The sequence below is a fragment of the Vanellus vanellus genome (assembly GCF_965231255.1).
Source record: "Vanellus vanellus genome assembly, chromosome: 24".
NCBI classification, from domain to species: Eukaryota; Metazoa; Chordata; class Aves; order Charadriiformes; family Charadriidae; genus Vanellus; species Vanellus vanellus.
The window spans coordinates 5,804,441-5,916,678 of record NC_138929.1 but is presented as its reverse complement, the minus strand read 5'-3'; the positions used below and the strand labels follow the sequence as shown (position 1 = coordinate 5,916,678).

Below are 112,238 nucleotides of genomic sequence, written 5' to 3'. Positions count from 1 at the left end.
GAGGGGAGGCGGGAGCTCTGTGGAGCCCGGCGGCCGCCCGCTCTCTCCCGCCTCCCCTCAGAACCGCCCGCTCCCCACTCACGCCGCCGCCCCGCGCGGCTCCAGCCCATGGTCATGGCGGGGATCGCGCCCTCCCCCACACACACCCCCACACACACACGCTCGGCCGCCCACTCGTGCCGCCGTGGCGGACCCGCCGAGGCCGGGCGGGGGGCGCGGGTGGGGCGGGGGGCGCATGCGCAAAGCCCACCCGGTCGGGCCCGCCGCCACGTGGGGGGAGAGTGTGTGTGTGTGTGTGCGCGCGCGCGCGCGTGTGTGTCACGCGTGGGAGGGCTGGAAGTGGGGGGAAGGACACACACGAGCTCCGCGTGGGGGTGGGAGGGGTCTGTCACGCGGGATGGGGACATGTTCTGTGACACCAAGGAACGGCCTGGGAGATGGGGGGGGGGGGGGGGTCAGCTGTGGAACAGGACAGGGGCAGCGGGTGGGGATAGGGACACCAGGAGCGGGATGGGGACAGGGACACTGGGAGCAGGGTGTGGACACCAAGAGAAGATGGGGATAAGGACACCGGGAGGACAATGGGGACACCAGGAGGAGGACGGGGACAGGGACACTGGGAGCAGGATGGGGATATCAGGAGTGGGATGGGGACAGGGACACCGGGAAGACAATGGGGACACCAGGAGAAGGATGGGGACAGGGTCACCAAGAGCAGGATGGTGATGGGGGCACTGGGAGCAGGATGGGGACACCAAGAGAAGAAGGGGACAGGGACACCAGGAGGACAATAGGGACACCAGGAGCAGGACGGGGACAGGGTCACCAAGAGCAGAACTGGGACACCAGGAGGACAATGGGGACAGGGACACTGGGAACAGGATGGGGACACCAGGAGTGGGATGGGGACAGGGACACTGGGAGGACAATGGGGTCAGGGACACAGAGCAGGTCAGGGATGAGGACACCAAGAGCAGGATGGGGACACCAGGAGGAGGATGGGGACAGGGGTATTGGGAGCACAATGGGGACACCAGCAGGAGGATGGGGACAGGGACACTGGGAGCAGAACAGGGACACTTGAAGGACGATGGGGACAGGGACACCAGGAGCAGGATGGGGACACCAAGAACAGTACGGGGACAGGGACACTTGAGGACAATGGGGACACCAGGAGCAGGATGGGGTCAGGGACACTGGGAGCAGAACAGGGACACTTGGAGGACGATGGGGACAGGGACACTGGGAGCAGGACGGGGACACCAAGGGCAGGATGGGGACAGGGACATTTGAGGACAATGGGGACAACAGCAGGATGGGGACAGGGTCACCAAGAGCAGGATGGGGACACCAGGAGTGGGATGGGGACAGGGACACTGGGATCAGGGTGGGGATGGGGACACCAGGAGCAGGACAAGTATGGGGGCACTGGGAGCAGAATGGGTGATGAGAACACTGGGAGTGGGATGGGGACAGGGACAGGAGGAGCATGATGAGGATGGGGGGGTTGGGAGCAGAACAGGAGTGAGGACATGGGGAGAAGGATGGGGACACCAGGAGCAGGATGGGGACAGGGACATGGGGAGCAGGATGGATGGTGGGGGGCACTGGGAGCACAATGGGGATGGGGCACTGGAAACACATCAGGGTTGGGGACACCAGGAGCAGGACAGGGACACCAAGAACAGGGCGGGGATGGGGACATTGGGAGCAGGACAGGGACAGGCACACCAGGAGCAGGAGGGGGGCACTGGGAGCACAATGGGGACAGGGACACCAGGAGCAGGACACGGATGAGGACATGGGGAGCGGGATGGGGACACCAGGAGCAGTATGGGGACAGGGACACCAGAAACAGAGGGGGGGACACCGGGAGCAGGATGGGGATGCAGGACACCAGGAGCAGGATGGGGACAGGGATACTGGGAGCAGGATGGATGGTGGGGGGCACTGGGAACACATCGGGGGGGGGGACACCAGGAGCAGGACAAGGACACCAAGAACAGGGTGGGGATGGGGACATTGGGAGCAGGACAGGGACAGGCACACCAGGAGCAGGAGGGGGGCACTGGGAGCACAATGGGGACAGGAACACTGGGAGCAGGGTGGCAATGGGGTCATTAGGAACAGGATGGGGACAAGGACACCAGGAGCAGGATGGATGATGGGGAGACTGGGAGAACAATGGGGACAGGTAGAATGGGAGCAGGATAGGATTGGGAGCAGAACACGGGTGGGGACACAGGGAGCAGGATGTGGATGGGGACACGGGGCAGGACAGGGACTCGCTCAACTGGGAACCGGTTGCTCAACACAGCACATCCCCCGGGGACCTGTGAAGTCAGGGAGGACGGGGGACAAATGGGGATGAGTCACAAATGGGGATGAGTCAGGGGTCAGGCCAGTGTCCCTCGCTGCTGCCGACCCCGCTGCGGATGGGGGTGTGTGCCCCCTTGGTGCTGAGCCCCGATGAACTTGTGCCAAGGACGGAGCCCCCCCGGCACCCGCTACCCTGGTGAGCAGCTGTGCGTGCCAGCGTGCCTCAGTTTACCTGCGCCATGGCCCCAGGCGGGAGCATCCTCCGGCACCCTGCACAGCTCTTTTGCTGGTGGGGGGGGGGGAAATTCCAGTCGCTCGGAAGGGGGCCGGGGGTCAGGGTCCGGCCGCACACAGCCCCCGTTCCCAAGGAAGAGATGTTTCTGCGGAAAATTCCCAGCTTGCGCGTGCGGGGCCGGGTTTTCGGCTACGAGAGCTCATGCGGCCGCTTGGCCCTACCACGGGTCAGTGTTTTCCAGCTGCTGGGAACAGCCTGCGTGAGAACCGGCGCCTTCCCACGCCTGCCCGGGCCGTATCCTGCCACCCCTCCCGGGGGGAAACCCAGGGCGATGCTCAGATCTGTGGGGACCCGCTAGGCATCACCGCCCCGTGGTTCTGCTCTCTGGAGGGCAGGGGTGACGGGCACCAAAGCCCCTGGGGGTACAGGTGCCCCCACAGGACCCTCCAGCCCCATTATCTGGCCCTGGGGAGCCCAGGGCTGGGATCAGAGCCACCCCGGATGATGACAGATGTCACCACCCTGGGACAAAACCCCTCGCTGCGACGGGACAGAGTGACCAAGCGCTTGGCTCGGGAGCTGGGGTCGCATCCCCGGATCCCTGGGACGTGCTGTGCAGCACTGAGCGCACTGCCGGCCCCGCGGGCACTGACCCTGCTGCAGCCCCGGCAACAGCAATTTGGGGCTTGCGCAGCTCCAGGAGATGCCTGGCCTGGTCCCCAGTTTGGTGCTGGGCTGCACTGGGAGGTGAAAAGCATCGTGGGGGGTGGCCAGGGTGTAAGGCTGGTCTCACCTGCACCAGGAAGGGCTTGAACCCCACGTCCCCCCCAGGACAGAGGGGGAACATCCCACCAGTGAGGCCACGGTGTCGGGGCGGCCGCAGGAGGCGATGGGGAACCTCCCGGCACTGCCCGGCAGGAAAAGCCGAGCCCAGAGATAGGGCTGGAGCCTCCGGCACCACACGCCCTCCAGCCGGGCGGATGGGATGGGGCAGCACATGCCAGCGATGCCGTTGTCCGCCAGAGGCAGCAGGAAATCTTTCTGCCTCCCCGGTTTCCAAGCCCCGCTGGCCCTGAATTATTCCCCCATGATATCCAGTTTCCACACAGATGCAGCTCACCACGGGACGGCCAGACACACTTTCCTGGGGCTGCTTCCTACCCCCCGTGCCTACGTCAGCCCAGTGCCTCCCAGTTTCCACCAGCAGCTGGAAGAAAGTTTGGGAAGGGAGAGGGGGGTGTCCTTGGCTTTATCTTCTGCTCCCAGGGTGCTCCGTGCCCGCAGGAGCTGCCCCAAACCTCTCTGAGCACGGCCATGCTCTGATGGAGGTTGCCAAAGGCCAACTGGAGGCTGGACCAGGCTGTGGTGGCCAAATTCTGCACAGTGGCATCAGGGCAATCCCAGGCAAGGCTCAATCTGGGGGAGCAGCGAGGGTGTAAACACCCCCAGGAGATGTAAACCAGCCCTCATTTCCCAGTACATGTTCAGGAGCAGACCCAGGGCCAAGCCTGGAAGCTCGGAGGAGCTGGGGCAGGGGACAGGGAGCACCAAAAAACCTTTCAGAGCAGGAGCAGCTGATGAGATCCCCTGAAAACACAGCAGGAACCTGAGACTTAGTGAGAGAGGAGGAAAATCTTAGCGTGGGAGAGGATTGCCCTGTGCTGGCTGGTGAGTTAGCAGGACCGGGATGGCTGGGGGACACGGAGCCCTTTGGGGTGGGACAGCACTGAGGATAGGGGGAATTGGGGCTGAAGATGGGGGGAAATTGGGGCAGCGTGTGCTCTAAGCACCAGTGAAAGGCAGAGCCTCCTCCCAGCTCTGCCGTCTCTCGGCGTAATCAGACTAAGCCCCGTCTGGAAGTTTGTATTAAACGTTTACAAAGGTTCAAAAAAGGTGTACAAAGAAGGTAAAAGCCACACTTGCCTCTTCTCCTGGGGAGGCCACTAAAAGCGCTGCCCCCCACCAGCATCCCCACCTTCCGCAGCTGCCTGACGATGTGCAAAACACCCCCCGGCAGCCAGGAGAGGGTTAGCAGAAAGCTCAAATGCTTGACGCACATTTACACTCAGTCCTTAGTAATTTTGACATTATATTCCCACTGCTCTGCTGCAGCCAGGGATAATTCACGTGCCTGGAGAGAGCCTATCCAAAGGGAAAACCTCCTTGCTGGAGGCCACAACAGCTGAAGACTACGAAAAGGCTCAGCGCTTGGGGCTGCTCCCTATGTGGTGTAGTCCACGAATGCCCAGAGATGCTTCTACAGCGATGAAAGAGTGACCTGAGGAGTGGTTCCCTGCGCGCCCCAAGCATCCAGGAGGCAGAGCTGGGCAAGAAGGGATGGGGAAGGACAGACAGACGCCAGCCAGGACTCAAGGTCAGCCCTCACACCGCAGCAGCACGTTCACATGGGGTAGTTGAGAACGACATCTTGTTTGGCCAGCTCCAGCAACATGGGGTCATCGAAGAACTTGCTGATGCTCACATCCTCGCTCAAGCCCTGCAGGGTAACCGTGAACCGTTATTCCTCTGGCAGCACTTGTCAGCCATCATGGCAGAGATCCCACAAAAAAGCCCTGGTGTCCCACAGTAAGATAAATGTTCAGGCTCCAGAGGAGGCAGGAGAATTTGCAAGGGATCAGGCACTGCTCAGCAGCTTGAAGATATCCAACAGCCTCTCAGGAAGCTGCAAATGCGTGGTTGCTGCTGCCAAGCGTATTTACCAGCTCACTGCCCTCCCAAAGAGGAGCCTGATTCCCTCCACTCCCTCCGTGGTCGCTCAGAGCCCCTCCAACCCCTCAGTCCAGCTCACTAAACCAGTACAGAAATCAATTGGTGTTTTTTCTGCAGGACAAACGGGCTCACTCAGGCCACCGAGGGGTCAGATGGGCTGGGGAGGGAGTGGGGCTCAGCGGGTGCCGCAGGACCCCACTTTTGGCTGGAGACACTGCCAGATGAGTTGCTCATGGGAGCGTCACAGGCACCAACAGGCAGCATGGGGGATCAAGAGTGAGGGAAGTTCCAAGGCACAAAGGACATCGGTCCACTGTGGGAACACAGAGGGGACGTGGCATGGCCAAGGGACAACACCGCAACAGCTCAGCTGCTGGTACAGACTGAGGGATGCTATAAGGATTACTCCCAGACGTACCTTCCTACGCCTGGTCTTGATCATGAACTCTCTGGCCAGATGCGGGGCTGGCTGGGGCTCCAGGGGTCGGATGACGATGCTCTTGTCCAAGGGGTCACCAGGGACAATCTGAAACACAGGGCCAGGATGCAAGAGTGATGCTGGGGGCAGGTTCAACCTCCCGGAGAGCCTGAACTGCCACGGGAAGCACCCCTGGGCCCTGCAGACACACCCAGCCTTGGTGTGACAGCCCCAACACCCCACGTTCTACAGTCACGTCACTACTGGTGATCACACCTGCGAGAAGTCACTAATACGGTGTTGATAACCCAAGCCAAGAACACGTCCCACCTTCCCCACGTGCTGGAGTACTGTGAGACCTCTTAAAATCCTGCTAACCAGAACAACCCATGTGGGCCCCAGACAGCGCAACCCTCTCTAGAAACCGGGCATGTTTATTCTTTTCAGAGTTACGCCTCTGGCTTTTACATCCTGACCTTTTAAGACAGCTCTTGGGGCTCAGACTGCTGCTGCTGCTCCCACCTGGCTGTATCACAGGTCACTGTGCACCTCACAGTGGTAGCTCCCACAAGACTCAATTTACCTCAGACACAGAAGTGGCCAGAGGACAGTATTTTGTCCCAAACCCTGTTTTCCACAGGTTTAAAAAGCCTTCTCGGATAGACAAAGCCGAAACGTGGCAAGCCGTGTCTTACAGCAGACCAATGAGTCCGAGCCCTGTTCTAAGACTTCTGCTCCCCCAGCTGCAGAGCACTGACTGCACCCAAACAGCTTCCCTTCTTCCGGGTGAGAACATCCTCTCTCTGGACACTGAAAGACCCTTATGCTCAGCAAGCAGCAGCATCCAGCGCTTCCTCGCTATGGGCAAAGCGTGATGCGGCTTGGAACAAAGCCGTTGGCTTCTGGCCGACGCTTAACAGCTAGCATACAAAGCCTCCCCAACTCGAGATCCTTTGAGGATGTTCTCCAGAGAAGTTGTCATGCCCTGTGTGAGCCATGGCACTGAGCTCTACTGAGAGCACCCACCTGGTGCCTGATCCTACCGTGTCCCTCTTCCCCATCTCACCAGGGCACGGACTCACCTGCCAGTGGTGGAAAACAGAGAGCGAGAAGGCTTGTCCCTGCGTGTGGGTCCTCAAGTCTGTCTCAAACCCAAATGAATCAATGGCTGGGATGAAGGCTTTGATGGTGTAGAGGGGGGAGCCCGGGATTGGAGCATCTTGCGTCACGTGGCCTCTGCCAACACATCAAAAGATTAGTCTTCCTATATGCCACAGAATCACAGAATGTTTGGGTTGGAAGGGACTTTAAACACCGTATGGTCCAACCCCCTGCCCTGGGCAGGGACACCTCCCACCAGCCCAGGTTGCTCCAAGCCCCGTCCAACCTGGCCTTGAACACCTCCAAGGATGGGGCAGCCACAGCTTCTCGGGGCAACCTGAGCCAGGGGCTCACCACCCTCACAGAAAAGAATTTATTCCCGATATCTAATCTAAATCTCCCCTCTTTCAGTTTAAAACCATTCCCCCTCGTCCCACAGCTCCCCTCCCTGATCAAGAGTCCCTCCCCAGCTCTCCTGGAGCCCCTTTAGGCACTGGAAGGGGCTCTAAGTTCTCCTCAGAGCCTTCTCTTCTCCAGGCTGAATAACCCCAACTCTCTCAGCCTGTCCGCCCAGCAGAGGAGCTCCAGCCCCCTGATCACCTCTGTGGCCTTCTCTGGACCCACTTGAGCAGGTCCGTGTCTTTCTTTTGCTCTGGGGGCCCAAGAGCTGAACACAGTACTCCTGGTGGGGTCTCATGTCCTTTTATATATTCTCTCTGACACTCAGGAGGAACCTGGCACAAACCAAAGGCTGTGCGCGATCCTGGCCATCCCTACCTCACACGGCACAGGGACTTGGGTCAGTCAAGGAAGCTTTCAGCTGTCACTTCATACAGATTTCACCCTCTCCCTTCACTTTACAAGCTGCACTAGGACTGTGAACGTCTCTAGCAACCCAGATCCCAAGCGAGCAGTCGCTGCTTTGCGATACTAAGGGCAGAGCAGCTCACCTCCGCCTGGCCAGGACTGTGTACACTGCAGACACGCAGTCGGCAGGAGCCTGCACCTCCACGAAGTAGTAGGGCTCCATCAAGCGAGGGGTGGCCTGTGAGGAGAAAGGGACACAAGCTACTGAGCCTCCAGCAGCACCAACACAATTCAGTTCAAGTAAGAGTCAGAGATTGGCATGCTCTGGACCAATGCAGTGTCTGACTGGGGATGAAAGGGTTCCTGCTGCCCCATGGCTGCCCAAAATCAACATCAAACAAACACTGAAAGGAGCTTTTCTCCTTCTGGCCCTGAGTCATATGCTTCCCTCTCCCGCACACCCACCCTTCCCAGCCAGCCAAACAGTAGCAAAAAGGGGAGACAGAGCAGATGCACACAAGTTTCCAGCCAGACTGGAACGTGATTGCTTGTAAAACCCGTCTGCCAGCCCACAAGGGCGCTGGAAACATTAATGGATGAATGAGCACAACCCGTGCTCCGTGGAGCCCACAGGAGCCAGCACAGCACGAGGTTCAGTCTTTGTCACGCACAGCGTTGTCCTTACCATCAGGAAAGCAGAGTAGACCACTCTGCGGGCCGTGGGGATGATCTGTCCTCCACCCCGGTGCAAGGGCTCCTGAGCAATCACTGCATCCAGGATCTTAAACTTCACGTTGCGGATCACTGAGGAAGGGCAGAAATGACAGCAAGTGAAGACAGGGGGACGTTCTCTGTCATACCAGCACCAACCGCACCTCCCCAGAGACCCTGTGCCCATGGCAAACATCCAGACAAAGACCTAGAGCCACCAAAAGAAGTTCTAAATTTAATTCCAGCAGGGAAAGCATGACTATGTCCTAATCCTGCATATTAAACACAAACGATTCAGCAGTTTATCTTGCAGGGTGCTCAGCGGTCTGCACCTGAACTATATGAGGAGCAGAGCCAAAACCTGGGGGAGCCAGCTTGCCAGCTAACAGGCCCTAGTTTGTAGGCAGGCGGCAAGTGCCAGTGCCTGGGTGGCATCTGCAGCCAGGAAAAAGGGGGAGGTTCTGATATCTCCCTTGTCAACCACCCCCAGAGCTGTCCCCAGCTGCGGCCTGAGAAGGGGACTGGCCACCAGGGTACTGCACCAGCAAAATCACTTGAATGCTTAGAGATAGAAGAATTTATTCGATCTTATTAAGCTCCACTTCTCCACAAGTCCTACTTACGTTCATCACAGAGAGGCCCTTCCCTGGTTCCCCACTGAAATCCCTGCACAATGCTGTCCTTCACAGAGCCCAGCAGTGACTTGTCCACCTACAGACAGACAGACTGCTTCAGAGACCAAATCTGCATCATGAGGCAGTAACAGACAGACCCCAGTGTTCAAAAGCCAGTTCCTAGAAGAGTGGCAATGCCCCCTTATAACCCTGACATCCATCCCTCCCTCTCACAGCTCAGAAGCATCATAGACAGAGTTTGGCACCTGAAGCTATAAATTAAAAGAGGCCTCTTAACATGAGGAGGAACTTCTTTACTTTGAGGGTGGCAGAGCACTAGCACACGGTGCCCAGAGAGGTTGAAGAGTCTCCCACTCTGGAGCCATTCCAAACCCGCCTGGACGCTGTCCTGTGCAACTGCTGTAGGTGCCCCTGCTCTGGCAGGGGGGTTGGACTAGATGATCTCCAGAGGTCCCTTCCAACCCTGACCATTCTGTGATTGTTTGATTCATTTTGTGATATTTTGGTAATCCTGAGAGGCAGGGCATTTAGTTGCCTATTTTGAGGACGTTGGCCCAAATAGCATGCCTGAAAAACAACAGACTATTTGCTAGCCAGTGTAGGAGTATGGTGGAGGAAGTACAGCAGGTCTGGGATCTGGGAAACCAACGAGCACTCCAACATTAGGACCTTGCCGCAGGTCCTGGAAGGAGCAGTCACCTCTTGACATCACAGGACAAACGTCCCACTGAAACATAACCCCCCCTGCCTGTGTTTCTCACCTCTGAGGGCAGCGTATCATCTACTAAAATGTTTGGGCCAGTGGCGTCTGGCCCAAAGGCCCAGATGGAACGGGCAGCCAGCAAATCCCAGTCATATTTGGTCTGGAAGAATTCACCCAGCTTCTTCCTGATAGAAGAAAAAGACAAGAAACTTGAGGAAACAAGCATCCGACCTGCACTCACTACATATTTATGACCCCGTTCCCTTCAGGCATAAAACAGCTTCAGCTTTTTACCTGGAGCAACTCATTTGCTGGGCAGCAATGGTCACGGACTACCTGGCAGCAATATTGGACCCACAACCCCTGCCTAAAGGCTGTTGGCTGATACTGTGCACCTTGCAGATCCCAGTATTCCTGTTTTGCCCCAGTTATTTGATTCTACATGGGTTCCTGCTCTCCCCAGACCAGTCCTACCTGTTCCATGTTATCTGGACCACTTCATTTTCAATGTCCTCTGCGAGTCCCTTCTCCAGAGGCTCAGCAATCATCGTGATCTTGTTCCTGAGAAGAGAGACAGTTGCAATTAGTCCGCTGAATGATGGAAATGGGAGTAATTGGCAGAACCTCAGGGATGGCGCACTGCCTCGAACACAGCTAGGGAGATGAAGCCATTCATGTCCTTCACTGTTACTGTCTTGCATGTAAAGACAGCCCATGCGCTTAAACACTGCACTCCAAAGTCTGCTCATCTCCAGAAGCAGATTGCTAAGGGACAGCATGGCTCCATCCCTCCTGCCAGACGTCCAGCACTCGTCCCGGCTGCAGAAGGGAGCCCATGGGCCAGGCAATGTGCCTCGATCAGAGCCAACACTCGCTGTGTTCGACACATGGGATGTTGCCTTGGAGAATATCACTAGCGCAAGAGCAACCTGCCCCCAGAGCAGGACACTCCACATGCCCAACAGATTCAAAGACTGAGCTAAGACTGGAACCTTTCCATTCCCAAAAATAAGGCTGCCAACCATGGAGAGAGTATACCAGAATAAAAGAATGTAAGAAGAACCAAAAATCACAAGGGAACACAGGGAAGTTGTCTTCAGCACACGACAAATCACGATTTCCCTGAAAATTCAGACATTAAAATGTCCTGTGCTCCTGGATTTCATCCTGGTTATTCAGCCAATGTTCCCTCGCAGGCCCCCCTCTTTCAAACATGTGCCTCTCATAACGCATTGCTGGGGGAGGAAGACAAGACCAGGCTGCGAGGCTCCAGTACATCACCAGAAAGAAAAAAATCCACTTCAAGATTAAGAACAGATAAGAGAAGACAAATATTTTGCTCATGAAACGTTTGGGGAGTTACTGAAGGCAGCACTGGGCTTTTCGGCACCTGCTGTCAGATCCCAAAACATGTCCTAGTCTTGGAAGCACCACAAAACTGCTGAGAAGGTGTGAAATTTAGCTAAAAGGAAGGAGGATGTGCATCTGTCTTTATTCCCTCCATACTGAGAGTTCCTACAAAGCACAGAAACATCCCTGGGACTCAAGCATGTTACTGAGGAGTTCAGCAGAGCTGCTGCAACCGCAGCAACTGAGGCACGCGCTGCTTTGTCTGGACAACAGCCACCAAAAACAGACCCCTTGGAGGGGACAAAGTCCAGTCTCCAGTGAACCCCTCCATCTGCCCGTCTCCAATGCCCAGCTCGCCCACAGGCTCTTACTTCTTGTTGGGTGTCTCGGCAAAGCACTTTAGGGAGGACGTCTCCACCACTGTCTCGCAGAACGTCACAACTGGATCGGCAACCTGGAATAACAACAGGTTTGTAAGGTTTTCAAGTACTTTTTTTTTTGTTTTTAAAGAGACCCTTTGAAATATTTAAACACTGACAAGAAAAACATGGTTCACCTGTCAGTGTTTCAATCAGCATTGCGTATGAACCACTGAGGCCTGCACAGACAGCTTTACTAATTCCTTCATTCAAACAAGACAGGAACATTTAAACCTAATTCCAGGTATGAAAAATTCTGCTCAATGTATTTATTTGATGCTAGCCAGGCAATGGCTGACGTACAGGAAAAGGCTGGAACTCAGTCACACACCCCTCTCCAAGCCAATTTTCAGGCTCTCAGTCACAATGGTGTGATACAGTCAGGCTGTAAGTGTTAGTTTTGCATCCTAACAGCCTTTTTTTTTTTTTGCTTTTAAAAGGACCCGACAAAATCCACACTGTACATTCAGCTAGGTTTATTTTCCCATTCTTCTGAGCTATGGGGACAAAACTCCCTCCCCAGCTAGAAACATCCCTCTCTCGTTTCCTCACCTTGATGTCAATCTCTGAATACATCTTCCGCAGATCGTGCATCACACAATCCAGGTAGAGCTCCCCCGTCCCTAGGATCACGTGCTCCCCCGATTCTTCCACCTGAAAGATAAAAGAGGTGTTCAACTGTCAGCGTCACTGCTCACAGGCCCTTGCCTTCCAGGCTCCTACACAAGCCCGAGGAATTATCAGCTTTAAAGAAATTGGTTAGGATCAGAGTACCCCAAGGAAAGCTCCCACAGGCTATTCTAGCAGAAAGTGCTGATGTGCTCTGCAGAAAACTGCTTCCTTGGCTCAACAAGGTGTGCGTTTTTCTGCTGGATTTACAGTTTTCTGCTATTTCCACATGATTTATGAGATCAACTGCAAAGCATGAAAAAAAAAACAACCCACAAGAAAACAACCCACAGTAAAAAAAAATTTACTTTTAAGATCTGGCTACAAGGTAGCCCACAGCATGAGCTGAAAACAGCCAAACACCAGAAATACCTTAGTAGTAAGTGAGGGGTAACTCTTGTTGACTTTGCGGAGACCATCTAACATTTTGGGGAGCTCCGAGGGGTTGACTGGCTCTACAGCTATTTTGATGACAGATGTGGTGTTGAACTTCAAAGGACGGAAGATCTGAGCCTGAAAGCAGATAAGGACAAAGAGCTAAATCTCTGCATCGTTAGATGGCCACTGGAGTTAGACACAGCATTTGACGCTGTTCTCTTTCCCTTAGTGGCTCTTGTACCCTGACTCCTCGGCAGACAAGGTTGCTTCAACCTCACCACCCCAGCTTTTGAGATGCGCTCCATCACCTTGACTCCCTGCAAGGCTGAGCGCTACCAGCTACGCACAGTACCTCCTCATTGCCCCGAGGCTCCGTGACAGTTGCGGTCTTCACTATGGGCTGGTCCACTCCTTCTATCAGCACCCAGTTGCCAGCAGGAACCCGGTTAACCTCAATGTGGTACCTAAAAGGCAGGGGAGCATCGCTGCAGCGCTTGCTGCTGCCAGCCTCGGGCCCCTTGCAGCGCTGGCCTCCTCCCTGTCCCCGGCAGCAGCAACTCCAGGTAACTCCTCTCCCAAATGAACATATAGCCAGAGCTTTCCGTACCTCGCAACCGAGATCCAGAGGCGTCCGACAGTGCAGATCTGGGAATCCTCCTCATCTTCCAGGGTATAGTTTTCTCCAAGGACCTTCACAGGCTGCCCAGCATGGATGGTACCGCTGAGCACTCTGCCAAAGGCGTGGAACTGAACGCCATCATCTGTGCTGTACATTTTCGTTGTGTGACACATCAACGGACCCTTTACAGGAGACAGAGAGAGAGAGAGAGAGAATGAAATAAGCCTCTTTCAAAATACAGTCAAGCAGCAGACATAGACCTCGTAGAACTCATGGATACAAAGGGATTAATGGGCTGGGATTTAGAAATACGTTTTGACTTGCCAAGTCCTTAATGTCCAGAAATACGTTTTGACTTGCCAAGTCCTTAATGTCCCTCCACTGGAAGTCTTAACGTCTCCTTGCCCTGTATGGAGATCCCTGGAACAAATTTGGTGGACTTTTCTGGAGCTCTCCTCCCTCCTCTTGTGGAGGGGTAAATAGGGGTTGGGACAAGGCCATGAGAAGAAATGTCACTGCTGGGCTGCAAACAAGCTCAGGGCAGAGCACCTGAGCCTCCAAAGATCACAGTTCTCAGTCCTATAAGGTCACTCCACAACTGGCGATCTGGTGACAGCCACCACTGTACGGTTTTATGTGGGTAATCCCAACTCATTAAAACAAGCGATTCATTTTCTCTCCAGACATTAGAGCAAAAGTCACAGGAAAATTCCTCACTAGCTGCTGGCTGGCGTTGGTGGCTCTAGACAACTCTGAATGACAGCTCGGTGCAAGCTGTTTGAGGAGGAAGGTTTTTACAAGGCTTTGATACGAAAGGTGCTGACTAACTAATGTAAGGTTATTTTTATCAGTATAGTTCAGATCAGTTTTCTCAGAGAGAGAATCAAACTTCACAGAAAAGGGACACAAAGGCAGCAAAAGGACACAAAATCACCCAGCAGTTCCCATGTGCTCTCAAGTTCTGACCTAGTCCTTTTCTTCTCTGAACACTGTCAAACAATTCTCTCTCTCAAGGGCTGCCCTGGCAGGCAGCTAAAGTTTCTCAGAGCAGAGAGATTTGTTTCAGTATCGGATGAGAGGTTTCAAAATGCTGGAAGTCAAATCAGTGCAGATGGCTGTCTAGGAGGCAGCTGCCCTGTCAAGGCAGTGAAAGCAGAGCGTATTTGCATGCTTTTGGACACTCAGAGCAAAGCAGAAGAGTTTCCTTACGTCAGGGTCGCATTCGCTCATGGCCTCCCCTAGATCAGAGTCAACACCACCAGTGTAGGTATGCTCGATTTTCGTCTTGGCTCCCACCTTCGGGGAGGGGATGTGCTGCACACACATGTCCACGAAGCCTAGAAAAGTAATGCTTCATGAGAACAGGATTAAGCTGTGCAGAGGAAAGAAATGGACTCTGATAAACACAAGAAAAGCCATTCTGACTGCAGTGCACCCACAGCAACAGGGAAGATGTGAGTAGTGTCTCACGCTGTCCTCTGGGCAAATGGTTTAACATTTTATATTTGGAGAGCTGAGAAGGGATTTGTGCAAGTGAGCACTCCACGGCTATAATACAGTCCTTAACTCTGCTGATGTCAGACTGGGCTATCGGGAAGATTGTGGAGGGAAAGACAAAGTGCATTTACCTGTGAATTCCCCAAAGAACTTCTTGCAGACAAGCCGCAGGAGGGGCCGAATGTTCAATTTCAATTCCTCTTTGGTCAGGTGAATGCCAAGTTCATCCAGAGTTCTGGGCAGGGTCGTGTCCACGTCCCCCACCACCTGCAAGACAACAAGCACCACTCTCAGCTTTGCTGCAGGGGTCCAAGCCAATAACTCCCAGGAGCAGCTTCACACAGCAGCCATCACCCTCAGGGCTCTTGACCTGCTCTACTTTAGAGGTTACACAAGAACTGGCTCGTTCAAATTATCACTTGGCTGATATGAGAGCACACTAGAAAGAGCAAAGGCAGTTCGATTAACTGTGCTAATATAGGGCTATATTTACAAGGAGCAACTGATAAAGGGTTGCTCACCGTTGCTCTGCACCCCCAAACCCCATCTGTGAAGATCACACTGCAGAACGGGACAGGCGAGTCCCACAGGCACCAGACACACCACCGCGTTGTGTTCAGCCCTTGGCTGCTCCTGTCTGGAACTGTGGGAAGGAGAATGAACCACTACATACCTGAGCTAAGATCTTGTACAGGGGCTCAAGAATGAACTCCACAAAACTGCGCTGGGAACTGCTCGTTGGGGCCTTTTTAGTGAACTTGCGGCTGTTGGGAGACCAAAGGAGAGACATGAGGAGCAAGCACTCTGCAGCCTGCAAGCAACCCTACTGCAAACGCAGCCTCTGCTCTTCCCAGGTTATTGTCTTCTCCCTCCCAATCCTCCTGGGAAGCTGTCAGGGACATAGGAGTCCCACTTACTCCAAATGAAGGCCAGAGGAGGCTCTCTGCTCCTGCTTATGGGATTCAGGAAAACCACATGAATTCACACCAAGCAGGAGGCCTGACTCAACCCCTCCCAGATACTACTCCATCACAGGACAACTTAGGTTGGAAGGGACCTTGGGTGGGCAACTAGTCCATGTTTTACAGGGAAAGGAGGGAACAGCCCAGCGATAAACTAATAGACATTTAAACAGGTTTCTTACGTCTTCGGGTTGAAGTAGATGTCACCCCAAAGCCGCTTTGCAAACTCCTGGTAGTTGATGTCTCCTAAAGGGAAAAAGAAAACGGCAAAAGTCTGTCAGATGACACTGTATTTCTCTCATCCTGCAAATCTTTAAGGTTTGGCTTGTAAAACAACCCTGAGGATTTGATTTAATGGACCGATGCTGGCGAATGAACACTTGGTCCCAATTCTGAATAAATGATTAAGCCCTGACCTGGGGAAACCAAACAGAAAGATGGGCAGAAAACAGTCCACCCAGGACAACAGCAGCAGCCCAGGTACACCGTGGGTTCACACGCTTACTTCTCGGGATTGTTTCAACTCTCTCAATTACACACAAGGTTAGAGCTGAGAAGAGCCAGCCTGCCAGACGCCGCGCTGCAGGAACCCAGTTACATCTGCTTCATTTTCCAAATGTTAATGCTGCAACCTGACGCTGAAGCGCAAAGGTGCTGGGATGGCTTACACCCCATCTGCCCCGCAGGCTTATCACAAGCATTTTCTGCCTTGCTGAACATCTCCAGGTTCTCTTCTCTTTTTCAGCTGATGCACTAAGCGCATAGCCAAATATCCAAGTGCCGAAGGAATAGTGTAGTGCTTGGCTGTCACGGTAGATTTACAAATAATAAGACAGCGGTGATAATTTACAGCAGTTTCCGAACAAGCTTTTTGCTGTGGGCAGATGTGCAAGCATAAGAAATTTCATGGTGGCTGCGGTTTTGACAGTTAAACTACTATAACTCATGTTAGTTGAAGTGTGGCGGTTGCACATAAAATCCCTGGTGGCCACAATTGAATATTACTGACTTCAAGTACCCGTTCAACTCCTGTCTGCCCCACATGGATGACAACTCCTACTGACTGTGCCCGCATCTTTATCAGTCCCCCAAAGAAGGGGTATCATCCTAGCAGGCACTGAGTTAACGCCGTGACGTCCAGGGAGCTCATTTATTTCTCCAAACTCAGGAGGACACGCGATAGTCCTGACACATCAGTCCCTGACCTCTACAACTTCATCCTCCCTCAGGCTAACTTCTTTGCACGAGCTAGGCAGGCTGCTTTACAACATCCTTCTTCCCCTGCTCACAGCTCCTACAGATCACCGCAAATTCCCCAGCGTGAGACTTCAAAAACCTTGGCTGCACAGCTGGCTAATGGAAGCAAAAGGCCCACTTTTACAAGTGGCAGATTGCCTTAGGCGGGCACCTGGGGAACAGAAAATTAAATCAAAGCCAGAAAAAGACAGTTTCTTAAAAAAGAAAGAGGGCAAGAGTGCAAAACCTTGTGGGCCAAGCTTGCACCCGGCTGCAGCTGAGTCTCAGACTCTGGAGACTTCTGTGAAAAGGCAGGCAGAACTTAACTCTTCGCTTCTGAGCTGTTCCGGCAAGGAGGCAAAGCACAACACATACACTTGCCTTCAACTGTCATAGTGGGATTTTTTTTTTCTGTTTATGGGTCTGTATAAAATATTGGCTTCTGACTCAAGAAACATTTATCAGGAGAAACTATCTAGCTAAAAACAAGTTAGAACTGTATTTTTGCTTTTTACCACCCAGGGCTCAGCTCTGCAGCACCCCTCAACTCCTAGAAATTCAAGAACGCATATATTGGCCATATATGTGCAGTGAAAGTCGGAGCTGAATGGCTTAGAAAGCCTCAAGAAAAAAGGTTAGGAAATGAGACGTTAAAGCGTACAAGGTTTCTGGATAATCCTCACCATATGTGTCTGCATAAATCTTTGCAAAAGATCCCAGCGTGAAGCAGATGCTGTACTGTGAACTGGAGAAACACACGTTCCCCAGAAGGGGAGACAGAACGAGGTTCTCATCGGTGGAATACATGCTAAGAGGAGAGTTTTTAGAGACAAGAAAAAAAAATAAAAATCAATGTTATGAACCAAGGAAGACACTTCCCACACCAAACAGCAGTATGTGATAGGCAAGGATTCTGCACTGCCAAACCGCATCTTAAAACGGGCTGCAGCATGCTTGCCATCGGAATTTCAGAGTCAGTATCATTTTATGACTACAAACTTCAAAGCATTAGCGTGCAAAGAAATATTTAAAGCCTAGACCTAAAATGTTACCAGCACAAGCACTTTCAATTTTTTCTCCCCTAAAAAAAGGCAGCAAAGCTGGTCAACCAAGCAAAGGAAAAGATAATACAAGGCAAATAACATAGTGGCAGAACTGAATCAAATAGTTTTAATGAGTTCACAAGCATGCTAGACAGGACAAATTACCCTGCTCCAAGCTGCTTGATGCCCGTAACAACTGAGCAGAGAGACATATAAGTGAGCTCATGTGCAAATTCACACAAACTTGAAGGGGAGAATGCTGTTAAGAGAATCATCTGGATGCAGAAGAACCCACAGAAATGATGCATTGCTACTGCAAAAGCTAGAAATAATGTCCCTCCCTTCTCTGAGCAGGGTCTTGCAAGGACATTCGACCATAGCAATATCATAGTTTCTGTTTAGGAGTTGGGACACCGAGTTCCCATTAGTTTTGTAACAAACGTTTAGGAGCTTTGAGACATCTCAGCCCACAATCTAGGATACAGCCTGGACAACCTCAGTGTATTTGAGACACATGGGAGGACAGAAGTTCCCTGCTCCAGTCATATGTTCACTTTCCCTACTTTTTAACAGGGGGGGAAAGAGCTGATCCCATGACGCTTGTCAGAATTCAGGCAGGATTGGCCCTTCCTGTATAAGTCAATATATCAGCTGAGATGAATTTCTAATGATTCTTCCTGCTCCATTTTCTACAATTCAACATATCAAGAGACAAACTCGTGAGTTTTTGGGCATGCTCAGGGTTCGCAGAGAAAAGTACCTGCAATGGGACAGGCACAGCAAGCACTAACGACGCATCATCCCAAACACCCATACCTGATCAGACCATTGACTTCGTCTACGATATGTCTGAGTTTGTAATAAGCATCCGTAGGGGGCAATTTCAGCTCCAGGATCAGTCGGTCTATCTTGTTGATGCACACGGTCACCGCGAGCCTTTCCTGCACCGCGTGCTTGATCAACCTCTCTGTGTTCAGCATCACCTGCAGGGAATAACGAGCACAAACACCCCTTAGCAAAAGCCCTCCACAAAATGCTATCTAGGGCGTGACAGACAAAGCAGCGACCCTTACATGCGGGGCTGCAAGCCCGTAAAAAGCCTAAGCTCAGCCACCAGCGATTAGCTCATCTTCCTGATATTCACAAGTAGGTGCTAACCCAACCAAATTCCATGAATCCTACCCCTTGGACATCTCTGATATAAATAGCCTGCTCAATTGTAGGTATCATGGGGATGAAGATGCAAACAACTTAGATAATCGGCCTACGGGTCACACGCATCACGTCAGCCCTGGACACAGAAGCCAGAGGCTTGACTGCCTGTTTTGGCTGGAAAACACTCTGGCTTCCCAAACCGTCCTCCAAAAACCCTTCACCCCGGAAAGCTGAACCCATCCCAGGCCGTCATGCTGAGGCAGGATCAAAGACTCCAGAGGAAGAGATTCTGAAGTTAACCCTTAGGAGAACCCGGCACTCACCCCCTCAGCCGCATCAATGAAAAGCACAACACCATCTGAAATACGTAGGCCAGCTGTCACCTCATCGGAAAAATTGACGTGACCTTCAAAAACACAAAATGTTGGTAAGAACCAGAGTAAGCTCCGAGCCAGCAGTGCAGAGGGTGGAAAGCCATTCTTCTGCTCTGCAGCTTGCTCTGGTCACTGGGAACCAGCGAGGCAGAACACAAACGGCTTCCTTGTCAGACAGGGACCCGGGAGCGGCTGCCAGAGCTCCGTATAGGGATCTGCTTCAGCTTTAATGCTATTTTTTGAGAATAAACACAACAACTCATTTAACAGGCACTTTCCCTCACATTTGTTACTGTTTTTCTCACAGCTCTGTGCAAGTACTTCGGGAAAAGGAGGAAGATTACTTCTCACCAAAGAACAACAGATGCCTCTCCCTCCAGTCTCCTCCTGCGCTCTAACCTCCCTCATCTTGAGCTGTAACTCAACAGATGTGTCCCAAGAACCTCTTTCCTAAAGTTTGGCCTTCATTTCTTACAACAAGTTGATCTGTGATTATGTTCCCCCCACCCCGGAGCTTTTCAGAGGCTCGAGGGAACTTGCTGAGAGTCTCACTGTGGGGCAACATCATTTGAGAAAAGCACGGTGCCCACTGTGCACAACACCTGGAAAATTCAATTCTACATGTGCTTCTCATATGCTTGAGCGAAACACATTTTCAGCCCCATTAGCCCTCAATTAGGCCTGCTAATCAGAAACACAAGCCTGAGTAAAAGCCAGCGGCACAGTTGTTACTGCTGGAAGCGATTTCAGAAGAATGAACTTAGCTAAAGGCTCATGGCTAGGCTGGAATCATCTACAAAAACCACAAAACAAAACACGGGTTTCCATCTGTGAAAAAAAACTTCCCAGGGTTTCACTGCACCTACGTGACATTTCCAGACGCACCAGTGAAGTTTCAGGTTATAGGTTCTTTTTTTGTTTTGCTGAGAGTCAACGCTACACAATCCCACCACAATCCCACCACAAAAGATCTTTGAAGACCCTCATTAACCATCGCTGTACGTGTTTGTGCTGCTCTGGTCCTGTCAATAGCATTATCCTGAGGACCAAAGAGGTTTATTACTGAGAAAAACCTTCATTCACACGGTCATCTGCTCCACACATCAAGCTGCCTTTAGCTAAATGCATCCTAAGACAGGAGTTTGGGGATTACACAATCACCTGGAGTGTCGATGATGTTGAAGAGAAAAGACTTTCCTTTGGTGTCCGGCAGAACAATCGTCACTGGTGTGCTCTTGATCCCTACTCCCCTCTGAAAGACAGGAAACCAGGATTATCAGTTAAAAGAAAAAAAACACATCACCATGTAAACATGTAAAAGATGACCAAAGGAAAATCAGAAAGATGGGAAGTAAACATCCACCCAGGACATCCTGTTACTCCCAGGAAAGGAGTAACAACCTCAAATTGCTGCAGTATCCAGACCAGCTCCTCCATCCACACTGGCTCAGACTGGTGAACTATCACTGCACAATCCATGCCCCACTTCAGCTCAGGAAGTATAATATGCAACATCAGAGATGGAAGATGCGTGTTTTTCTGTGCTTTTGCTCTTCTGCTGCTATCAAGTTATACCTCAAACTCTAAGATTTGATCACCTGGAGCATAAAGTAGAGCATTAAGATGAAGAGAAAGAAATGCTTCACAGGATTGTTCTGGTCATTACAATATTTAGCAAGTAACAAAGTAAGATTCCCATTCACACCCAACCACGAGGAGTCAGAGCACCCAGCAAAGAGTTCCTGACAAAGGAAACCAAGGAGAAATATGCTTATTTTGAAATCACAGTTTTTCTCCCCATCCATCATTGCTGTGAACCCCTTCCGCCTTTCTCTCAAAGAGAAAGAGTTACCCATAAGCTGGGATAACTCTGCTATAGATTTTCAACATTACACAGGTTCTCATCTCAGATAAATAAAATCATATGTGGATATGAGGGTTGCAGGAAATGGAAGAAAGTTGGACTGGGGATCTTACCGAGGCAAACAAGAGGAGCAGATCATTTTATTGATAAAGAAAATAATCAAAATGTGGAAGGCACAAAAAGATGTTAAAATGGAAGAGGAAACCGCCTACAGTAAGTAACTGTGAGTAAAGCGTGAGACAGCTGGATAGAAATCACTGCCTGTTCTACAAGACTCACCTCTTGCTCTGTGAACAATATATCAGTGTAGCAAAGCTGTAAAGACAAAACAAAAGTCAGGATATCACATTTTGGTATCAAATATTAAACTTGAAGCAGGACACAATAACTCTTTACATATGGTTAAGGTGGCAAGTGACAGGGACAGAATTAGGACTGAGGTCTGGCTTTCCAATCCTACGTTCTAATCACTAAACTGCACTTTCTCCATATTCAGTCATGTTCCCTCCGAGTGTAAAAGCCAAGCCATGTTCCCCAGGGCAGGAATACACCAAAAGCTCACTTACGTCCTGGTCGTAGCGCTTCCGGATCTCTGGGTGTGTCTGTTCTATCAGGCAGTCAACAAAACAAGTCTGAAAAATATCAGACCACAAGAGAAAGGAGGTGACTACGTTCAGTCAGATAAACACAAGTACGATCCTACTCCTCCAGGAGCAGTACAGAGAAAGTCGGGCACATTATTATTTCCACGTGGCCGAAAGAAAATCTACAAATAACTGCATTAGCAAGAGGCACAGAAAGAGACTGCTGCTGCGGAGATCGAGGGGTCAGGGGCAATGGTAAAAGTAAGCAACAACCAGATCATTACTACTACCCGATTTACGTTGGATATTCACACTACCTTGCCGTGGTGAAGGTGCCCACACAGCGTCACATTTCGAATTAGCTCTGAGTTGTCCATCAGATCTGCCAGGAAACTGGAGGAACGAAACACAAAAGACTGTTGGAGGCTTCTGCTGTGTCTAAGAAAAGCAGGTGTCATTTCATCTACACTTTCTATCCAAGGTGCCCCCTGAATCCTCTCCAAACTTTCATTCTGGCGATGCCCTGCGGAGGAAGAATCCCACTTTCCAGATGGGGAGGACAAGAGAGTTGGAGTCCTAGACAGATGGCAGTGGGTGGGAGGATACGGAGCTGGTAAAACTGCCAGCAATGGAATATTATTGAATATTTTTCTTCTCTTCTAGTCAGTATTAGAGCAAAAGTCACATCCACGTACTCAGATGATGAAATACTTCCACTCAAATAGTGGCAGGCAGTCAAGTAAAATCACAGAGCTGGATAACAAGCACCCCACGCAGTTTTAAAAGGTAGCCAAGGGGCTCTGCAGACCATTACTTCTGATTTTCAGGTCTTAAAACACTGATGTTCCCAGGGACTCAAGGAAACAGTAACGGAATTTGAATCTTTTCAGAATAAGCAATTGAGCTGGGTAATGATGGGCTGGTCACTTCTGCATGGACCCAAGCCAAAATCTAATTGAGATCCTAAATTACCAACTCCTCTAAAAAGTAATGGGAGGCTATAAAACATGTACCCATTCCAACGGGTCTGCAGAAAATAAATGCTGTCAAATAATCTCCTTTTTAAAAAGACTTTAATTTTCACTGATGCTCTGGACTTCTTAATGTACAACATTTTGATTAAGAGCTAAAAAATACAAAAATCGATAATAATGCTGATTAAAAGCTTGCTTATTGGACTTAAAATAAGGCTAAATGGGAAATCAATACCAAGGTTGAAGGTTTCTGGTTAAGTCCCACAGGGAATTTCTCCTGGCCCCATCCTAACCATTTGTATTAACGAACAGGATGAAGAGGAATTCATTACAGAGGGAACGAGCAGAGGACACAGGGATCAGGAAAGCGGTAGATAATGAAGCATACAGGTCATTGACTAAGAGCAAAATGGACTGCTTAGGAAAACAAGACCCAGCTGGCTCTTTGTTTTATATCTGGCTGTATCAAAAATCTCTCTGATCAATGAACATGGCCAAACTGGCAGCATCAGGAGATAGCCCTGAGAAGCAGCTATTCCAAAAAGGTTCTGGGCATCCAAGTAACCAACTGACTGAATACAAACTCCAGTGAAATTTTGTTGCCAGAAAACAACAGGATCCTTGATGATACGCAGAGGGACTGCTCACATCGGGGTCTGTTTGGCACACAGGGAACTGCTACTCAGCCTGCATCTGGGTCTGGGATCTACATTTGAAGACGACTATTAAAAATTGGAAAAAGCTCTGACTAGCCATGAAGTGGCGTATGGAAAGATGAGCCTAACAAGACGCTCACGCAGCTCAATCTGTTCATCCTCAAATAGAAGACAACATCCAGAAACGCTACGCACGTAAGGATAGAGCCCCTCCACCACCACCAAAATGTAGACATTGATCCCAAGATTACATATTTTTAATAGAGAAAGTAGACAATTGTTTTTATGCCTTACCAAAGTTGCATGAGATATATCTCAGATTTTAAATTTGGATTTTTTTCCAGGTTTTTTCCCCAGGGTCTGCTTTGCGGGGTACAACCAGCAGACACCATCAAGTGCAGCAGAAGTGCAGTTTATCTGCAGCATTACACTGACCTACGACACAACTTTGCATAAAACCAGTGTCATAAAAATTCCCCCCAGAAACTCCTCCAGGATAGATGGGAATTAATTTGAGACAGCAGTAGGCCAACAGTCACTGGGATCAACCCAAAATGTCCCAATATGAGGTGTGACACACACACACTGACCGTATTTCTTGAGCCAGTCAAGAAAACCTGACTTTGGCAAATCTGCACGGGAAGGGTTTTTGATTATCAAGCTTTGTACCAGCTGTTGAGGTAAGATTTATATTCTAGTTCAGAAAACTATGCACTACGCTGCATTACGTGGAGGGAAAAATTTCTGTAAAATGGTTAAGTCTTGTTCTTTCTTCCTCTTCTTTTTGGTTCAAAATCTGGGAAATGGCCACACTCAGTTCTATCGCTGGTGTCAGTAAGAAACAGAGCCACTGCCCCCTGACATAGTGCACACCCCTTTGCCTCCCCACCTTTGCTTGCAAACAACAAAAAATGAGGAAATCACAGCACAGATGGCTTGAGCCAACGTACACACTTAAAACCCCTCCATATGACTTACTCCATCTCATAGACAGTGACCGGTAACGTCTGTTCCATCAAAGAGAATTTTTTGGTTTTCACAGGTTTTATAATAGGCTCTGAAAACAAGAGAAAGAACAATAAAACACTGTTAACAGAGATCCTGAATGCAGCAGGCTCAGAAACGGTCACAGAGAACAGAGAATTTTGCAGACAAAACTACAATTTTCAAGATGACAGATTCTCTTAGCTTTTTATAAAAGCAGTTATACTAGATGATCACTGTAGGTCCCTTCCAAGTGAACTATTCTATTCTCTTATAGAAGGATCAAACGGAATCTCGGAGTTTTCAGAGTTGGAAGGGACCTCTAGAGATCATCTAGTCCAACTCCCCTGCTAAAGCAGGATTGCCCAGAGCACATCACTCAGGACTGCATCCAGGTGGGTCTTGAAAATCTCCAGAGAAGGAGACTACACAACCTCCCTGGGCAGCCTGTGCTGGTGCTCCTCACCGTAAAGATGTGTTTCCATGTATTTGAACGGAACTTCCTGTGTTCTAACTTGTGCCCATTGCCCCTCGTCCTGTCACTGGGAACCATTGAAAAGAGCCTGGCTCCATCCTCCTTCAACCCACCCTTTAGATACTCATATGCCATAATAAGGTCTCCTCTCAGCCTTCTCTTCTCCAGGCTAAAGAGTCCCAGCGCTCTCAGCCTTTCCTCATAAGGGAGATGCTCCAAGCCCTTCATCATTTTAGTTGCCCTTCACTGGACTCGCTCCAGCAGTTCCCTGTCCCTCTTGAACTGGGAAGCCCAAAACTGGACACAGTATTTCAGTTGCGGCCTCACCAGTGCAGAGTAGAGGGGGAGAATGACCTCCTTCGACCTACTGGCCACACTCTTCCCTATGCAGCCCAGGATTCCATTGGCCTTTTTGGCAACAAGGGCACATTGCTGGGCCATGGATAATTTACTGTCTACTAGATGACTTTAACAAGATGGCTTAAATTTCTCCTTAAATATCTTTCTAGTATCTGCTCATATCTGTTCTTCAAAAGATAGTTTGTTTGGCATTTGTAATAATCCCGAGCACCAAAATCTGTGCGCTTCTAGACAAACAAGGGTCTACACGCTCCTGGGGCTGAGAGGGAATTCAAAAGGGGCATTAAAACCGATGGGGAGAACGGAAGGGAATATTATTTTCCCTTTTCCAAGGATCTATTAAGAGCCTTATCCTCCCTCTATACCCAACCCACTGCTTCCTCATCACTTACCAGTGAGAGGCTGCGTGTCTTCCTCTTGTACTATCGTCTCTACTTCGGGCCCGTAGACCTCCTCGGCGGTGGGATAGTATTTCTTATCCTCATGCAGCACCACCTCCATCCCAGGGTGGTCCTCATCATGGTCCCCCATATCATCATCATCGTCATCATCCTCGAGCTGCAACCAACGCTCACATTTAGCTGCTGCCAGCACCAAAATGCTTTACAAACACCACTCACCCCAGAAGGTACAGACTCAGCATCGTACATCAAAAAAGAGCTACAAACCCAGCCAGGGAACCACCAACACAGGCCCGACACCTCACATCAAGCAGCTTGCAGGGGTGCTCTCTGTGAGCAACACACCTCATCCTGCTGTGGCACAGCTTGAAAATGAAGAGCAAGAACACTTGCAGCAACTCCCACCCCTCGCTTGCATACACAACACACACAGACACCACTTTTAGACAAACTGCAGGAACAGGAGACCAGAAGGGGCTCCCTCAGTCCTCTGATGCAGCCTCTGCTGTCCTCCCTGTCCCTGACACTCTCCCCTAGTGTCTGTGGAGTCTTGCTCTGCCTTCATGACTGAGGAGTCGAGCTCCTTGCAACACTGTGCAGCATTAGCAGTTGTTACTAAAGGCCTAAAGACCTCATTGAGCTGATACGGATGCTCCATTTGATTGAACACAAATAAAAACACCAAATATGGCTTGAGCTACAGAAGCTCCCCATCCTAACCGCGATGCAAGCAGAAACTTTGTCTCTCCCTTTACGACAGGAACAGCAGAGTAGCCTTCGCTGAATCCTTCAAAACTCAAATCCACTCTGATCCTCAGGAGTCAAATTCCCCTCACGGAACCTCACTGCACAACCAGACCCTGGCACAGGAAAGGAATCACTGGCAGCTTGTGAAGACGGCGGCGCTCAGCCCCCGCTCCCCTGCGGGTACGGGGCAGGATGAGGCTGGCACCAGGCTCCCACGGGACGCTGCCCCTCCACCCATCCCCACAGCTCACCTCATCCAGATCCTTGGATTCTCTGCCCAACTCGTCATCATCATCGTCCGAGTCCAGCTCCGGCCCGATATAGTTCCCAAACTCATCGTACAGGTCGGTGTCCATACTGGGGGCGTGGAGGGGGGCGGAAGAGAATGCGGACCCCGCCCGAACCACCCACAGCCCCCACCGCTGCCCGCCGCTGGGGCTCCCTGCCCAGCCCGGCCCTCACCCTCACCCTCACCCCCACCCCCACCCCGGCCTGGACCGTGCGCGACCCCCCAGGCCCGCCCGTCTCGAGGGCCCCGGCCTGTCCGCCCGGCTCCCCCCGCCTCCACCGCGCCCTCCCCGGATCCCCACCCCCGACCCCCGGCTCCCCCGGCCCGGGCCTGCACCGCGCGCGACCACCCAGGCCCGCCCGCCCCTCGCCGGGGCCCTGCACCACCCCGAGGGCTCCGGCCTACCCGCCCGGCTCCCCCCGCCTCCACTGCCCCCTCCCCGGATCCCGATCCCGCCTCCACCTCCACCGCCCCCTCCCCGGCTGCCCCGACGCCCCCGGGCCTACCCCGGCCCCGGTCCCGGTCCCGCTCTCACCCGCCGCGCTGCCCTCGCCGCCGGCGCCGCCGACACCGCCGCAGAAGGCCCCCGGGCTGGCCGGGCTGCCTGTCGCGACACAGCCCTCCCCGACTCCCGCCGTCATCGCCGACCCCGCGGGGGAAGTGCTGGGTGGGGCGAGCGACGGCGGGGCCGATCCCGGCGGGGTCCCGGTAGCGGCGGGCCGGGCCGGGCCGCTCGGGGCGGCGGGGCCCGGCCGATCAGGCGCGGTGGGGACAGCCTCTCGGGGGCCTCGCGCCGCGCTGCCCGGTCGCTATGGCGACGGGAGCGGAGCCCGCGCGTGACCGCGGGAACTCGGGGCTGTCGCTGTAGAGTGAGGGGGGCCGGGGGCCTCCGGTGTGTCGAGGCCTGGCGGGGCTGTCGCGATAGAGTGAGGGGGCCCCGGGGCCGGCGGTGTGTCGGGGCCCGGCGGGGCTGTCGCGACAGTAGCGGGGTTCCCGGTTGTCATCCATGCGCGCGGCCTGGCAGGGCTGTTGCGACGGGAGTGAGGGTCCCTGGGGTTGGTGGTGTGTGCGGCCTGGAGGACTGTCACGATAGGAGGTGGGGCTCCCAAGGCCAGCCCTGGCAGGACTATCACGATAAGAGCAGGGTTGTCACAACAGGAGTGGGATCCAGCCCTGGCAGGACTGTTGTGACAGGAGTGAGGTCTGTGAGGCCAGCCCCGGCAGGGCTGTCGTGACAGGAGTGGGGTCTCCCTGCACCTGAGGAGGCCCTGTCCCCCGCGTCAAGCGCCCCCAGTCCCCACAGGCCTCGGGTCCCTGCCGGGGGTCCCGGTGCCGGCATGGAGGCGGACGGAGCCCTCGACCCCGCGGTGCTGGAGCGGGAGCTGCGGGCGGCGGTGGCGGCCGACGAGAGGTGGGAGAGGGAGAACGAAGCCAAGCTGCGGGCCGTGCGCCAGCGCGTCCCCTCCTACGAGGAGTTCAGGTCCGGCGGGGGACGGCCGGGACAGGGGGGACGGGGTGTTCGGGTGCTTCCCTACCCCAAACGGGCTTCGGCGATGCTGTCACCAAAGCTTTGCTCGGCCTGCCACGGCGCCCACCCAACATCACGGGTGGGTTTTTGGAGTTCTTTCTTTTGGAGCTCCAATTTTGGGGACTTCTTAAGAGACGAGGTCACCCAACGAGTTTTGAGCTCCCACCTTGCTCTGCGAGGGGGTTGAGCTAGTTGTCTGTGCTTTCTTCTCCAGGTTGCCATGAGGACGGCTTGGCAGGGCAGCAAACCCACCTTCAGGGTTCCCAAAAAGGCCACGGCTCCATGGCACAGAACCCTGGGGGGGGGGACAGAAACCGCCTTGTTTAAGATTTGCCTCCAAAAAGTCATCAGGTTGATGTGTGTGGGCTAAGATCTCAGCTGTTCCTGCCTGGAACAGCCAGCTCCAGGGCAGGTCCCCGTGGTGGCCAAGCTGTGGACCAGCAGTGGGATGGCGCGCTGTCCTCTCTCCACATTCGCAGTCACAGCACCCACCCTCCAAGCCCCGCCAGCCTGCCCTGCTCTCCCTTTCCTCCCCGCACACCCCATGCCACGGTGATGGTGCAGAAGAAGAGGGTGACGCGTGTCTCCATGCACCCCACCCAGCACGTTTGTGGTCCCAAACCCACCACTGCTTTGTCCAAGGTGGTTTGGGAGCAGGTTTGTGGCCTGGGGATGGTAGGGATCCTCTGTGGAGGCACTCCCAATGACCACCAAAGTCCTGGATCCACCTATAGATCCATCTGGGGAAGTCCCTGTCCTTTGACATCCATAGACGGATCTACAGGTGGATCCAGGACTTTGCCCACCCCTTGGTAGACTTATGTGGGACTAGATCAAATTCCTTTCACAGCTTCATCTCTGCCTGCATTCAGTTGTGCTGTCTGATCCCTGAAAGGCAGGAAAACACTTAAAAATGGTGTTTTCTTACCCAGCCTTCTTGCCAGTCCTAGGAAATGATTCCTGAGTGATTTTATGCTGTTTTAGCAGTTTATTGTTAACAGTAGAAGTAATCTGAGGGACGGAACAGAGCAGCTTCTCTCTGTGGGTGCAGCGTCTTCACTCGCATAGCCCACACTAGTATAGGGGCAGAGACCTGGACCCTTTCAAAGATCTCCTGCCGGCTGTTGGGAGGACTAACTGCAGGGATTCATCCCACGGGATGAGAAGAGCCACGTGAGCCGCTGAGTCGGGGCTGCTGTAGTTAGTCACAGATGTCAGTGTAATAAGATGCTGAATTCAAATGAATCCACAAAAACATACCTGCCCAGCGCGCTGCAAGCTACGGAACAGTCCTTAGGTCCTGTAAGAATTTAGGGTCTTTCCTCTGGAAGTCCCAAAGCCATGGTGTACCATAGGAAAAAGGCAGGAGGAAACAACGTCCCACCAGTTCCACAGGCTCTGGCTCTGGAGGAACTGCTGGGTGGAAATGGCCAGCTCCTGGGGAACGAGCCGTTCCCCATGCTGGGGAGGAACCACGGTGCTGCAGCCTACGGGGAAATTCCTGCCTTATTGGTCCTGACGACTGGATTAGCACCGAGTGTCTGAGGAGGATATGCCTGTCAAATGTCCCATGCAGTATCTTCTGTTTTCCTCTGCCCCATCTCTGATGCTTCATGCTCTGAATCCTGATCTTGTTGAACAGAATCACAGAATCACAGGATGGTTTGGGTTGGAAGGGACCTTGAAAGACCATCCAGTCCAACCCGCTGCCATGGGCGGGGACATCTGCCTCTAGATCTTATTGCTCAAAGCCCCATCCAACCTGACCTTGAAGACTTCCAATGATGGGGCATACCACAACTTCTCTGGGCTACCTGTTCCAGTGTCTCACCACTGTCATCGTAAAACATTTCTTCCTTATATTCAATCTAAACCTTCCATCTGTCAGTTAAAAAACATTGCCCCTTGTCCTGTCACTGCAGGCCCTGGTAAAAAGTCTCTCTCCATCTTTCTTGTAAGCCCCCATTAATTATTGAATGGCCACAATAAGGTCTCCCCAGAGCCTTCTCTTCTCCAGGCTGAACCCCCCCAACTCTCCCAGCCTGTCCTCCCAGCAGAGGGGCTCCAGCCCTCGCAGCATCTCCGGGGCCTCCTCTGGCCCTGCTCCAACAGGTCCTTCTTTTGTTGGGGTCCCAGAGCTGGAGGCAGCACTGCTGGGGTGTCTCCCCAGAGCGCAGCAGAGGGGCACAATCCCCTCCCTCGCCCTGCTGGCCACGCTGCTTTTGGTGCAACCCAGGGCACAACTGGCTTTCTGGGCTGCCAGCACACATTGCCAGGTCATGTCCAATTTTTCAACCACCAGTATCCCCAAGTCCTTCTTCTCAGGGCTGCTCTCAATCCCTTCATCCCTGAGCCTGTGCTCATGTTGGGGATTGCCCCAGTGCAGGTGCAGGTATTTGCACTCAACCTTATTGAAGTCCATGAGGTTCACATGGGCCCACTCCTCCAGCCTGTCCAGATCCCTCTGGATGATACATATGGCCCAAACTCAGAAATGCCTCAGAGAAGAAGCTCAAAGCCTCAAAGTATTTGATCTTGCTAAGTATCTCATCCCCTTCTTGTTGCCTGCAGGAACATTGTGTTGGCATCACACCTGAAGCCCCTCGAGAAAAAGGACAAGATGAGTAAGAGGAAGAATGTGCTGTGGAATCCATGTGCAGCCAGCACCAAGACCCCGCAAGCCAGCGACGTGGAAATACCCCAGGTGAGGGAGATGCATTCTGGGACTTTGTCCTCATCTAAAAATGACTCCAGAATAATTTGGGTACTATTTTAAAATGTGAGAGTTACTCAGAAATATCTCTACATGTGAGCAAGCCCTCAAAGTCCCCAGGAACATTGGTGTTTAGATAACCACAGGGTTCAGTCTTGGCCCATACTTTGCGTCTGATAAGTGCTTGCACCAGCTGCTTCAAGAAGACTCTGCTTCAACCCTGTGGGAATCTTAAGACCAGCTGCACAGCGTCCGACCAGAACTCCCAATACCCTGCCTCTGATGGTGGCCAGTAACAGATTCTTGGGGAAGAGTGCCCTCCCTTGACCACACTCTTCCAGCTGGCTGCAGTTTAGAGACTGAGAGCCAGAGTTGTGCATCTGGATCATCATGTTTAATAGCCACAGAGTGCAGATCTTCTGTGAACGTAGCCAGTTCTTTTTCACCCTGCAGTTTAATTATGCATGATATGGAAAAGTGCTATTTTGTCTAAAACCTGCTGCCTGATGAGTTCACTGGATGCTCCTCAATTCTTCAGTTGTGGGAAATAGTGACTAAACATTTTCTATCCAGGTCATTTGTGATTTGAGTGGCATCTGCCCTGCCCCCTTTGGCAGACTCTGCCCATGCTGGAGAGTCGTGGTCACTCCACTACACGTGGATGTGTAGCCGGGGATGTTTCTCATGGATTTTTTTTTTTACACTGAATTTCATTTGCCTGTTTATTATGAGTTCTTTTTGCAACTCTTCGAGGCAGCTTTGTGTTTTCTTGGACTGAGCAATGATCTCCCCAGAGCAAATTCTGTTCCTAATCCCGTTAGTGCTTGAGCTCTGATCTCTGGGGCTTCTACATTTTGTGTTTAGACACAGCCTGATGTTGCCGTGCCTTGTTCTCGCTATCTGTATAAAAGCCTAAACATTTTAATCCTCCTTCAGTCTGTGCGTCAGTTAAGCCAGCGGTGATGAGTTCGGCAGTTCAATTACATATTGTATAAAACAGGATTTCTTTTTATCTGGAGATGCCACATTGAGCTTGGCGCTTTCTTTTAGTGCAAGCTCTCTGCGACAGACCCATACGAATGCGGTATGTTACAAGATGGCGTGTTAGGTCCATCTGTGTATTTTCTGGGGTTTACATCTCATATCTTTTATCTCCTCCTTCCTTTGATTTGCCTCACAGTGCTTGAGATGGAGCAGAGGTTTTCACTGAACTACCCCGGTCTCCAGGAGATTCCTTCCCGAGCAGTGATGGTGGATCCAGACTGGGCAGCGTGTCTGGTTCTGGTTAGGGTTGGGGTTACTCCACTACTGGTCTGTGTTCATCCATGCTGGGCTTCATGTCTCATCCATTCTTCCATTATTTTCCCCTGAAGTTCTCTGGTTTCTGTAGGGCTTGAGGAACCTGGTATTTTTTTGTCTTTATGTATTGGCACCTCACAAGCTTTATTGCAGCCCTTTGGGCTATCAAAGCCTGTATTAAAAACATCTCAGCCATCCACAGGTTGATCGGGTGGGGAGTGGCAATAAAAATCTTCAAGTGGGAGCAAAACAAAAGGAACTGGTAACTATTTTTTCCTTCAGGAACTGGATCAACTGCCTGGAACCTCTGCCGAATTTTACAGAGATTGGCGCAGATGCTTGAAAAGCGGAAAAGAAAAATACCAGTTTTTGCTTGAACTCGGAGGGAAGGCCTTGGGCAGAATCTTTCAGGCTGACTTGGGCTTTGGCCTCCTGGGTGAATTCCTTACGGTGCTGGCAGAGAATGTCTGTCATGAAGACAGAGATGCCATTCTTCAGATCTTACAGAGCCTTTCAGGCACCAAACGCTTCGGGTTAAACGTGGATCTTCTGAGTGAGTCGGAGAAGGAGAGCGGCAGTGATTTGTTTAGGAAGCTGCAGAGCATGAGCAGGGACTGTTGGCCCACTGGCCATCCCAGTGGCCCAGATGGGTCTGAAGCAGAGAGGGAAGCCCACCTCATGGACACCAGTTTGCAAAAGGAAGCCGAGGAAAGGATGGTGATGGAGCTGATGAAATGTTATCAGGTCAACTGAAGGAGCAAAAGCATGAGGGTCATGCAGAAACAGAGCACAAAAGAGGCACAAAGCTTGACTTCGGCATCAGACATTGTGCAAGACAGATAAATCAGATACTTCTGGAGCATTGTACATTTTTGTGTACCTAGGAGCCACTCAGGACAATAGTTCTGGACAAATAAAGGTTAGTTACCAAGAGAACTGTGTTGTGATCTCTGGGGCAGGGGGTCCTCACAGAACCACTCTGTCAGAATCTTAGATGAGGAGAACAAGCGAGGGAAAGAAGAACTAGGCTGCTATTTTTGAAAGGGAAACCAAAACCCAGATAGTCCCTTACCTTTTTCATCTCTGTCCATTGTCACTATGGGTATTTAAGAAATGTAATCAATGACACGTCATGTTTAACTGTGCAGCCACTGAAGGTAGAATGGGCTGATGGAGGTGGAAATGCTGTGCAAGGTGGTGTATCTGCGACTGATCCCACCAGCTATTTCATTATTCTTCTACCCCAACCAGCAAGGCATGGGGTAAACCTCAGAGATCCTGTCACCTCATGGTCTTATGGTCGCAGATGCTGATTTGCTGAATTTCCACATAAATTGAAATTTAGAAGGAGCTGGCAGGCATCAGTCCAACAAAAACACTCTCCAGGACTGCCTAATACTGTGTCTAAATTGAGTAGCCTTCCTGTTTTGGCTGCAGACTTCAGAGAGGCCCTCATACGGCACAGCTCAGCACCTACCCACCAAGCTCTCTTGCAGTTCTGGTCTGGGAGGATCCTCAAGCTTCTCCCAAGTGTGCTGAAGAGCCTAATGTATGTTACAATGCTCAGACGCCCTTGAATTCAGCTCAAAACCAACTGTCAGGTCCGTTTTGTTGTGAAACCCAGCTAGAGGACCAAAAGGTAGAGTCACCCTGGCAAACTATAACCATCCCTCTCCCACCCTCTCTGTAGAAACCAGTAGGAACTATTCTTTGAGGTCTGACACTTGAACATTGGGCTTTGTGGCATTTACCTTGGGGACATCTGTGTCCCTGCAATCTGTTGTGGGTGCCGTTCCTCTTGCCTTTGCGTAACACTTGCAAGCCTGAGGACTAGCAGAAGGCTGAGAGCTGAATTCTTAAACAAAACAACAGAGATCCTGCAGCTACCCAAGGTCAGGATGGGGGATGTTGATGCAGGAACAGCCCTGGCACAACAGTTACAGCTCTGGTGGGAACAGGCACAGTGCTTTCAGCAGTCCCGAGGCTCAGGGCTTGCACTCACATCCTATGTCAAGGATGGGAGCAGTGTACTGCATCTGCATCACCTGGGGAAGGGCAAAGTCCCTGTGGTTTGGTGAGAAGACTGAGGAGAGATGAAGTAAAGGAGAGGTTGGGTGAATGTTTATGGGAGGATGGGCTGTTAGACCAGCTGGGATCAGTTCCTCATTCAGTCAGTTCATGGTCTGATCTGAGCGTCTGCTCAAGAAGGGCCAAAAGCTGGGCTGAAAGTCCAGCCAGGGTTAATGGGGAGCAAATATCTCACCTTCAGCATAGACGAATCATAGAATCGTAGAATGGTTTGGGTTGGAAGGGACCTTGAAGATCATTGAGTTCCAACCCCCCTGCCCTGGGCAGGGACACCTCCCACCAGCCCAGGTTGCTCCAGGCCCCGTCCAACCCGGTCTTGAACACCTCCAGGGATGGGGCAGCCACAGCTTCTCTGGGCAACCTGTGTCAGGGGCTCGCCACCCTCAAAGTGAAAAATTTATTACTAATATCTAATCTAAATCTCCCTTCTTCCAGTTTGAAGCCATTCCCACTCATCCTATCACTCCAAGCCTTGTAAAAAGTCCCTTCCCAGCTCTCCTATAGGCCCCTGTTAGGTACTGGAAGGCTGCAATAAGGTCTCCTCAGAACCTTCTTTTCTCCCTGCTGAGAAATCTCCAGGCATTTAAGGCCTCCAGCATCAGTCCAGGCTAGGGTGTGTGAACAAAAAGCCTGGCTTGATAGTTAGAGAGAGGGAATCTCAAACATTACCTGTGCAGAGGGGCTTCTGCACACAAACCCTTGGAAAGCCAACAGGGAGGGTGTAGAAGCCTAAATACTGTGTTTGAAACCTCTTCTGGGCAACAGAGGTCAGCTGCTGTCAGATGAGGGTCTTCTATGGGTTCGTTGTGCTCAGAGGGATCAGAGAAATAATTAACATTTACTGCATGAGTCTTTCAAGAAGATGTCAGTGGGTCCCTTGTTCCCACCACCCTTTCCATTGCTGCATCTTCCTTCTGTGGCTGTGCTGCACAAACGACCTGCCCGCTCGTTGTCTGGGGCACAGACGACAACACTCCAGAGCAGCTGGGAGAGAGCAGAGGTTCTAGAGTCCGTGTCCCAGGGGACAGCCTGCCCTGGGGTGGGACGGAGTGCTTCCCAGCAGATATTCAGCTGAGAGGGGACATTTCAGCCACTGTTTGATCCCTGCTGTCAGCCACGTGCACTGCAGGCGAGGGGTTGTTTGCAGACCCCATCTTTGTTGATCGAGCTGGTGTGTGCACTGTCCCTGCCCAGCGCTGGCACTGCCAACCCCGCATGCAGGTTCCTGCCATCTCTGCTGAGGATGCAGTGGCTGGGTTTGTTCTGTTGACTGCAGAGACCACCCGGTGTGATGGAGACGAGGCTGTCAGGAGCCACTGTTCTCCTCTGCATGGTAGATGTTCTCCATGCATTTGTGATTGAAGATAAAGGAGATGTGTTCAGTAGAATGGCTTGTCCTGCTTTCCTGATGTTCGACAATGCCGCCTACTTGGCTGACATGACCTTCGAGCTCCCCTGCAACTGCAAGCCTGAAGAGGTCTCTTCTGTTGTCTGGTACTTCCAGAAAAACATGGGCAGTCATGAAACCACGGTCCTGACGGACTTTGCTGGCACCATGCTTGTCGACTCAGGCCATATCCACGCGGGCAGTGACGTCCTGAAGCGTTTCAGTATCCGGATGTTCAGCCTCATTGTCTTTCAAGCCCAGGTGACGGACTCAGGCCACTACCTGTGTGGCACTGAGAAAGGGGACTTCTTTTATGGCTATGATGTGGACGTGCAGCCCACCAAGCACATCACGGTGGCTTTTGTGGACAGAGACCAGCACGTTCAGGACAACTTCACGGAGAAGCTCTTCAGCCTCTTCACCACCTTCTGGGACTGGACTAGATGTGACCGCTGTGGGGTGAGAGGCGAGCAGCGGCGGATCGGGCTCTGCTACATGCAGAGCGCCCAGCTGCACCCTCGCTATCGCACCGCCGTACCCAATGTCACATCTTGTGGCTCGAGGGCTGTCCCCGCACGTTTCCAGCGTCCTGGCCGCCTCCGGAGACCTGAAGTGGCCATCCGAAGCTGCTTGACCCCTTGCCTGAAGGAGGAGGTCCTCAAGGAAGGCGTGCAGTCCATCTCCAATGTAATTTCCAAGCTGGGCGAGAAGTCCTGGCTGCCTCATGTCCCCACACAGTTTCACAAGCAGACCGTTGGAAGTGGCCTGATCATCACGTGCCCAGGAGCCCGTCCTGAGCATGCTGTAGCCTGGGACAAGGAATCCGTCCGTCTGTACCGCTCCCGCTACCTCATCGGTGTCAACAAGAGCATGAGGGTCTTCATTGACCATGGAAACCACCTGCACATCCGGCGGGTCCAAGTCAGCGATGGAGGCACCTACTTCTGCTGGCGGGAGGGCAAGATGGTGGCCGGATTCCGTCTCAGTGTGATCTACCAGCACCAGCGCCGGCGGACACTCAATGATCCCGAGACGATCTTTGCCATCAAGGCCATCGGCCTGAGCTATGTCCTCATCAGCATCGTCTTCGTTATCATTCACGTGTGCCGCTACTGCCGGCGGGTGTTTGGCTGGCCTGCCAAGACATAGCATCTCCACCATGGCCCCAACAGGTCACTCTTACACTTCAGACCATCCTCCTGTTAGAAATTTCTAATGTTTTGACCATTAGAAATCAAAATATTGCCAAGTGCCTGCTCATCCTCTCTTTTGGGTCAAGAGCGTCACAGCGAGGACCGATGTGGAAAACTCCCGGTGTTGCAGATTGGCACAGCTCTGCAGGGACAGGCGGGGATTTCACATGGCCACGATTTGTTCCTGGCTCTGCTGCTGGCTTGCAGTGGGGTTTTAAGCTCAATATAGTCCCTTTCAAAAGAATACTTGGAGTTCTTGCAAGATCTTCTGGCCAAGATCTACAGAGTTCTCGAACTGCATCAGTGATTTATTTGAGCTGTTTTTCTAAAAAGCTGCTAAAAAGATCCACCAAACTATTTAAATCCAATTAATTCTTGCTTTTTCTACCCTTTTTGTAAACTTTTTTTTCATTGCTGAGAACTTTGAGTGCCAACATTTCAAAACGTTCAATGTTCCTTTGAGCTCCTTAGCTGGAGCAAACCCATGTTTTTATATTTTGGTTTAAACATTTTTTCAGTTTTGAAGCAAAAAAAAAAAAAAATTCAAATTAATCTGGTGATTCTCTTCAGAAATTTCTCTGGTTTTGGTTGTTTCTTTTAACTTACCCGATGCATTACAGACTTAGGAGTCTATATTTATGCCTGACAAAATTATTATGACGGTCCTCCAAAGAGGATGGCATCTTTGCAAGCTTTAGGTGACCACTTGCTTGCTCCTCAGCATGGAGCAGGACTTCCTCATGGGGCTCATCTCCACTCCTTTTTTCAAGGACATGGCTTGGGGATCTCATCCTTCCCAAGAGAAATCCCGCTGTCCAGGAGAGCAGCCTTGAGGGGCCCAGTGATGCTCAGGCACTTGAAACATGTAGATGATGTGCAGGATCTCAAATCCACCATCAGCCCTGAGAGCTGCAGCCCATCCCAGGAGCTTCCCAGGAGCTGCAGCCTGGGTTTGTGCAGGGAAGGACCTGGGTTTGAGGTTGAAGAACCCCAAGGAGATCTCTGCTTCCCCTCCCTCCCTCCCAGGAAGGGCATGTCTCCCACCCCACTGCCTGGCTGCGGCTCTGGGGGCGTTTTTTCTGCACCCACTTCCCCTGTGTTGCCATCCTTTATGGGTATTGACCCATGAAGCGTTGGCCATGCCTGGGGCACAGCGCTGGGCTTGCAGCCCATGTTGAGTTTGAGCTCGGTTTGGGCTCCCGAAGGACCTCACTGTCCCGGCTGATCCCAAATAACCCATGGCACTGGCTGCGAGAGGTGGACTGCAGGCACGACCATGGTAGTGCAGCGCTTGCGTTAGCTTTATTTCTCATCTCAAGCTGTCACGGGCATTAGTGAATTAATTCCGTAGCAACGTGGGCTGCAAAGCTCCAGCCGGAGTCTGCTTGCAGGGGACTGAGCTCCCCTGGGCCACTGCCATCCCACTCCGGATGCCAAACCTGGGCAGCACCCTGGGAACAGCCTTTCGGGAGTCGTTAGCTGCAAAGCGTGCTCAGCACCTCAGCCAAGGGACGAGGGGGACAGAGGGGACAAGGGGGATGGCATCCCAGTGGCATCCCGTGTGCTCATCCCAAAGAGTCTATGGGGTACGGGAAGCGCTGCTGGGTTGTTGCTGCTACGTTAGGTGGCATCAGGGCAGGTTTCGCTCATGGTCAGTAGCTAAATCAAAGGTGGAGTCGGTGGCTGTGGGCAAGCACCGGGCTGGACGATGGCCCTGGGTGGACAAGTGGCATGTGCTGGTCTGGGGGGAGGACAGATGAGGGGACAGGGCCACATGGAGCCCAGGGACAAGGGATTTCTTCCAACCCCATCTTGAATGCCCATGCTGGGGTGGAGTTGGACTCCATGCATGGCAGGATTGTGACAGGGACAGCCCCGGTCCCTGGCCCCACTGGCTCCTAGCGTGAGCCTGGGTGGGACAGGCAGGATGAGGCTGGCTCTGTCCATCCTCCTCCATCTCTCCTGGGTCGCGGGAGGCACCTCCTGCTGTGAGAGCACGCGCAGGTGCCCCGACACCCTCCTCTTCCTCTGCACTCCCCTCCTCTTCATTTTCACCTGCGTGGGACCCCCCCAGGTGAGGGGCCGTGGGTCACCCCTCGCCACAAGCACCTTGGCACTGTTTTTCCACAGTGGAGCGATGGGCACATCTTGGTGGCGGACACCCAGTGAAGGTCAGGACAGCCCCATAGCTCTGTTCCAGGAGAAGCCCATGAGGCCACCCAGCCTGCTATGCCCACCACTGCTCCAGCCCCACAAACCACCCTGGACAGTCCGACGTCCCCTCAGGAACCCTCATTATCCCCATTTCATCACCCTTTGATACCATCCTGAGAGCATTGTGCCTTTCCATTCTCCCTTCCTCCTGCCCGTGCCTCCTGGCTAAGCCCACCAAATACTTGGTGACAGGGAAATGTCCCTCGCTAGCCAGTACCTTGCACCCTGCAGCCACCCCAGTGATACTCTGGGTGCGCTGGGAAGATTTGGGGTGGCCTCCCAGACCAGAGAATGGGCAGCAAGGTGGGATATGAGGAGAGATGCTCTTGGCACCATCATCTTGTCCAACCAGTGCATGGAGATGGAAACAGGATGGACTCTTCCCCCTGGGCACTGGTGAGCTGGAGATCCAGGGCAAGTGTGGGCACGGACCTAAAGTTACCATCCCCTCCGTGCCATGGGAACACGGAGCATCCCGGCGGGGGAGCTCGGCTCTGCCCGGCACCGCTCGCCTCCCCCAGGTGTTGCCTGTTCCCTCCCCGCACAGTGCCCGGTGGGACGGGTGCTTTGCTGGCAGCCAGCCCCGAACAGGATGTCAGCGGGGAACCTGGGGCATGGAGCGACGTGGGAGAGATGAGGGGTGGGCAGGAGGGTGATGCCCCCTGCCGAAACACCACTGGCTCCTCCTGTGACCCGTGCCCAGCCGCGGAGCTCCCTTGCAGCATCGGACGGGACCTACGGAGCTACAGCTACAAGCATGCGGCTGCTGCGGCTCGCCCGCCCTACATCATCTCCTTGTGCTCCTGCTTGGACTCCTTGATCACCTGGAGGCAGAGAGAGAGGGACCATCACCCCGCGCTCAGGCTCTCCTCCCCGGCTGAGCCTGCCTGGGCTCTGAATGAGCCTGGGGACAGGGACAGGGATGGGGACAGGGAAAGGGACAGTTTTCTCTATGAGCTGCCAGGCTGAGCTCCACCATGGTCCAGAGCTAGCTCATGCTGTGCTGGCAGGGCACTGGGATCACTGGGTCCCTAACTGGGCTCCTCCTGGGGCTGAGGAATGGTGGGCCCATGTGCACGATGTGTGTGTCCCCCTCCTTGGGGACACCCCATGGGGAGGCAGGGTGGAGGGGAGGCAGTATGGTTGATGCAGATGAGGACTTCCCACCTCTCCATCTCTGGTCTCCACAGTTTTGACGACAATGCTCCTCTTCACATGGGCTTCTGACACAGATTTAGTGTCCAGGCTGGTCTCTAGGGGACATGGGCAGGACATGGCGGTGACCTGGTGCCGGGGGTCAAGCGTGCTCAAGTGAAGGGGCCCAAAGGGAACAGGTTGGGCTGGACAACCCTGAAGCATGCGAGACAGTGGCTCTGGGGACATGACCAGCTTCGGGGACAAGGATATGGTTCGGGACATGGTTGGCCTTGGGGATGCAGTTGGCCTTGGGGATGTGGTTGGCACTGGGGCTGTGGCTGGCTTTGGGATGGGATTAACACTGGGGACACAGGTAGCACTAAGGACATGTTTGGCCTTGGTGATGTGTTTGGCTGTGGGGACATGGATGCCTTTGGGATGTGATTGGGCTTGGGGACAGGATTGTCCTTGGGGACAGAGTTGGCACCTGGGAACATAATTGGCCTTGGGGATGTGGCCATGGCACACTCCTCCTCCCATGTTGGGAGAACCCAGGAGTCCTGATTCCTTGAGATTTGGAGGAAAAGCTCCTTGTCCCTCTGGATGGGGCAGGGACAACTGAGGTGGTGCCTCCTCCCATGGAGCTCCCAGAAGCCACCCCTGCTTGTGCCGCAATCCTGGCCCCCACGCCCTACATGTGACCATGGCCTCACCTCGGATCTGCAGGTTGGAGAAGCTTTGCACGGGGATGGTGATCCTGCAGGAGCAATGGGGGGTGTTGGGAAGAGCACCAGGGTCCTGCTGCCCCCTGGCACACCAGCTCAGCCCTGCCCAGGGCTGGGGCAGGAGCGCTGGAGGATAGTCCCCAAGCAGGTCGGACACCCCAGAGGGACAACAAGGACTTGGGGATGGTTTGGGACATGGCTGGGGAGGGGGAGAGGAGCAGGATGGAGCCCCCACTCTGCCGTCACCTGCTCTCCTCGCCCTCCAGCAGCTTGCGGTACGTGGCAATCTCAACGTCGAGGGCCAGCTTGACATTGAGCAGATCCTGGTACTCCTGCAGGTGCCGGGCCATCTGCTCCTTGAGGCTGCGGATGTCCTCCTCCAGCCGCACCACCGTGTCCTGGTAGCCTGCTGTCTCCAGGGCATAGCGTTCCTCCAGTTCCCGCAGCTGCCTCTCCAGGGACTCGTTCTGAAGGGCCACGAGGGGAGGTGACACCCTCCACAGCCACCTCCTCCTAGGAGCTAGGGGGTTCTCCACAGTGCCCATCCATCTCCCATCCTTGGGGACCGGCCATTCCCCCAGCATTGGGTGGTGGTCCCCACTGCCATGCCAGGGAACCCTGTGGTGGTGGCAGCTCCCCAAGACCATGTCCCCCCCTTTGCACCCCACGGCTGTCACCTACCGAACCCCGCAGAGCCTCCAGGTCACAGGTGAGGGTTTGGAGCTGGCGTCGGTACTCGTTGGCCTCCTGCTTGGCTGCACGCAGGGCCTCCGCGTGCCGGGCGGCCGCATCCGTCAGGTCTGCGAACTGGCAGGGGGGACACGTGCCATAGAATGGGATTATGTGGCAGGGATGTGTCCCACTGTCACATGGCATGGGGACATGACCCAGCTCTGCTCCATGGGAGGGGCATGGCCCCAGTAGCATGTGGCATGGAGAAACGTCTCTGGTACTGCAGGGTGGTGGGACATGTCCCCAGTGGTTTCCCTGAGGACACGTCCCCGCTCCAGTGGCAGAATGGGACCATGCACATGGGATGTGCACTTGATGTGGCACCTGGGACATGTCCCTGTTGCCACAGCAGGAAGGGACACATGGGACATCCCCAAAGGCACATGTCCTGGAACCACATCCCAGCTCCCATGGGAGGGACATGGCCCCAGCAGCACGTGTCATGGGGACACATCCAGCCCCAATGGGAGGAAGAGACAGCGCACATAGAATGTGCCCCCATATGGCATGTGGTGCTAGGGATGTGTCCCAGCTCCTGTGGGTGGAAGGGACAGTGCACATGGGGCATGTGGCTGATGGCACGTGTCATGGAGGCATGTCCTTGCTCTCTTTGGGTGGTGGAACAGTGGACATGGGACATGGTAGCCCTGATGGTAGGTGTTGCTGGAGACATGTCCTTGCTTTGTGGGTGGGAAGGATGGTGCTGTGGGATGTCACAGGGGACACATTCCTGCCTCTGTGGGATGGTGCACATGGGCCATGTCACTGTGAACACAACTCCTTAGGGACCATGCCTGTGTGACTCACCCTGGGGGACACATCCCTGCTCCCCATGGGGACCAAACCAGGACACAGGACATGAGCGGGGATGCCAAACCCCATGCACTACCACCAAGAAAAACCGTCCAACCCCCGGGGCATCAACCCCAGTCCCAAGAAGGTGACATCTTGGGAGGGGACAGCCACCACCAAGCAGAGCCACCCAACCTTGGGCTGATCAACCCCAGCCCTGAGTAGGTAACATCTTGGGAGGGGACAGCCACCACCAAGCAGAGCCACCCAACCTTGGGCTGATCAACTCCAGCCCTGAGAAGGTGACATCTTGGGAGGGGACAGCCACCACCAAGCAGAGCCACCCAACCTTGGGCTGATCAACCCCAGCCCTGAGTAGGTAACATCTTGGGAGGGGACAGCCACCACCAAGCAGAGCCACCCAACCCTAGGGACATCAACCCCAGCCCTGAGAAGGTGACAACCCAGGAGGCCACCCATCCATTGGGTGACTGGCTCCCACCGCACCTTGGACTTGTACCACTCCTCGGTCTCCTGGACGTTGCTGGCGGCCATGGCCTCGTACTGGCTTCGGATGTCGCGCAAGGCAGCTGTCAGGTCTGGCTTGCTTGCGTCCACCTCGACGTGCACCCGCTGCCGGGCCAGCTGCTCCTGCAGCTCCCGCAGCTCCTGGGGGGACAGTGGGGATCAGCCCGACCCCCCTGTGCCCCGGGACCCCCCCGAGCGGGTTTACCTCCTCGTGGACCTTGCGGAGAAAGGTGATCTCATCCTGCAGGGTCCCCACCCTCCGCTCCAGGTCCAGGCGAGCCAAGGCAGCGGCATCCACGTCCTGCCACCGCAGGGGGGACAGGAGGGACCATCCCCAGGGCTGGTCACTGGGGTCTGCTCCCTCCTGAGCTGCCCGGTCCTGCCCCACCCCTGTCCCATCCCCGCCCCATCCCCTCCCCATCTCCATCCCATCCCTGCTCCATCCCTGTCCCATCCCTGCCCCACACCTGTCCCACCCCTGCCCCATCTCTGTCCAATCCCTGCCCCATCCCTGTCCCATCCCTGTCCCATCTCCATCCCATCCCTGTCCCATCTCCATCCCATCCCCACCCCATCTCCATCCCATCCCTGCTCCATCCCCGCCCCATCTCTGTCCCATCCCTGCTCCACCCCTGTCCTATCCCTGCCCCATCCCTGTCCCACCTCGGTCCCATACCTGTCCCATCCCTGCTCCATCCCTGTCCCACCCCTGTCCCACCCCTGCCCCATCCCTATGGGGAGCTGAGCTGGGGGCTGAGCCCCCCGGGTACGGGTTGGGGGGTGCAGGATCTGGCCCCTGCCCTCACCTGCCTGTAGGCAGCCAGGTTGCTCTCAGCCTCCAGCCGCAGGGTCACCTCGTCCTGCAGCCTTTGCCGGAGCAGAGGCATCGTTACTCGTCTGGTATCGTTACTCACTCAGTATCGTTACGCATTAGGCACCGTTACTCGTTAGCACCGTTACTCGTTACTCTCAGCCCCACGACCAGGTTCCCCCCAGGCTGACACAGCCCCATACCACCGGCACTGCACCCCCCGCCACCGTCCACATTCTTCCCAGGGTCACCCTGGTCCCTGTTGCCACCTATGTCCCTGTCACCACCCTGCTCCCCACTAGTGCCTGGTTCCCAGGGCTACCCTGGTCCTAGTGGCCACCCTGGTCTCTCTCTCAGTGGCCACCTTGATCCCTTGGGTACAGCCCAGTCCTCATACTGGTCCCAGGGGTCACCCTGGTCCTTGCCACTACCAGGGTCCCCATCACTACCCTGGTCCCCAGGAAAACCCTGATCACCATCCTGCTGCCACTCTGGTCCCGATGGCCACCCTGGTCCCCATTCCAGTGGCCACCCTGGTCCTGGTAGTCACCCTGACACCCATCCCAGCAGTCACTCTCAATCCTGCTCCTGGTGGCCACCTTGGTCCCCATCACCACCCTGGTCCCCAGGAAAACCCTAATCACCATCCTGCTGCCACTCTGGTCCCGATGGCCACCCTGGTCCCCATTCCAGTGGCCACCCTGGTCCTGGTAGTCACCCTGACACCCATCCCAGTGGCCACTCTCAGTCCTGTCCTGGTGGCCACTTTGGTCTCTGGGGTCATCCTGTTCCTGGTGGCCACCTTGGTCCCCATCACCACCCTTGTCCCCACCATCATCCTGGTTCTTGGTGGTCACCTTGGTCCCTAGGACTACCCCAAGCAGGGCAGCGCCTTACTTTTGCTGGAGGCTGCCAAGGTCCTCGGCAAGGTTGTCCCTCTCGATCTCCAGACGGGCCTTGGCGGTGGCCAACTGCTCCACGTGGCGCCGCAGGTCCCGCAGCTCCTCCTGGTAGACGTCGGCCAGACGCGAGGGCTCCTGGTCCCGCGCCTGGTTCAGCTCCACCACCAGCACCTTGTTCTGCTGCTCCAGGAGCCGGACCTTCTCGATGTAGCTGGCGAAGCGGTCGTTGAGCTCCATCATCTCCACCTTTTCGTTGGTGCGCGTCTCCCTGAACTCTGAGTTGAGCGTCGCGGCCAGCGAGAAGTCCATCCTGCCCGACCCCAGGCGGGCACCCACACGGGGACCCAGCTGGGTGCTGTGGGAGCGGGGGGCCCGGAGCCGGGCTGGGGGGCTGACGGGGAACACCCGGTACACCGGGGCGGTGGGGCCGAAACGGCGGCCGTAGGAGGACAGCCGCTGGCTCTCCATGCCGAAGGGGGTGGGTGCGATGTGCCTGGACCGGGGGGTTTTATGGAGCCCGGGGGCCCCCACCCGCCACCCCGCTGCTGGCCGCCGGCCAGGGAGCCGGAGGACCGGCACAAAAGCCGCCCTTTGTGGCGCCCGGCGGGCGCGGATGTGACCTGGCACCCAGCCTGGGCACCACGGCATGGACCCCTGCCCACCACCCGCCCCCGCGGGCTCTGCCGGGACCGGGAGGCACACGCCAGGGGGGGAGGCAGAGTGGTGGCCACTGGCATCCCCGGGGCCGGGGGGTGGGTGGGTGGGTGCAAGGCTGGGTGAACACCCGGGGGATGGGTGCGGTGCTGTGGGGCACCGTGGCGACTGGGTGCAGCGCCATTCACGCACACACCTGCATGCGTGTGCGCACACCCCGCCGTGCACACACACACCCCCCGTGCACACGCATGTGCAGGGGTGTACACGCACAGCCATGCATGCGGCTGGTATGGGTCTGTGCGTGCACACACCCCGTCCTGTACACACATCCATAAGGAGACATCCACACAAACGCGCGTGTACATCTACACACATGCGCACACATCCACACACGTGCACACGCATGAACACGTGCACCTAGAGATGCACACGCGTGTCTCTCCATGTCCACACACATGTGCGCTTGCACATACATCCCTCCATGCCCGTGTGCACGCACACGCCACACGCAACGCACATGCTCTTGCCTACACCTGTGCACACACACGCAGCATGCACAGACACGCACATGTGTGCTGCCTCCCCTGAACACGCGTGCACACGCACATGGAGCTGCACACACACACACCTTTCCGTGTATCCACCGCGCGCACCACCATATACGCACACACGGCCATCCCACTACGCACATGTGCGCACATACACGCATGTGCACGCGCACACACACACGCGTGCATACTCGCCCGCGCTCCCCGTGTCACATCCCCCTGGGACAAGCCCCGGCAGCTCAGCACCAGCCACCGAAGCCCCGTGGTCCCAGCGGGGCCGGGGCACTTTGGAGGCAGCCTGGCAGCGCGGGCAGGCTGCTAATTAAGGTAGGCTGCTAATTAAGTGGCTGAAGCTTCCAAAGTCCTTTCCACCCCAGTGGGTCTGTAAAAGCGCTGGCTGGCCGCCGCTGGAGCCTGGCCGGCACTCAGGACACCGGGTCCCCTTCCCAGTTCCGTGCGGGGCCATGTCACCAGTCACACGTGTAATGAGTTTGGGGGGTCTGTTGGTCTGTGGTGGGGGGGGTGGATGAGGGCCAGGACGCCTCCCCAGGCAGGGGCCGGGTGCCAGAGTGGCTGAAAGGGGCTTTGTGTGGGGTCAGAGCCGGCACTGCCCGGCACAGCCGTGGGGTGCCTTTGTGCCGGGGCACAGCGCTGCCGGGAAACACGGGGGGGACGGATCCAGGGCGGCCGTGGTGATGGGCACAGGGCCACCACCAGCACTGTCCCCTTCGAGCCACGGCGTCTTGAACACAAACCGTCCTTGGGCACCACTCAGACAGGCAATGGGTATGTTTTGGGGACACGGGGACACACGGCGGCACCAGGGGAGCAGCACGCAGTGGGTGTCCCGAGGGGCAGCTGGGACGAAGCTGGGGGACAAGGGGGTCCCTGGGGTGCTGGCGGGGATGCTGCAGGGACAGGGCTGGGGACAGACCTCGCTGGCTGGCAGCTAGATGGCAGCCGATGGCCGGGAACAGCTCCCTGACAGGGACACGCAGGCCAGGTCCCGCTGGACCACGGCCACCATCGTTGGGCCACCAACAGCGGCCAGTCGGGAGGGTTGTGGCAACCGCTGCATCCCTTCGGGTGCAATCTGTGGGGACCCAGAGCCACTGGGGGGTCATACTGGTGGGCTTGGCAGCACTGGGGCAGCACTCAGGGACAACCCCTTGCTGCCACATCCCCCTTTAATCCACAGAAGCTCCTTGTCCCCAGCCAGCCCTGTCCCTGTTGCTGTCCTGGGCCAGTGTCACCAGTGACGGGCAAGGGTTTTGCCCAGAGAAACGCCTGGTTTGGGGCACCTACGTACCCCACATGTGACGTTTGGCGTCCCCAGCCCGCCAGAAGAGTGACATCCTTGGGGACACGTGCTGTGTGACAGCCAACAGTGACAGGGGACCTCCATCCCTACAGACTTTCTAAAGTCCCCTGAGGTGCACAGCCCTGGTGGGGCAGGGGGGGGAAGGGGACAGAGCAGGGGGCGCGGGGGCTTTGGGGTCCTGCGCAAGCCCCCGCACCACTCTCCAGAGATTTATTTTCTCCCAGCTCCTACGCGGGCGGGATCAAAGCACGGAAAGCTGTCACTCCCGGCGGCTGCGGGGAGGCAGAGCTGGGCTCTCCCCCCCTCCTCCCCGGCCCCCTCTTAATGAGACAAACGAACTGGGAGCGGGCTGGAAGTTTTAATTAGAAGCTTCCAGCCTCTGAGAAGACAAAGGCGAGATCTGGCAGGCAGGAAAGTAGGGCAGGAGAAGCCGGTGACCCTGGTCCCGGTGGGACAGCAGCACGCCCGGAGCCAGGTCTGCCCTCCCTGTCCTGCTCCTGCCACGCTTGGTCACCTCTGAGGGTGGCTACGGGGAGCTGGCACAGGCAACCAGATGTGTCATTGCCCAGATGTGCCCTGACATGGCAGGAAGGGGGTCACAGGGGTGCTAAGGGACAGTCACAGTCCGCAGGTAGGGATGCTCAGAGCATTCTGCCCCAGGACTGGGGGCTCACGAGTGGCTGGAGGGGGAATCTCAGGGGGATGAGGAGAGAGTGGTGACAGGGACGGGGAAATGGCACAGAAATGCTCTGCTCCATCTCTAAGCAAAGCAGCGGGAAGGCAGGCAGCCTCCGCCCCCCCCTTCCCTGGGCCCTGGGACACCAAGCAAGGGGCCCAGACCTCCCCCAGGCACAGCAAAGGGGGCAGAAGGCTCCCACAGGACCCCCACGCTGATGGGAGATGTGGGGTGAAGAGGGGAAGCCCTAACGGAGCCCACCCCCAGGACCAAGGGCCTTTTCCAGGCCCGCCGAGACGGGAGCCGCTACCCACCGTCAGCTCCCCGCGCGAGGGGGAGGCGAGAAGAAACAGCCGCACGTCTCCCCTCGCCCCTTTGGTTTGAAACGAAAAGATTTATTAAAAGCGCGTGTTATTTCTTAGCATCACCCATCTGTTAGCACTCGACACCCCGGCGCGGATTAGAGAGGGGCTGAGAGGGAACAGCAATAACCCATCTGCTGCAAAAATACACAGGGCTGCACCAACAGGGGGGGTGGGTAACACACAACAGGGGACATAACCAGGACAGGAGGGGGCTGGGGGTGACTTTAGGGGCTGGAGGAAGGATGGGAAAAAAGAGGAGAGAAGAGAGGAAAAAGTTTGGCACTTGGGTTTGAACACTGGGAGGGATGGTGGAGAGCGGAGGCATCAGCAGAAGAGCTTCATGGATTGGGGGATGGGAGCGAGGGGGGCCCGGCGAAGTGCCGTCGGCATTGCGGTGGTCCTCTTGCTGCCTTTCCGGGTGAGAGTTCCTGAAGGATGTTCTGAAGCTGGAAAAAGGGGAGAAGCTAATGAGGCAACTCCTGGGTAAAAGCAGCAAATCCGCTCGCTTCTGTTTCCGTGCGGATGCTTTGGAAACCGAGGATGGCTTTGGGATGGAGGAACTCTTCACGGGGAAACCCCTCCCAACAGTGACCCAGGAGCCGCCAGCTCCCTCCTCCTGTCAAACCCTCTCCAAGCACCCACCACCCCTCCCCGTGGCTGCAGCAAACCCCAAACACCATCTTCCACCAGCACCAAACAGCCCCATTCCAGGGCTCTGGAGCACACGTCTTACGAGGAGCAGCTGAGGTAACTGGGGTTGTTTAGCCCGGAGAAAAGGAGGCTGAGGGGAGACCTCATCGCCCTCTACAACTCTCTGAAAGGAGAGTGCAGAGAGGTGGAAGTCGACCTGTTCTGTCAAGTAACTGGTGATAGAACAAGAAGAAATGGCTTCAAGTTGTGCCGGGGGAAGTTTAGATTGGATATTAGGGATTTTCTTTACTGAAAGGGTCATTGGGCATTGGAACGCGTTACCCAGGGCAGTGGTGGAGTCCCCATCCCCGGAGGGATTTAAGGGTTGTGTAGATATAGTGCTCAGGGGCACAGTTTAGTGGTGGGCTTGGCAGTGTGAGGTTAAGGATTGGACTGGATGATTCTAGGAGATTCCATGATTTTTGCCCACACCCGAACTGGAACGGGGCTGGCACAGCACCAGTTTGCTGCCTGCCCCGAGGCAGGGATGGCTCCCGGGGTGCAGAGGGGCGCAGGGCTCACCCGGGAGGCAGGAGGGCTGCGCAGGTTTCTTGCTGCTGCTTGGGCCTTGGGGGACGCGGCTCTGGACCCCATCCAGGGAGTGGGAAGCAGTGCTGCAAAAGAGAAAAAAGGGCCATTTTAAACGCCCTGAGGCTAAGGGCAGAGGTCCCCCATGGTCCCCAAATGTCACAGGTGAGGTGGAGCTGACACCAGCAGGGATGGGGGGGGGGGGTCAAGCCCCAGGGGGGAGCACAGGCAGGAGCTGCCAGCCTGTGCCGCCTGCACGGAGCGCTCTGGGACACGGGGTGCCGGCGGCTGCCTCACCTCTCCACTCGCTTCCGTTTCCGTGCGGATGCTTTGGAAACTGAGGAGGGCTTTGGGATGGAGGAACTCTTCACGGAAAACCCCGGGACACAGGCTCTGCAGCCAAGGAAAAGAGGGTTAGTGCCAGGGCCAGGTTCTGACTGTACACTCTCACGAGTGCCAACCGGGGCCAACGCCATCCACCTGCAGGGAACAGAAGTCACAGGAAACCCACCGGGTTTTGTAGGGGAAAATGATTCAAACAGGGATAAATCCTCAGGAGATCCGCACAGGAGGTGGGAGCCGCCTGGGTACAGCAGCTGCTTAAGGCCGCGCTGTTCCCCTGTACCTCAAATTTCCCCAGTTACGAGCTACAGGGACCATTTCCTAGAGCTACAGGGACCATTTCCTAGAGCTACAGGGACCATTTCCTAGAGCTACAGGGGGAGATAGGGAAACCTAAGGGTGTCCTGCGCTACCGAAGCTGTGCCAATCTCTGGTTTTGGATGGTCACACGCATTCACGAAGCTCTCTAGAAGCCAGAGCCTCCTTGAAGCACCAGCAATAAAAGAAACAAAAAAAAAAACTCAACAAAAACCCCCACGCTGAGCAGTCCCGACCCTCATTCCAACCCCTGTGGGAAGGGAGGTGATGCCCCGCCTGCTTCCCAGCCAGCACTTGGGCTCCAGAAGCCATCTAGAGGATGCTCCTCCATGTCCAAAGGGAAACGGAGAAATAGATTTTCTTGGAAAGCTTTTTATATCTCTGCAAGCAATTCACACGCGAGCTCGGCCCGCTGGCTGCCCGTCCTCCGCTCAGCTTCCCCTCTCTGCCGAGCTGCAGTCATCTGCAAAGGATTCACCCAAACAGCAAGACCACGGAGGAGGGAAATCCCCAAAAACCATGGGCAGCGCTTACCTGGGCACGACGGGGCTGTCCTGCTTGTTTTGGAGGCTCTGGATGTTCTCCCAGACAGGGAATTCAGACAGGTTGATGGCAACCGGCTCAGCCACGCCGGGTGACCCACCGTCCTCGGAGACGTCAAAAGTCACATTCAGGTCGTGGAAGGGCATGGTGGGCAGGGTGCAGCAGTTTTGGGCAGCCGACATCGCCAGGGGTACATGGCTTTTGGTGACCGTCAGCGGGCAGATTTTGGAGGTGTAACTCGATGGCACTGGGGAGACGGGGGTTGCCTGGGCTGCTGCTTTGAGACAGGGGCTGCCTGGGTTCTGTGTCACCTTGAGAGTCTCTGCTTCTTTCCCACCTCTCCACTGGCGTTTTATCTGTGTTTCGAGGCTGCGGGGAGCTCCCGATTGGGAAGCGGTGTTCATCTCGGACCTCCTCCTCTTCTTAATCGGGCTTAGAGCTGTTGGCACGGAACTGAAGAGTGGTGTGAGCCGCTGCGAGCATTGCAGGGCAGCACTCGTCACAGGGGCACTGGGCATGGCGACAGACACCTCTGCTGAAGGAGAAGAGAAGAAACAGAGTCACCTCCCTGTCTGCAGTTCCCAGGCACCCCCAAACCCCAGGGCATCCCCCTCCGTCCCCTGTCACAGTTCAGTAGAGGTCTGCCCAGCGAACCCTACAGCAGCCGTTTGCCAGCGGGTGTTTCCATCAAACGCATTAAACCCAGAGGAAAAGAGACAGCACAAATAATCCTGTGCTTTGCCAGCCCTAAAGGCACCGGACTGGTCCCAAAGCAAATGCCCCGTGGCAGTGCCTGGTCTGTCCCTGGAAAACAGGGACTGCAGAGCCCACAGCTTCGCCATCGGGTTTGTGCAGTGACACTGAGGATGAGGAGGAAGAGCTCAGCCCTGGTCAGATGCAGGCTGTCAGCTGGGAGGCTACAGCCAGGCTGACTTGGGCAAACGTACCATGGAGGAGTAAACAACAACACAAGAAAGAAAGAAAAAAAAAATTAGGATCAGAACTGCCGCTTTGGTCTCCTGAAGCAGAAATATCATTCACGTTTAAGCTGACTTGCACACACACGCTGAGCTCCCTGGAGACAAGGGCTGCTCAACGGCTCCTGCCGTGCCCCGGGCTGCCGGAGATGCTGGCTAGCCTGAATCGCTCTACAAAGCGAGGCTGGAACCGCTCTCGGCAGAACCCACTGGACCTCACGTCAGGACAAACTCATCTCTGCCGTGTGCCCACAGCAGGGAGCTGCCCCTGCCCCCCACCGACTCCTCCAGCGCATGCCGAGACAAAGGAGAGGGGACAGCACCGACTGTCCCGAATCCAAATCCTCACCGTCACAGCTCTGCTGCGTATTCTGGGCTGGGGTGGCCCCGCTGACCTCTGAGGGTCTGTTTGGAGACACGGGTTGCTCCAGGCTTACATCAGCTTCCCGATGGACCAGGCGCTCCAGTTCCTCAAATTCAGAGACCATGTCAGGAGTTAGGAGGTTGGCAACCTTCAGGAGGGAATATTGCTTTCGGGCAACTCTCAGGATAGCAGCTATGAGCCTGGGACAGAGAGAGAGACCCAAGAACCAGTTAGCAGGTGAGCTTCAGCCGGCGTCACCAGTACCAAAGACTCAGCACCATCAGCACCACCTCTGAGACACCTCCTCAGGTAGGGCAGGATCTATTAGCAGAGTTTTGGGAGAAGAAAGGCAAACTTTGAAGCTGTGAGATACCCCAAGCTGTAAATCTCTTGCCGGAGAACCCGAGCTGTGAGTTGTGTGTTCCCCTGTTGGTTACAAGGGACCAAATGGCATCCGCAGACCTTTCGCTGAGCCTCAGACACTCGTTAGCTCGGCTGGAGGCAGACAGAGATCCCGGCACACGTCAAGGCCAGCCTCCCTCAGGAGACCTTGCTAAAGAGGTTCGTTCTGCCAAGATGCTTGGGGCAGAGACATCAGCAGATGGTGCCATGGGAGCCCTGCCAGGGCAGGACCTGGGGGAGCTGAGGCAGGAGGAAAAACTTCGCGGAGGTAATTTCAGGACTAACAACGTGCACTTAAGGCTCACACAGTTGCTGTGCCTGGAAGCCTTCATTGCTGGCATTTCCAGGAGAGGTTATCCCATGGGATTACATCTCCAAGAGCCAAATCCCTTATTTTTCAGGGCAGGCAGTCATCTGCAAACACAGACCTGGTCCCACGTCCATCTAGACCATCCCTGGGATGGACACGTGCAACACAGGAGGGTGGACAACCCGTCCTCCATAGGCAAGCAAGAAGTGGTACATGGGGACAGCACGAAAACACTCACGTCTCTCTCTGGCTGCTGGCCAACCCCTGTAGAAGGCAGTTTGGCGTCTTCGGTTCCAGCTGGACATCTGTCTGGTGGGTTGCTGTGGGGCTGCTGGGAGGCATTTCCTCCGGAGCCTGGAGCAATCACCCAGAAGCCCACGATTAGCCCATATTTGAGCCGAGTTTAGTCCCCAAAATCCTCATTAGCTGGGAAGTTAAGGGGTTTTGCCAGCAATCTACAGCCCAGCCCGTGCTGAGTCAGGACCCCAGGCTGAGCTCCTGCCCTCTCCCAGCATGCCCAGTGTACTCCACGAGGTTATTTGAGCTCCCCCAACCTCCTCTGGGCTCTGCTCATCATGCCAAGCCCTCCCGCGCTGCCCACCCCTTCTCTCACCTCCTCCACTGATTCCAGCTGCAGCTGAACAGGCCACCCCGCTTCCAGCTCCTGCTGCTCTCCATCGCGCTCCACCTGATCATCCAGGGCAAGGCACGTCTTTGGGACAGCTTCCTCCAACCTACAGAAGCCAGAGAAGAAGCCACTGAGCCAGAGAAGATCCTCTGGTGAAGCCGTCACTTTGTGTAAGATGTTTTGGGATGGATTGAACAGATTTGGCCTTTGCAAGCCAGCTTCCCCCGGTGCTCACGCGCTGTGATCCATCAGGTTCTAACTATACCCAACCACAGTCGAGATGACGGTGCACACCAGCAGAGAAGCTCATCTGCCTTCTGACAGACACCTAGGCTCCAACCAGCACTAAAACCCTGCAGGCTCCTTGTCACGGCGGGACCCCAGGAGGTCACACCAAGCTTTGTCTCTCCTCCCTGCCAGACTCACCCGGGCAGCTCCACCAGGCTTGAATTGAGCGGAGCCAGCGGTGCCGGCGCCTGGTTCTCTGCCTCCTGGGCAGTGTCCTCGTAGGCACGGAGCTTTGCTCGCAGATCTGCCACCTGCGAGGAAGGATCAACTCTTGCTTAGATGGTTTCACAACCCCCCCGGGAGCTCAGCGTCCCAAGCAAACCACAGCTAAAGAGAGAGCCCTGCCCTCCCTGCCAGCGTCTTACCTCTGCTTTCAGCTGCTCGCAGATCACTGCGTATTTACTAGTGTTGCAGTCAAAGCTGAGCACGTTGCTCTTCAGCTGCAAAGACAGGGACAAAGGAGAGGTTAAAGAACCACTGGGGCAGCATGTTACCCTCTCCTGATGCTGGAGCAGCACAGCTACTCAGCTTCCTCCAAGCTCCAGGGTGGCTGCAGTGGACACGATCTGTGCTTGGGGACCCACTGTCCCAGTCACGAGCCTTTCTGGGCTGAAGGAGTTTAGGAGAAAACCAGACACACGGTGTCTGCAGCTTCAGCAGTTGCTTTCTGCCCGGAGCAGCACCCCCAGAAATGGAAATCTCAAGCAGGAGAAGGAAGGTACCCGCTAATCTGCCCCACCGTGCACAAAGCTCCTTCCCACCTATCTCCAGCAGCTCCCCAACACACGGCAAATCACCGCCGCAACATGAGGTCCTCACCGACAGCTTGATGTCCTTGGCTCGACTGGCATACTTGAGCGTGTTGTAGGTGTCCTCGTAGGCCAGCATGCAGGGACTCACGGCAGCGATCATAATGGTGCGGCAGTTGCCGCCAATGGAGTCCTTCAGCAAGCGCGTGAGCTTGCTGTCCCGGTACGGGATGTGGGTTTTCTTGCTCTGTGCCAAGAGATCAAGGGTCTGCTCAGCTTTTAGCCCTTGGGCACTCGACTCCAAATTCTGCATCACAAGAGGACGGCCAAGTTCATCCCACAACAGCTCTCAGAGCCCAGCTCAGGTAACCGTCCTCACCACACAGGCTAGACCATCACTTGAGAACACCCCTCACGTTCACCCATCTTGGAGAGCCAAAGCCCAGCAGGGCCATGTGAACAGCGTTACCTTTGCATCAGCCAGTGCGTTGATGACGTTGATGAGGGCCAGCAGCGAGCGGTTGATGTTGGCACCCTCCCGGAGCCGCTCTCCCTTGGCGTTGGTGACTGAAGCTCGCTCTGAGCCTGCCAGGTCGATCAAGCTCATCTTGGCCACTTGCAGATCCTGAGTGAGGCCACCAACGCGGTCCTGCTGCTTCACGTAGATCTGCAAGGACAGAGATCGGTGAGGCTGCGGCTCAACAAGGCTCACAACGTTGCTTGTTGGAGTCAGCAGCACCAGATTCAATGTTTATAAAAGGATGGCAAAGAGGATCACACAGGCTGTGAGACCAAGCAGGGGGGAAAGAGGAGCCCAGCACTGAGAAGACAAGTCAAAAACTCGGCGGTGACACGAGTAGCAAAGCCATGGAAGGGATCTCACAAGAAATGACAGAGCTACGGGAAATAATCAGCATCTCCTACGCTTGCTGAGTGATACAGCTGGTCAGGTCCTTGAAGGGCAACACGCCAACCCAGAGCCCTGCCACGGCCTGGGAAGTGCTCACGTATGTGGCAGCACCAGCCCCGACTCCGACTGTGGGTTTTGCCAGCAAACTCGGACGGCAACAGGGGCTGCAGCCCCCCAGACACAATCTTGTAGTGCCCCCAGGGAGGCATCCAGCCAGGGCTTTCCGTGCTGAGCCCAGTTCCCAGCTGGTGCGGGCAAGGAGGGACACAGCCACCGAGACTCACCTGGCAGCATCACTTCATAACGTCCCCTTCTGCATCCTTAAAGATCTCCCAAGAGAAGCAAATGCTTCCCCCACCACCACCCGATAACACCTTCAGCCCCCCAGGAGCAACTCCTGCATGGACTGGAGGTACCACAGAGATGCTGGAAGCTGGTAACTGGTCCTGCATCCTCACCAGAGCGTGGTTTGCCTGCCGGGAGGCAGAGCCAGCAGTGGGAAGGGCAAATTTCCAGCACAGCTAATGGATTCGCGGCAGGCAGGAATCCAGCACCCACCGACAAGCCCAGCTGGGAAGCCGGCTGGGAAAGCATCCAGACACCTGGACTTCCCCCTCACAAGCAGCAACAGGCAAGGCACCAGGTTCAGACGGAAATTACAGGCAGAACCCTCCGTCTCCCCACGCAGCCGTGACGGCCCTGCTAATTTGGGGAAGGGCCTGGCTGGAATTGAAATCAACTGGCAGGTTTCTGCAGGAGAGCACCGAGAAACCAGGGGGCAAACTTACAGACACAGCCCCCCCAGGTGAGCATAATTCCCAGTTCAGTGCCAAGGGGGAACACGACAGAGGAGACAGGCTGCCCCGTGTCACCCGCTGGGGAAGAACAAGCACAAGCCAGCAATAACCAGCCCCCTTTGTGCGGGGTCAGGTTTTAGGTATGGCTCCCACGTGCTAAGTCGACAAGAGTCAAAAGCCCAAAGTAAAATTTCAGCGCTTGGGAGATGTAACACCAAACTGGAAGTACGGGGCTATCCATGAGACGTGGTCACCAGCAAGACCAGTATGTACTGTTCTGTTGCAGCACTGGCTAGTGGCCTGCCCAGCCCTGTGCCTCCAATTTACCCCATGGCACACCAGGAGCAGCAGCAGGATCACCGTGATGCTGGTCCTGGCGGGAGCTTGCTCCCTAGCCCCCTTTTTGGCCCAGATCCCAAGCGATACCACAACCGCCAGCCCTCACCTGGAAGATGGCGTGCGAGCGGGAGGAGGTGGCGTTGGCATCAGTGGGATGCTGCGTCCGGTTTTTGTTGCCATTGGCCAACATCTCCAGGAGCTGCTCTGCCGATGAGGGCTGGGAGAGAATGGGCAGAGGGGAGGTATCAGCACAGCCCGTATGCGGGCACTGAGACAACCAGACACTGAGCAGCCACGGCGACTCAGGCTGAAGCATCCCGCAGCTCTGCAGGGCTCGTTTCAGCTCGGGGTCCCGTTTGCTGCCAGCCAAGAGCTGTGCAGACAGCACCCCCCATATCTTCACACCCTCCGTATCTTCACACCCTCCCCGTGTCCCCAGGACACACATTCGCTTTCAGAACTGGTGTAGGCAGTGTTGCCCAGACCTTGTGCCCTTTTTTATACCCACCTGGTGGAAGGAGAGACCCTGAACCACAACTCCTTTCTCAGGATCCTCCCGGATGGCCAGAGGGCCCTTGGGCTCCAGCAGGTCGTGAATCTGTTCGTTGTACACCTGGAGCAGGGAACTCAATGTCAGGTTGAGGTTTGGTTCCTCAGCAGTGAGAGGAGCTTTGTAACGTCATGCACAACCTGGTGTCCCCCCCAACACCACCTCCGGGACCTTGTTAGACCGAGAGCAGCTGATGGTGCTCTAAATGCAGAGGACAGCTCAAGAGGGCTTTAATGGCAAGTCACTATGCCACCGCTCCTCTAAAGCCCTTTCGGCCAGGAAGCCCTCATCGCTACATGGACCACAGCAAGGCAGAGAAAATCCCCTGACTCCAGATAAGAGGAACCAGCAGCACCAGTTCTCCAAACTGAGTGGGTGCTTCCAGTCGGGCTCTGGGGATGCTGGGCACAGCAGGTAGCCTGAGTGTGGCACTACAGGGTCCAGATCAACCCCAAATCTTAGCAACGGTGACCCGGAGGCAGGAAGGGACATGGCTCGGCCGCAGTGTACCTCCTGGTAGGAGACTAGGACCTCACAGCTCTTCTCCTCCTTTCTGGCCTCGATCTTCTTGTACAACTCCACCATGGTGAGGTACATGATGCCGGGGTTTTTCTCCGAGCCCAGCATGGTGTAGGTTTTTCCTGCTCCAGTTGCGCCATAGGCAAACACTGGGAGGAGAAAAGGTGGATGGTCGAAATGAACGTTAATTAACGGGAACGGACGTAACGTCCGCTCCTTGCCGGAGAGGAGAGTTTCCCGCAGCAACCCCTGCAGCGGGGGTTGCTCGCAGGCTTCGCGAAGATGAGGCAAAGCTAATTACCCTCCGTCGCTGGCTGCACTAGCCTTTAGTGCAATTTTTTTTTTCCTCTTTTCAGCCTCTCTAATTTAGCAGACAGAGACAGAACGAGTCCCCAAACCATCACCTACTTAGATGCTCTTAGTCACCCCTGAACCTTCCCCTTAACAAGCTGAGCAGCCCCATTCCCCCGTCTCTCGCCAGGAGGTGTTCCTTCTTCCAGACCTTGTAATTCATCTCATTTTTCCCCCCCCCATCTTTCAACACCCTCTTTGAAGCATCACCATCAGAGCAGGACACACTAATCTAGAGAACCTCAGCCCTTCTCCCCATTAGCAGCACTCGGTGCTTCACAACTCTCTCATTTAAGGATCCTGGAGTTATTTTATGCAGATAGAGACACGAGATGTGCCTGCCAGGTGGGCATGGTGACAGAGGCAGACTTCAGCAGCTCACAGAGCATGCTGGAGAGCCAGGAATAGCATCCTCCGGTCCCAATGCCCGGCCCGGCACATGATTAGACAGGAGAACGGTCGTCTCCCGCTTGGTGCCTGCCTCGCAGAAGTGATGTGCTCGTTAAGCCACTCGTAGGCTGACAGCCTGCGAAAAGCACGAGGGTCTGCAGCGGCAGGCGAGGAGCTTTCAGACCCGGCACGGAGCTTTCCAGACCCAGCTTTGTGGTGCCGCCAGCCCGGGAGACACGTGCGAGGGGCACAGCAGCCCCCAAAGCATCCCAACGTGTCTGCTTTGCCCCAGACCCTGCTCCAACACTCAACATCCTCCTGAAGCTCTGCCCATCATGGCGATTTGGGCTGGGAAGGGATGGTGAAACCAAGGTGCTCTTTGCACCACGGATCCACCTGATTTCTTCCCATCCTTCCCACCCCAGGAGAGCAGAGATCAAGCAATCCTCATCCCTCAAAATACCCGGAAAGCGCCTGCCCAGCCTCATTTTCTACCCCAACGCCCACCTCCATCTTCTACATTGCACCTCCTAGAGCACCAAGCGCCACTGCAGCTCCCAGTGTCACAGAATGACAGAACAGCCCAGGCTGGGAGGGACCTGAAGAGATCATCTGGTCCGAGCTTTTGTGGGAAAAGGAACCTGGATGAGATTATCTCACAACCTGTCAAGTGGCATCTTGAATACCTCCAGCCATGGGGACTCCGCTACGTCCCTGGGGAAGTTGTTCCACTGTATGTTCTCACCGTAAAAAGTATCTTTCTTATATTGAAGCGAAACCTCTCAGTACAACACATACCTGTTGCCCCTTGTCATCTTCTTGTGATGACAGAAACTCCATCCTCTCTGTAGCCACCCTTTAAGTACTCAAAAACCGATGAGGTTCCCCCCCGAGCCGTCTCTTCTCCAGGGAGAAGAGCCCCAACTCTTTCAGTCTTTCCTCCTAGGGCACGTTCTCCAGCCCTTGAATCATCTCCACAGCCCTCCTTTGGACCCTCTCTACTCTCGCCTGTGTCCTCCTTGAGTTGTGGGGGCTACAGCTGGACACAGCACCCCACATGCAGCCTGACAAGCACTAGGCGGGATGATCTACCTCAGCTAGAAACATCACTGTGGCTGCAGACAAGATCTTGCCTTCACCACTCCTGTGGCATGCTGCTGACTCCCATTCAGCTTGTTGCCCACCAGGACCCCTAGGTCCCTCCCAGCGAGTCTGCTCCCCAGTCACGTAGATTCCAGTCTGTACTGGGCTCCTGGGTCATCCCATCGCATGTGCAGGACTTTACACTGTTCTTCCTCACCTGCTTTTCCAGCTCGGGCAGATCTCTCCCTGTCTGCTCCACAAACCCTCTCCCAATAAAAGGGTGAGACCCCATCTGGTCCAGCTCTGGGGACCCCAGTACACGGAAGACGTGGAACCATCAGAGCAGGTCCAGAAAGTGATCCAAGGGCTGGGACAGCTCTGCTATGGAGACGCTGAGAGAGTTGGGAGTTTTTCAGCCTGGAGAAGAGAAGGCTCCAGGGAGACCTTACCGTGGCCTTTCAATGCCTAAGGGGCGGCTTAGAAGAAAGATGGAGAAAGACTTTTTGACAGGGCCTGTAGTGAGAGGACAAGGGGCAAAGGTTTTTAACTGACAGAGAGAAGGTTTAGGTTGGACATAAAGAAATATTTTCCCATGAGGGTGGTGAGCCTCTGGCACAGGTTGCCCAGAGAAGCTGTGGCTGCCCCATCCCTGGAGGTGTTTGAGGACAGGTTGGACGGGGCTTGGAGCAACCTGGGCTGGTGGGAGGTGTCCCTGCCCAGGGCAGGGGGTGGGACTGGATGATATATAAGGTCCCTTCCAACTCAAACCATTCTGTGATTCTATAAGAACGCTTCATGTTTCATTTCCCCTTATTTACCTGCTGAGATTACATGACATTTCCATGTCAGGATCGTCCCTGTCCTGATCACATATGCAACCATTCCAGCTCGGTGCCACCAACAAGCTGAAAGCTTTATCTTTTTGCATTGCTGTTGTGTCCCCCTCTCCCCATCTGCTTGAGGGCTTCCAAAATAAAACCACAGCTCCGCTGAGCCCACCCAGCCCGGGAGGGATGGGGCAGAAGCTCCTGCAAGGATCAAAGGCACTTGCCGGCTCTTACCAGAACAGTTGTAGCCATTGAGGACACTGTCCAACACATTGTGGGTGGTGTGCTGGAACACCTCCTCCTGCGTTGCCCTCTCCCCAAAAACCCGGTCAAAGACAAACTTCAGGTCTTTGCCCTGGTGCTTGGGCCCGCGGGCAGGCAGCCCGCTGCCAGAGGGACCGCTGGGCTCCTCAGGGTTGAAGACGAGGATGTTCTGGTCAACGACGCGCAGGATGGGGTGCGCAGCCCGTTCTCGCTCACACGGGGCGGAGGGCCGCACGCGCACCATGACAGTCACGGTGCCCTCCTCGGACGGGGGGCCTAGTGCCATGGGGACAGTGGGGAGTTGGGGTGGGGACATGGTGCTGGCTGAAGGACACGGCTCTGGGCTCAAATGTCCCAAGGCTCTCATGCACTCTGGGGAGAGGGAGGAATGGGTCAGCTGGAGGGTGAAGCAGTGGAGGGGGAGCCCAAGGCTGGGCAAGGCCTCAACCCCCACCTTGGGTCCTGCTCCCACCCCCTCCCTGTTCTAATCCCCACCCCTATTGCCACCCTCATAACCCCCCCAATTACCCTACACCCCCTTTAGGCCCCCAGAGCCTCCCCAATGACCCTACATCCCCTTCAGGCCCCTATAGCCCCTCTCACAGCCCTACACCCCCTTTGGACCCCACACCCCCTTCAGGGCCTCCAGAGCCTCTCCAACGACCCTTTGGGCCCCAATAGCCCCTCCCACGGCCCTGCCCCCCCACCTTCAGGCCCCACAGTCCCCCTCACAGCCCAAACCCCTCACCTCCAGGCCCCTATAGCCTTCCCCCCCACAGTTATACACCCCCTCCAGGCCCCTATAGCCGCCTCTCCACAGCCACACACCCCCTCCAGGACCCTATAGCCACTCCCCCCTAGCCATACTCTCCCTCCAAGCCCCTATAGCCGCCCCCCCCCCCCCCCCGAGCCATACCCCCCTCCCCAGGCCCCTATAGCCGCCCCCCCTCAGTCATAACACCCCCCAGGCCCCTGTAGCCGCCCCACCAGAGCCATACCCCCCTCTCCGGGCCCCTATAGCCCTCCGCCCGACAGCCATAGCCCCCCCCACCTCCAGGCCCCTATAGCCCCGCCCGCCCCTTTTCCGCCCCGCCCAGGGTCCTTCCACCGCTCCCGGACCCCCACACCGCCTCCTCCTGAACACTATACCACCCCCTCAGCCCCTATAGATTCTCCTCAGCCCCTGCGCCCCCACCCCGAGCCCCTATAGCCACCCCTATAGCGACATTTCCACAACGCCCACACCGCCGCTCACCCGCCACTTCACCGGCTTTCAAACGGCCCGCCAGGCCACGCCCCTCCTTCCTCATTGGCCGCTCGCCGGCTCTCTTCTCCCATTGGCTGCCCCCGACCCCGCGCCCCGCGCGGTGCCCCACGGGAGTTGTAGTCCCACCGTGCCCCGGGCCAGCCGCCATCTTTCCCCCCCCATGTCCCATCCCAAACCCCATCCCCTGCAGTGGCCACCGGGGCGGGGCGGACCCCTGAGGGCGGGAGAACCGGCGGCCCAAGCGCTGTCTGGCGAAGAGATCCCGGCCAAGGGCTTGGGGGGGGGGGGGCAGAATCTAGGGTCCCCCCGATGCCACCTGGGGTGTGTGGCTGCAGCTGCGCCAAGCCTTAATGGCAGCCTTCTCCTCACAGCTCATGGCTGACAGCCCCGGCCCTAACGAGCCACTGCTGCCCACCCACCACCTTGTCCCCGTTAATTAGCACTGAGAAACGAGTACTGGGGACCTGCTGGGGCCTGAGGGGGGACACCCACCCCCTGTCCCCAGGGCCACCCCCGTGTCCCCAATGGCTCCTGTCCTCAGACCCCAACGCAGCTGCTCAGGAGGCGGCTGGTGGCCCCGGGGACCTGCTGTCACCTCTAATTGGGCCACGTCCAGCCCGCGCAGAGGCAGTGGTGACAGGCACATGTGCCGGAGGGTCCCTGTGGCTCTGCTGGGCCTGACCATGTTCCCCCCTTTGCAGTGGGGATGCCACGTCCCTGAGGGGACACCCCCTCCATAGGGCCACCTGGGCTCTGGGGACAGGAACGTGGTGGCAGTGGCACCCCCAGCGTCCCTGCTGGAGGTGGCAGAGGTAACATTGGCACTTGGGGACAGGAGCCCCTCGCCGCATCCCCTGGCTGGGCCGGTTTGGGAACCCAAGAGGGGTCGTTTTTTGAGGGAGGGGAGGGAGATGGCAGGAGGACCCTGTCCCCGGGATGGGGGACATTGGCTCTGCCCCACGCGGGGACACAGACAGCAGACGGGGAGAGGTCACAGCTCTGCTTTACCATGGAGTCGCCCCGGGGTCGGGCAGCAAGGGCGGCTCCCACCCCCTCAACGCAGCCCCCCGGGATGGGGCAGGATGGGGGGAGCGCCCGTATAGACATCTGTGCATCCTGTACATATATACACACCAGCAGGGACCCCCCCCCCCGGCCCCCGGCATCGCCCTGGGTGTGGGGAGGCAGCGGGGTGCTGTGGGGCCAAGCAGGGAGGTGCAGCCAAGGGCATGGGGGTGCAGTGGCGCAGCCCCCCCACGCCCCCCCAGCCCCAAATTAGCAGCTGTGAGCTGAGCGAATGGGAAGGGGGGCGATTTGGAGCCCCGTAGATGGCCTGGACCACCGTGGGGGGATGCCGTGGGGCTGGACAGTAGCAGGGGGAGGCTATAGGGCTGGACAGCAGCAGGGGGGACACCGTGGGGCTGGACAGCAGCAGAGGGATACTGTGGGGCTGGATGGTCATTGGGGGATGCTGTAGGGAGACACCGTGGGGCTGGATGGCTGTGGGGGGATGCTGTGGAGCCAAACCACAGCGGAGCGATGCCGTGGGGCTGGATGGTCACTAGGGGATGCCATGGGGGAATGCCGTGGAGCTGGACAGCAGCAGAGGGATGCCGTGGGGCTGGATGGTCATTGGGGGATGCCATGGGGCTGGAGGGCCGTGGAGCGATGCTGTGGGTCCAGGCTCAGTCTGAGTAGATGATGAAGCCGGAGAAGGTGCTGTACTTGTTGTTGTTGCCACCGTGGGCTTTGCCCCCGTCCAGCTTGATGAAGACCTCATCCCCCGCGTCCAGGTGCAGGATGACACTGTTGCTGGCGTAGTCATAGTTCTGGTCGGCGTCCTGCGCGATGGCGCTGGCCCGCACCTGCGCAGGGGACACCAGCGTTAGCCGGCTTAGGGGACAGCTCAGCCCTCAGGTCCCATGGGAGACCTGGGGTCCCAGCTCACCAGCAGCCAGGGACACCACCCGCCAGCTCTGGGGTAGCGTGGGGTGCCCTGGATCCCCACTTGCAGGTGAACGGGTCCCGGATGGAGGTGGCTTCTTCAAGCATCACCCAGAGCCTGTCCTTGTCCTGGCAGACTCAGACGTGGGACCACAGCTCGGATGTGGGACCACGGCTCTGGGTTCGGATGTGGGACCACAGGTTCAGGTTCAGATCTGGGACCAAGGCTCAGATGTATGACCATGGTTCTGGGTTTGGATGTGGGACCATGGAATGGACATGGGACCACAGTATGGACATGGGACCATGGTTCCGGATTTGGATGCAGGACTATGTCTCAGACACAGGACCCCGTCTCTGGATTCAGATGCACAACCACAGCTCATACACGGGACCCCAACTCTGGTTTCGGATGCAGGACCACAGCTCGGCCACAGGACCCCATCTCAGACACAGGACCCCAGCTCCAGATTTGGATGCAGAACCATGGCTCAGACATGGAACCATGGCTCCAGATTCAGACATGGGACCACAGCTCAGACACAGGACCCCAGCTCCAGATTTGGATGTGGGATCACAGCTCCAACACGGGATCCCAAGTCTGGGTTTGGATGCAGGACCATGGTTCAGACGTGGGACCTCATCTCTGGCTTTGGATATGGGACCACAGCTTGGACACTGGACCATGAGTTGGTTCAGATGCAGGACCACAGCTCAGACAGGGGATCCTGAATCTGGATTCAGATGCAGGACTCTGGCTTAGACCTGGGACCCTGGCTCTGGATTCATACGGAGGACCACAGCTCAGATCCAGGACCCTGACTCCGGATTCTCAGACGTGGAGCCCCATCTCCCAGCCCAGCCCCACACCAACTTGATGAATCCCCCACAGCTTCCTGTGAGCTTCACAGGGACCACAAGGGCTGAGCCGGCAGAGCTTAAATCCCCCCAAAACAAACCTCGCTGCTCACCTGGATCCCAACCTGCTGTGGGGTGGGATGCTCCCCCCCCCCGATAAATATTTCCTTGGTGCCAGAGGACAAGGCTGGGAGGTGCCATAACTGCCCGGTAAAGAATCTCTGTGGCTGGAGCCCACAGCCGCTGCCGAATTATTGGGGTAATCAAATTTACGCCAGCGCCTTGCAAGGAGATCGCGCGGCACTGGGTGACAGTGACAAGCCAGCAGGTAAAATCCCAAGTGAAATGCAAAAGCGATGCACTGGGGAGAAAATGCTCCTAATTATAACCGATGAGAATAGGCTCTTAATTGGCTGCACTGGGCAGGGAGGCACCGCCGAGTGGCTGCAGGATCCCAGAGCTGGCATGGGAAGGACGGGGGTGTCCCCATGGATTGCTGTCCTTTTCCCCCTGGACAAGGGTCCCAGGGGTCCTGTCCTCCTCGAGAAACACAGCAGCATCTTCCCAAGTCCATAGACAGCCTGCGATGGCATGGTAATTCATCGGTCAGATGCTGTTAACTCTGGAACCTACTGATGGCCCAGCAGGTGGGCCCATAGGGTTTGCTCTCACCCACAAAGCCATAGCCCTTGTGCTGTCACCAACACTGTCACCCCATTAAAAGTCACCCTCTGTCTACCCCACCACCACAAGGGTCCCCACCCCTGAGGGGGGGACACCGTGACTCTCAGTTGGTCACAGCACCCCAGTCTCTAGGGGATGCCGCCTCGACTGGAGTTGTGCTGAGGAAGAGGAGTGGGGGAAGAAGCAGGGGGGAAGGAGAACCAGGAAAAGCCGTTTGGTGCTGAGCTCTGCCGCCATCATTCCCCCCTCCCTGCTGCAGCCAGAGCCGCTTGGTGCCATCCGTCTTCCCTCGTTAAGGAGCCACCTTGTCACCGCGCGCCCGCCAGCCCTTCGCGTTAACCAGGGAAGATAAATGGCAGCGCCAGGGCCGGGCTGAGCTGCTCCCGGCACCGTGGTGGCAGAGGAGGTGGGGGCTGCCACCACGTCCCTCCCCTTGATGGCCTCATCCCCCTCGTCCTGCTCCGTGCCTCAGTTTCCCCGTGCCACTGCCAGGCGCAGCCCCCGGAGGTGGAAACTATGGGGGACACACAACCCCTGGCCCCGGTGGCTGGGTCTGCCGCAGCCGCTGTCACCAACCCCAGTGACACTGCTGGGGGGGGGTGGTGGTGTCACCAGCCCTCGGCACAGTGCGGTGGTCCCTGACGTGGCCAGATGAACTCAAGGGGTGTCGGGAGGACAGGGGGCAGCATGGAGCTCCCATGTCTAGGCTGAGCCACTCGTGGTGACACTCGGTGCCTTGGGGACACCATGTGCCCCACATGCCATGGCTGCTGCGGCCACCACGGCCCAGGACCCCCAAGGTGTGGCAGTGGGTACCTCCCCAAGGACCCCCAGACATGGTGGCGGGTACCCTCCCAGCACCCCCAGGCAGGTGCTCCCCCCTCGGACCCCTCTGGGCATGGCAGCGGGTGCCCCCCAGGACCTTTGGGTGCAGCAGTGGGTGCCCCCCCGAGCCCCCAGGCACGGCAGTGGGTGCCCCCAGGACCCCCCGGCAGGTCCCTGTGTCCCCGCAGACAAGGTCCCTTGGGGACCATCCCCAGTCTCCTCACCCACGGGGATCCCCCCGGGGCTGTGTGCCCCCCCAAGCCATGGCACGGCCACACACCCCTTTGGCTACTCGAGGCAGCCGGGACAGCCCTCGCCCCGCCACGGTCACACCCACCACGGGGACCCCAAAACCGCCCGGCTCCAACCCCCACCCCCCTCCCCGTCCATCCATCTGTCCATCCAGCATCTCCCCCATCCCCCTGCCTCATCTACAGGCTAATACAAATAAGAATAATTAATGCTAATTAACCACCAGGAGCAGCTCCCTCACAGCTCCAGTGCTCCCCCGGCTCTCATTAACTCCAGCCTCGATGCAGGGGTGACGGGCTGTGCCCAGAGGAGAGTGGGGGGTCAGAGGGGGCCCCCCAAGTTATAATTCTCTCAGAGGATGCCGGGATCAACGTTTATCTGCTGGGAAACCCCCGCGGCAACCCCGGACCCCCTGGCCTTGACAGGGACGGGGTATTTTTGGGAAGAAAACCCTGATTAACCCCATTTTTTAATTATTCAGGGCATTTTGGGGGTACCTTTTTTAAACTCTCCCGCCGGTGCCAGCCCTCCAAAGCGCTCCCCCGCCTCCCGAGTCTCTTCTTTATAAATATTGGAGTGGCGATATCTTGTTAGTAATTAACAAGCTGTTAATTAAGCTGCATCGCGCGCCCGACCAAGCGCGGTTCCTCTCGATGAGGGGCTCCGTAGCTTCTGGAAATTCATCCAGTAGCACCCGGGTGCATCAATCCCCCACCGAGCTGGGGGGGTTGGAGCTCAGTGAGGGGCAGGAGGAGGTGGGAAGGGTTTGAGGGGTCCCCAAAAATATTTTGGGGGAGGAAAAAGGGGAATGAGGTGGCTTTTTGGGGGATGCTCAGTCCAGAGTTACACAGATGCTGCTTGGGGAAAAGAGCTGGTGGTGCCAAGTGTTGCTGGGACCCCCCCAAAATTTGGGGCTTGGCTGGGGGGAAACACAAAAATATGCAATAAAAGAAAATTTAAACTGAATGGAGAAAAAATGTCGAGCGGCTCCTGCCCCCGCTGCGCTCCGGGCTCAGGGGCTTTTGGAGCCGAGGGGTGAAGCGCAGCGGCCATGCCAGGGCTCCCACTTTCCCCCCACCCCTGGCTTTTTTGGGGGGTTGGTAACTCAGTTTTGGGTTAATTTGGTGTCGTACATCCTCGGGACAGGGATGCACCGCAGGGCTTGATGCCAGGAGAAAATGATGGGAAGCAGGAGCGGGGCGGGATGAATCCTGGCAAGGATGCCTGCTGCGGTGACACCCAAGGGAATTGAGCTGGGGTGACATTTCGGGGGTCACAGCCACGTCTTGTGCCTCGAGTCGTGGCTGGGGAGGGAGACACGGCATGGGAAAGGGGCAGTGTTGCAGGCATGACCCGAAAACTGCGGGGATGGAGAGGCTGTGTCTCGGGATCGGGAGGATTTTCAGATGGATGGGTTTGGGGGGGGGATGCTGGAGCAGGTTTGGGGAGCAAGGATGGAGCCAACCTTGGGGTGTCCCCCCCCATGGTGTCCTCGGACACAGCCTGGCCGGAGATGAGGATGTCTCTCGTGACACAGCGACAGCAGAGCTGGCTCCGGGCTGGGAGTGCAGCCCCCCAAAAGCGGGGCAAGCGCTACCCTCCTCCAGGCCACCGCAGACACTGTCCCCTGCGGAAGAGCCCTGTCCCCCCCAGGGAATCCCAGTGGGGACAACGGTATGGCCAGCGAGGGCAGGACACCCCGGAGACACTGTGAGGACACCCCAAGGCACCCCGGAGGCACGGTGGAGCATGTCTCCGTGGCCAAGGAAAGGACTGAGGGGACCCTTGGGGACACATTAGGGTAGCATGGGTATGGTGGCAGAGCGTGTCCCCAGCCCTGGGAGAGGGACGGGGCACCCAGGGGAGCATCTCGAGGGATGGGAGAAGGATGAGGCACCCCAGATGTGCACCCGGAGCCCATCATCGCTACCGGGAGAAGGATGGGGCGTCCTGGAGGTGCATCTCCAGGGCTGGGAAAGGGATGAGGCATGCTGACGATGCACCTCCAGAGCTGGGAGCAGGACAGGGCACCCTGGGGGTGCATCTCCATGGCCAGGAGAAGGATGTGGCACCCTGAGGACTCACCCAGAGCTCATAATTGCCACGGGGAGAGGGAGAGAGCATCCTGGGGGTACATCGCTGGGGATGGGAAAAGGATGGGGCACTGTGGGGGTGCACCCAGAGCCCGTCATCACCACCAGAAGGATGGAGCACCCCAGGGGTGCAACTCCAGGGCTAGGAGAAGGACAGGGCACCTTGGGGGTGCATCTCTGCAGCTGGGAGAAGGATGTGGCATCTCAGGGACGCACCCAGAGCCCATCATTGCCACCGGGAGAAGGATGTGGCACCCTGGGGATGTATCCCTGGGGCTGGGAAAGGGACGGGGCACCCTGGGGAAGCACCCAGAGATTGTCATCAGCACCGGGAGAAGGATGCAACATCCTGAGGGTTCCTCTCCGGGGCCAGGAGAAGGACGGAGCACCCCGGGGGTGCATCCCTGGGGCCGAGAAAAGGATGTGGCACCCTGAGGAAGCACCCAGCGCCCTTCTCTGGTGCTTGGAGGGGGAGTGGGGGGGAAGCGACAGCTCCCATCCCTGTGGTGGGGCTGGTAGCTGGGATGGCCAGTCCTTACCTGACCGTTCTTGCAGAGGTCGGCCCACATGCTGGTGCCGTCGCCGCCACGCATGAGGACGTGGTAGGTGAAGAAGTAGGTGCCAGGGATGGCGCAGGTGAACTTGCCGGAGGCGGCGTCGTAGCTGTTGCCCAGGTTGGTGACCACGTCGTCGAACTTGAGGACCTCGTAGCCCTCGTGAGGATTCTTGAGGCCAGCGTAGAAGGCGACGCGTGGCACCGTGCTGTAGGTAGCCGCACTCACCGCACCCGTAGCCCCCGGTCCCGGTAATCCCGGTGGTCCCGGTCGTCCCGCTTCACCCCGTGCTCCCGCCGGTCCTGGCGGTCCAGGTTCTCCCGGTGGTCCCGGTGGTCCCGGTTTCCCCGGTCGCCCCGGTTTGCCTTGGGGACCTTGCACCAGGGTGGAGGGCGGCGGGAGGGGGCCGCGTTCGGCCGGTTGCGGCGGGGAAGCGGCAGCGGGGCCGTAGGGCTCGCAGACCATCCGGCAGGTCCCCAGCATCTCGTACCGGCCGTCGGTACCGGCGGAGCTCACCAGCACCGGGATGAGCACCACCAGCACCAGCACCATCACCACCCCCGCCGCGGCCGCCAGTAAAGTTTTCCGGCCCAGGCTGAGCCGCCGCCCGGCCGGGGCGCGTTGTCGCCCGGGGGGGGGAATGGTGCCGGTGGGGGGGAGCAGGGCGGCGGCGGCGGCGGCAGCGGAGGGGGGATCCGGGGGGTGGCGGCGGCGGTGGCCACTCCGCTCCGCTGCGCTTCGCTGCCTCCCGAGCGCCCCGCGCCCGCCCAGGCCACGCCCACCACCACGCCCACTCCCGCCCGGGACACGCCCACTCCCCCAGCGGGACACGCCCCCCCCGGCGCGCTGGGCGGGGGGACACGCCCCCTCCGCCACGCCCCCCCGCCCCACCCGTGTTCTCCGCGGGACCCCGCGGCCCCCGTTCCCGCTGCCCCCCCCACCTCCGCTGGGGACCCCTCCGTGTCCCCGTCCCCACCCTGCGTGGGCCGGTCCCCCCCGCGCGTGGATCGTCCCCGCGTGGTCACCTCGAGCCACGCCCTGTCCCCACGGGGCCCAGGCGACGCCACCCCCATGCCCGGCGGCCACGTCCCCACGGGTGCTGGAGCTCCGTCACCTCCGTGCCCGCGAGCTGGTGGCCATGTCCCCAGAGCTGGGGACACCCGTGGGATGCGTCTCCCGTGTCCCCATGGAGGCAAACCCACGGGGGACAGTCCGAAGAGCGTTCCCCCCTCTCTGCCCTCAACCTCCCCTCCCACGGGGAACAGGGTCCCAGGGGACACATGCTTAGGGACAGCCCAGGTGACACCCGTGTGGCCAAACCCCGCCACCCAGGAGCACCCATTGGGGTCAGCTGTGGGGTTGCAGGGCGGGATGCCACCGCCGGTGGCAAAAGCTGCAGTGACAATGGTGCACCCACGGGTGCCACCGCAGGGACAGCCGGGCCACGCAAAGGGGTGACAGCAAAAAAGCTGTCCCCAGGGGGCTGAGGGCCGGCGGGCTCGTGACACAGGGACACGCGGCTGCGCCCGCTCCGTCGCCTGCCATCTCCATCAGCCTCGGCAGGGACAGCAGGACGCAATGGCAAGTGACAGCCGCCGCCAGCGCCGGGGGTGAGCGAAGGACGCGGGGCTGGGGGGGGACACACACAGCAGGGACGGGGACAGGGGACAATGGACATGTGTGTAGAGCAGCCCGGGGGCTGCTCCCACTGCCACCAGCCAAAGCAGTTTGGTGGCCTCGGGTGACAATGCCGAGGTGGCATCAACCCCGGTGGCACCTATGGGGTCCATGGGGTCATTGTCACCCCCCCCCCAAAAAAACCATCCTAGGGGTGTGTCCCCTTCCAGTGCCACGCCCATGCATTGTCCCCAAACCCAGAGGGGACACACGGGGGACAGACTGCAGCCCCCCAACCCAAAAGAGGGGGGGACCGAGGGGACACTCGACAGCCCATCGATCGTCCCCGCGTGTCCCCCCGAAGCTCCCGCAGAGGCTTTAATTTAATCAGCGTGAAAAAATCAATTAGCTGACTTTAAGGAGGCAATTATTGCTGGGGACTTAACGAGGCTTGGAGGGGCAGGTTATTATTTTGGGGTGGGGGTGCTGCCAGCCCCATGTCCCCCTGTCATGCTGTCACCATCATGTCACCAGCTCCTTTCCTGCTTCATTTCTCCATCGTGTCGTTGTCGTCGTCGTCCCCCCTCCCCCCTCGTTATCTTTCTTTTTTAACGAGCGCCTAAAAATACGCCTCGCCGAGGTCACGGGCTGCGTGAGTCACCCGCCGTCACGGTTTCATGGTGGCCCGGGTGGGCAGGGGGCCCTGTGTGGGGATGGGGTGGCCGCAACGGGGACATGGCTGGGCCCTGGTTGCACCACGGCACTTGTCTCACCTGGAGGGTCAGGGAACATCCCTGGTCCTGGCCAGTGTCCTCGTGGTGGGGCCACAACCCCAGGTCACCTTGTGGCCACAGGCCCCATGGCATGGCCCCCACTCTGGGACACTGTGTCCCAGTCCCATGTCACCTCATTACCACAGGCCATTGTGTCTCCATGCCATGACCACCACACCAGGCCACCATGTCCCCATTCCAGGCTACCTCACTACCACAGGTCGCTATGTCCCCATGTCATAGTGACCACCCTGGGCTATCTCACCACCCTGGGACACCATGTCCCCATTCCAGGCTACCTCACTACCACAGGCCACCGTGTCCCCATGGCATGGCCACCACCCCAGCCCACCCTGGTTGCAGAGCCAGCATGGCTTCAATGCCACCCTGGGGCAGCAGCACCCTATGGATGGGGACAACACCATCCCTGGCTGGAGACCCCAGAGTGCTCCCTGTCCCTGTCCCCAGCCACTGCACGGGGAGGGAGTGCAGCGCAGCCCCCCCGAGCCAGCTCCATCCACCCAGGGACAGGCAACTGAGCGGCAACCTCCAAAGGGACAGGTTTGGGAGTGCAGGAGGGACAAGGCTGGGAGGTGACAGCACTGGCAGCAGTAGTGGCAGTGTCAGTAGAGGCAGCAGAAGCAGCAGCGGAGGCAGTAGAGGCAGTGGTGGCAGCGGCTGCGGTGGTAGCAGTGGCAGTAGTGTCAGCAATAGTAGTAGTGTCAGCAGTGTCGGCAGTGGCTACAGTGGCAGCAGTGGCAGTAGCGTCAGCAGTGGTGGCAGTGGTGTTGATGGTGGCAGTGGCAGCAGTGGCAGCAGTGGCAGCAGGAGCAGCAGTGGCTGCAGTGGCAGCAGAGGCAGGAGCGGCAGCAGTGGCTGCAGTGGCTGCAGTGGCAACAGTGGCAGCAGTGATGGTAGTGGCAGCAGTGGCAGCAGTGGCTGTGGTGGCTGCAGTGGCTGTGGTGGCAGCAGTGGCAGTAGCAGCAGCAGAGGCAGCAGTGGCTGCAGTGGAAGCAGTGGCACCAGTGACTGCAGCAGCTGCGGTGTCAGCAGTGGCAGTAGTGGCAGCAGTGGTGGCAGTGGTGGCAGCGTCAGCAGTGGCGGCAGTGGTGGCAGTGGTGGCAGCAGTGGCTGTGGTGGCAGCAGTGGCAGTAGCGGCAGCAGAGGCAGCAGTGGCTGTGGTGGAAGCAGTGGCACCAGTGACTGCAGCAGCTGCGGTGTCAGCAGTGGCAGTAGTGGCAGCAGTGGTGGCAGTGGTGGCAGCGTCAGCAGTGGCGGCAGTGGTGGCAGTGGTGGCAGCAGTGGCTGTGGTGGCAGCAGTGGCAGTAGCGGCAGCAGAGGCAGCAGTGGCTGCGGTGGAAGCAGTGGCACCAGTGACTGCAGCAGCTGCGGTGTCAGCAGTGGCAGTAGTGGCATCAGTGGTGGCAGTGGTGGCAGCGTCAGCAGTGGTGGCAGCGTCGGCAGTTGTGGCAGCAGTGGCGGCAGTGGCTGTGGTGGCAGCAGTGGCTGCAGTGGCTGCGGTGGCTGCGGCGGCGGCTGCGGCGGTGGCTCTGCTCGACGCCAGCCGCCGCCGTTCCTCTGCAAAGGTTAAGCAAACAGCAGCTCCCGCAGAATCGATGCGCGGCCGAGCCCACGGCTGTTTGCTCTGGCAGCATGACGCGGGGAGGTGGGTGGGCGACGCCGCGGGGACGCTGGCAGCCGGGGGGGGCGGGGGGACCGATCGATGCTCCGGGGGCGCGGGTTCAGCCGGGGGGGGTGGTGGTGGCTGTATCCCCCCTCCTCCCGCCGCTCGCTGGGGAGCTCATTAAGGAGGATTTGGGGAAGGGTGAGGGCAACCGGGTCGGGATGGGACGGGGGTGTTCGTGGGGGGCGGCGCTGTGCAGTGCCTCGGTTTCCCCTCCTGGCACTGATGGCTCAGCAGTAATTAGGACTCAGAGCCGGCAATAACTAACGACCCCTGTGTCGGTCCACACTGACGAGCTTGGGGAGGGAGCTGGCGTTTGCAAGCCATCCCTGATGATTCTGGATGCTGTCCTCCAAAATCATGCTCTGCCTCCAGGATGGGGCTGTGGGAGGGGGACACTCGGCTGTGGGCAGTGAGGGCAGGACACCCTGGGGCAGTGGGAGCCTGGGCTGCATGGGCTGGAGCTGAGCTGGGAAGACAGAGACGTCTTCTGACCTCCCACCTGGGGCTTCCCCTGTTGGTTCCCACCATCTTGGTGGAATCCATCCATCCGTCCACCCATCCTTCCATCCATCCATCCATCCATCCATCCATCCATCCATCCATCCATCCATCCTTCCATCCATTCACACATCCATGCAGTCACCTGCACCTCACTCTTTCCATGCATGCATCCATCCATGCGTCCATTCATCCACCCAGCTGCCCCATGAGCAGGGCAGGAGGACCAGGCTGGGACATCCTGTCCAGGCTATCCCCTGGTCCCAAGGGGCGACACCACCCACCCAGCCACGCAACCTCCAGACCTGTGTCACCTCCATCCCTGAGAAAGGACACCACAACCGCCTCGTCAGGAGGCAGAGATGATTAAAAGGAGGAATTAATGGGGAGTTTTCCAGGCTGTGGATGCCCGGGTAGATGTGGCACCAGCACGGACCAGCGTGGGAGCAGGAGAAGGCACCGCAGGCTGGTCCCGAGGTGACAATGATGCCGGCAGGAGCTGACACTCACCGCTCAGTGCTGGGCTGGGCAGCAAACAGGCTCAAAACCCCCAGGGCTGGAGGTACCTCTGGCCAGGGATGGCCTGGGAGATGCTCAGTGACCACTTGCTGTGATGAGGGTGTCAGGGCTCAGCGGGGAGGTGACCGGTGCAGGCACAGACACACAGAGTTGTCCCCACTCAACAAACAGCCCAGGAGATGAAGGACACGCAAGGACGGGGCTGCAGGATGGAGGTGAGGGCAAGGCACGTCCCAGCGTCCGGTTGGATGTGGGCAGACGGCACTCCCGGTTGGCTGTCTGACCGCTGGCTGGTTGGCTGGTGGACAGATGGCTAGCTAGCTGGTTATACGCATGGATGGCTCATTGGCTGGTTGGGCACTTGGCTAGAGAGTTGGCTACCTGTCTAGCCGCATGGCTAGATGGCCGGTTGGTAGATGACAGGCTAACTGCTTGGCTGGATGGTTGGTTTGAAGGCCAACTAGATGGCTGGTTGGCTAGCTAGCTGGTCAGTTGGTTGGCTGGGTGGTTGGTAGCTGATTGGCTAGCTGTCCAGTTGACTGGTTGATTGCCCGGCTGGCCGGTTAGCTAGATGGCTGGTTGGCTGGCTGGCCAGTTGACCAACAGGCTGGTTGGCCACTAGGCTGGTTGGCTGGCCAGTTGATCAACGGGCTGTTTGGCTAGCTGGCTGGTTGGCTGCCAGTTGACCAGTTAGCTGGTGGCCAGCCAGCCAGATGACCCAAGGGGCTTACTGGCTGGCCAGTGGCAGGCTGATTGGCTAGCCGTCCAGCTGGGTTAGCCCTGGCCCTGGGGACAGGGATGTGCCAGCACGTCCCAGCCCAACGCCAGGCACTGTCCCTTGCCCGATGGGGGAGCCCAGCTGCCCGCGGGGGGCAAGGTGGGGGGGGACAACCGCCCCCCCCCCCCCCTTTCCCTGTCCCCATCACGCTGCATCTCATTACGGACGCGGTGGGGCCCGACACCCTCCCGCCACGCAGCAATTAAGGGCTGCCAACACCGCTGCTTAATTAGAGCCCGGCTGATGGGGCCGGCTGGCAAAGGATGGGAAATGGCTGCTCGCCGGGCAGCAGGACCTGGCTGCGGGGATGGGCTCGGGGACGTGTCCCCCCAGGGGGACACGGGGTCTGGAGTAGCAAGGACCTGCTGTGCTGTCCCCAGGGTACCCCACAGCCGGTGCGGACAGGACACAGCCAGGGGTGTGACACTGGGTGACAGCTGTTGGGATGGGGTTGTGTGGCTCTGGGGGGTATCCTGCACAGTGACGGTGTGTGACACCCCAGGCCACGCAGTGACGGTGACACTGTGTGACATCCCGTGGGCCATGCAGTGACAGCAGCACTGGGTGATACACCACGGGTCGGCAGTGACGGTGACACTGGGTGACACCCCGTGGGCCATGCAGTGACATAGCACTATGTGACATCCCATGCACCAGGCACTGACGGTGACTCTGTGTGACAACCCACGGGAGCTGCAGTGACACTCCGTGGCAACCGTCGGCCCCGCGGTGACAGTGACACCCTGTGCACTGCGCGGTGACAGTGACACCATGTGACACCCCAGGGAGCAACAGTGATGCTGTGCAATACCACAGGGCTGCGCAGCAGCAGTGTGTGACACAAGTGGAACTGTGCAGCCACAGTGACACTGTGTGATGCCCTGGGGGCCGTGCAGTGACAGTGACACTGTGCCACACCCCAGGGACCATGCAGGGATGGTGACACCTGTGACATGGGGCCGTGCAGTGACAGTGACACCATGCCACACCTCAGGGACCATGCAGGGACGGTGACACCTGTGATACCAGGGGCTGTGCAGTGATGGTGACACTGTGCCACACCCCAGGGGTGCCCACAGGGACAGTGACACTGGTGACACCAGTGCCATGTGGTGATGCCATGCTCAGCCCCCCCACCTGTCCCCCTGGGAGGGGTCCATCCCTCCCAAGTATTGGGGTCCCCACCCAGCCCACCCTTGGGGACAGTCCCCACTGGGGGGATGTCACCCTGTCCCTACAGCCCCATGGGGGGGGTACCTGCCAACTCCAGGACATCTGCATCCCCCATGTGCCCAGAGGGTGCCATGTGATGGGTGCTGGGGAGGGGGCGAACTGGGGAAGGGGTGCACTGAGGAGGGGGTGCTCTGGGGAAGGGGTGCTCCAAGGAAGGGGTGTTCCAGGAACAGGGTGCTGTGGGGAGGGGGTGTTCCAGGGAGGGGGTGCTCTGGGATGGGGTGCACCAAGAATGGGGTGCTCCGGGGAGAGGGTGCTCTGGGGATGGGGTCCTCCAAGGAAGGGGGGGTCCTCCAAGGAAGGTGTGCTCCAGGAATGGGGTACTCCGTGGAACAGATGGTGCGGGGGGGGGTGCTCCAGGGAAGGGGTGCTCCAGGAATGGGACACAGTGGGAAGGGGGGTTCTGGGGAAGGGGTGCACCTGGGGTGGGGTGCATCAAGGATGGGATGCACGAGGGAGGGGGTGCTCCAAGAAAGGGGTGCACCAGAGACGGGGTGCTCTGGAGAAGGGGTGGTCTGGGGAGAGAGTCTCCGGGGAGGGGGTGCACTGGGATGGGGTACACCAAGGACGGGATGCACCAGGGAGGGGGTGCACTGGGATGGGATGCACCAGGGAAGGGGTGCTCCAAGGAAGGGGTGCACCAGAGATGCGGTACTCCATGAAAGGGGTGCTCCAGGGATGGGATGCAGCAGGGAAGGGGGGCTCTGGGGAGGGGGTGCACTGGGATGGGGTACACCAAGGATGGGATGCACCAGAGATGGGGTGTTCCGGGGAAGGGGTGCTCCAAGGAGGGGGCGCTTCAGGAATGGGGTGCTCTGGGGAAGGGGTGCTCTAGGTGGGGGGGATGCTCCAGAGAAAGGGTGCTCCAAGGTCCACCAGAGATGGGGTGCTCCGGGGAAGGGATGGTCCAAGGAGGGGGTGCAGTGGGGAGGGGCATCCGTCTGTCACGAGCCCTGGACAGCCGCAGCGTAATTGATCCGGCCGGCAATTTGCAGCAGTTAAATATTTGGCTTGTGCGCGGCGCAGGGCCGGGCTCCTGCTCAAACAGCCCCCGGTGAGAGGAGACGGATGGGCCGCGGCGAGCGGCTGCTCCAGACACTGCCCGATCGATGGCAGGAGGCGCAGCGAGCTGGGGCGGCCTCAGCACCCGCGGGCGGGGGGACGTGCCGGTGCTGGGGGACACGGGACAGCAGCCTTGGTCCTCTGCCGGCACCCACGGGCCACGGGAGCCCACGTGGAGGCAGCTCAAGGGGGCAGCATCCATGTCATGAGCACAATGGGTCTCAGCCAGGGTGTCCTCCCACCGGCTGGACACGCACTGCCCCTCAGGTCCCCTCCACAGCCATCGATTGAGCTGTCGATGCCACCCAGCAGCCTCAGAGCGGAGCCATCTCTCACCCACGGGGGACAGCGGTGGACTGAGCCATGTGGCCACCACAGTGGACACAGTGTCCTGCCAGCTTGTCCCCAAGGGGATTTGGGGGGAGTGGTTGGGAGTGGGACCCGGGCAGGTCTGTGGGTGCTGGGACGATGCTGGGACAGCTGCCGTGGCTGGACACCATGCAGCACCCACAGGAGGGCCACCAGCACCCACGGGAGGGCCATCAAAACCCACAGGAGGGACACCAGTACCCACGGGAGGGACATCAGCACCCAAGGGAGGGATATCAAAACCCACAGGAGGGCCACCAGGAACCATGGGAGGGACATCAGAACCCACAGAAGAGCCATCAGCACCCACAGGAGGGACATCAAAAGGCACAGGAGGGCCACCAGCAGCCACTTGGTGGCCAAGCACCAGGCTCAGGAGCCCTTCCCCAGTGGGTGCCAATGCCTGGGCACACAGCCCACCCAGGGGGCTCAACCCCCAGCTCAGCTCGGGGCACCAGGCACCCCCAAACCGAGCACCCCAAAGCCACACCAGCCCTGGTCAGCACCATGGGGAGCACTGCTCCTCGCCGTCCCCCTGAAACCGCTGGCTCCCTCGACCCTGCTAAACTCGTTAGCGGCTGGCAAACGTCAGCAGGGCAGCAGCGAAGCGCCAAATGCGATTACAGCGCCCGTCTCGCTTTCTCCTTTCCCCCCCCCGGCCTCATCGCAGCCCCTTTTATCGTGGAGGCGGCGAGCCGGGAGGGAGGAAAGCAATCGGAGCTTATCTCAGGCTGAGACCGTCCTGCTCCAGCCCTGATTTATGGCTGGCTGCAAGGGACTCCCGGCATCACCACCGCAATTAAAGGAGTATTAAAAAAAAAAGCAGGGGAAGGGACCGGGGGAGGGTTAGCGCTTGTGTACTGCTCCCCCCAGCGCTGCGTGAAAAGTTGGGGTACCCAGGGTGGGTGCCCCAGCTCGGGGATGCTCTCCTGGGGCTGTTGCTGCACAGGGACCATCGGATCTCCTGGGGCGAGCGGGACACGAGACCCCTGGGTGCAGGGCTGGGCAGGTGGAGGTGGGGAGGAAGGTGGAGGGGGGGAGGAAGGGTGCCTGGCCCCAAAAAGGGGCACGTGTTGGCCAGGCAGGGCTGTGACACGCTGGGAAATGTCTCTGCGCCCAAAGGTTGGTGTTGGGGACAGCAAGGACGCTGCCTCGCTCTGCTGCGTCCCTGCCTGCTGGGCCAAGAAGGGTGGGAAGGTGGGTTGGAGCCCAAGCATTCCCGAGGACGTCGGGGACCACCGTGCACAGGCAGGACGTGGGCAGGGACTGGCAACACCCAGCTTCCTCAAAACACCGGGACAGAGAGGTGGCAGCAGGACAAGGTGGGGGTGGCAGCAGGACAGGGTACGGCAGCAGGACAGGGCTGCCCCGGGGGGAAAGCGCTGACCACAAAAAAGCACAGCAAGTCCCAGGATCGCATCCTGGGAAGCCAGACCACACTGTGGGGTGTCCGGAGCCCACGCAAAGCTGTGGCCCCCCCTAAAGAAGCTCACGGGGAGAGGGAGTGAAGCTCCGAGAAGCTCCCTGGAACAGCTACGGGGATGTGTACCAGAGAAAAAGCACGAGCGCGTTTGTCAGCTCCGCTTGCGTGCGGTGAACTTTACAGAGCGCAGCCGTGCCCCGGCATAGGGAATGACCTGGGAACAGGCCAGGAAAGAGCAGCGCTGGCAGCCCGCAGGTTGCAGAGCTGCGGGGAGCCGGCTGCTGTTTAGCACTTTATTAAAACGAACGTGAAGAGCCAGCACCCGCTTTGCCCAGACTCACGCTCTCCCGCGGGGAAACTGCCGCTGAAGGAGAACTCAAACAGCAGTAAATGAGTTTCAACCAGGGCAGGTCTTAGGTCTCAGCCTGCTCCAGGGATGTATCGGACCCTCAGATCCAAAGCCAAGGGTGACCCACAAGTGATGATCGCAGAAATAAGAGGGCAGGAGGGAGGGCGAGTAGCCAGTGGAACACCCAACCGGTGTGAAATGAGGCACTGCCTGTCCCCCCTCCAGGCAGATTTAACACGTTTCCATTAAATCGACATGAAAGAAGGGGAAATCTCCTGTCTAAATTCAGATCAGTCGGGGCTGCGGGCTAGGAGGGGATCAACCTGGGGACACCTGGTAGCAGAAACAGCACCTGAGAGGCCACCTACTCCCCCAGCAAAGAAGTTGTCCTGGAAGACATTAAAGTGCCTAAATTCACTGAAGTCCCACCGTACAGACCCATGCGGGGATGAGAGCCTCGTCCCCTCCACGGGCTGCAGCCACACAAGGGGAGTGGTCCCATCCCACAGGCACAGCTGGTGGGTACGGACCTGAGCAGGATTAAAGGAGGGGGGAGTCAGAGCCGGAAAACACACCCCTATGTTCACCTTGGGAAGTCTGCAAGTAGACTCCTCATCCCACTGTCTGCATTCAGCTGGCAAAGCTCATTAAAAAGAGGTGGCCTTTCACTGCCCTTTTCAAACCTGGAAATTCAGGCCTTTTCCATGACAAAAAGAAAAGGTGAATTAAGAGATGAAATGCCGGAGAAGGAGGTAAACCAGCCCTCCAAGCCCAGCTACAACCGTGCCCACCACTAGCCGTGCCCAAAGGAAATCCAGGGAATCCTCCAGGCGGGCGTGAAGCCTCAGGACCTGCCGGCGCGTGTTTTCCCGGTCCCCGGAGTTGTCAATGACGTGAGTCGCTAATTTGCGCTTTTCGTCCAGCGGCAGCTGGGAGGCGATGCGAGCTTCTGCCTCTGCCTGGGACAGCCCGTTCCTCTTCATCAGCCGAGAGAGCTGTGTCGGTGGGTCGCTGCCGGGACAGAAGGGCGGTGCTGAGATGGGGGTCTGGGAGGGAAGAGGGGATGTGCCTGCCTTCCTTGGCATGAGGGGGAAAAGCTGGGGTAAAGCATGGGGGAGAGATGCTCCCTGCTTCATTTCAGATCTGGCACAGCCATTCTGATTGGATCAGTGCAGCCAGCACCCAAGCTGCTGCCGCCACGTGTTTTTGGCATTCTCACAGCCCACAACACCGGGGCAGCGCCCCAAACGCTGCCCCAGCCAACGGAGCGCAGGTTGTGGGAGGCCCAAAGACAGCGGTTTTCCCTGTACGATGGTGCCAGGTTTCGGGGCAACCTCAGTAAGAAGCCCCTCGTACACTAGGAAAAAGGAAGGTGTCACCTCTCACACCAACAGAAAAGAGGTGGCATTATTGAAAGGCTTCAGCTAAATCCTCACCAGAGCACAAGGGACGTGATGGTCCCCTCCAGACTCTAAGAGAGGTGACAGCATCCCAGTCCTCATGGTTCACATGGCACTTACCAATAAACCAAAACCGTGTATTTCATAAACTTGGTCAATCTGTTGGTCTCGAAGAGCAGAGGGATGTCAAGGATCACGTAGCGGTAGCCTGCAGAAATGCCAACACCCCACCCCCCCCCCCAAAAAAAAAAGGGAACAGTGTTACTTGCATTCCCAAATCCCTCATGCTGCACACACACTGCTGCCATGGCTGCTCCAGCAACGCAAGCGGGAGAGCTCTACAGCTCCACGATTACAGCCAAGAGGAGAGCAGAGTCTGCTTGCCCTCCTCCTTCGTGGAGGGAGGAAATGGTTTCATTCCCAGTTTCCAGAGGAAAAAAAAATAAATAAAATAATAATAAAAAAAAAACAACAAAAAACCCAAAAATAAACCCTAACCTGGATGATCTCAGACCAAAGGTGAAGCTGCAGAAATATAATGAGGAGCTGAAACAAGAAGCTTAAATGAAAGTGCCTGTGCCTGGCTGGCGAGAGCAGCAGCCACGCCGTTGTTGTTGGCCTCTCCAGGGGAGCAGTGCCCACAGCAGAATTTGCTCTCCGCTCTTCCTCATGTCCAAGACTTCACCCGGCTGCGGTCATTTGAGCTGATGTTTTCTGGCTCAGTTCTCTTCCCATTTTGGAAAGCCTTGGCTAAACAATTCCATTTTTTCCAAGGGAAGCAAGGAAATGCTTGCAAACCTCTCACAGCCGTGACACTGAAACACGGGGGTGCCTCCAGGCACAGCCCCAGGGCCTGAAACTTCACCGAAACTGGCCAAGTTTGGTTCAAAACCGCTGTCACCATGTGGAGCAGCTGGCGGAGGAGAGCTTGTAACCGCCCGCCACCATCCCCCAGAACCCTGCAGCCCACCCCAAGCTCTCTGTGTGCCTCTGCCTTTTGCAAGTGCCAACTTCCCCGTCAGCTGGCAGCATTTGTGGACATCAGGGTACAAACGAGGGTAGGGAGAAAGCTGCAAGTCAGGACCTTGTTCCCCGGTGTGTCCCCGAGCTGTGGGGACACCTCCAGTTTTGCTGGTGTCCCCTCTTTATAAGCCAAACCCCCTAACGGAGCTTGACAAAGCCTTGACAAAGACATCATCATCCAACAAGCCACCATTTTACCAGCATCTCCGCCCAGAGAGACTTCTTGCTGCCCTACAGTTTGATCGATAAGAGCTTTCCTTACACAGCGATCCTTAGAGACAACATCCAGCTATCCCAAATCATTAAAACCTGACTAATGAGGACAAAGCAGCCTGCTGAAGACACACGGCGCTCTCGCTGAGGGGCAGGACAGCATCTGCCTCCCGAGCCTGCAGCCCCGGGTTCAAGACTCCATCTCTGGCTCCCGGCTTTCCTGCCTGTTGCTTCCTTCATGCTTTCTCCTCCTCCTCCTCCTCCTCCTCTCCCCACAGCAGAGCACGGCCCCTGCGGTGCCCTGGCACAGGCCTATTCAGCTGTCACAGGGCTCAGCTTTGATAAGCTCCGCGAAACCAGACTGACTCTATTAAGACATCCTTCTGTCTACATGGAGACCTCCAAAACAGCTGGTGATCTTATCTGGCATTTGATTAGACCAAGTTTGACAGCTGTATTTGTTATATTTATCAGGGGAAAAAGCGGGACTTCGGAAACCACAGCTGTCAGCCCATTTCTCACCTTATCGAGACTAAAAGGGCTCCGCAGCTTTCACTGAAGTCCGGGGAGGTTTGGGGCAGGAAAGAATATTTGGCCATTTCGGAAGGTATGACATTATCCTGCAAGTAATCTCAGAAGAGGCCTCACAATGCTTTTCTCAGGCCCTACAGATGTACTTTAAACCATAGAAGAAGGTGGTGGTGAAGGGCAGCAGTGAAAGGCAGGAATGAATCCTCCAAACGCCAACGTGAAAGGCCACCGGTGGCAGAGCACAAAGGCCATCACTCAACGTCGGTTCCCTTTCTCCTTCCCTGTCCCTCTCCCCACTTTAAAACCAAAGGCAGAGCAAGCAGGGCCAGCTCCTGCCTGAGCAGGAGTCCCCGTGTGCTGAGACGCGGCTTCTTACCTAGCAGAAAGTACTTCAAGATCTGCTTCAGCATCTCCTTCTGGATCTCCGGGTGGGTGATGGAGTTCAGCAGCTGCCGTTTCTCCGGGTGGGAGAAGATAATGTTTCCTAGAGCCTCACGATTTATCTCTCCGTTCTCCAAGAGGATCTCGGTGCCAAAGTAACGCACTATCTGCTGATAGGCCTTGAAGTGGGGCTGCACCACTGATAACATTAAACAGCCGGAGGTTAGAGCCAGTTCTACAGCACAGTCGGCGTTTACATCAGCGATCGGCCTCAAATGAGTTTTGTTCATTAAATAACCGAGCTTATTCTCCTCAGCGGGCAGCACATCTGCCTGCCAGCACATGCTGAACCGAGACCAGCGCGGCTCAGGGCTGCAGCCCGGCAGACACCTGGCATCGGTGCTGCAGGAAAGCGTCTGCAAAAAAAAACCCAACCCCTCTCAGCCCAAGGTCCCTTTGAGGGCTGAAACCCGAGAGATCGAAGCATCCTGCAAACATTAATTCAGCGCCACAACCCTCCCTCGCACGTGCCGCTGCTCGGGGTTAGAAGTCAGCAGGGCAGGCGGGAGGACTCGCCGATGGCTACCAGCCAAGGCACTGCTGATTCCCACTGCCTGAAGGGCGAGGAGTCGAGCAGGGAGATCCTAAAGGGACCGGGACCAGCGTCAGGTTTATTTTAGCTGAAAACTTCAGTGCTAGGTGAATACAACCTGGCTGCTGCAAGTTGGTTCTGGCTGCAACTAAGGTGGTTTGTTTTTTTTTTTACTGTCTTTTGCCTCAGCTACCAAACTCTTCACAAGGATGAATACAGAAAACCTTCTAAGAGATCAATCCCCAATAGGTATTTGCAGGGACTCTGACGTTACATGAGCGTATAATTTTAAAGCCACCAAAAAATCACCAACAAAAAGGATGCAGTAATAAAGCCATAATTAAGATCAAGTGGAGGCTAACCACAAAGAATGACAGACCATATATAATTTTCTCTCCAAAATCCAGGAACATTGCCACAGGTTGTAACCTCAGGCCAACCTAATAAAAGTCTTTAAGACCAATTTCTTTCTCCCGTGGAATTTCACATCGAGGCAGTTGCAGGATGGCTGAAATCCATATAGTAAACAAAGACACATAAAAAAGGAATTGGAGAAAAATGAAGTGATTGGTAGAAAACTGACACTGAGTATCTGTAGTGTTTTCCTATCGTCTCTGAGGGCTTTTAGCACCTCCAGCAAATTTTCTGCACCTTGAGGGGAATTACAGTGCAATAAAATGTTAAGAGCATCAAGCTTTGAGTGGCTACAGGGTAAGTTCTTCACCAAATAGAAAAGTGCAGGCACTTCAAAATGACACCGCCTGCACCACCGCTCAGCTGCAGACCCGAAACCTTCCGCATACAAAATCAGCAGCCCTTCCTGGAGTGAGCGCTGCTCTCCTCATTATCCCGGTGGTACGGAGGGATTAACATCCCACCCCGCATCGCACAGGTAATCGGGGAGAGCAGGGTCTGCTCCAGTCCTGCTGAGGCAACAGATCTGGAATTCTGGGTCTTTTCTGTAGCCAGGACAGCACATTTCCAGAGCAGCGAGATGTAGGTGTGATGTGCAGAACCACAGACCAAATTCCCTCTGATCTGGGATATTTGGAGCCTCGGCCTTTTTTTTTTTTTTTTTTGTCAGCACATTAAGGCACAAATAATTTTGTGGACCAATTTCTCAGTGTTTACAAAAAAGCAACATCCAGCACAGAGGGAAATCCTCTTTCAGTGTGTTAGTGATCCCACCCAACGTGTTACAGGATGGGTGTCCTGGGGCTGAGGGGGAACGTCAGATCAGCCGAAGGAACCTGCTTTACAGGGAAGGGCATTTATTTTGCCACAAGTTGGCTTTCAAAGCCGGGAAGCATTGCATGCCAGGAGAGGGAAACTCAGGGCAAGATCTCCCCACGGTGTTTGTTATTAGGACAAGATTTTTTTTTTTTTTTTTTTTATTAAAAATATATCCTAGTTCCAATCCCCCCCGAGACAGCTCCTCCATGCAGCCTCATCGACATGGGAGGGAAACACTTATCTAATGTACCCAGAGCACCCTCTGCCGTCTGCGCTTCCCCACATTAATCCCAGTTGTCAGGGGAACCTCAGTGAGAAAGATCAGCTATGCAAAACTCACCCTCTCTGGCAATAACATCGGCATCAATCACGGCACAGCCCAGTTCCCGGAGTATGGCCACCACCGTGCTCTTCCCCGATGCGATTCCACCAGAGAGTCCGACCAGGAACATTGTGCTCTGAAATGGAAAGAAAAGAGCTTGAAAACACGCCAGGACAGGGCTGTTTTGTTCACGCTGTATCCATCAACTATTTATCCTGAACAGGCAACTTCATTCAAAGCTCATTTTCATACATTCTTATGGCATTACCAAGACATTAGCACAATTTTGACACCCCTCTGAGCTAGGTACTCCTGTTATACAGGCTGAAGAACAGCGTTGGGTTAAATGAGGCTTCCCTGGACCCTGCCAACTCTGGATGTGCAACCTGAGCCAGCCAGGTTACCTGCAGCTCCATGCAGCTCGCTCCCCTTTAGCACCCGCACCCATCGAGCCACAGCGTCACCTACAGCACCCTAAATCAGAGGAAATTTCTGGCAGGGTTGTCAAAGGTGATGAAGGATCAGTGACAACGGGGAAGAATTCAGACAACACCTCAGCCTGGACCAAGAAATGCGCAGACTGAGAGGGAGAGCCCTGCTTGCTCTCTACAGCCAGGGTGTAAGAGGAGATAAGCTACCTCCAACATAACTGGGACACAAAGCACAGAGGGATGTAAGTAAATCACATCCCCATGTTACCTGAAAGCCAGCACCATCATTGGCAGCCCAACGGACACACAAAATCATGGCTCTGAGCAGCAAACGTGCCTGTTAGCTTGCAAACATGGCACTAAACACAGAGCCTATGCTTGCCGATGGCCTTGAGGCTGGGGAGGAGCCGGTACTCCCCCGGCCGACCTGGAGCAGACAATTTCTCTCACAGTTTCTGCATCAAGATCTCTCCCCACTCAACCCAAACCCTGCAAGTCTCTAAATCCCGCTTGCAACTGTTCACCAAAAGGCTCAGTGACGCAGAGGCAACTCTGGACAGGAGTGGGGAATCCTGTGAGCAAGGTGGTATCTGCATCCCCGATGAGGCAACAGCCACGGCAGGCTGGGAAAGCATGAGTCCTGCAGGTTCTGGGGCAGCTGTGGCAGTGCAGGGAACAGACCCCAGCATCCCCTCTCCAGCCCCCACAGAGCAACCCCAGTCCCAGCCAAGGGCATCCAGGACTTTGTGAGGCCGAGTCCTGTAAATCCCTAAGGACAGAGCCTCCAACTTTGCTGTCACCTTGTCCAGGGTGACACCACCCTCACAGATGAGGAGCCTGAAGCTCCCAAGCCTCAGCTTGTGGCTGTTGCCCCTTGCATCTGAGAAGAAACTGGCTCCATCATCTTTGGCCAGGAGCCACAGGCTGCTGGCTGCTTCAGTTTCCTCTTGCCCAAAGGAAGGGAGGTCCAGCTCCCACCACCTGTCCCAGTGAGCCATATACCCCAAAACCCAAACATCTCTGTAATCATTGCTCTGCCTAACCTGGTTCTGGCGTCACACCTCCTTCCAGACACCATGGCAGCCAGCCCCCCAAAACCTCTGCACATATAGGAATGGGGTACCTAGTGTCCACACCATCCCCCACGAACAGGGACCGTGCCGCTTTGCACTCAAGGGCAGTAGTCAGGAATACAGGCCTGAAGGACGGCTGAAAATGGACAAAAACACAGCACTGCCTCTTTTTTTGCTAGAAAAAGGACACTTAGGTCATAACTTGGTCCTACAAACAGGACCCAGACCAACAGTCTGGGGCTGAGGAGGGGAGTGGATAAGTCCTATGGCAGCTGGAAAGCAATTCAGCAGAGGGAGGAACCAGGAGTTGGAGCAAAAGCCAGCAACGTCACAAAGCGACTTCACTTCGCAGCTGCCGAGAGCCGAGGCCAGCCCGCAGCAGCACCACGTGCTCTTTTCTCTTCCAAGACACCAGGCGAACAGATGGGGTTAACTCGAGCAACAAGGAGGGGGAATTCAAAGAGAATCAGAAAGGGCACTTACAATAAACATCAGTGCTTTTCAGAAGGCTGACTTAAATCCCAAGCTTTGTTGCCAAGCCTGTAGCAGATCCCTACAGGGAGCCTTTCCTGGCGCCACGGTGGGCTTGCTGCAACAGAGGGGCTGTTTCTCTATTGCAGCAGGTTAAAATCCAGCCCTCCCTGGCAGGATTTTATACGCCCTCTGCAACAGCCTACAAAGGCTAATGCTGCATGAGGAGAATCAGGCCTTTGGTGCGCTGCCTCGCGGGGGCGGAGGCTCCACTCGTGTGGTTTTTAAAAACACATAAAAATCTCTCCTGCCCATGTAGAGTAAATACAGGGATTTAACTGCAGTAACCCTGACACTCTGGCCTCCAGCCTCAGCTGGGACTTGGTCCCAAAACCCCTGCTATTTCTGTCCCTCCATTACATACCTCCGCAGGCAGGCAGCGGCTGCAAGAATTACTGCAGGGGTAAAAGAGCACTTGGAAGGGTTAGTCTAGAAACCATGGCCAAAATGGGGTTTGAAAACACTTGTGCTGTCACAGGGCCTGCACAGATATAAGATCCACAGTACGAGGTATAAATATTTAACAAGCTTGGGTTTGAACTGTACACAGGGGTAGAGAGGCTAGCCCGTTCCTGCAGATGTTACAGGCAGGAGCCAGAACCAGTTTTCCCCAAAATACACTGGTTTTTGCCCTGTGCCAACTAAATCAAGCATGGGGAAAGCCAATATGCAAGCCACAGAGGCTACTCAGCCTGGGAAATGGCATGTTACTCCTGCCGTGAGGAATGGTGCCCTGGAAGATGTAACCCAGAGCCCCAAGGAAGTGGCTTTTGAAGACTGAGGTGCCCGAATTTCCCCTTTGTCCTGACTCCTCTGGTTTTTGAGCAGGACACGAGTTGCCCGCCCTGAAGCCATCCGGTCAGCACACCAAGGGGGCCAGAGGACCGAGCTGAAACACACCACCCCAGCGCCATCCTACACCCGGCCCTCTGCCTGCTTCCATCCTCGGCTCTGCCTGGGGCCTGGCGCACTGACAGACCTGGTGTTCAGCTTGAGGCGGCTGCAATTAAAAGGAAAAATCGTAAAAATACATCGTTACTGTGGTGGGGAAAAAGCCGCCATCACAACCACCCCCACGAACCACCCCCCTGGGCCTTTGCCTTTTGGTCGCTACCGAATCAGACCGGGCAGGGCCATGACTGCAAACGGGCGCTTCCCCGCTGGGCCCGAGCCCGACCCCGAGCTGTGGCCACCCCGGCGGCCTCCCCCAGCCCGGGGCCTGCGACACGGTCGGCGGCAGCGAGAGCAGTGGAGGCTCAGGCCGGGCCACCCCGAGAGAGGGAGGGCGGCGGAGCTGGGCAGGGAGCGGAGCGGGACCGACCAGGCCCCGGAGTGACCATCCGCACCGGGCCGGGCCGCCCGCGGGCTGCGAGGGCCGGAGCGCATCCCCTCACGGCGCCCTCACCCACTCACCCTCCGCCCGGCTTCACGCGCGGCGCAGTGTCCCGCGCGCCTATTGGCTGCTGGGAAGCGGGGGTCCCTCTGGCAGCCAATGGGCGCCGCCCTCGTTAAGCTCGGCCCGCCCCCTCGGGCAGAAAGCAGGTGGGAGCGCGGACACCGCGGCCTTGGCGGGGGACAGAAGGGACGGGCCGCGGCTCTCTGCCACAGCGGGAGGATCCGCACGGCTGTCCCGGTGTGAGAGAGCACTCCCGCCGCCGGAGCCCCGCCTCGGGGCGCCCCCAAAGCCCGACGGGAACTGTAGTCCCGGCCCCGGCTCAGCCCGCCCACCGCGCTCCCGCGCAGACTACCGGTCCCGGCATGCCCCGCGACCCGTCGCCCAATCGCGGCGCGCTTTGTTGCGGGGGTGCGGCAGGCGCCGAGGCCCCGTTTCAAGATGGCGGACGACAGTGAGACAGCAGTGAGGCGGCCACCGGCGAGGCCTCCGCGGTCATCGGCGGAGGAGAACGACCACGAGCACTGCAGCGACTGCGAGAATGAGGCAGAGCGCGGCTCCAACCGGGGGTGAGCGGCGGCCGGGGCCGCCCGCGGCGGAGGCGGCCGGGCCCATTGAGGAGGGCAGCGGCCGGGAAGTGTGCGGCGCTCCGCCCCTCGGGCGCGCTGATTGGCCGTCGTGTAGCATCGCGCGCTGCGATTGGTCGAGCTGCCCGTCAGTCTGGCGGGGGGGGACGGGCCCGCTGGCTCCCATTCACGCCTGTTGTGGAAGCGTGTTCTGAAGCTAAGCGGGGTCGGGCCCGGCTGTGGCATGGATGGGCGACGGCCGGCGGTGTGTCTGCGGGCGCAGCCAGAAAGGCGCCGCAAGTGCCTGTTTTTGGCAGAAGTGAGCCTAATTCGCAGCTCTTCGTGTCCATGCGTTAGGGTGTGTCTCCCCACATTCCCTCCAGCGCAAGCCCCATCCTCCTCCCAGCATCTCTGGCACCACGGGTGGCACCCAAGGTGGTGGCATGGTTGGGCGCGTTGTCCCGCTCCCTGGAGCCAGTGGCCTCCCACGGCCATCGCCGTGCCCTGGAAGAAGCCCAGGCTTCTGCACAGCAGTCCTGTTGTTATCCTAAACACAGCCCAGGGTTTTGCAAAGCTCAGCTGACGTCGGCTTGTGGTTTGATGAGCATGGCGTCCAGAGGTACGAAATGATGAAATAGCAACAGTTGGGCTGGGAGCGAGCACACGCAGCAAGGCAGGTCCTTATCTCGGTAGGAAAGATCTAAAATCCCTAACGTAGTATCCACATTACTCACTGCCTTAATTAATGAGGCGCAGAGCTGCCTCACCATGCTTGTGGTCTGCAGTAGAGGCTTTGTCCTTGTTCCTGCTGGCGTTGCGTGCAGCAGGGCACGGGGACATCACATGTTTCCAGAGGTTTCCAGAGGTTTTGTGCCTTGTGCTTTGCACACCCGAGCCTCGCCAGGCTCCTCTTCCCGCTCGCCCGGTGCCCCAGCAGCTGCTTTCCCAGCCCTATGACACGGGGACCATCAGCTTGAAGAGCTCTTCTCTCTCCGTCGGCAGCTTTCCATAGGCAATCCCGCCTGTCCGCTAAGTGAAGTGAATAAAAGGTCACGCAAGAAATATCACAGAGGCTTTTTTTATGACAGCACAGATGCCTGTTTATGTTTTATTTGCCTCCCGGGTGTGGCACCGTGTCTCAGTTTAATAGGTTTAGCCGTGCTTGGGGAGATTTTTCTTTTCTTTCCCTCTGACATGATTAGGTTTGTGGAAACCAGAGTCAAGCAGAGAGGAGACGTGGTGCTTAATCACCGTTATTTCCCAGCCTGGCGGTTCAGCCTGCCCTTTGCCAGGAAAAGGTGTGCTCTTGAGCCCTCTTCATATCCGAGCACGGGCATCGCACCTTCTGCAACCCTGAGGAGTTAAAATGCAGTTACCTGCCCCGACTAGAGCGAGCGTGAAGTGCAGCAACCTAACTGGGCAGCCTGGGAAAAGCCCTGTAACAATTATACTTAAGAGAGTTTGGATTGCTCAGGAAATAACATTGAAAGTGTGGCTGATGGGCAGAGCGATAACGAGCGCAAGCCAGAGAGGCTTTGGAGCTCCCCGGCAAATCGTCTGTGTGTCCCTCCAAAAACTAATGGGGGATCCACCTAGGAGAGAAAAGACCAAGTGGTAGGAAAAGTGGTGGTTTTCTTTCTTGCTGCACATCAATTCTGTTGATTTCTTACCATCATGTTATGCTGGGGTGCGGGAGTGTTTCTGGTCACCCCGGCTGAACGCTGTCCCCGAAAACGGGGCGGGAGAAGTGCTTTGAGCCACTGGGGTTTGCAGAGCGATGCTCGGAGTCCTGCCTCTGCCCAGTTCGTGTTGAGAGTCACTGGATCTTGGCTCTGAGATTTAAAACATAAAAATATTACTTAGCGAGAGCAGTACTTCCTTTCCTTTTAAGGACAGGAAAGAGGAATTTGGTTTCCTCTGCCTTGGTCCTGTGTCAGCACTGGGAAGTGGCTGCACTGCTCTCTGCTGTGGCTGACCGAGTTGATTTCCCGAACAACAACAAAAAAATCCAATTTTTGTATTTGTCGCGATTTCCCTTGTGCGGAGAGGGCTTCTGTCGTGTCTGGGGTGTCAGCGGAGGGGTTATTCCTGTAGTAGATAAAAAGACACCAGAAAGGCAGAGACGCGGGTATGGGCTCTGCTCCCCGGAGCTGCCGCGAGCCCTGTGGGGTCTGTCAGTCCCCAGGCAGCAAGCGGCAGCGGTGAGACCAGGGATTCCACTGTCCCAGCCTTGTGAAACAGGTCATTGTTGACAAAACTGCCTGGGGAAGCGGTTTTGGGTGGGAAAAGTTCAGGGAGCATCCTGTGGCATGAACTGGGTTGTTGCTGGATGAGGTGTTTGAAAGTCCGAAGGTACAGGACCAGCGAGCAGCTGCCTGGTTTGGCAATTCCTGCCGGTACTTACACCGTGAGAGGGTGTTCCTGGGACAACCGCCATGCTCTAACATGCAGAATTTAGTTTTAGGTGTTATGTGGAGCACAATAAATGCACTCTGTGCTTTGGGACCTGTGTTCTGCCATCTGCAGAGCCTCCCTCCCCGCTCTGGCCCCTAATGAGATTACAACCTAAGTACCGCGCCCGATTAGCCCCAGGTTTGGCAGAAGGATTTTCCAGCACCTAAATACGGAGCAGGGATCTATTATTTCTCATCTGACACCTTTCAGGCTAGGAAGGCAGCCTGTGCGGTGGAGGAATTGCAAAACACACAAGCCCTTGTCCGAATCTGCGTTCCCCGTTTGGTTTTTGAGGAAGAACCAGCAAGATTTGGTACACTTTGCTGCCTTAGGTGTGAAACAGTCTGTGAGCCTAAGCGTGGCGTTTCGATTTGTGTAATGAAAGACGCTTTTTGATCGCCACGCCGTGTGCGCTATGAGGAATAACGCCCTGCCCCTGCCATCAAAATTCCCCCGTGCTGACCCAGAGCTTCCCGCCGGGTTTTGGGAGCCCAGCAGCCGCGGAGAGCTTGTGCTTTCTTCCCCCACCTTGTAAAAATAAAGCTCTTGGATCTGGGTATACAGTGGGAATGTGCACAGATCCAGATGGTACATAACTGGGTGCTGAGCACCAGTTTGTTACTGGATGTGTCTGGTGTTTGCCAACCTCCAGAGGGGCTGAGCTGGTGGAGGACAGTCAGTCTGAGCATGTCTCGCCTTGAACAAGCCCAGCCGGTTTATTTAGGTGCTTCCAAAAGTCTGTTTTTGAGATCGCTCAGGTTATGTGTATTAATTCTTGTGCAGCGGTTAACACGGGCTCCTCTCCCTCGAACTCGAGGAGCTGTCAGGTAGCGGGGAAGGGGAGATTGCAGCGATAGGTAATGGCCATGACGGTGGCGGTGCCTTTCCCGGGAGAAGGGAAAAGTGTTCTCCTTCGTCAGAAAACGGACCGTTGTGGTCCCGTGGGTAATCGGAAGATGTTTTGCTTCAAGCAGCCAACGTGCCCTTCTCCACCTCCTTTATCTCTCAAAGCAGCTCGGGCTGGAAAGGAGATATGGGAGGAAAAAAGCCGTAAGCGCAGCCGGCAAGGCCGGGGGCTGTGGACAGGAGCTGGGCTGGCGATTAACCCTTCCTGGGGGGCAAAACAGGCTTCAGCCCTCGCAGCTCTATGGGTCGCATCAGCTGGGATTTTGGATGGTGGCGGCTTGTCCCAGAACACCGGTGGGGTGTTGCCATTAATTTGGGGAGTGTCCAAGGGGCTGCAGCTACACTGAAGTATAAAGAAGAAGATATTTGCTTTCCTAAATGGACTTTAAAATCGACAATACCTATAACTGTCGCTGGCCTAGGTGTAGCGAGTTGAACCTTTGGGTTTTCTAGCATTTTCCTGCGTGCTGGCAGCTCCTCTGCTAGGTTGATTTTCATCTCCAGATTGGTTTTCATCTCCCAGCTAGAGCAGAGCCCTTGCCCACGCCACGGCACCTGGGAACGTAAAACCTCGTCCCACCTTTTGCCACCCTGATTTCTTCCAGGTCACGACAGCTTTGCTCATAAATCAGGGAGGATTTTTTTCTTGGCGTTTTTACCTGTGAGCCCAGCGTGGGGCTGAAGCAATATTGGTTGGGCTGAACTCATTAGCGGCAAGCTGAGAGTTGGCAGCTCTGATTTATGAAGCAAAGTGACGCCGACTGAATACTCAGGGGCTGGGAGGATTTTGTTTGTCGCATATGACACCCGCAGCATCCCAACTCGGAGATGACATGGGAAAATGCGTCCATCTCCTTTGGAAGGGGCGGCTTCCAGAGTCTGCCCTCGCACATGCTTGCAAAGTTCCCTCGTGCCGTCAGGTTGTGGTGTTAAAACTGGTAAGAAATCAGTTGGATGTGTTTATTGCAGCTCCATGGTGGATGGTTTGGTTCATCCCAGGACCTCAGTGTGGCTGTCCCGGCTGGTTGGGGACCTGCCAGCTCTTGCCCGTGCTTCTCCACAAGGAGTTAAAAAAAAAAAAACACCAACCCATTGCGCATTTGTCACCAAAATCAATAGCGTTGTCAGCACCGCTTTGCCGTAATTACTTTTGCTGTCATGTCAGAGCTCACGTCTCCCAGGGTGGAGGTAAAGCCCTTTCCTGGGGGTGGGAGGAAAGGTGAAACATTCCCCCCAGGGATGCTGATTCCTGCAGAGCCGCAGCTTCGTGGCTGCTCCTCTTTCTGCTGTGCTGAAAATGGTTAAAGTACTTTTGGAGATGAGGGGGGGGGGCTTCTCATCAAGTGCCTTTTTAGCGGAGCAGCTCGCTGTACTGATGAGCAAACCCTTGCTGTCTCCTGGTGTTTCACATGGGACTCTGTTGATAAATGGGGATCTTTTTCTCAAAGAAATGGTGTCTGGCAGAGTCACAAAATCACAGAATCTCCTAGATTGGAAAAGACCTGTAAGATCATCCAGTCCAATCTTTAACCTCACACTGCCAAGCCCACCACTAAACCGTGTCTCTGAGCACTATATCTACAGGACCCTTAAATCCCTCCAGGGATGGGGACTCCACCACTGCCCTGGGTAATGCATTCCAATGCCTGATGACCCTTTCAGTAAAGAAATTCTTCCTAACATCTAATCTAAACTTCCCTTGGCCCTGCTGTTGTTCAGGTTTTGTGCTGATGAAAGCCTTCCCCAGCTCAGCCGCTCCCTGTCCTGCAAAACCAGACGTCTCTACTCCGCAGGGCAACGGCTGCCCGGCGTGTCGGGTCTCTGCACCGTGAGCATCGGCGGCTTCGCCATTCGCAGGCATCCCCGCACCCAGTCCTCCTGGCTGCATCCCTCAAAAAAACATTTCTCAGTCCACTTTCCCCTGGTTTCAAAACTCACTTGCTGCTCAGCCCAGGGAATTCTTTAAACCTTATTCCCCTCCCAGCTCTCTCCTTTTCCTGGCCCTGCTGAAATAAATAGTTGGATGCCTCTCCAACATATTTTCCAGTGTGGTTCTTCTTTCCTTTCCTTGCTCCACCCTCTTCACTGCTATCTTGTGTTTGGTAAAGACATTAAACCGGTCCAGGAGTAAGTGGCACTTGGCTGGGGGGGGGGTGGGGGGGGTCCAGGCTGGCCAGTGCCTTTGGTTCACTGTCTGCCTCTGGGCACATCGGAGCTGTGCAGTTGTCCCTGCTGTGAAAGCGGCAATCATTTTGGGGGTGCAAGGAAGGAGACTCCTCTATATTGTAGCGTAAAAAACTGGCTTGGATCCCTAAGCTGAAATTTGTGGAAAGAAGAGGACAAGGTCGCTGGGCGCAGGAGAGCAGGGACATGTCCCACAGCATCCGGGCTGACTGGGGTCCCTAGTCCCACAGAGCTTGTACCAGTTTCCAGGCAGAACTGCTCTGATGTGGGCAATGGTACTGGCCGGTGTTGGGCTTTGTGATCATAGGTGCTGTGGAGACACCACTTGATGCAAAGAGCAGCTCCCACCTGGGATCCTTCATGGCTCCGTCCTCTCCCTGTTAAGCCAGACGTGGGTTTTCATCCTTGGTGCAAACAGAAGAGGAAAGATGCTGTGGTTTTACTGCAGAATTAACTCTGTGCTATTGATGGGGACAGGACAGAGCTGAGCGACACTGTTGGTGTGCTTTGCAGAAGACCACTCCGTCCTGTTCCAGCCATCTCTGGAGTTGAATTCCCACCTGAGCCGCAAACCTTTCAGAGACTGTAACCTTTTTTTGGGGACCATTGGCAGGGAGGCTCCCGGTTTGGGTTGCCCCAGCTCTGCAGCAGTATCATCGCCTGTCCTGTGTTGGGATATCTCACGCAGGGGTGAGGTCACATATACTGTGCTGGCAGCAGGCGCCTCTCCTCTGTTTTGGCATCAGGTCCCTGCCAGATTTGCCTGTCGGTGAGGCTGGGCTCAGTGCAGGGTTTCATGCCTGTGGCTACTTTTGGGTGATCATCATCTGGATGTCCAGGGCTGCCCTGCATCCCTGGGATGAGGAGCGATACCCTGGTGTAGGCGCTTCCCACCCTGCGCTCCCAGAGAGATTTGCTGCTTGATCTCAGTTTTCCAGCTCCAGCATAACAATATAATAATTTTCCAGTATAACAGCTGCCCGTCTCCTTAGATCATCACCTCTGCAGGTGGGGTGACATTTGGCACGGTGTCTTTGGCCACCGGCCCCTCTGTGGTGTCTGGACCTACTGTGGTGCCTTATCCCCAGGGCTGGACCAGTGTTTGCTGCCCCCGTGTCCATCCTTGGGCTCAGAGAGGAGGAAAAAGCCTAAGCTGGGCATCCCTGCCACTCCATAGGGTGGATTTGGGCACGTGGAGCTGAGTGGGGTGATGTGACAGCAAAGAAGTGGTCACGGTGGGGCTCGCTCCCCACCGCTGAGCAAACCCATGGGGTGGGAGATGTTGGTGTTGGTCCCCTTTTGGGAGCTCGCTGCTGAGAGGGGTGCCGGGGAGAGGACACGTGGCTGCACCCCTCGTGCACTGGGTATTCCTCCTCCTGGAGACTTGGATTCAGAGCACGGAGTTTGTATTTTCTTTAGTGAGCTTCAGAAACCCTTTAAATGTGCTCCAATAAAAGAAAAGGCTTCAATGATGTTTCTTTTGTTCCCTAGTGGCTTGAGTCCAGCAAATGACAGTGGAGCCAAAAAGAAGAAAAAGAAACCAAAACGGAAGAAAGAGAAAGGAGGAGATCAGCCCGACCAGGCTCAGGACCAGTCGGCGAAGGTGACCGACCCCTTCCCAGAGTTGCAGCCCCATCCTGAACCTCTCCAATGTAGCTTAGGGCAAGGAAAGAGTCTCCTAGTCCTGGTTTTAGGCACTTGGCTGCTCAAAAAACTTAAGGTTTACAGTAATTTCCCTGCCTGGCTCTGTGCGTGGGAATTTCCGATGCTGCGGGAGCCGTTTGCGGAGCGCTCCAGGGTAAGCGCGGTCCTTGGCTGGATATCCCATCCAGTTCCAGCGCTGCGGTGAAAGGGTCAGACTGGCGCCTCCGAGTTATTCTTTCCAGACACCAGCTGCCTCCTCGCAGGCAGGGAACCGCCATGCTGCCACCTGCCAGCTTCCACTGCTGCCTGCAGCCAGCACAAGGAACTCGTTCTTCTACTTCTTGGACAACATCTGATGATGTTTTTTTTGCTTAATTAACATAAGAGCAGCAGCTGGGTCAGAGCAGGGTCTGTCTTACCCCTCTTGGCTCTACCCGATCTGGACTAGCAGCTGGGGCTTCGTGAAGGAGCATGAGACATGCAAGGTTTGTCCCTCCCAGCACTGGCAGTCACCCCTCTTGTCCCCTCTGGTCCTGTGGCAAGGGACACACACAGAGATCTGCACATGGACAGACTCTGTTTTTATCCGATGCCCGGTTCCCATCCAAATATTTCTGATGTTTTGTCCTTCTGACTGTGCAGAGCATTAAATTGAGGCTTTGAGTGTTTCAAACTAACCTCACTGGGAATCAGGGAGGAGCTGGGGTTGTGAATTCAGCACAGAGCTGCCCACCCTGCCAAGGTGTGCCTTGGGAGGAGGAGGAAGAGGAGGAAAGTGTCCTTCATCTTGACTCAGCCTTGTCCTGTCTGCGGTGCCCAGCGTCTCCTCAGGAAGCTGCAGTTTGCAGATATGGATCTAACTTTGATGGAGGAGGCTGAAGCAGTGAGAGAGAAAAGCCACCGCAGAAAGCCCAAATGCTGGGTGCGGGTTGACCCAGGGTGTCTCTGCGTGGGTGTTAGCCAAGGTGAGGCAAGGAGGTTTGCTCCTGGGGCGCACAGCACCCTCCTTAAGCAAAGCTTAAAGCATTTTAAGGCACTTCATCTATCCCCTTCAATCCAGGAGTGCCTAGAAGCCAGGTCTAGGTGTGCGGCAGTTGTCTGTTGAAAGGGTTCATCCATCTCGTAGAGGGTTACGAGAGGATCTAGGCTGGGAAGCGATCCTTCTCCCTGCTTTCCCCTTCCCAGCAGGGTCAGCCCCAGGTTCCTCTAATGAGAAGCTGAATTATAGACCTGGTGGCTCAACTGACTCATTTTGTCTTTCCATCCTCCTTTTCTGCCCTCAGATGAACTCTTTACCTGCTGAGAGGATCCAGGAGATTCAAAAAGCCATCGAGCTCTTCTCTGTAGGTCAGGGCCCTGCCAAAACCCTGGAGGAAGCCAGCAAGAGGAGCTACCAGTTCTGGGACACGCAGCCAGTGCCCAAGCTAGGTATGTACAGCCTCTCGCTGTTTCGTTCGCCTTGGGAGAAGCCTCGTGGTCCCCAGGCGGCTCAAAGAAGCCCGGAGAAGCTGGTCTCTGGCCAGCAAGCAAGTCCCTGGGCGAGCATTCACTGCCATCCTGTCTGGACTTCAAAGCCATCAATGACACTTGTCCACCAGTCAGCATGATGGACTGATGCAGCCCTGCTACCGGAGAGCTGTGCAGGCAGCTGGGGGCGTCGAGAGGGATGAGGAGCTGTTTCAGACATCTGATTTGATGCCTCCTGCATTTGGGCATCCCTAAATCTCAGTCTTTAACCCTTGAATTGGGTCTCCCCAGCCCTCTGTGCCCAAGTTCCATGGGGGGTGTTGCCAGCCTTTCACTTGCCAAGTCCTAGGGGACACGGAGCTAACCTGCTCTCTTTCTCGGGGTTGAAGCTTCCCAGCAAGGGGTCCTTGGGGGGGAAGGTAACTTGGGGTGAGACGGGGCCAGCCAGTGATGGGAGCCTCTTGGGGAAGAAGGTCCGTGTGCTGAGCAGCCACATCGTTGGTTTGCTGGGCTCACATCAGCCTCTGGCACGGGCAGGCGTTGGGGCTGAGCTGGGAGAGGGGACGCACAAACCTCATGAGTATCTGCACCCCCAAGCTGCTGTGCCCATCTGAAGATGGGGAATCATGTCTCTTCGTCCCCTCTGTGTGCCCAGGTGGCCAAGAAGGCCAATGGCATCCTGGCCTGTATCAGGAATAGTGTGGCCAGCAGGACTGGGGAAGTGATCGTCCCCCTATACTCGGCACTGGTGAGGCCCCACCTCGAGTACTGTGTTCAGTTTTGGGCCTGTCACTACAAGAAGGACATTGAGGTGTTGGAGTATGTCCAGAGAAGGGCTATAAAGCTGGTGAGGGGTCTGGAGGACAAGTCTTATGAGGAACGACTGAGGGAACTGGGGGTGTTGAGGCTGGAGAAGAGGAGGCTGAGGGGAGACCTTATCACCCTCTACAGCTCCCTGAGAGGAGATTGCAGAGAGGTGGGGGCTGACCTCTTCTCCCTGGTAACAAGTGATAGGACGAGAGGAAATGAGTTCAAGTTATGCCAGGCGAGGTTTAAACTGGATATTAGGAAACATTTTTTCACTGAAAGGGTTATTAAAACATTGGCACAGGCTGCCCAGGGAGGGGATGGATTCGCCATCCCTGGAGATGTTTAAAAAAAGGATAGAGGTGGTACTTGGGGACATAGTTTAGAAGTGGTTTTGTCAGGGCAGGTTAATGGTTGGACTTGATGATCTTAAGGGTCCCTTCCAACCTCAGCAATTCTATGATTCCCCCTGCAAACAGCCTGTCTGTGCTTCCCAGCTCTAGTCCTTGCTCCGACCCTTTCTCCAGTTTACTCTTGACGCTGTCGGTCTGTGTCAAAAGTGATCTGCTGTCGGTAACGAGGCGTTCCTCAGCGTGGCCGGAGCGCTTGGCAGCTGAGCAGGTCTGAAAGGAAGAGGGGCGCGCTGCCACAGAGCTGCATGGCTGGAAGGCATTTGTTCTTGAGCTTATTGGAGCAAACCTGCAGCGCACCCGGGGTGCCTGGCATTCCTTTGCTTAGTCTCTCCACCCCTGCGTCACCCAGCGAAATCCACGCAGAGCTCAGGAGAACTAGAAAATGAGTCCAAGCCCATAGTTTCTAGGTTTACCCAAAGCTTATCGTGGCTTCGAATTGGCTACTCTTCAGTAATTTCCTTCACGGGGTTGTGCCTGACCCCTCTTGCTGCAAACATCGTGTTTGATTCCCTTTTCATGTTGTCAGCACCAGTCTGAGGCTTTCTTTGGCCTCAAAGACTGTTCATTGGGAGCGATGGTCTCAGCTTTGTGCTGGGAAGATCACAGCGAGATGGCATGAGGTTATGTGAGCCAGCAAAGCCTCATCTTGCATTTGCCTTTTTTCCTGGAGGATCCTGGACCTGGCAAACATCATTTCTGCTTGGGTAAACCCTGGAGGAAGGGTGGAAGGTATCTTCTGGGGAAGGAGAGGCACAAACCAGCCCGCTCCTCCATAACCCAAATTGTTGGCTGTGCTCTGGCTGCCGACCACTCGCTGGGTCCCAGCGTCTCTCGTGGTCCTCGCTCAGGAGCACGCTCTGGCACAGTGTTACGTACATGAGGCTATTTAGGGTCAGATAACAAAAGTGCTGTAGGATTTTGGGGGCCAGATTTAAGAACAGTTCAGCATCTGCTCAAGAGAGAGGACAGCCAGGGGTGAGCATTTCTGGAAGTCACGCTGGGTGGGTGTGATGGGGGCAGTTCTTGCTCTGGGTTTTTCTTCACCTCCCCATTGCCTGGAAGCCTTTTCAATCCCCTTTTAAGGGAATTCCTAATTAGCCCGGCTTGTTTCTCTTGGCAGCACTCAAATGATGCCACTGTATTGACATCCCCGAGAAAGCCGGTGCTTGAACCAACATCTCTTGGCTGAATCAGGGGCTTTAGGAATCAGTGTTTTTTCAACAAAAGTTGTCTTGTTCTCTGCAGCTCTTCTTTAAGTGCGGTTGGAAGGAAACCCTGACGCTTGCCAAATGGCAGGGGCCAGAGCTGGCAGGGAGGGAGCCGCTATCCGATGGAGCGGCTCTTGGGAAAATGCTGGCCGAGGTTGGGGCTGTGGGGATGGGGAAGGATAAAGGATCTCATGTGGACCTGGAGGACATAGCTCTGAAGCTCTGATCGGTTTGGTCACCTCCTCTCTGCTGCCCGATCAGCTCTCCCGTTTCCCCTGAAAGAGGAGTTTTGGTTCTCTGCCCCCGTGTCGCATTGAACGCGTGGCACATCCCAAACCAGGTGGGTGAAATGATGATCCCTGGCTGCCCGTACCAGGGCCTTGAGGTGGGAGATCACGCTGGGGAAGTGGGGGCACGTTGGTCACCAAATCGAGGTGTCGTGGAGACTTAGCCTCAGACAGCAGAGAGCATCTTCATGGCTCCCTGCTCTCTCTTATAGGAGAAGTGGTGAACACTCACGGTCCCGTTGAGCCAGACAAAGACAATATCCGTCAGGAGCCATACACTTTGCCTCAGGGCTTCACCTGGGACGCCCTGGACCTTGGGGACAGAGGCGTGGTGAGTACAGGCAGCTCGGCATGTGTGTGTTGGGAGGGCGTCTCCATTGCACGGTTGGCAGTTCTGTGCTTGGACTGCTAAAGATAGTTTGGGGGATGGGAATATGTCTCTCACCACACCAAGCGACTCTCCAGCTCAGTGGTCACGCCATCTCCTCGGAGTTAGATGAGTCTGACTTCCCCCACGGTGCAGTTACCTCTCACCCATCCCGTGTTGGCCTGATGGGTGTGAACGGGGGCTTCTCCACATCCTCTTTAAGTGTAAGGATGCCCGAAGCCAGGAGTTTTTCCCTTAGGAACACCCTCCAGACTGTGACCGACCTCCCTGGGAGGTGACCCGAGGGTGGTAGGACTTATCTCCGTGTCCTGCTGCTTACCCTGCTCCGTGGTGGCACCAGTTCAGGAGCCTGGAGCCAGCAGCACGGAGCAGGGAGATGTGCTGGTAGCAGGGACATGGTTGCACATGTCTCTTGTTGTGGCCGCACAAAAAGTGTTGAGAGTCCAGTCTGAGGGCAGCTGGGGCGTGTGATGGCTGAATAACTCCTTTGACCTACTTGGTCTCTCCTGCTTTAGCTGAAAGAACTGTACACGCTCCTGAATGAGAACTATGTGGAGGACGACGACAACATGTTCCGGTTCGATTACTCTCCCGAGTTCCTGCTGTGGTGAGTGGCACCACAACTGTGGAGCAGGGGGTGTTGGATGCTGGCAAACCTGATGCTGGTGACAGTGCTCCAGCTGCCTTTGCTTATCCCATCTCACTTCTTTCTGAAATCTCCCTTCCCCATCTGTCACCGTATGCGTGTGCTGTGTCCCAGGTACACTGTGAGAGGGGTCTCTCTCCCAGCCCTGCCTGCCTCTGGCTTCTTTGAGATATGGGAGCCTAAAACTGGATTATTTTCCTCTTTGGTTTCATCCCTCGAGTGTTTGTAAAAATCCTGGTAGCTGAGGAGCTTCCCAGTGCCCCAGAGCTGTAGCGTGAAGGTGGCAGCCAAGTAACGTTGCCAGCAGTAACACTTGGAGACCTGTTGCAGCAGAGCTGCTGTTTCCTCAGGGCATTCATGAATCGAGGAACATGACTTTCCTCCTTTTTCACTAGGAAGAACTTGCCTTGACCATGGAGTGCGGGAATTGCCCTAGATCCTGGTGGTCCTGCCTTGTCACATCACCATCACCCTCTCATCCTCCTGCCTGCAGACCCCTGGCTGTGGCACGCAGTTGGAGAAGGACACAGGGCGTCCCAGGGCAGCATGGGGAGGCAGGAGCAGCTACACAGGGGACCTTTGATGGGACTTGACTTCTGAAATATGTCTCCTCTCCAGGGCGCTGCGTCCTCCGGGCTGGTTGCCCCAGTGGCACTGTGGAGTCAGGGTTGTCTCCAGCAAGAAACTGGTTGGATTTATCAGCGCGATTCCAGCCACTATCCACATCTATGACACGTGAGTGCTGCTCGGCTGCTTTTCTCACCCTGCCCCTCGATGGCATGTGGCGCTTCCTGGGAGCGCTCAGGAGGTCTGACTAAATTGTCCTCCCTGACTGACTGAGGCAGACCTATGCCGTTGAGCCATGGAGATGCTTTGCTCCTTGGAGGAGAGGGTGGGGGATATTTAAGGTGGGCGCTGAAGTTCTGTGCAAGGTCATCTTGTAGTTAGCAGCTATTAAGGCTGTTTTCCTCAACGAGTTAGGTCAGCTTAGAGCTCTGTCTTACAGAAATCCTCCAGAGCTGGATGGAGACCATTTTCCCTGGGAAAACCTTGGGTAACAGCTTAAAGGAGAGTTCTCCAAACCCAGCCCTTGCCCCTTGGCCTTCCCTGGGGCTTTGACTCCTCTTTCTCTTGAAGGGGCTGGAGATAGATTGCACAGGGCGTTGGACCAATCCTCCCAGGTCAGGACAGTCGGGTCTTATGCTCTGCATTGTTTCTTTCCTAAGAGAGAAGAAGATGGTAGAGATAAACTTCCTGTGTGTCCACAAAAAATTGCGATCAAAACGGGTGGCTCCAGTCCTGATCCGTGAGATCACGCGGCGGGTTCATCTGGAGGGGATCTTTCAGGCTGTTTACACTGCGGGAGTGGTGCTGCCAAAGCCTGTGGGGACTTGCAGGTGAGTGTCAATGGTTCTCCAAAGAGATTTTGGTCTGCAGACCTTCCCTTGCCAGGATCACCTGCGTGGCATGTGTGGGATTCCCTGGGACAGGAGACAGGACAGTTCCAGTCCAGATTTCTCCTCCCCGCACCATCCTTCCAGGATTAAGTCCAGTAGCTTTACTTAAGCTGCTCATGTATCACAAGACAGGAGACTTTCTGCAGCACAAGCGCTTCAGGCCATCCTTTTTTTTTCTCTGAGGGAGCTGTTGGCTTCTTCACGAGCCGGTGTGATGTTCTCGCTTGCCCTCTCATGGCAGCTACGAGAACCTCGTGCCCACGCGGCCCTCCTGCTGGCCAAGAACAAGTCTCCCACCGCGAGTGTGTTTCTGCAGGTACTGGCACCGGTCCCTGAATCCTCGGAAGCTCATCGAGGTCAAATTTTCCCACCTGAGCAGGAACATGACTATGCAACGTACCATGAAGCTTTACCGGTTGCCCGAGGTGGGTGCCAGCCGGGGCTGTGAGCTCACGAATTGCTCCTCGCTGAGCAAGGGGTGAGGCTGGGAACTGAAGACACAAACATCTTGACCGAGGTCGAGTCCTCTGCCTGGAGAAACTGGGGTTTCTTTCATGTAGTAAATGACTCTGTCAAGCCATTGCGCTTTATTTAATCTTTATTTATTTTTGCCGGGGTGCCTGCATTTTAAGGGCAAATTCTTGCAGCTAGAGGACCCTGTGAGCTTTTGTTTCATGGTGAGTCATACCCTATCCTCCTGGTAAAACGAGAACGCAGATATGACAGCCTTCATCTGTCCAAACACAGCCTCGGAGTGACCTTGAATTGGGTTAGTCCCTCATTCTTAAGTCAAACTGATCAGTTCTGTCACTGCAGTTGTCCTGCTGGGGAACTTCCCCAGCTGGATATGGGAGAAAAAAAACCCAAACAAAGCATTAAAATTGCCACCACCTTCGCTGACCTTGTTGGCTTCCTTCTGTCAGTCAGAGATGCTCGTTTCGGTTGGAGAGCGCTGTTTTAGTGCTGGGCAGCACATGGCTCCTGTCTTCCGCCTCCTGCCTCAGCAAAGGCACCAGCTACTGATTTTTATGCAGAAACCCAAACCCAGAAGCATTCTGTGCTGCGTGATCTGGGTTTTGCTGAGCGATCCCTAACCCTAGATTAGAAATCAAGTCCAACTGGAAATAACATCAAGTGGTTCCTCACGGTGCCTGGGGCACGTCTCCCAGCCTGTCCCCACCGCGCGTGGGAGCAGAGACCTGGAGGGAAGCAGATATCTTGTGTCGTTAGCGGGTAGGAGGGCACTTCCAGCGTGACTTGACCTGGCACATGGGGCTTTGGGACCTGCTGTGCTTCCCTGCGGTTCTTTGCCATCGGCGTCACGGCCGATGGCATCCATCCTTACGCCAGGCAAGCGGGACTGGGAGGGAGAGCACTGGGTTGTGGGGCTGAAAATGGGCTGATCTGAGCAGAGAGCGCCTCCGTGCCGCTTGTCGGAGAGCCCTTGGGTGATAAAAGCCGCCGTGCCAGCAACGCAAACGATTTGTCCCACTTTCTGTAGACTCCCAAGACTCCTGGCTTGCGGCCAATGGAGCACAGAGATATCTCCGCAGTGCACAAGCTCTTGACGGAGTACCTGAAGCAGTTCCACCTGATGCCCGTCATGAGCCGAGAGGAGGTGGAGCACTGGTTCTTACCTCAGGAGAACATCATCGACACCTTTGTGGTAGAGGTGAGGGGGCAGGAGCGAGATGAGGGGGTGTTTTCCTGGGCTTCTGTCTCCACTGGCAGACTGTGCGGCGAGCTGTGGGAGCGATCGGGGAGGTTGCTGCCCCAGGCAGTGAGATGCTCTTCCAGGGTGGGAGGTTTGAGCTGCGGGAGGATGGTGCCTCTCCATCCTGGGCTGCCCCAAGTCTCCTTACAGGGAGCCCACACACCACTCAGACTGGCAAAACCCCTCTAAGACTCCAGATGGGTTTTATCCTGGCTCTGACATGTTGCAGTGTCATTTGTGGCTTCCAGAGCACCCCAGGGGAGGTGACAGACTTCCTGAGCTTCTACACGCTGCCCTCTACCATCATGAACCACCCGACTCACAAGAGCCTGAAAGCTGCTTACTCCTTCTACAATGTTCACACCAAGACGCCTCTCATCGACCTCATGGGCGACGCTCTCATACTCGCCAAGTCGGTGAGTGCTGGCAGGACCGAGGTGGCACCGCCGGGCACCGGGCAGCTCGCCGCTTGCCTGGCCGCCCTTGGGTTTATGGGAAGGGCTGGCCATGGGGCAGGGCTTGTACCCAGCGCTGTATAAATCCAAATCCTAAAGGATCTGCCACCCGGGAGAGGGATGCAGGGGTGGGCTGAACCCTCTGGCTAGCGTTGAGCTGAGCTCAGGGTGTCTACTTGTTTCTTACAGCAAACTATATTGCCCTGTGTCCGTAGCGCTTGAACTGAGGGTGCGTACGCCGCTGCCAAGTTCTTCCCCATCAGCCTCGCTCCCTTCTTCTGGGGGTGCAAAGCTGGGTGGGAGAGGGGGCAGGCAGCTCACGGGTGGGATGAACTCCCCAGCACGTAAGCAGGAGGAGCTCATGTCTTCATGTCTCGCCCCTGCAGAAAGGATTCGACGTCTTCAATGCACTGGATCTCATGGAAAACAAAACCTTCCTGGAGAAGCTGAAGTTTGGGATTGGGGACGGCAACCTGCAGTATTATGTGTATAATTGGAAGTGTCCCAGCATGGCACCAGAGAAGGTCAGTGCCTTGGGGTGGTGCCTCCAGCCCGTGGGAAGGGGTCTTGTCCCTGCAGCTCAGGGAGATGGGTGCACCGTCACACACACCATGGCGTTCCCAGGCCAGCGGGACACACCGTAATGGGTGAATGCAGTGACAGCTCCTCTGTGCAGGCACAGCGGGTGTCGCTGGGGAAAAGCGCTCGCCGCTTGTCTCCCCAGGCTCATTTTACTCTCGGACTAGTGCGGGTTCAGAGTCCTTAATTTCACTCATATCCACACGGATGACCTCTTGCCTCCGTGGAAGGAGGGCTGCGTACAGAGAGGAGACGGGCTGAGTGCTGCAGGTGACAGGTGTGACACTGGTGTGGATGGTCTTAGTATGATCTTGACACAGGTAGTCTCGGTATCTTGACAGTCTTGGTATCTTGACATGGGTACGGACAGTCACTCGTCCCTACCTGGGAGGTGTTTGCTGTACCCTGTGAGCCCGCACAGGACCTGGGTGTCACCGCACAGCGCTGTAGCCTGTGTGTCGGTCTGTCATGGTGGGGTGAGACGAACAAGAACCCCTCTAGAGAGAACAGAGGAGCGTGAGAGCCGTTGGGTCACTGTTGAGCAGCACCCGGTGGTGATGGGGAGCTCTGCCAGTGCGGTCACTCGTAGCATGTGCTGAGGGGCTGAGCCACAGGGTCTCAGGGGTGTCACCTTGTCCCCATGGCCACCAGCTCACTCCCCACCCAGTGGGTCTGAGCACTTGGTGGCTGGGCCTGTAGACACCCCATCCCTGCCCTGGGCCATTTTTAGGGAGCACATGGTTGCTACTATGTCTCCACCCTGAAGATGTGGTTTAGCATCTGTCTGGTCCGCAGCCGCCTTGGAGAGGACAGCGCCTGAGAACCAGCAGCCACCGGGCTGCACAGCGCTGCAGCCTGCCCGTGCTATGTTGCGACAGCTAATTAATGCCTTAGCGGCGCTAAGAGGGCTTTGGGTCCCCATCGCAGAGCGTGTGAAGCCAGGTCTCTGTGGGCACAAGCCCACATGCCTTAAACCAGCCTTGCTGTGCCACTGAGCCTTTCAAAAAGCTCCAGGAGGTTGTTGGGAGGTTTAAGCAATCCCTTTTCTCGCTGGGAGAGCTGGTGGGTCGGAGAGCCTGGTGCTGGGAGCCGCTTCTGGCTGTACCCTGCGGTGGAGCTGCCTGTGGCTGCAGCTGGTCAGAGCCTGGAACGATCCACCAGCGTGTCATGTCCCACAGCGGCCCACAGCCACCAGTGTGGTGTCCTGTCCCCCAGCAGTGCCGGCTGCCTGCAGAGGGGTCTGTCCCGGTACCAGGCTCTCAGGATGCAGCTTCTCCCAAATATGTTGTTATTTAGCTTAGAAACAACCTTGGCTCGTAAATCGAGGCTGTCTTGCAGACTGGCAAAGTGGGGCTCGTCACACCCCAAACACTGGTCACCTCCCCGGATCGGAGCTGGGCAGGGTCCGTGTGCCCGTTCAGGCTCCCCCTACTCTCAAATATCCCAAAGCCGGTGGGGAAACCCGCACGTACAACTCTGAGCCTTCCTGGCCGGCATGACGAGGGCTTGCGAGTTGCGTCTGCCCAGAGCTGGGTCTGGGGCAGAGGACGCTGCGCTCGGACACATCCTGACCTGCCGTCTCTGTTGGCTCCCCCAGGTTGGACTGGTGTTGCAGTAAGCGAGCCCTTGCCAGGAGAGCGCGGCGCCGCCGAGGAGCCGGGCCTGGCGGAGGTGCTGCCCTCGTCCTTTCCGCCGAAGCCGGACCCGCATCGGGAGAGATGGAACCGAACCTGCCGTGCAGCCACGCACCGCCTGGATTCACCGACCGCGTCCCGCAGCGCCGGCCGCCGCTCCCCCGCTGGCGTCAGCGGTCTCCTTTGTTTTGATTTAATTGCATCCTCGTAAAGACGTGATCAAAGGAATGTAACTGCTGAAACTAGCTCATGATTGGCATATAATGGAGTTAACGGGTGAATAATAAAAGTATATATTATATATATTTTAAATCTTTCCTGTTCCAAACTGACACAAGTTGCATTCGTCTGCTGAAGGCCACCTCCAGCTCGCTGGACCGTGACTTTTCTCGACGGGGCCAACCGAGGTAGATGTTCGCTGCGCCGACCGGCTCGGGAGCGCCGGGATGCAGTGGCCGGGCTGCCGAGCCGTCCCGCCTGCCTGGAGGGTGTTTTGGGTTCTATCCCCTGCTCGGCTCTTTGCCCCCGGTTTGCTCCTCTCCTCCGTTAAACTCGGTCCTTCCCGCGGGTGCCTGGAGAGGGAGGATGGCATTGTCCTTCCCCGCGGGCTTGGGAGCACGTCAAAATTTCTTTCTAAGGGCTATTTGTGCAAGCGATGCCTTGTCCCTTCTCCTCCCCAGCCTCGGAAACTCGAACCCTCTCCGCTCAACTGGGCGAGCGCTGAACTGAGGAGCAGCAACGCCTGAAGATTTGGGGGGACTCAGCTCCTCTCTGCTGCCGGAGCTCGTCTGGCGCACCCCGCTATGCTCAGACTCCTCGGGGTCGTTCCTCTCCACCGGGGCTGCCAGCATCGGGGGGATGATCTGTTGCCACTGCAGCACCTCGGGGTTCTCTGCTCGGCTGTTTCTCTCCGAAAGCGTGGAAATACAGATGCACATGCAAGCGACTGCCCTGCGACACGCCATCGGCATCGCTCCAGGGCTTCAGCCTCTCCGGCCACCCCGGTGCCTCTTCCACCCAGGCTCATCAGCTTGTGCTACGGGAACCTCCGAGGTAAAGGAACTGTTTTCTTTCATGGAAACCCTTTATCCCATCGAGATGTCATGGGAAACGAGCGCCCTGACAGCCTGCCGCCTCCTGCTGTGATGTAAACCGTGTCCACGAAGAGCTCCGAGATGCTCCTGCCCTCCCAGCCAAAGGTTTCCAAAGCTGCATGCCAAGGCCAAGACCCCGTCTATGCACTCCCACGCCTCCCTGTCCCTCTGTGCCCCCATCGTGCCCCATGGCACACTGCAGACCCCAAGGGACTTTGCCCACCCTGGCCTGGACCTGCAGGGCATCGGTGTGGGGCCAGGAGCCCGTCATGTCCCCCCCACAGCAGTGCCATTGCATCCCCCCTGCTCGGGGTCCCCTGTCACCTATGCAAGTACCTCCCATGTCCCCAGTGTCCTGGGCTGGGGGAGGTTGGGAGGGAGGGGTGTCTGGTGGGACCCTCCCCCTGTCCCCGTGGCAGTTTTGGGGGCTGCTCCAACGAGCCCCTCCCTGACCCCCATAGGTGCAGCACCCATGGGTGCTTGGCAGCTCCCCGGGGCAGTGCTGCATTTGGGGGTGGGGTCAGCCCTTATCCCCCCTCCCCAGCCTCTCCCCATCCCTCCCCAAGGTGCCCCAGGAGGTGACAGGGACGCCGGGACAGGATCTGTTAAAATAAAACATTTATTTGACTGGCTTGACACCCGGGTATAAATCTGTGCCCGTTGGCGGTGCTGGAGCAGGGGTTGGGGACGCGGCCACCAGCCAAGTGAAGCCTTGACGCCGTGGGCACGATGGGGCGCGTGGTGGCAGGTTCCCCTGAGGGACTGCATGGTGGCAGGGTCCCCTCGGGGACCTCATGGTGATGGCACTGTCTTTGCAGCCCAAGGAAGGGCTGGGATCGAGCGTGGCCGGTGGTGATGACATTTGGGGGTTGTTGTCACCTATCTTGCCCCCCTGGGGCTGTGTTGGGCTTTTGGTGGCCTGGCCACCCCATCCTGGTTGTCACAGTGTCCTTGTCCCCTCAGGGTCACAGCCAGGGAGGGGAAGAGCAGGGCACAGAGGCCAGCAGATGGAGTGGCACTGTGGGACATGGAGAGGGTCCTCAACCCCCTGGGGTCCGTCAACCAGCCCTGCTGTCACTGTGGCCAGGCGAGTGGTGTCCCCAGGCTGTCCCCGCACAGGGAGCAGGGTGTCTCTGGCGCAGGAGGGTGCCCACCCCATGGAGAACCATGCTGTCCCTCGTGTGGGGACACGACATCCCTCCCACTGGGACTGCGGGGACCTCACAGGCTCTTGCATCGAACGTGCACGAAGAGCGTGGCGGGGGACAGGGATGCCCCATCCTTGGAGAGCAGATGGATGTGACGGTACCCTGGGGACAGAGACGGGGGCTGAGCAGGTGGCAGGGGACCCGTCCCCGTCCCTGGGGGCAGCGGGGTGGGCACACACCCACCTTCCCTCATGCTGGCCAGGGGCAGGGTGAACTGCCCCACGAAGTCGTTGCAGGAGGTGCTGTCGTAGTCCTCCACCACAAAGCGCACCAGGGCCAGCTCGGGCACCCGCAGCTGGAAGCTCAGCGTCTCCTCCCAGCGCGGGTTGAAGCCTACAGCACCGGGACAGGGGGTGGGCGCTGCCACCGGGGCCACCCGCCGCCCAACGCAGGGACTGGCTTGACCCACCACTGCGCTCGCCCCTGCCCCAGCTCAGCTGCCATCCTGCACTGGGGTGTGCGGGGACTGGGGCAGACTCAGGGAATGGGGGTCATACTGGGGCCGGGCTGGGCAGTACTGGGGGAGTGGGGGTCATACTGGGGGCCATGATGGGCTATAGCGGGGAAAGAGGGGTCATACTGGGGCTGGGCTGGGCTGTACTGGGGAAACAGGAGTCATACTGGGGCCAGGCTGGGCTGTACTGGGGAAACAGGCGTCATACTGGGGCCAGGCTGGGCTGTACTGGGGAAACAGGCGTCATACTGGGGCCAGGCTGGGCTGTAGTGGGGGAATGGAGGTCATACTAGGGGCCATGATAGGCTATACTGGGGGAACAGGGGTTATATTGGGGCTGGGCTGTACTGGGGGAACAGGAGTCATACTGGGGCCAGGCTGGGCTATAGTGGGGAATGGGGGTCATACTGGGGGCCATGACAGGCTATACTGGGGAAACAGGGGTCATACTGATGCCAGGCTGTGGTATACTGGGGGAATGGAGATCATACTGGGTCAAGATGGGGTATATTGGTTGAATGGGGGTCATATTAGGGCCGTGATGGGATATACTGGGGGAAAGGAGGTCACACGGGGCTTGAGCTGGGTATACTGGAGGGCAGGAGGGAGCAGCACTGAGGAGAACTGGGACGTGCTGGGGCCCTGCCACTGGCGGGGATCAGGCTGTGCTGGGATGGGGCACTGCAGGACTGGGGTGCAATGGGGGAACTGGGATGTCCTGGGCACCGGTTCAACAGGGGGCAGCAGCTGCAGTGCGGGGGACAGCGGGAGCCCGAGGTATTGGGTGCCCGAGGGCTCTGCCTCCCCAGGGACCAGGGTGCCCTGGGGTGTCCCTGGGGACCAGGTGTCCTGGGGTGTCCCCGGGGATCAGGGTGCCCCGGGGTGTCCCTGGGGATCAGGGTGTCCTGGCGTATCCTGGGGACCAGGTGTCCTGGGGTGTCCCTGGGGATCAAGGTGTCCCCGGGGACCAGGGTGCCCTGGGGTGTCCCCAGGGACCAGGTGTCCTGGGGTGTCCCTGGGGACCAGGGTGTCCTGGGGTGTCCCTGAGGACCAGGTGTCCTGTGGTGTCCCTGGGGGTCAGGGTGTCCTGGGGTGTCTTGGGGTATCCTGGGGACCAGGTGTCCTGGGGTGTCCCTGGGGATCCGGGTGTCCCCGGGGACCAGGGTGCCCTGGGGTGTCCCTGGGGACCAGGTGTCCTGGGGTGTCCCTGGGGATCAGGTGTCCTTGGGTTTCCCTGGGGACCAGGTGTCCTGGGGTGTCCCTGGGGATCAGGGTGGCCTGGGATGTCCCTGAGGGCCAGGTGTCCTGGGGTGTCCCTGGGGATCAGGGTGTCCTGGGGTGTCCCTGGGGACCAGGTGTCCTGGGGTGTCCCTGGGGATCAAGGTGTCCCTGGGGACCAGGGTGTCCTGGGGTGTCCCTGGGGATCAGGTGTCCTTGGGTTTCCCTGGGGACCAGGTGTCCTGGGGTGTCCCTGGGGATCAGGGTGGCCTGGGATGTCCCTGAGGGCCAGGTGTCCTGGGGTGTCCCTGGGGATCAGGGTGTCCTGGGGTGTCCCTGGGGACCAGGTGTCCTGGGGTGTCCCTGGGGATCAAGGTGTCCCTGGGGACCAGGGTGTCCTGGGGTGTCCCTGGGGATCAGGGTGCCCCTGCGGACTGGGTGCCCTGGGGTGTCCCCGGGGACGGGTGGCTGGGCAGTGGTGGCCCCACAGGTGCTCACCATTGTTGAGCTTGTGGTGAGTCTGCTGCTTGCTGCAGTCAGCTGGGACACCGTGGATCTCCACCCGCACGAAGGGGTCCACAATGGAGCTCCCCTTCTCCCGGTTCAGCTTGGGCAGCTGCTGCGCTGTGATCACCTGGGGACAGAGGGTGCTGAGGGCCGGTGGCACGGGGTGGCAGACCCCAGGAGAAGGGAGTTGGGTGGCTCATGGCTGGGTGCAGGGACAGTGTTGGTGTCCCCAGAAGGGGTGTGGGTGGCAGAAAGCTGGATGTGGAGATGGGTTAGATGTCCCCAGGAGAAGGAACATGGGTGGCACATGGCTGGATGCGGAGAAAGGGTTGGTTTCCCCAGGAGAAGGGACATAGGTGGCACATGGCTGAGTGTGGGGACAGGGTTGGTGTCCCCAGGAGAAGGGACGTGGGTGGCACACGGCTGGGTGCAGGGACAGGGCTGGTGTCCCCAGAGCGGACGTGGGTGGGACCTGGCGAATGTGGGGTTGGCATCACCCAGAACTGATACAGGTGACACCTGGCTGGACATGGGGTTGGCATGACCCAGAAGGGACATGG

At 56.7% G+C, this 112,238-nt stretch overlaps 9 protein-coding genes across 9 annotated transcripts in view; 3 read left to right on the top strand and 6 right to left on the bottom strand.

Moving 5' to 3' along the window:
- Positions 1 to 4,402: 4,402 nt before the first annotated feature.
- Positions 4,403 to 27,247, bottom strand: EFTUD2 (elongation factor Tu GTP binding domain containing 2). The gene is made up of 28 exons (XM_082494984.1): positions 27,202 to 27,247; positions 26,658 to 26,763; positions 25,651 to 25,816; positions 24,418 to 24,496; positions 22,127 to 22,202; positions 21,792 to 21,857; positions 21,505 to 21,540; positions 20,523 to 20,613; positions 19,311 to 19,393; positions 18,649 to 18,815; positions 17,473 to 17,597; positions 15,736 to 15,799; positions 15,265 to 15,355; positions 14,723 to 14,858; positions 14,304 to 14,431; positions 13,083 to 13,276; positions 12,828 to 12,939; positions 12,470 to 12,610; positions 11,981 to 12,082; positions 11,381 to 11,463; positions 10,134 to 10,220; positions 9,718 to 9,844; positions 8,945 to 9,032; positions 8,296 to 8,414; positions 7,754 to 7,848; positions 6,785 to 6,938; positions 5,703 to 5,810; positions 4,403 to 5,051 (listed from the first exon to the last, which is right to left on the bottom strand). Exons 2-28 carry the CDS (start codon positions 26,760 to 26,762, stop codon positions 4,956 to 4,958), a joined length of 2,919 nt encoding a protein of 972 aa, XP_082351110.1. The 5' UTR covers position 26,763; positions 27,202 to 27,247; the 3' UTR covers positions 4,403 to 4,955.
- A 785-nt stretch (positions 27,248 to 28,032) lies between these two features.
- On the top strand, positions 28,033 to 33,060 carry DNAAF19 (dynein axonemal assembly factor 19; the record flags this gene model as incomplete). The annotated part of the gene is made up of 3 exons (XM_082494927.1): positions 28,033 to 28,175; positions 30,795 to 30,927; positions 32,518 to 33,060. The coding sequence occupies 3 exons, from the start codon at positions 28,033 to 28,035 to the stop codon at positions 32,986 to 32,988; spliced, it is 747 nt and encodes a 248-aa protein (XP_082351053.1). The 3' UTR covers positions 32,989 to 33,060.
- Positions 33,061 to 35,614: 2,554 nt separating this feature from the next.
- Positions 35,615 to 36,859, top strand: FAM187A (family with sequence similarity 187 member A; the record flags this gene model as incomplete). Its single annotated transcript, XM_082494905.1, has 1 exon — positions 35,615 to 36,859. One exon carries the CDS (start codon positions 35,615 to 35,617, stop codon positions 36,857 to 36,859), a length of 1,245 nt encoding a protein of 414 aa, XP_082351031.1.
- A 3,040-nt stretch (positions 36,860 to 39,899) lies between these two features.
- Positions 39,900 to 45,212, bottom strand: GFAP (glial fibrillary acidic protein; the record flags this gene model as incomplete). The annotated part of the gene is made up of 9 exons (XM_082494893.1): positions 39,900 to 39,941; positions 40,285 to 40,370; positions 40,968 to 41,011; positions 41,226 to 41,446; positions 41,661 to 41,786; positions 43,011 to 43,172; positions 43,237 to 43,332; positions 43,838 to 43,898; positions 44,740 to 45,212. 9 exons carry the CDS (start codon positions 45,210 to 45,212, stop codon positions 39,900 to 39,902), a joined length of 1,311 nt encoding a protein of 436 aa, XP_082351019.1.
- Positions 45,213 to 48,635: 3,423 nt separating this feature from the next.
- KIF18B (kinesin family member 18B) lies at positions 48,636 to 60,766 on the bottom strand (the record flags this gene model as incomplete). Its single annotated transcript, XM_082495042.1, has 15 exons — positions 48,636 to 48,757; positions 49,524 to 49,615; positions 49,827 to 50,009; positions 50,724 to 51,267; positions 52,059 to 52,273; positions 53,024 to 53,139; positions 53,399 to 53,519; positions 53,840 to 53,952; positions 54,067 to 54,141; positions 54,521 to 54,697; positions 54,920 to 55,117; positions 56,603 to 56,713; positions 57,005 to 57,109; positions 57,557 to 57,714; positions 60,451 to 60,766. The coding sequence occupies 15 exons, from the start codon at positions 60,764 to 60,766 to the stop codon at positions 48,636 to 48,638; spliced, it is 2,646 nt and encodes an 881-aa protein (XP_082351168.1).
- Positions 60,767 to 63,406: 2,640 nt separating this feature from the next.
- Positions 63,407 to 69,524, bottom strand: C1QL1 (complement C1q like 1). The gene is made up of 2 exons (XM_082495144.1): positions 68,943 to 69,524; positions 63,407 to 63,612 (listed from the first exon to the last, which is right to left on the bottom strand). Exons 1-2 carry the CDS (start codon positions 69,507 to 69,509, stop codon positions 63,433 to 63,435), a joined length of 747 nt encoding a protein of 248 aa, XP_082351270.1. The 5' UTR covers positions 69,510 to 69,524; the 3' UTR covers positions 63,407 to 63,432.
- Positions 69,525 to 79,128: 9,604 nt separating this feature from the next.
- Positions 79,129 to 85,478, bottom strand: DCAKD (dephospho-CoA kinase domain containing). Its single transcript, XM_082495160.1, has 4 exons — positions 84,979 to 85,478; positions 82,809 to 83,012; positions 80,786 to 80,873; positions 79,129 to 80,276 (listed from the first exon to the last, which is right to left on the bottom strand). Exons 1-4 carry the CDS (start codon positions 85,088 to 85,090, stop codon positions 79,991 to 79,993), a joined length of 690 nt encoding a protein of 229 aa, XP_082351286.1. The 5' UTR covers positions 85,091 to 85,478; the 3' UTR covers positions 79,129 to 79,990.
- Positions 85,479 to 88,784: 3,306 nt separating this feature from the next.
- NMT1 (N-myristoyltransferase 1) lies at positions 88,785 to 107,566 on the top strand. Its single transcript, XM_082494728.1, has 12 exons — positions 88,785 to 88,957; positions 95,990 to 96,101; positions 97,426 to 97,570; positions 100,537 to 100,655; positions 101,228 to 101,319; positions 101,977 to 102,093; positions 102,585 to 102,755; positions 103,132 to 103,240; positions 104,317 to 104,487; positions 104,778 to 104,945; positions 105,371 to 105,508; positions 107,161 to 107,566. The coding sequence occupies exons 1-12, from the start codon at positions 88,830 to 88,832 to the stop codon at positions 107,179 to 107,181; spliced, it is 1,491 nt and encodes a 496-aa protein (XP_082350854.1). The 5' UTR covers positions 88,785 to 88,829; the 3' UTR covers positions 107,182 to 107,566.
- A 1,326-nt stretch (positions 107,567 to 108,892) lies between these two features.
- PLCD3 (phospholipase C delta 3) overlaps positions 108,893 to 112,238 on the bottom strand; it is a 14,167-nt gene continuing 10,821 nt past the window's right edge. Inside the window, exons 14-16 of the mRNA XM_082494727.1 lie at positions 111,670 to 111,805; positions 109,683 to 109,832; positions 108,893 to 109,601 (exon numbers count right to left, since the gene is read on the bottom strand). Of these exons, the coding sequence (XP_082350853.1) occupies positions 109,513 to 109,601; positions 109,683 to 109,832; positions 111,670 to 111,805 (375 nt within the window). The 3' untranslated portion in view covers positions 108,893 to 109,512. The remainder of the gene's footprint in view (positions 109,602 to 109,682; positions 109,833 to 111,669; positions 111,806 to 112,238) is intronic.

What these genes read in the sequence shown, in the direction of transcription:
- EFTUD2 (XM_082494984.1), bottom strand. Translation starts at nt 26,762, where the DNA reads ATGGACACCGACCTGTACGATGAGTTTGGGAACTATATCGGGCCGGAG. An exon ending in GGAAGCGCTACGACCAGGAC is followed by an intron (nt 21,541 to 21,791) that starts GTAAGTGAGCTT and finishes TTGTCTTTACAG; the next exon opens with CTTTGCTACACTGATATATT. An exon ending in ATGATACGCTGCCCTCAGAG is followed by an intron (nt 9,033 to 9,717) that starts GTGAGAAACACA and finishes GTCTGTCTGTAG; the next exon opens with GTGGACAAGTCACTGCTGGG.
- C1QL1 (XM_082495144.1), bottom strand. Translation starts at nt 69,509, where the DNA reads ATGGTGCTGGTGCTGGTGGTGCTCATCCCGGTGCTGGTGAGCTCCGCC. An exon ending in ACCTCTGCAAGAACGGTCAG is followed by an intron (nt 63,613 to 68,942) that starts GTAAGGACTGGC and finishes TCCCCTGCGCAG; the next exon opens with GTGCGGGCCAGCGCCATCGC.
- DCAKD (XM_082495160.1), bottom strand. Translation starts at nt 85,090, where the DNA reads ATGTTCCTGGTCGGACTCTCTGGTGGAATCGCATCGGGGAAGAGCACG. An exon ending in CGATGTTATTGCCAGAGAGG is followed by an intron (nt 83,013 to 84,978) that starts GTGAGTTTTGCA and finishes TAATGTTATCAG; the next exon opens with TGGTGCAGCCCCACTTCAAG. An exon ending in TACACGGTTTTGGTTTATTG is followed by an intron (nt 80,277 to 80,785) that starts GTAAGTGCCATG and finishes CTGTCCCGGCAG; the next exon opens with CGACCCACCGACACAGCTCT.
- NMT1 (XM_082494728.1), top strand. Translation starts at nt 88,830, where the DNA reads ATGGCGGACGACAGTGAGACAGCAGTGAGGCGGCCACCGGCGAGGCCT. An exon ending in GCAGCCAGTGCCCAAGCTAG is followed by an intron (nt 97,571 to 100,536) that starts GTATGTACAGCC and finishes TCTCTCTTATAG; the next exon opens with GAGAAGTGGTGAACACTCAC. An exon ending in AGCTTTACCGGTTGCCCGAG is followed by an intron (nt 103,241 to 104,316) that starts GTGGGTGCCAGC and finishes CACTTTCTGTAG; the next exon opens with ACTCCCAAGACTCCTGGCTT.